Source organism: Cetorhinus maximus, chromosome 22 (assembly GCF_964194155.1).
Source record: "Cetorhinus maximus chromosome 22, sCetMax3.hap1.1, whole genome shotgun sequence".
NCBI classification, from domain to species: Eukaryota; Metazoa; Chordata; class Chondrichthyes; order Lamniformes; family Cetorhinidae; genus Cetorhinus; species Cetorhinus maximus.
Window position 1 is genome coordinate 15,829,182 of NC_135900.1, and position 144,179 is coordinate 15,973,360.

Consider the following 144,179-nt stretch of genomic DNA (forward strand, 5'->3'; position numbering starts at 1 on the left):
TTTCAATTCGCCTTTCCTGACTTTACTTTTCCTAACGGTTATTACCATAGGGGCCGTGGGGTTCACTGGGCTCAGTGGGGCGGTTGGTTCATATGAGGGCGGAACTGCCTCAGCTCCTTCATAGGTTTCTCCCTCGGAGCTTTCCCCCTCTTGATCAGTGTCACTGCAGGCTGCTGCTGCCATTGCCCTGATCTGTCCTGGACCTGACTTTGTTTCTCTCTCTCTAATCAACTGGAATTTAGTATTAACCCTTCTGCACAACCGTAGGTACAGCGTGATAATAACCATCACCCCTTTCTTTTCCTTATCCTTTTTTTCGCTCTAACCACCACTGTTTTTGTTCTCCAGGGGTTCCCTGTGGGTTCCACCCCTCCTTCAGCATTTTAGTGATTATTTTTGACTGTTGTGCTGCTATGAACCTCGTAATGGAGTCCACGGTTCCCCAGTCGGGTTTCATAGCGCTATTTTGTTTCCCTGACGGCATTCGATTCCTATTTCCTGTCTATCTCTGGGTGATACATTTGCACGGTCCTAACAACTTAGTTATCTGAGGTATGTATGTGCGGTTTAACAGGGGTCTGGCCTCCCTGCACGGCTTCGGCTAAGGTTATATTTCAAACCCTAATCACGCCAGCACGGCTCTGCCTCCTCTCAGCTGGGTAATGGTTCCGGCCTTCCTGTGCGGCTTCGGCCCCGCTAGCTCATCTGCACGGCTCCGCCTATTACACCTGGCGCCTCCTATCTCCTGTCCTGACTCCTCTTAATTCTTTGATACTCGACCGGACCGTTCTCGGGTAGGCTTACTGCACTAACTATGGGTGGTAAATAAATATTCCCACCCACTTTGCAGAGCTGTCCTGAGGATCCGATCCAAGTATCCTGCCAACTACGCCAAATTGATGTGGTGTCTTTGATGAACGGACCACAGGAGACTCAGGTACAGGTTATGATCGTTTATTCGAGCAATTGCAAGGAGGGCACCATCTCAATGCAGCTTGAGATAGTACTCTGCTAAACTACAAGTATTCATCATATTTATACATTATTGGTCACGTACAAGAACAGTTTCCAGATTTCGATCTTGTCAACATATAGGTTTACATTAAACAGACAAGTCTCTGGAACAAAGGTACATGCATCATCACCCAGGCAGAAACCGGCCTTCCTATCTAAGCTGGGACCATCTGTCCTTCTCCTAACTGTTGAAGAGCACACTTAGTCTATGTTAATGCCATCCTCTGACTCCAGTCTAACTCCTCTATCATATTTACATTCTTCTTCGTCCAATATGGCCTTGCTGATGCTTGCAAGCCCTGAGAATATGCAAGATTCAGCATTCTCCCTGTCACAGCCTGAACTTTACATGTTAACTACTTAGCAATTGTGGTTTTGCATGTTGGGATATTTTAAGTCAAGTCCCTTGACCATTACTATATTCCTTTATTTCCCCCTAACAATGCCCATACCAGTTCTTTGAAAGCACTATCGATCTTGTCTCACTTCCCTACCCTTTCTCCAGAGCCCTGCAAATTTCTCTGTTCCACGTATTTATCCAGTTTCCTGATGGAAGTTAGAATCTGCTTCTACCGCCATACCAGGCAATGCATTTCAGCTTCTATTCTGAGAATTGGGCTAGCTGGGAAAGGTCACACCTTTATCTATCTACTGTTGTCATGCGGGTTGTCACATCTACTCGAGCTTGGTGGTGTTGGCTGCTCCCTTAAGCAATCAGTGCTTGCCTTTATTTCTTTGGCTTTTCCTCTGTTGCCACGTGGTACTGTACTGATTGCAGTGTTCTTCACTGGGGATTCCCAGCATGGAATGTCATCAGGCTGTCCAAGTAGTCTATCACATTAAAGGATTTTCACAGAAACACGTGCAGGAAACAAAGCAGTAAAATGAAATCACGTTTAACAATGCTTACATTGAGTAAATTAAAGATTGGGGTGTACATATGGAGTGAAGGTAAAAGCTAAAATATTCCGAAAAATTCTTTTCAAAATTATTTAAAAATTTAACTTAAAAGTTAACTCCACGAATATTATTTTTTTTCAGGGCCATTTCTCTGCTCATAAAATTTTACTGGCTGGCTTAAGGAAGTTATGTTAACTTGTGTAAAACAGTGGTTCAGCTCCAACTGGAGTATTCTGTCCAGTCCTGGGAGCCACACTGTAGGAAGGATGTGATGGCACTAGAGGGCAGAAAAAATTCACGAGAATGGATCCAGGGATGAGGAACTTCAGTCACATCGATAGATTGGAGAAGTTGGCACTGTTTTCCTTGGAGAAGAGAAGGTTTGCTAAAGGTGTTCAAAATCATGAAGGGTCTGGATAGAGTAGATAGGGAAGAAAGATTCCCATTGGTGAAAGGGTTGAGAACAACAGGACACAGATTTAAGGTAATTGGCAAAAGAAGCAAAAGCTGAAGAAAAACTTCCTCATGCAGCAAGTGGTTAGGATCTGGAATTCACAGCCTGAGAGCGTGGTGTTGGCAGGTTCAATCGAGACATTCAAGAAGCAATTGGATTATTATCTGAAAAGGCAGAATGTTCTTGGGAGAAGATGACATTAGGTGAGTTGCTCCTCCAGGCAGACAGCGCAGACACAACAGGTCAAATGGCCTCCTTCTGTGTTATAACTATTCTGTTATCCTAGGTCTCTTCTCTTTTGAAAAAAGATGGCTGATGAGTGACCTAATAGAGGTATTTAAAATGATAAAGGTGGATAGAGTGGATACAACGAGAATGTTTCCTCTTGTGGGGAAGAGCATATCTAGAAGCCATCGATATAAGTCCAATATGGAATTCAGGCGAAACCTCCTCACCCAAAGAGAGGTGAGAATGTGGAACTCGCTACTACAGAGAGTGCTGAAGCGAATAGTGTAGATGCGTTTAAGGGGAAACCATACAAGCATATGGTGGGGAAGGGAACAGCTGGTCATGATGGTCGATTTAGATGAAATAAGATGGGAGGAAGGTGAAAAAGACCAGCATGGACTGGTTGGGCCGAATGGCCTATTTCTATACCACATATCCTATGTAATCCTACGTTTTAAATACATCACTCTTACACCTGATTGGACAAGATGTATATTTTTAAGGGGCTTCCAACAATCGAGTGGATGCAGGAAAGCTGAGGATCTCCTTGATTTCAGTGATTGCCAGCTCTGGCAGAGAGCACTGAATGGCAGGATCAGTGCATGCCCGAAGGTGGCATATAGTGGTATTCACAGAATCACAGAATCTCACAGTGCAGAAGAGGCCCTTCGGCCCATGGAGTCTGCACCAACACGTGAAAAACACCTGACCTACCTACCTAATCCCATTTACCAGCACTTGGCCCATAGCCTTGAATGTTATGACATGCCAAGTGCTCATCCAGGTACTTTTTAAAGGATGTGAGGCAACCCACCTCCACCACCCTCCCAGGCAGCACATTCCAGGCCATCACCACCCTCTGGGTAATAAAGTTTTTCCTCACAGCCCCCATAAACCTCCTGCCCCTCACCTTGAACTTATGCCCCCTTGTGACTGACCCTTCAACTAAGGGGAACAGCTGCTCCCTATCCAGCCTTCCATGCCCCTCATAACCTTATACACCTCGATCAGGTCGCCCCTCAGTCTTCTCTGCTCCAACAAAAACAACCCAAGTCTATCTAACCTCTCTTCATAACCTAAATGTTTCATCCCAGGCAATATCCTGGTGAACCTCCTCTGCACCCCCTCAGTGCAATCACATCCTTCCTATAATGTGGCGACCAGAACTGCACACAGTACTCCAGCTGTGGCCTCACCAAGGTTCTATACAACTCCAACATGGCCTCCCTACTTTTGTAATCTATGCCTCGATTGATAAAGGCAAGTGTCCCATATGCCTTTTTCACCACCCCACTAACATGCCTCTCCGCCTTCAGAGATCTATGGACACACACGCCAAGGTCCCTTTGTTCCTCAGAACTTCCTACTGTTTATTGAATACTTCCTTATCAAATTATTCCTTCCAAAGTGTATCACCTCACACTTTTCAGGGTTAAATTCCATCTGCCACTTATCTGCCCATTTGACCATCCCATCTATATCTTCCTGTAGCCCAAGACACTCAACCTCACTGTTAACCACCCGGCCAATCATTGTGTCATCCGCAGACTTCCTAATCCTACCCCCCACATAGTCATCTATGTCGTTTATATAAATGACAAATAATAGGGGACCGAGCACAGATCCCTGTGGTACACCACTGGACACTGGCTTCCAGTCACTAAAGCATCCTTCTGTCAACACCCTCTGTCTCCTACAACTAAGCCAATTTTGAATCCACCTTATCTAATTACCCTGTATCCCATGTTCATTTGCCTTCTTTATAAGTCTCCCATGTGGGACCTTGTCAAAGGCTTTGCTGAAATCCATATAAACTACATCAACTGCACTACCCTCATCTACACACATTGGTCACCTCCTCAAAAAATTCAATCAAATTTGTTAGGCATGACCTCATTCTCACAAAGCCATGCTGATTATCCCTGATCAAACCTTGCCTCTCCAAGTGGAGATAGATTCTCTCTTTCAGAATTTTCTCCAATAGTTTCCCTACCACTGACGTATGACTCACTGGCCTGTAGTTCCCTAGCTTATCTCTACAGCCCTTCCTAAATATCAGAACCACGTTCGCTGTTCGCCAGTCCTCTGGCACCTCCCCCATGGCCAGAGAGAAATTAAAAATTTGGGTCAGAGCCCCTGTGATCTCCTCCCTTGCCTCCCTCAACAGTCTGGGACACAAATCATCCGGACCTGGAGATTTTTTAAGCCCGCCAACACCTCCAATACCTTGTCACTCCCGATATCAATTTGCTTAAGAACCTCGCAGTCTCTCTCCCCGAGTTCGATAACTTCATCCTCATTCTCTTGGGTGAAGATGGATGTGAAGTATGCATTAAACACTCTAGTGATGTCCTCTGGCTCCACCCATAGATTGCCCCATTGGTCCCTTATGGGCCCTACTCTTTCCCTGGTTATCCTCTTCCTATTGATATACTTATAGAATATCTTGGGATTTTCCCTACTTTTACCAGCCAGAGCTTTCTCATATCCCCTCTTTGCTCTCCTAATTGCTTTCTTAAGCTCCACCCTGCACTTTCTGTACACCACTAATGCCTCTGCTGATTTGCTTCCCTTGTACCTGCTAAAAGCCTCTCTTTTCCTTCTCATCGTAACCTGAATGTCTCTGGTCATCCATGGTTCTCTGGGCTTGTTAGTCCTTCCTATCACCCTAGAGGGAACATGTTGAGCCTGTACCCCCCCCCCCCCCACCCCCATTTCCTTTTTGATTCATTGGACTAGTAATTCAGAGATTCAGGGTAATGCTCTGGGGACCTGGGTTTGAATCCTACCACAATGAGATTGTGGAATTTTAATTCACTGTCAATCTGGAATTAAAAGCCTAATGATGACCATGAAACCATTGTCATAAAAACCCATCTGGTTCACTAATGTCCTCTAAGGAAGGAAATCTGCCATCCTTGCCTGGCCTGACCTACATGTGACTCCAGGCCCACAACAGCATGCTTGACAATGGCCTAACCAACCGCTCAGTTATATCAAACCACTAGAGAGGCAATAAGGAATGATCTGGGCACCAGAAACAACAACAAAATCAGTCCTGTCGACCCTGCAAAGTCCTCCTCCTTTTTCCAAAATTGGGAGAGTTGTCTCACAGACCAGTCAAGCAATAGCCTGACATAGTCATACTCACAGAATCGTACCTTACAGAAAATGCCCCAGACACCACCATCACTGTCCCTGTCCCTGTCCCACTGGCAGGCCAGACCTAGCACATGTGGCAGCACAGTGGTATGCAGTAGGAAGGGAGTTGTCCTAGCTCAGCAGGGGTGTGGGAACCAGCAGAGAATATTAAGAAGTAATACCAGGATGCACAAAATACTGGGAGAGGCAGATAGCACTAAAATAGAGAATAGTAAATTAGTAGATGGAGTCAGAGTAAGGGAGCAAGTAATGAAGTCTAAATCAGGGTTACACTGCATGCATGTGAATGCATGGAGTGTGGTTAATGAAATAGGGGAGGTACAGGCACAGATTGCCTTGTGGGATTATGATGTTGTGGCGATAACGGAGGCCTGGCTGTTAAATATTCCTGGTTACAAGGTGTTTAGAAAAGATAGGAAAGGGAAAAAAGGAGGAGGGGTGGCGTTTTTGGTTAAGGAGAGTATTGCAGTATTGAAGAAAGGACAGAATCGATTTTGCTAGAGCTAAGGAATAAGAAGGGTGAAATTACATTGCTCAGTGTAATATATAGACCTCCAGCTAGTTGGAAGGATATAAAGGAACAAATCTGCAAGGAAATTACAGAGAGGTGTAAAATCACAGAGCAGTTATAATGGGGGTCTTTAATTACCCGTATATAGACTGGGATAGTGATAGTGTAAGGGGTAGTGAGGGCCAAGCATTCCTAGATTGTGTTCAAGAGAATTTCCTGCAGCAATATGTGTCCAGTCCAACAAGAAAGGAGGCACATTCACTTCTCCGCCTTTTGGCTAAGATCAAGTGTAGCATCTGTTCTCATCAGTTTAACATCTGATACGTCCCCTACCTGGGGACCAAATATTAAATTGATTTTTGGGACAAGGAGATGGAACAGGGGCTTGCCCATTTCACTCCACGCATCAACCTGGTATTGCAGTGTCTCCAGGAATTGTGCAGTTTCCCCTCCACAGAGTGAAAGGGAAATAGAAAAGAAAGGAGGCACTGCTAGACCTGGTTTTTCGGAATGAGGTGGGCCAAATAGACCAAGTGACAGTGGGGGAATATTTAGGGGTCAGTGATCATTGTATCATAAGGTTTAGGATGACAGTGGGAAATGACATTGGTCAATCCACAGTAAGAATAATCAACTGGCAGAGAGCAGACTTCAATGGGGCAAGAACGGAGCTGGGTGGATAGGCTGGATCCAAAGGTTGGTGGGAAAGATAATAGCTGAGCAATGGGCTACCTGCAAAGAGGAGATGGTTTGGGCATAGTCAAGGTATGTTCCCTCAAAAGGGAAGGGTAGGACAAACAAATCCAGAGTTCCCTGGATGACAAAGAAGATAGAAATTAAGTTAAAGGAGAAAAAGTATACTTATGGCAGGTGTCAGGTAGCAAACATAATTGGGAACCGAGCTGAATACAGAAGGTTCATAAGGGATGTGAAAAAGTAAATATGAGAAGCAAAGAGGGATTACGAAAAATACTGGCAGCTAACATAAAAGGAAATCCCAAAGTATTCTAAAAGCACATCAATACTAAAAGGTTATTAAAAGGAGGGTCGATTAGGGACCAAAAAGGGGATTTACACATAGAGACAAGAGGCATGGCTGAGGTGTTAAATGAGTACTTTGCATCCGTCTTTACCTATGAGGCAGATGCTGCCCAGGCCATGGTGACCGGGGAGGAAACTCAGTCACTAGAAGGGTTTAAAATTGATAAGGAAGAAGTATTGGATAAGCTGTCAGTACTTAAAGTTGATAAGGCACCAGGACCGGATGAGATGCATCCAAGAATATTGAAGGAAGTGAGAATGGAAATTGCAGAGGTACAGGCAATAATCTTTCAATGTTCCCTGAATTTGGGGGATATGCTGTAGGACTCGAGAATTGCAAACATTATGCCCTTGTTCAAAAAATTTTGTAAAGATCTGCCCTGCGATTACAGACCATTCAATTTTAATTTCGGTAGTGGGGAATTCATTTTAACTTCGGTAATGGGGAAACTTCTAGAAACAATTATTCAGGATAGAAGTAATAGTCACATGGAAAAATGTGGATTGATTCAGAAGAGTCAGCATGGATTTGTTAAAGAAAATCATGTCTAACTAACTTGCTGGAGTTTTTTGAAGACGTAACAGAGATGGTTGATGAGGGCAAGGCCATTGATATGGTGTATATGGACTTCTCAAAGGTGTTCGATACAATGCCACACAACAGACTTGTGAGGAAAGTTATAGGTCACAGAATAAAAGGGACAGTAGCAATGTGGATACAAAATTAGCTGAGGGATAGGAAACAGGGAGTAATGGTTATTGGATATTTCTCGGGCTGGAAGAAGGCGTGTAGTGGAGTTCCCCGGGGGTCGGTATTGGGACACCTGCTTTTCCTGATATATTTAAATGATCTAGATCTTGGTGTGCAGGGGACAATTTCAAAGTTTGCAGACGACACAAAACTTGACAGAATTGTGAACTGTGAGGAGGACAGTGTAGAACTTCAAAAGGATATTGACACATTGGTGGAATGGGTGGATAGGTGGCAAATGAAGTTCAATGCAGAGAAGTGTGAGGTGAATCACTTTGGTACAAAGAATATGGAGGGACAGTATAAAATAAAGGATACTATTCTAGAGGGTGTGCAGAAGCAGAGAGACCTGAGTGTATGTGTACATAAGTCTTTAAAGGTGGCAGGACAGGTAGAGAGAGCTGTTTCTAAGCATGCAGTATTCTAGGCTTCATTAAAAGGGGCGTAGAGTACAAGAGCAGGGAGGTTCCAGTTCAAAATCCTGGAACTCCCTTCCTAACAGCACTGTGGGTGTACCTACACCACATGGACTGCAGCGGTTCAAGATGGCATGTCACCACCACCTTCTCAAGGGCAACTAGGAATGGCCAATAAATTCTGGCCCAGCCAGCAAAGTCCACATCCCATGAATTTACATAAGACACTGGTTAGATCTCACCTGGAGTATTGTGTACATTTCTGGGCACCACTCTATAGGAAGGATGTGAATGCATTGGAGAGAGTGCAGAAGAGGTTTACAAGGATGGTTCCAGGGATGAGACACTTCAGTTAAGAGGAAAGATTGGAGAAGTTGGGACCGGTTTTTCTTGGAGAGGAGAAGGCTAAGAGGAGACTTGGTAGAAGTTGTCAAAATCATGAGGGGTTTGGACAGAGTAGATCGGGAAAAACTGTTCCCACTCATAAATGGATTGAGAACCAGAGGGCACAGTTTTAAAGTTTTTTGCAAAAGAAGAAAATGCGAGGTGAGATAAAACTTTTTCACACAGCGGGTAGTTAGGGTTGGGAATGCACTGCCTGAAGGTGTGGGGGAGGCAGATTCAATTAAGGCATTCAAGAGGGCATTGGATGATTATTTAAATAGAAACAATGTGCAGGGTTACAGGGAAAAGGCAGGATATTGGCACTAAGTTAAAATGCTCAGGGAGCCGGTGCAGACATGATGGGCTGAATGGCCTCCTTCTACATCGTAACAATTCTGTAATTCTGTCCACCATCTACAAAGTACAAGTCGGGAGTAAGATGGAATACTTCCCCACTTGACTGGATGAGTGCAGCTACCACAACACTCAAGAGGCTTGACATTGTCCAGGACAAAGCAGTCCATTTGATTAGCATCATATCCACAAACATCCACTTCCTCCACCACCAATGCACAGTAGCAGCAGTATGTACCATCTACAAGATGCACTGCAGGAATTCACCAAGGTTCCTTAGGCAGTACCTTCCAAACCCACTACCACTACCATCTAGAAGGACAAGGGCAGCAGATAGTTGGGGATACCACCTGGAAGTTCCCCTCCAAGTCACTCACCATCCTGACTTGGAAATATACCACTGTTCCTTCACTGTTGCTAGGTCAAAATCCTGGAACTCCCTTCCTAACAGCACTGTGGGTGTACCTACACCACATGGACTGCAGTGGTTCAAGAAAGCAGCTCACCATCACCTTCTCAAGGGCAACTAGGGATGGTCAATAAATCCTGGCCCAGCCAGCAAAGTCCGCATCCCATGAATTAATTATAAAAAAGAGAGCACCTAACCATTGCCCCTTGACATTCAATGGCTTTCGTGAATCCTCCACTACCAACATCCTGGGGCTTACCATTGACCAGAAGCTGAACTGAGTTAGCCATATAAATACTGTGACTACGAGAGCAGGTCAGGTGCTAGGAATCCTGCAGTGAATAACTCACCTTCTGATTCGCCAAAACCTGTTCACCATCTACAAGGCACAAGTCAGGAGTGTGATGGAATACTCTCCACATGCCTGAATGAGAACATCTCCAACAACACTCAAGAAGCTTGACACCATCCAGGATGAAGCAGCCCGCTTGATTGGCACGCCATCCACAAACATTCACTCCCTCCACCATCGACTTATGGCACAACTGATGGCAAATGTTGAGTTGTTCAAATTCCAAAGGGGATCTTGAAACAACTGCAATGACTTGTTATGTAATTATATAAATTTCAAGATGCGTGCCTTGAATTCAGTAGTAATAAGACTACCAAGTCTTACAGGTTTTTACAAAGCTAGATTAAACATTTATTAATAAGAGAAATGATTTTAAACACATACCTAGATCTACAAAATACTACTATGATAACTTTTAAATCCCCTACTTAATCTGATGCCCAGTTACATTTTCGTTAAGGCAACAGTAAGATACGTAGATTTTAAAAGACCAGACAAGGTGACACACAATACCCTGAACCAGTTGAATTCAAAGTGAGTTTTCTTAACTTCAATTATTTGAAAACAGCAGCCTAAGGCATAGATGCTGAAGGCTTTTCACGCTTGTTAGATCTTAAAAATGCCTACACTTACACACAGTCTTCACTCCTTTATACATATTTTTCCCTTTGAATGCAAATTCCCATTGTTTCACTATGTCTTTGGACTTTATCTTTCTGATAATAAAAATCTCTCATAGCATGAAGTTTTACCAGTAATCTTTGGGAAAAATAAACACACTGGGCAGAATTTCACCCATGTCGGCAGGCTCGGCGGGGGGCGGTCGGGAAGCCAAACGCCAACTGCAGCCCTTGATCGGGGCCAGACTGCGATTTCCTGCTGGCGGGCCAGTTAAGGCCTGCCCAGTGTGAAATGCAAACAGCAGCGCTCAGCACTGCCTGTGTGAGCAGGGGGAGGAAGGCAAGCGCAACCTTTGTGCATGCACCCGAGTGTGCGCTTCATAATCTCCCTGAGGCATAGAGCTGCCTCAGGGAGATGGAGAGTTATATAAAAAAGTTAAAAAAATAAAAATGTAATGAAACATGTCCCCTCATGTGACTCTTGTCATATGAGCAGGGACATATTATTAATTAAGTTTTAAAATTTGTATTTGCTTTAGGAAACTTCATCCTGCCCGTGGATGAGGTTTCCTAAAAAATACAAAGGCCATTTGGCCTTTTCAGCTGCCCGCCAAACAGGCAGCAAAAAATTCAACTTAATTGATCATTTAATCGCCTTAACAGGCCTTTTAATTGTTGGCGGGCGTGCTGCCAACTCCAGCGTGTACCCGGCAAATAAAATATCGCGCGACTGTGCGTTGAAATCAGGACGCTCGCTTGACATCAACATGCGTCGTTTTACACTCAATCAGGTTGGGCGCGTGCCTGCCCGCCGAACTAAAAATTTTGCCCACTGTTTCTAAACTTCACCTGGCGAGGTGACACATTTCACCCCTCCTTTGAAAACAATCTAGCCTGGTTTATTTAAAAATGCAAATCTCCTCTTATACCTTACATTCTAAAAGTCCCCCATGTTTACCATGTTTACATCAAAGCCTACAGATCAGCTGCTTTTAGTTCAATTAAGTCACACACACACATGCACACACACAGATGCATACAGACATAGATACCACTATTTTACAATAAATTCCAATAACATTATGAGAATTATTATATCTTCCTGACACACGATACACAGTGGCAGCAGTGTGTATCATCTACAGGGTGCACCGCATGAACTCACCCAGCCTCCTTAGACAGCACCTTCCAAACCCATGACTGCTACCATCTAGAAGGACAAGGACAGCAGACACGTGGGAACATCACCACCTGGAGATTCCCTTCCAAGCCACTCACCATCCTGACTTGGAAATATATCGTTATCCCTTCATTATCGCTGAGTCAAAATCCTGGAACCCCCTCCCCAACAGCACTGTGGGACTGCAATGGTTCAAGAAGGCAGCTCACCACCACCTTCTCAAGAGCAATTAGGGATGGGCAATGAATGCTGGCCTAGCCAGCAATACCCACATCCCATGAATCAATTTAAAAAAAATACCCTGAAGTTACTGTTAATTCAGAGGGATAATGATAGGGAACACCATCAACGCCCCATGTGAAGTCCAGTCCTTGGTCTTGAGCAAATGGAGGCCATTAGTTTTTCCAAAGGCAGATTGAGTTATCATCAGCTGGAGGGAACCAGCACGTCATTTTGTACCCTGAGTTATTCCACGATGGAACAACATAGCAGAGTATGATGCAACTCACTTGGTTCAATTAATTTCATTTCCATTTGCTGGTGTTGCAAAAATGAAGGCCATCCGCACCTCGGTGCACTTGAAGGATTCTTAGTCAATGTAAAGAAAGATTGGTTTATTGTGCTATCTTTCCTGGAGATGGTACAGAGGATTTTTTTTTCTCTCTTCCTTGCAAGTGATCTCCTGCTTTACAGACTTTCTGGTGTTTTGTGTTGCTTTTGAAGACATAAGGCAAACTACAGATGCTGGAAATCTGAAACAGAAACAGAAAATGCTGGAAATGCTTATCAAGTCTGTCAGCCTCTGTGGAGAGAGAGAGAGAGGAGTGTTAGCATTTCAAATAATCAGATCAGAATCAGTTTTGCTGAGGTTTCTGTTTCCCTTTCCACACACGTTGACTACCCTGTTGAGCGCTTCCAGTATTTCATTTTTTCACTTTTATTTCAAAAAGCCCCTTTTCAAAGCTAAGCAGGTATCTAGAAAATGTGTCAACTCTAAGCTGCCCAGTGTCTCCTGAATGAGCAAACATTGCCAATGAATGGACGGTTGATTAGCAACTCTACAAATCAGCAACCCATCTCATTTTTATGCCTCTGGATTTACAGCTAAGCATGTGACTGTCTCCAGAAACTAACTCCATGCTGTGAAGTTTTGTTTAAAATACATTTTAAGACAGCTCATGCCAAGCTCCTGTGCTGTGCATTCTATTTATATGTCTGCTGTATGTGAAAAATAGTCACAGAATCCCAAATCAGCAGAGGAATATTTTGGGCTCAGCACACTGGGGCTTTCGTTTGAACTGCATTAAGATCTTTGCTAAAATTGTAGTTCAGTGTCAGACTGCTAGTAGAAGAGGGATATTATTTTGAGACTTACCTGTTCATATTGCTCAATATTTGTTGTCGCTGTTTACTATTTGCACATTGATATCTTCCCGTATTGTGTTAATTTTACTTTGTTCCCTCTCACTTTTGCAATTTCATCTTGGATCAACATGGTCCAAGACAATTATGAGATATTTCTAAATTCAAGGCTTTAGTATTCTGTTTTCTTGTCCAATATATTGTGCTAACCAACCGGATACTATTCCAGATGAACCAAATTGAAAACATTCATAGACTGACAACCTATCAAATCAGATCTAGAGCTCAGGGTGTTCAGAGCTTTGACACAGACGAACATGTTTAATTTTTATTCCCACTATCTCTCCGATCACTCAGTTTGTGCATATTTGTTTTGTGGTGTCCTTCTTCTCGTTTCTATTCCTGTCTCTGGTTCGAGTTCATTGTTTCACAATATAAGCCTTATGAGGCTAGTAATAAACTTGCTTTGAAGTTATTGCAGTCATTTGAATAATGAACCTTTTAACCCTTTCAGATCTACATTTGCCTTTCACAGGAGCTAAGACATTGTTGTATTCCCACGATAGTCATAATACTTGTCTTGTAAATAATATATGAATCACAAAAGTTTAGCTATCGTAATAGGGCATTGTGTAAAGCTTTATACCCTTAAAGCAATGTAACTGGTTGACATGTTGAAAATTATTCAAATTGCAACGCTCAAAACAACAGCAAAATGGACTTCTAAGTTAAATTCACACTTCCAGACTGCAAAGAGACAGGAAGCAGCTTCACCTATTTCTCTACAATCGATGGATTTACCTGATGGGAATTCCATTAACTGAAGCAGATGCTTGGGTGACCTCTTTGACTCGTACTTGTCTGTCTATGAATAAATAAAAACATTTCTTAGATTGTACTGACAATGTGTGCAAATTGAGATTTGTTTGGCACCTTGACTCATTTATAGCAGGGGTGTAGAATGTGTGTTCAGAGCCAAAAGCAATGCACATTCTGTTTGAAAATGCTTCCATTCCACTCCAACACCTTTTAAAGTCCTTAAAGGTGCATCTTTCACATTTCAAGTCAATTTTTTCCCACCCATTTTAAAGCCCCTCTCTTCTGCTTGATTCAGTTACAATGTCTTTCCTCAAAATGCCACAATTGGACCTGCCAGGCTGCAATATTTCGCAAATTTTATATCTAAGAAAAAATGGCAGGCAAAAATAAGAATCCTAAAGAACCCAGTAATATTCATACAAAGTATTCGATTGATGTTGAGTAAAGTGGAATAGATCTAGATTTTGTGCGATAGTACGAAATAGTGGTGGTGAGTTGGCAACCCAGTTTTATATCCCTCCTGATCTTTATCTCCATTTAGCTATGAGAGCGGGGAGAGATGTGAAACTGGTTGTTGCTGATTTGCTATTGTCTGTTTACATAGTTACACAAAGTTAAGGTCTACCACAGGAAGTCAAGGCCATCAGCAGCCTTTAGATCAAGCAAGGTTAGAGAGTACGGCCAAAGTGGTAGGGGAGAAACCAAGAAAATCACATTAGCGGGAGGGAGGACTTGTTCCAATGACATGTGTTCAAATCCCACCATAGCAACTGCAGGGATTAAAATTCAGTTAACTACAATAAATCTGGGATAAAGTGCTAGTCTTGTTAATAATGATCATAAAATTAATGGATTGTTGTAAAACAAACATCCAATTCGCTAATGGCCCTCAGGGGAGGAACTCTGCTCCCCTTTGCCATCTGGCCTACAAAGCAACCTAGTGGCTGGAAGGACAAGGGAAGGTACCTCAGGAGACCCTGTCAGCAGAAAATGAGAACAGACCGGGTTGGAGTGGAGGGGAGAAAGTTTATTGGTCCCAAGTCGCAATTATAATGAGTTTGAAGGCACCCCAACTATCTGCAATTAGGAAGGGCCCAATTTTCATGATTTGGAGAAGGCCCCAATTTTGGCTTAATTTTTGCTTTTCTGCAGGGACCTTTGGAATTGCAGAAGGTGAGAATACTTAATTATTGACAGGCATTGATGCAACGAAGAGCAACTATTGTGTTACAGTTATAATGGTACTAATATGGAACGTGCTGATCCACCACCCGTTTTAGTACAAATCAGACTTGTAATATTTTGAAGAGCAGCGGCAAGTGTAGACCAATCACCACAACATTAATTTATGGTCGTGCAGTGGTTGTGTCACTGGACTAGTGATTCAGCTCAAAACCTTTCTTGGCAGTTTGAGAATTTGAATTCAGTTTAGAAAACAATTCTGGAAATAATAAATTAGTATCAGCGAAAGAAAAACTGTCAGATTGGCGTAAAAATCCAACTACCTCGCTAAAGTCCTTTAGAGAGAGAAACCTACTTTTGTTACCCCACTGACCTGTATGTCACACCAGCCCAGTAACAATGTGGATTCCCGACCAGCCTCTGCTTAGCAAGCCACTCAGTCGTATCAAACTGCTACCAATTATTCATCAAGAAGGTCCAGCATGTTCATGTTGCAATGCTGCCACAATGAAATGCTCATTGGTAACAGTGAGAGCAACTGTTATTAATTGGGGAAAGGTGAGGGCATGAGGGTATTATTCTTCAGGATATATAAGAACCGGTTTCCAACTGGTGGCGGGGTAAGTCGGATGCCGGAAGACTATGCTTGTGTTCTCTGGGTTTTGCCGATAAACTTATGTCACGGAAAGACGACATCCATATTCCTCCTTTACTCAGTGAATGAGCAGCGAATTAGAACACATCAGACCTTCCTAGGGCAACTAGAAGTGGACTATAAATGTCGGCCTTGTAAGCCACCCACATACTGAGAATTATTTTAAATAAATTTATTAGTGCATTTCTTTGAGTGCTTCCTGTTCACTTGTCATGTCAATGGTACTTTATTGGTTGTAAAGTGATTTGGGAGATGTCCTGAGGTCATGAAAGGTGCTATTTAAGTGCAAGTTTTTTTTTTAACAGAATGAGTGTCAGCAAGATATTTTTATACCCTGGAGAGCATCATAACTGAGCCCAATGCTGCTATTGCCTGTGCACTTTAGGGGTGATAGTAGCATAATGGTCATGCAGCTAGACCAGTAATCCAGCAGCCTTATCAATGTTCGCATGATATGTGTTCAAATCCCACCATGGCAACTAGAGGTTTTTAAATTCAACTAATTCAGAAATCTGGAATAAAATGTTGGCTTATTAATATAGATCATGAAACTAATGGATTGTTGTTAAGAAAAAACATCCCAGGGAGGAAATCTGATCCCCTCTGCAGACTGGCCTACATGTCACCTCAGACCAACAGCAAAGTGGTTGAATTTTAATTGTCCTTGAAATGGGCTAGCAAGCCATTCCGTTGTAGGGAGCTCATGACCACCTGCTCAATGGGTAATTAGGGGTGGGCAATAAGCCATATGAAGTAGTACTAATTTTAACATGATCACACATATAAGCCAGATACACCCCTGGCATTGGACCTTGTTTCCATGGAGCTGGGTAGTTACTCCTTCTGGAGCCTTCCTGTTGGTTAGCGCCAATTAAGACATGGGGCTGAATAACTTGGTGGTGGAGTGGGGGGGGTGATGGATAGCTCACTTCCCTGAGAAGCAAAGTCGGCATGGAGTTGACATACTCCATGCCGACCTGCCCCGCAACCATAAAGCACTGCGGGGTGGCTAAATGAGGCCCAAGTGGGACTTCTGCCCCTCACCGGGGAGGAAGCCCCGGCCTTAGGACCTGCCAAAATCAGTGCTGGCAGTGCCTAGAGTGTGTCACGGGCCACTGCTGGGGCTGCAGGAGCAGAAAGAAGATCAAGGCCCATCCCTGGAGCAGGTAAGTCTTGGGTCTTGGGCAGGGAGGGTGGGAGGGTTTGGGTAGGCCAGGGCGGGGGCGGGGAGGGGGGGTGGGTGGGTGGAGGTTAGGTTTAAGGCTGAAGGCGGGTAGGAAGGAAGAGCAAATCCTTCCTTCCCATCCTTTCAAGGACTTATCAAAATAACAGGCTACCCGCTCCCGTCCAGCTGCTCATGCCAAATGTTCCATGGCATGGGCAGCGTGTTATCAGGGTCAATTGGCTTGATAACAAGCCTGATTGACCTTTGATTACTTACTTGAATATGGTGGGCGGGGTGCCAATTTTGGCACCGACCCACCCCTCGTATTATGGGGTGAGCTCGGGGGGTTTGCGGGAAGGTGGTGGGCTGGGCACCCCGCAGCTTCTTCACGCTGGCCGCACATTTTTAAAGTGCAGCCGCCCCCACACCTCTCAGTGCTCCCAGCCCAGGACTGCCGCACAGAAGACATGGCCCCGAAAGGCAAGAAGACTGCAGCTCCCCGACGCAGCGGCGCATCCCCGGGATGCCTTCTGGACGCCGTTGGAGCCTGCCACTAGTGCCACTCTGGTGGCAGGAGGACCAATGTACACGAATGTACAATAGGCCGTGATGACTTTGGGTCAGCAATGCAAGAACATCGCAAGAAAATCTCAAACAACAGGGAGGGTGAGTCGGTGTGGAAATCGGTAGCCCACCCGCCATCTTGAAATGAATAATTAACAAGCTATTGAGCCTGTCAACAAATCAATTGTTTGCAATATTTCGTTGCCCGCTGCATTTTTGGGGCATCAGTCGTGAAAATGTTTGAGAGTTTTATACGGCAGCTATGACAAGGCAGCTAATTAGCCATCCAGCACTTGATTCAACAAGCTGAGACTGAGAGGGCGGGAGTGAGTGGTGCCCTCAGTTTCTGTACCTCCTCCCTCACCCCACCAAAAAATGTAAAATCCAGCCCGCTATGTAAAATACTGTTTTCTCCAGGTTTATGTCCGGGAATCCATAATATCAATTTAATTTCTTATGGCAGATTCCAAAATGTTTTACGAAAAAGACATAAAAAACATATTCATTGACTTTTTTAAATTCATTCACGGGATGTGGGCTTCGCTGGCTGGGCCAGAATTTATTGCCTGTCCCTAGATGCCCTTGAGAAAGCAGTGGTGAGCTACCTTCTTGAACCACTGCAGTCTATGTGCTGTAGGTACACCCACAGTGCTGTTAGGAAGGGGGTTCCAGGATGTTGACCCAGTGACAGTGAAGGAACAGCTGCGCGCCCGCCGACCTGTCAATGGCCAATTGAAGCCATTAACAGGGTCAATTAAGTAAATTTTCTACTCGCCAGGAGCCCCAGCAGGAAGTAGAAAAAACATGAAACCTCATCCATGGGTGGGATGAGGTTTCATGTAGGCTTTAAAAAATTTTAATAAAGGTTTTGTAAAAATTATGGACATGTCCCAACTCATCACATGAGGGGACATGTAAGGGAACTTTTTTATTTCTATTTTTAATATTTTTGAAAGTAGTGGCGATCTCCCTGAGGCTGCACTTAGCCTCAGGGAGATGAGTGCGTTCTTTTGTGCGCATGCGCAAAAGAGCGCACTCTCGATTTTAGGAATCATCCCCCGCCCGCACAGGGAGCACATAGCGCTTCTGTGCCGATGTCACGCTGGGCGGGCCTTAATTGGCCCACCCACATAAAATGGCGCTGCACCTCCGATGGGGGTGCCGATTGGAAGCGCGCCCGTATGCGCCCGTCCATCAACGTCCCCCCCCCACCCCCCAATGGGGGGAAAATTCAGCCCCATGTGACAGGGGACATGTTTAAATAAATTTTTACTTTATTTAGTGAAAAGTTTTGTAATCCATTCAATCTCCCTGGGGCAGCTCTGTGCCTCATGGAGATTGCTGCGCTCTTTCGCGCTTGCGCAAAAGTGCACAGGCCCCGAATCTCCCTCTTCCCCCCCGGCCCACACAGGTAGCACTGAGCGCTACTGGCCGCGCATTACGCTGGCTGGGCCTTAATTGGCCAGCCACGTAAAATGGCAGCGCGCAGCCGATCGTGGGCGGCGATCAGCTCCGCACCCACCCCCACCCAGCCCGCCCGCCATAGGAAAAATTCTCCCCACAGTAGTTATATGGCTCGTCCAGTTCAGTTTCTAGACTTCCTCAAAACATTGGTTAACCCAAGCATGAATATCAATTGAGACTGGGATTCAAATTATGTCTCTTCGGTGGAAGCTCAGTGCTCTGGCATTTTAAATATTTGTATGTGCTCTTTTTCACATGTGTGAAGTATCCAATCTCTATTGTTACCGAGAGGGGTTAAGAGCCGGTGAACCGAGATCAATGCCTTTTACTACACAGGAAAGCATGAACTCAACAAAATAAAAAAAACAGCACAACTTGGAAATGACTGGTTCTGGTCTGAGCTCGTCTTGTAAACCTTAAAATGGAACTCCAGGTCAGAGCAGTACCAGTCACTTCCAAGTTTTACTGGTTTTTCCTTCAGTTACCAGTAGGAACTTACCTTAAGTAATAAGTAGCTGCACAAAACACAGTGGTCTTCCGTGCTAAATCATAATACAGAATTAACTGTACAAATGTCACCAGACTGATGGGATATGTTAATGAGCTCCTGCCTGATATCAACTTAGTGGGAGAAGGCTGAATAATAACGTTGTGATGGGTGGGTAATTACACTGAGCCTTGTGTAATGGTTCAAATTCACAGCTCTCTTCACCCAGTCCTTTATTAATGCAGACCTGTTCACTGAAACCTTTTCGAATACTTGGCAGAGAAGTGACACTTTGACTTTTTGAATGCATTTTTATTTAATGGAAAATGCAATTAATATCTGATAGGGTGACAGCCAGCCTGTCCGTAAGACAAAAATTACAACAGATTATAAAAAAAAAACACATTATTTTCAGCCATTGGATGTGATAGCACTTAATATTGTTCTTAAGGGAAGAAAACCTTCTGTAAATAATAATAAAATATATATTATTGAGGGAAAAATGCAGAATATTTACACTGCATCTCGAGAATACAATCTGCATCTAATATCATTAGCACCATTTAGAGAATGTTCTACTTTGCAACAAAAGTCAGGAATCTACTTACTTTCATTGGTTGTTTGCTACCCAAAAAGGCTGCTGTCGTTTCAACACACACAGAATTTAATCCTTGTGCAGTGGTTGCTCATGCCAACTCGTTTCCTCGTTCAAATCATTCATTCGTTATTAAAGAAGGCTTGCGAAATGGTAAACCTATACAAATGATTGTTAATTCAATGAATCAAATCAAAATTTCACGAGGACCCTGAGGGATACATGGTGGTAAAAGTTGTTTGTGAAGATTGGTACAGCTAAAAATGGAGAAATAATCTCCAGAACCAATTTTTCTGCTGCTATTCGGGCAATGAAATGGAGAAGTGGGGTGAAAGAGTGCAGGCTCCAACCCAAGGTCGCCAACCCTGCAGGATTGCCCTGGAGTCTCCAGCAATTAAAGATTAAACCTCCAGACACTGCTGTGAGCAACCCATCATTAAATGGCATATTGTAAATCAACAAATGGTACTAAAAAATTATGTCTTCGCTTCATTGTCTTTGAACACCTTCCCTTATTAGTTATAACAATTTTGGAGGTAAAACAAAAGGCTGTTTGATTGGGCGAGGCAGCTGGAGACTGGGTGTCTGGAGGATACCTCTGGGAATCCATCCAACCACAGTTGACAACTCTGGCCCCTGCCCTGGCTCAAGAATGCCAAGTTTTCCAGTTTTGACCCAGTTCGTTGCCGAGGACCATCCCTGGCAAGGAAAGCAATGACTATTCACCGGGGTCTGTCAGGCTTGGTTTTAAGAGTTGGGCTTCCAGAATTGGGATCTTCAGCAGTAGCCGGAAAGTCGGAACTCCCTTCGGGGATGGTTTAAGCTATAATACAGTAACTCTCAAATGTTTTCATCACAAACCACTTGGGCAGAGCTGAAGACCCTACAGCAATCAAGCAGCCCTACCACCCTAGCTTTCGCTTATCACTGCAAAAATCTCACCAGAATTATTGGGAACTTTTCCTGGAGATTTCATCACGTGACCTCTGTCTCCAGCTACCCAGCCCCCCAGGCTCCTGCCATTGGTTGATTGAAACATCTATCCTCATGTAGCCGCCCCTTACCATCCAAATGAAAATGCAAATTGACTCCTCATCATCTGATTACATGATTCTTAACTATCAATATTTTCCCACTATGATATTTTGAGAGTTGCTCGCAGCAATGTTCTGAAAATTAATCTCAATTCCTGAAGGCTCTAGCACATTCCTGGAAGGAATGATGGGTTAACACATTATGTTGGTACGTGAGGTCAGCCTATTCATAAAATGCTGCTCCAAGCGAGTATTGTGTGACGTCCTTGGAGTTCACTGAGTTTGTAAGGACTTTGTTCCTTGAAGGATTATTTATGAGGTCCATCAATTAAAAGAGAGGCCCCGGTGCAAGTCTAGGGCCAGTCTGAAATGTTTTGTTTCTACACTCAGCATTGTCTTTTAATGGCTTTTGAGAAACTGGTGTGTTGCTCCAGGCAAGCCTAGGGCCTTGTTTAAGTATATTCTGTGCCTTTATTGAGCCTTGTGCACACTTCATACAAAGGGTCTTGTTTCCAGCCCACATTAGGGAATGAAGAGCATGGGGGACTAACATCTCTATACCTGTTAATAAGCTGGCACATGTTAGCACACAATGTTAACCGCAAAATCATGCTAATATATATAACCTCAGATTCACCTTGAATCTTGGGATGTGGGCACCACCAGTGAGGCCAGCATTTATTGCTCATCTGCATTTGCCCTTGAACTGAATGGCTTGCTAGGCCATTGCAAAAGAGACTTAAGTGTCAAACACATTACTCTCTCTCTGGAGTCGCATGTAAGCCAGGCTGGGTAAGGACGGCAGTGAGTTCTTATGATAATTTCATGATCACTATTACTGAGACTAGCTTTCAGTTCCAGATTTATTAACTGAATTTAAATTCCACCAGCTGCTGTGATGGGATTTGGCTCCAAGCCCCCAGAGCAGCAGCTCTGGATGACTAGCCCAGTGATGTTACCACTGCACCATCATCAGCCCATAGTAGTAATGGTAATGATTGAAGCTTCAAGCATTCTTCATCCATGACTAATTAACTAACTGTGGAATATATAGATTAATTATTACACTCAGTAACTCAGACACTTTCAGTTTTTTTTAATGATTCTATAACAGCTTCTGTAGGCAGACTGTATCTTTCATGACTCTGAAGCCACCTTTTCAGTCATTCACCCAGGCAGAATTTGACTCTTAAGAATTGGACCCCCTTGCAGTAATTTGGTTACCACAGTGCCTATGCACATCAAACATATAAATGGTATGCACAATTTAAAGGCGAAAGTAATTAATATATTTGTTATAATTCAATGGAAACATGAAGCAAAGAGTAACTGCACAAATACTATTGAACACAATATCACAGATAAACATGGGTAAAACATATGATGGATTCATTGCTCTTTTAAATAATTTTTCAAAGTTGTGTGCTCAGGTCCTATTCCAGAGATCTCAGCACATAGGCTGACACTCCAGTGCAGTACTGCAGGAATGCTGCACTGTTGGAAGTGTCGGCCTTTGGATGAGATGTTAAACTGAGGCCCGCTGACCTCTCACACTGCACTATGTAAAGAAGAGCAGGGCTGTTTCCCCCAGTGCTCTCGCCAGTATTTTTCCATCACTGGAAGGAAATTTCTCTGGTCAGTAGCGCATTGCTGTTTGTAGGAGATTGTTTTGTACAAATTAGCTGTTGTGTTCATTACAATGCAGCAGTGACTATACTTAAAAAGTACTTCATTGGTTTCCTGGCCACTTGAAGAAAGTAGCCGCCAAGCCGAAGACAAGGGTTAGCCTGGCCCAGAAACTGGTAAATACAAACTAGGGAGCATCAGCATCAGTACTCCGTACTGTGCACCGGTATGGAGCAGAAATAGCCACACTCAGCTTTCGATGTCCAACTGAACACTGTAACTCAGTGTATCACTGAAACCCTGAATTCGACCCCAGCACCGTGGCTACCTGTGCTGTTGCAGTTTGATCCCCTATCCATTCAGCGCAATGCTGCAGTCCTCCAAGAAATCCAGCAAACCAAAAGAAAGGAGTGTCTCCCCATCTATCGGGACCACAACGGCATCCCTCAATACTGTTTGAATTTGCACAAGCCCTTTTGGATTTTTGGACCCTCGCCTTTAACCTTTGATAATGTAACCTCACCCCTGCTGAAGCTGGGAAGGATGCCAGTAACCCACAGTGGATAAAGTTCAATTTTCAGATAACTCCAACCACTATTGACATTTTAAATAACGAACTAAACTAATCTAAGTTGAAAGAAAGCTTTTGATCTCTTGATTAGATTCTGCTGTCTGATCTTTTAATTGAAAATAGAAGCAAAGCATTTTGCAATAATCACGGTTCCTCAGGCTATTGGCCCAGACACAACCATCTTCAGCTGCTTCATCAATGACCTTTCCTCCAACATAAGGTCAGAAGTGAGGATGTTTGCTGCTTATTGCAGTGTACGGTGAGATTCACAGCTCCTCAGACTGAAGCCATCCATTCCTACATGCAGCAAGGCATTGGGCAAGCAACATTCATACCACACCAATGCCAGGCAAAAATCATCTCCAACAATAGAGAATCTAACCAACTCCCCTTGACATTCAACAGCATTACCATTACTGTCCAAGTCTCATACCATCCTTACTTGGAACTATATTGCTGTTCCTTCACTGTCACTGGGTCAAAATCTTGGAAGTCCCTGTACTGTGGGTGTACCCGCACCACATGGACTGCAGCAGTTCAAGAAGGCTACCTTCTCAAAGCCAATCAGAGATGGACAATGAATCATGGCCTTGCCCATGTCCCCTACCATCAACATCCTGGGGCTCACCATTGACTAGAAACTGGTTTTATAGACACTGGAGCTACCAGGGAAAGTCAGAGAATAGGAACTCTGTGATGAGTAACTCACCTCCTGATCCCCTAAAGCCTGTCCACCATCTAAAAGGCACAAGTCAGAGGTGTGATGGAATTTGCTCCACTTGCCTGGATGAGTTCAGCTCCAACAACCCTCAAGAAGCTCGATGCCATCCAAGACAAAGCAACCTGCTTGCTTAACCTCCACTTTAAACATTCATTCCTTCCACTACAGGTGCGTAGTTTCACCAGTGTGTACAATCTAATATTCAAGTTTAATAATAGTGTTGAGGCATTCCACATTTGAGCAAACAAAATAGTGGGGAAGGAGGTTGAAAGCTACATGGACGAGAGGTAACTTTAATGGAAATAATGAGAAAGCTTGTTGTAAAGGTTATCACAAACTAATTTCCTTATTTATCCTACATTTACATTAGCGCAGCATTGGATCAAAAGAGGAGGGAATATAACCTGATGCTAGGTCTTATCTCGACCATCAGCATCCCTACCAGTACATTCTTCTGAATAACTATTCCTAGCTATATGCTGCTTGAAATGTATCAGTTAAGTTTCATTACCAAATGGAATAAATATTAAATAATAAAATTTTTAAAAATAGTTGGGTTATCTCAGTCTATCTGATGAATCTGTAATGATCCCAACACCTCAAGTTTTAGATGCCAAAATGATGTCTACTAAAGTCAATGAAAAATCCTATGGCTGCTATAAGCCTTCTTCCCATAATAATGTATATTGTTATTGAATTACATCTTAAGGATCTGCAGATAGGCACTAAATTGCAAATAGACTTTTGAAGTGGTCAAGATTTGTCTGCCATTAATTATGTTCCCCATTGGTTTAATTCAGCTAACCCTGCATACTGAGTTGTGAATGCTTATTAATAATAGAGCAGTTTGACTAAGAGCACGATGATATTGAAACAATATTTAGATCCTACATTAAACTTAAACACAGCGTTTTTGGAAAAATTTGCAAATAAATAGATATAGAGATGTAAGCACATTGGAGGTGTGATTAAATATCAGTCACTGCTGTATTTATAATCGTAATTTCAGTCTTTAGCCAAGCTATCTATCCCCAATTATGTCTGGTATATTTCTAATTGTCTTTTAATACTTAAACCCCTGCAGCCGCACGTATCAAAATTCAAAACCCATGGGAGACATAAATCTTGTTCATGATTGAGAACCATATTCATTTCTTTAGAGTTCTGCATTTACTCTTTGCAGAAGAGGTTGACTTTTCTTCTCGTTGTTATCCAGTATATACATTCACACATACACAACTCCATTGTCCTCATACATACAGAAGGACACCTGTGAAGCACATTCAAATTGTATTTATCTCTTACCATTTGCTGATATATTTGCACCCCCTACGCTCCTATTTTCTTTTATCAAATGGGTAGAAATTGCCCCCCATCGGGGTGGTTGTGTAGGGGCGGGCGCGGATCCGCTCGGCGCCGCCGATTGAGTCCACGCCGCTATTTTATGTGTTGGCCCCGCCCAGCGTGATGCGCACCTGGAAGTGCTGTGCGCTCCCTGTACGGGCGGAGGGAGGGGGTTCCCTCTGTCGGGAGTGTGCTCTTTCGCGCACGCACGAGAAAGAGCGCAGAAATCTCCCTGAGGCCACAAAGGTACCTCAGGGAGATTGGTTGTAAGTTTTAACAGTTCAATAAAGTGTTGAAAAAATTTTAACGGCATGTCCCCTCATGTGAAACTGTCACATGAGCTGGGACGCGTGCATTAATTTCAATAAAAATTTTTGAGAAAATTTTAAATCATTCATGAAACTTCATCCCGCCCATGGATGAGGTTCCGTGAAAAACGCGAAGGCTCTTCGTCCACCCGCCAACCTTAAGGTTGGATGGGCATTTCCGTTAATTATTTTAATTGTTAGTTAAATGGCCTTAATCGGCCTTTGACAGTCCGGCGGGCGCGCAGCCGACTTGTCCCCGCGTGTCATTTCACGCCTTGGCGAAGGCTGTCCCCTATAATTCTTCCAGAGGAAAAAGCTTCTTTGCTTCTATGTCCTTTTAGAAAATGGCCGTGTACCTGCCATTTTTAGATTGTTTCTGCCCCTCCACTGATCTTTGCAACTTCCAGCATCGATATTATCCTGTGTGTTTGAGCTTGAGAGAAAGAATGTGCAAGGAGTTGAAAATGATCCATAATTGTGCCCAGCATAAACCATGTCACATTCAATGAGGTGTTCCTAGGTTTACCATAATGTTTTAGGGGATGCATATATCCTAACAATTTGGAAGATAATAAGTGTAGGGATTTGCAGTTTATGTAGTACTCCTAGTTGTTAATAGTCAATTTCTGCTTCAGACATTCAACATAATTATGTGCTCCAGTACACACATAACTAGGCAGTGCTGAGTCTTTACAATTGCGGAGCATTTTATGCTGCAGAGACTTGCATATACTTTATGAAAGATTACTTTACATGAGTACCAGTGCTACTCCCTTACAAGGCATAGCATTTCTGAATCTAAGAGGCGATGCATAGTGGACACAACGAACCCTACACTCTTCTGCTATGAACCCGTATGTAGGAAATGCACCAAATTGCAGCATGTCACACAGCCTCCCATGCCCTAAAACGCACCTCATCCCTTTCACCCATCACCCCTGTGCTCACTGACCTATACTGGCTCCCTGTTAAGCAACGACTTGATTTTAAAATTCTCAGCCTTGTTTTCAAATCCTCCCACAGCTTGTTCCTCCCATCTCCTCAAACTCCTCTTGCCCTGCAACCTTCTGAGGTCTCTCAGCCCCTCCATTTCTGTTCTTTTGCAGATCCCTGATTTTCATTACACCACCAATGGTGGCCAGGGCTTCAGCTACCTATGCCCTAACCGTTGAATTTCCTCCCTAAACTTCCCCACCTCTCTACCTCTCTCTCCTCCTTTGAAACACTACTTAGAACCAACTTCTTTTGACCAGGCTTTTGGTCATTTGACCCAATGTCTCCTTAAACTAAAAGCAAAATACTGCAGATGCTGGAAATCTGAAACACAAACAGAAAATGCTGGAGAAAAACTTAGCAGACCTAACAGCATCTGTGGAGAGAAAGGTGGAGTTAACATTTTGAGTCTGTATGACTCTTCTTCTTTAGCTCTGAAGGAGAGTCATATGGACTCGAAACGTTAACTCCGTCTTTCTCTCCACAGATGCTGTTAGGCCTGCTGAGTTTTTCCAGCATTTTCTGTTTTTTATTCTAATATCTCCTTATGTGGTTCAGTGTCAAATTTTGCTCCAATATCCAGCAAGGTGACACCACATGACGAAGAAGCAACAGCAATCATTGGATTCCGTTCTGCTTTGGCAAATGCAGTTGGAGATATGGGAGCTTTTCAGTGGGTTTATAAAAACAAGTACCATTTTTAAAACACCGCTATATGTTCTTGATGCTGTTCAGTAGTTACTGCTTGCCCCATAAGAAATCCACAAAGCAGCTACCCAAGATAGAATGCTACTCGAGTACACTAAACTCTTCCAGAGGTTGCAGCCAAGTGGAGAACATCGCTGAAGACCTTGAATATATAGTTCCGTATCCCTGGCAACTATTCACCAACTCATTGTTCACCCACTCCCTCACAGCCCAGAGACACCCACTTGCGGGAGGTTACCGGTGTGTGATTGAGGAATTGAGACATAGTGAGACACAGAGCTCAAGGTAGCTAAAGTGTGTAGATGTGGAAGTGGAACCTGATGTAGTTGAGAGGAAGCATAAAGAAAAACAGTCTATTTCGAGGCGGGAAGAATGTTCCTGCTCCCCTTGTCCCTCTAAGGGCTTTTGACTTTAACACCTGAAGAAACTGACCATATGCCGTTCACTGATCAATTTTGCAAAAAAAGCTTGAAGCAGGTGTTAGGTGCCCAGTGTGGACATGCAATCAGCCATACAGGCACATATCCCAGATGCCTAAAGAGGAGCATTATCCAATATAGTGAGATGCACACTCCCATAGCAAACTGAGCGTGTGCACGTCACTTGGCATATTGAATCAGTGGGCGCCCATTTTAATCCAATTTCTGGGGCACAGTGCAAATTAGACAGCCAAATCTTTCAGGCCTAAAACTAAGTTGCTCCTTGCTTTACTATCTTCCTACATCTATCCCCATCCCAAGCTGATAAAAAAAATAAATCGAGACATTATTTTTTTCCTTCAATTTTGAAAGAGAAATGTATTCTTTTGTGTTTTCTGTTCTTTTAATCCATTTAACATGCTGTGGTAACCTGATGTGTAATTTGCCTTTAAGACAAGTGTTGTAATGTAAGGTCACATGATCCTGATACCCAACAGCAGAATAGCGTGGGCTACGTCTTGAAGAGAAGTCTTGAGTTAGAGTCTGAAGAGAGGAGACAGAGTTTTGAGTTGTAAGCACATGAGTGTAGCTGCTGAGTTCCTTTTGTAAATAAACAGAATGTGTTTCTTCTAAGAACGGTCTACTGATCTTCTCTGTCTCTGGTACCAACTCGGTCACCCCGAAACAAGTGTGCAACCTGGATCCTTTAGCCCAATAAACCAGGGCACTGGATCCAACAAACTGGCGACGAGAGTAAAAAGCAAGAAAAGACACAAAAAAGATGAGGTACAAAGCAAAAAAGAACGAAGGAATTCAGAAGAACTGAAATCGGGCCTTACCTTGCATGGTAGTTTTAAGTAAAGAAAAATTTCCTTCCTGATCATCAAAGTAATCCCCTCAGAGCATGCCACAGTTTGGAAGAGTGGAGCCTTTCGATCCAATCTCGGATGATTGGCCTCACTATGTTGAACGCCTCACCTTCTTCTTCTAGGCAAACGATATTGCGGGGGAGGAGAAGAGGTGCCCGATTCTTTTGTCCACCTGTGGGAGTAAGACGTATGGATTAATTTGAAATCTGTTGGCACCCAGTGCCCCAGACTCGAAAAGTTTCGATGATTTAGTGAACCCCGTAAAGAATCATTACCAGCTTCCAACTGAGAACCAATGGGCTATCAGAGCTACTACAAAAATATGCCTCAGTTTTCAAGGACGAACTTTGAAAAATTGAGGGGCTACAAGAAAAATTCATGTAGATCCAGAGGCAACACCAAGATTCATGAAGGCAAGACCAGTACCTTAAGCAATGCAGGATAAGGTCGCGCCGAACTGGACAGATTAGAAAAACTGGGAGTGATACAACCAGCGCAGTTTTCAGAATGAACAGTACCAATTGTACCTGTTCTCAAACCTGACCAAAGCATTCAAATATGTGGGGACTACAAATTAACAGTCAATAAGTGGCAAAATTGGATTAACACCCCATACCTAAAGTTGAAGACTTATACGCTAAACTGACAGGTGGAGCTGACAAATATAAGTCGTACCTACCAACAACTTGAATTAGAGAAAGCATCCCAGAAGTTTGTCACCATAAATACACACAAGGGATTGTATCAATACACCCGTTTACCTTTTGCCGTACCTTCAGCTTGCACCATATTCAAAAGAACCATGGAAAGTTCACTGCAGGGACTGCCCCACGTTGCAGTTTATTTGGATGACATTCTCATGACTGGACTCACTGAAACGGAATGTTTGGTGAATTTGGAAGAAGTTCTGAAACGTTTTTCACAGGTTGAAGTGAAATTGAAAAAGGATCAGTGCACATTCCAGGTGAAAGAGGTAACTTACCTAGGTCACAAGGTGGTTTCACAAGGACAACATCCAGTTGAAGAAAAAGTGACAGCCATTAAAGAGGCACCAGCACCAAAAAATACATCCAAACTGAAGCCATTCTTGGGGATGATCAATTATTATGGAGTCTTCTTGCCTAAGACCTGGCACCACTGATTCACTTGCTCAAGAAAAATCAGAGATGGTCATGGCAAATACTAGAAGAAGCTTTCACAAAAGTGAAACAGTTGTTATAATCATCCACACTTCTAGTACATTTTGACCCAAAATAAGAGCTGATATTACTGTGTGACACATCTCCTTATGGGGTGGGAGCATTGAATGGTTGATAGATCAGAACAACCTATCGGGTATGTGTTGAGAACACTCTGTACTGCAGAAAAAAGCTACTGTCAAATAGAAAAAGAGGGCCTGGCAATCATTTTTGGTGTTAAGAAGTTTCATCAATTTGTACAGGGTCATTATTTTACTATCATAACGGACCACAAGCCATTATTAGGACTATTTGGTGAAGACAGGGCTATAGACTCAGCAAGAGTACAAAGATGGGCGTTGATCTTGGCAGCTTATGAGCATACTTTATTTATAGACCCAGAAGTCAAATTGCAAACACAGATGCACATTTACATAAATGCACATTTACCCTTGCAAGTAAAAGATGAGGATGTTCCAATTCCTCAAGAATTCATTTTATTAATGAACTTCCTGGACTCATCACCGATATGTGCTGGACAGATAAAAGATTGGACAAACCGAGACCCAGTCTTATTCAAAGTGTGAAATCAAGTTCTTCATAGTTGGTCGCAAAAACAAAAATCTAATGAAATGAAACCATATTTCCAGAGAAGATACGAGATGACCAGCCAAGAAGGTATTTTATTGTGGGGAGCTCGAGTGGCTGTTCCTCCAAAATGATGAAAGCCATTGTTATCTGAACTTCACATCCTGGAATTTCCAAAATGATGGCAATAGCACGTAGCTATATGTGGTGGCCAGGAGTGAATGGAGAAACAGAAAACTTAGTGAGAAGTTGTATGCAGTGTTAACAAGTGCAAAAGTTACCCGCAACAGCTCCATTACAGTCCTGGGAATGGCCAGGAAGACCATGGGTTCGATTACACATCGACTATGTGGGACATATTATGGGAACAATGTTTCTACTTATTGTCGACGCTCATTCAAGATGAATGGACATATGTGAAGTAAGGTTGCTGACATCTTCTGCTACAATAGACAAGCTACGACAAAGTTTTGCATTTAATGGACTACCTGAAAGGCTAGTATCAGACAATGGAACAGTATTCACGTGTGCTGAATTTAACTGATTTATAAGCCTCAACTGTATTGTTCAGGTCAAAACATCACCATACCACCCTTCTGGACTCGCTGAGAGAGCAGCTCAGACGTTCAAATCCGGTGTGAAGAAATTATCTGGAGATTCTATAATGACTAAATTAGCACATTTTCTTTTCCATTATAGAACAACCCCTCATATGACAACAGGTGTCACACCTGCGGAAGTGTTGATGAAATGCTGTCTTCGATTGAGACTGAGCCTAATTATGCCAAACTTGGGTGGGGAGGTGAGGGGGAAAGAAGGCAGGGAAGTCAGAAAATTGGACATGACTGTCACAGTCAGGACAGAACGTTTAATGTAGGGGAGAAAGTATTTGTGAAAGATTTCAGAGAAGGGCCAGCATGGTTGTTTAGTGAAATAAGCTCAGTAACGGTTACTACCACGTGAAAGTGGATGATCGAGTCATGAGGAGACACGTGGATCATATAGGAAAAGGAGAAACCAAATACTCAGAAATGATTCCACCAGTGTTCGAGTCTGAATCAACATCTCCTGTTGAAAGAACTCAGCTGACTACAAATGTGTTTGAAGGGCCTACTGTACGTAAAAGAGTCAAAGAAACAGATTTACAGGTGCCCACTGAAGAGTCAGATGCTCAGATGACTACAGTAAGAGAGGTTCCAAATCAAACTTCGGAAGCTGTAGAGCTGAGATGTTCTACGTGCAGAAGGAAACGCCCAGAAAGACTGACTTTGTAAATTATTGCTCTGTATAAATAATTTGATGTTTTTTTTAAATTGTAAAAGGTATTTCTGAGGGATGTAGTATTTTGATGTGTAATATACCTTTAAGACAAGTGTTGTAATGTAAGATCACATGATCTTGATAGCCAACAGCAGAATAGCGTGGGCTACCTCTGTAGAGAAGTCTTGAGTTAGAGTCTGAAGAGAGAAGACAGAGTTTTGAGTTGTAAGCACACAAGTGTAGCTGCTGAGTTCCTTTTGTAAATAAACAGAATGTGTTTCCTCCAGGAACGGTCTATGGATCTTCTCTGTCTTAGTACCAACTCGGTCACCCCGAAACAAGTGTGCATCCCGGATGCTTTAGCCCCATCAAACCAGGGTATGGGATCCAACACATGCAATGGAGAAACTGAAGATCGGAAGACTTCTACGGAGAGGTGGGCATGTTAAACGCTTTTGTATTTCATAATATCAGCCTGTCAAATCAGTATTAAACCAGCTGGCTGCAAGACCCAGGAGGAGTATGAACGGTGGATTCTCATGTAAACTCTGGTGTCTGTGTCAGTGTTTAACAAGATTTTAATGTACTAGATGCTGAGTGGTGGGAGCTTCCTGGCTGTGAGAGGCCTGACATTACAGTTACTGAAGCCACAGGTTTTGGCAGTTGAAAATGTAAAACTGTGCCATTGCTTACTAAACCAAGGTCAGGTGTGAATTAGTCACCTCAGATCCATACTAATGTACAGGGTGTTGCAGCAACACCATCACTGCTCCAGAACACACACCACACGCCCACACTTAGAGACTGAAATTGTATTTATGCCTCAAGTAGGATTTTTGAACAAAAGAGGATGACGATTTTAGAACATGCGTTCAAACTAAATTCAACCTTCCTGAGCACTGAAAGGAAAAAGAAGCAGCATGTCTTTTTGTCTAAAGCAGAGAAAATGGGTCCTCGTGAACTATTTATAATAATAATATCCATGTATGAAGTGCCTTTAAAGTCAAAGGAGGAATCCTAAATTGCTTCACAGGAGGAAGAAAAAGCTTTTAGGAGGAGAGTTAAAAAAGATAGTGGAATGAATTAAGCAGGAAATATGAAGCTTTAAGCAGATGCCAATTTTGAGCAAGGTAAGTAAAGTAAATAAAAACAGAAAACACTGGAAATACTCAGCAGCGTGGGCAGCATCTGGGGAAAGAGACACAGGGTTAATGGTTCAGGTCAATAACCTTCTGACAGAACTGGAAAAATTTAGAGACGTAAACAGCTTTTGGGCAAATACAGAGGCAGAGAAAAGCAAGGAGGGGTAAGAACAAAACAGAAAGACTGTGATTGAGTGTAAAACATGAAAAAATATAATGGTGCAAGGCAAAAGGTGATGGTAATGGGACAAATAAAGAAACAAAAGATGGATTTAAAAGAGGTGTCATCATCAACAGCTGCCATATTAAAAAATATGGGGGTAGAAGTTATAATCTGAAATGATTAAATTCAGACTGGAGCTCACAGGGGCTGTATAGTTTCTTATTGAAAGGCAAGATGCTGTTCTTTGAGGTTACATTAAACTTCATTGGAACAGGGTAAGAGGCTAAGATCAAGGAGATCAGATAGGACTGGAATGAGAATTAAAATGATAGGTGACCGGAAACTCTGATTCATGCTCGAGGAAAGCCTTTGGTCTCCCGGCGTAGAGGAGATTGTTGTTTTCTCAATCGCTGTGAGAGCTACTACTATAGACAAGTACTACTCAAAACGGGATCGGTAACACAATAACATGGATTCTTTATTCAAAGATGGCTATGCACGTACACACATCTTCACTGTACAGGCACCTTCTTCAGACTGCCTACACATGGAAGACACGTGGTGTGTTACATCACATTTCTTACACTGCTGTGAATTAGAAACATAACCACACTTTTTAAAGCTGTATCAAAAAACAGAGATCGCAACATGAGCAGCAAATACAATGTTACTAAATTGCAAAAAGCACAAGTAAATCGCTATTTCACCTGAAAGGAGTGTCTGGGGCCTAGATAGTGAGAAGGGAGGAGGTAAAAGGTGTTATGATCCAGGCCCCCAAGTTCTTGGTAGAATCTGGTTAGGGGCCAATAACATTTTGTTTAAAGTAGGCAATGTTTGACATTCAAGACACTTGCTGAGAGAAGAAAGCCACAAGATTCCAAGGGTTTTGAACAAACAAAAATAAACCTTACTAGACAAGGTCGGAAAGATAAAACAATTTACAACACCTTTCTTATACTCTAACATTCAGGGTAAATATGAGGTGCATGTGAATTAACAGGAAAACAGTGGAGAAATACATCACACTGCACAACAAATGGCAGATGCAACCAAGACAGAGTCCACAGATTTCTCAACAACCATCCCGACGTCTGCTAATACTGTGAATCAACCAACCTCATTGAATGTCCGTCTCTCTCATGAGGGACTTCAGTCTTCCTCTTCGAAGATCTAACCTTGGAATTCTCTCCAAAAATCACTACAACTCGGACGGTATCAATGATGGCCCACCTTGCAGCACTTCACTCTTGTTTCCAAAGATTCTGTTCCCCTGGATTCCTGAATATGCACTTAAGCACCAACTCACAAGCACAATTTCAGCTCTTTGGCTGCGCTGAGCAGATCACTAATGCTCCAAAGGGGTACCTTTGCCCCAACACCCTGCAGCACGGAGTCACCAAATTTCTGCTTTCTCCTTAGATTATCGGGGCTTCTCCTGAGCCCTCTTCAATTGCCAGGGCTTCTCCTGAGTCCTCTCCACTTAAGGTCTGCCAGCCGCAGTCCTTTCTCTGATTGGAGCCTCTTTCTCTGCTCCTATATTTTTAACTTAACTAACCTGGGACCAGCTTCTGGCCCCAGCATGCGCAGAAACTCTGAGGTCTGTCGGGATTTGGAGTTCCTGACCTCTGCTCTTGCTGAGAAGATAAGTTCGCTTTCATAAAAAAAGGCAGGTGCTTCGTCTACTGCACTTGCACAGGAAGGTGCCAGGAAGGGGAGGAGGTGATTGAGGAGTGGACCTGGGTGTCTGAAGGAAATGGTCCATTTGGAATGCTGAAGGAGGAGGGGGAGGTGAAAGAATGCTGGAAATGACGAAAATGGCTGAGGATGATTTATTGAATGTGGAATCCGATGGGCGGTAGGTGAGGGCAAGGGGAACCCTATCATTGTTCTGGGAGGGAGGGGAAGGGGTGGGAACAGAAGTGTGGGAAATGGAAGAGGTACAGTTGAGGGTCCTGTGAACACTGTGGAGAGGAATCCTTGGTCAAGGAAAAGGAAGACATATTGGAAGCACTTGTACAAACTTGTCAGAACCGCTGTGATGGAGAAAGAGAAACTGGGTGAATTGTATAAGGATCCTTTCAGAAAGGGGGTGGGGGATTGTGGAAGGAAGTGTAGTTAAGGTTGATGTGGGAGTCAGTTGGCTTATTGTAGATATTGGTCGACAGACCATCTTGAGAAGTGGCAAGAGAAGTTGAGGACAGGAATGTAGGAGTCAGTGATGGACCACATGGAGGTGAGAAAAGGGTGAAAATGGAAGCAAGGTTGATGAAGTTTTCCAGCTTGAGTTGAGAGCAGGAACCAGCATTTATGCCGTCATCGGTGTACAAGAAAAAGAGGTGAGAGAGGGAGCCTGATTGGAGCAGAACAAAGAATGTTCCACATAGCCCACAAAAAGAGAGACATAGTTGGGACTCATATGGGTTCCCATGGCAACAGTTTTTATTTTAGGGGAATTACGTGGAGTGAAAACAGAAGCTGTTCAATGTGAGATCAAGTTCAGAAAGGCAGTCGATGGGTTTCATTGGGCCTCTATTCAAAGAAATGGAGAGCCCTCAGACCATCATGACGGGAGGTGAAGGTGGAGAGGGATTTGGAATCCATGATGAAGAAGAGATGGTTTGGGCCAGGAAACTGTTAAAGTATAGGAGGGCATTGGAAGAGTTGCAGATGTAGGTGGGAAGAGGCTAGATAACTTGAGAAAATGTAGAGTCAAATTAGGAAGAAATCAGTTCTGTGGGGCAAGGACAGCTGAAACGATGGGTCTACCAGGGCAGTTCATGTCTCATGGGGAAGAAGCAGATATGGAGTGTGCAGGGTTTGGCGGACTATGAGGTTGAAGGCTATGGGGTTGGGCAGGGGGAGCGGAGGGAAGGTCTCCAGAGAAGATGAGGTCAATGACTGTGTTTAAAATATTATCTTGATGTTCAGTGGTGGGTCCATGGTCCAGGAGGAGGTATCAGACAGTAAAATGCAATAAATGCTTGGTCTTCTCTCATTCTTGGGTAACATGACATCACAAAGAAAAAGAAAATTGTTGATCTAGAGAGAAGATGAGGAGAATTCTTTTCACTACGATTTTCCTGAATCTGGAATGCTCTAATTTAAAAGTCGGTGGAAGCTGATCCCTTGAGTACTTTTGAAAGGGATTTGGACAGGTACTTTTATTCAACATCAAGATCGAAAAGATGGGATGTGGGACTAAACATGACCAATCTTTTAAAGAGCTAGCATAGGCAAGATGGGGTGAGTGACCTCTTTCTATGCTATATGTTTTTGTAATAATAAAAATGATTCTACAAGTTAAGGTCATTGCATTTAGCTCAGTGCAAAGTACCACTGTATTTACTATGGGCAGGTTTATGACAAGTTTATGGTACCAATTTCATTGTTGATTAAATTTCTATTCATTCCCAAGACATGTTTTTCATAATGACAATGCAGTATAGATGGCCTAATGAAGTGTTTTCTGTTAGTGCTGTATCTCAGTAGAGTTAATCAGCAATATATCTTGTTCCATGAGCAGAATGGCATTCAAGCGCCCTCTGCAGCCTTGCTTTGAACATTGCAGACTGAACTACTGGCAGTCAGCAAAATCTAGCAATTGAAAAGAAGACAATAGCAATTGATGAGCTGCTCCAAGAAAAGCTGCCATCTTGGATTCTCTCTGAGGTAAGGCAGTTATTGGAAATAAAATTTCTAAAACAATCAAAGTGTCATTATATTCACAAGAGAATTCCAAATGCCTCAAGTACCATCCAATGGAAACCAGATATACTAGCTCTTTAAAAGAGCTGTCATGCTTAGTCCCACATCCCATCTTTTTGACCGTAATGTTGTATAAAAGTACCTGCCCAACTCCCCTTTAAAAGTACCTAAGGAATCAGCTCCCACCATCTTTTAAATTAGAGCATTCGGGAATTCTCTTTATCTGAACAACTTGGCAGCCTTTGAGCTGGGATCTAAAAATTATCCAGCATTCCTGGAGTGATTGCTCAAAGACTTATTTCTGAGGAAACACTACTGTATGACTAACTCAAATTAACTTAATTTTATGAATAGCCAGCTTTTCTTTCCATCATATATTTAGAAACATTGGGAGTTATGGGTGCAAAAGTGCACTGGGAGCTTAGGATTTCCAACTTCTTGAGTCTCTTTTGTTAAGAATGATGGATTTGGGAAGTGTCAAATACTTAAAAACCTGGCTGCTCAGTGGTTTCCATTGGATAGCACTTGAGGCATTTGGAATACAGAAATTTCTACCTTATATAGATTTGTATAATAATTATCCTGTGATAATTACACTGGCCGTTTTAGAAATTTTATTTTCAATACTCTTACCTCAGTGAGAATCCAAGATGGCAGCTTTTCTTGGAGTACCTTTTATTATAGACCCCCAGATAGTCAGCGGGAAATTGAAGAGCAACTATGTGCACAATTTGTGGAGGTGTGTAAAAACAATAACAATAGGGTAATTATATTAGGTGATTTCAACTTTCCCAACATTAATTGGGATAGACATAGCGTTAAGGGCTTGGATGGAGTGGATTTCTTGAAATGTGTACAGGAGAACTTTTTAGGTCAATATGTGGAGGGTCCAACAAGGGACGGTGCATTGCTGGACCTAATTCTGGGGAATGAAGCCGGACAGGTGGCTGCGGTGGTGGTGGGCGAGCATTTTAGCGATAGCGACCAAAACATGGTACAGTTTAAGTTTGTTATGGACAAAGAAATCGACAAGTTGCAAAACAATGTTTTGGATTGGGGGAGAGTGGATTTTAGTAAAATAAGGCAGGATCTGGCCAAGGTTGACTGGTTAGTTACTTGTGGGGAAATCTACAGTGGGGGGCGTTCAGAAAGGAAATGGGGAGGGTACAGGCTCAACATGTTCCCTCTAGGGTGATAGGAAGGAGTAACAAGCCCAGAGAACCATGGATGACCAGAGATATTCAGGTTACAATGAGAAGGAAAAGAAAGGCTTTTAGCAGGTACAAGGGAAGCAAATCAGCAGAGTCATTATTAGAGTACAGACAGTGCAGGGTGGAGCTTAAGAAAGCAATTAGGAGAGCAAAGAGGGGATATCAGAAAGCTCTGGCTGGTAAAAGTAGGGAAAATCCCAAGATATTCTATAAGTATATCAATGGGAAGAGGATAACCAGGGAAAGAGTAGGGCCCATAAGGGACCAAGGGGGCAATCTATGGGTGGAGCCAAAGGACATCACTAGAGTGTTGAATGAATACTTCACTTCCATCTTCACCCAAGAGAATGAGGATGAAGGTATCGAACTCGGGGAGAGAGACTGCGAGGTTCTTAAGCAAATGGATGTAGGGAGTGACAAGATATTGGAGGTGTTGGCAGGCTTAAAAGTGGACAAATCTACAGGTCCAGATGATTTGCATCCCAGACTGCTGAGGGAGGCAAGGGAGGAGATCACAGGGGCTCTGACCCAAATTTTTAATTTCTCACTGGCCATGGGGGAGGTGCCAGAGGACTGGAGAACAGCTAATGTGGTTCCGCTATTTAAGAAGGGTTGTAGAGATAAGCCAGGGAACTACAGGCCAGTGAGTCTCACATCAGTGGTAGGGAAACTATTGGAGAAAGTTCTGAAGGAGAGTATCTATCTCCACTTGGAGAGGCAAGGTTTGATCAGGGATAGTCAGCATGGCTTTGTCAGAGGGAGGTCATGCCTAACAAATTTGATTGAATTTTTTGAGGAGGTGACCAGGTGTGTAGATGAGGGCAGTGTAGTTGATGTAGTTTATATGGATTTCAGCAAAACCTTTGACAAGGTCCCACATAGGAGAAGGCAAAGAAGGCAAATGCACATGGGATACAGGGTAATTTGATAAGGTGGATTCAAAATTGGCTTAGTTGTAGGAGGCAGAGGGTGATGACAGAAGGATGCTTTAGTGACTGGAAGTCAGTGTCCAGTGGTGTACCACAGGGATCTGTGCTCGGTCCCCTATTATTTGTCATTTATATAAACGACATAGATGACTATATGGGGTGTAGGATTAGTAAGTTTGCGGATGACACAATGATTGGCTGGGTGGTTAACAGCGAGGTTGAGTGTCCTGGGCTACAGGAAGATATAGATGGGATGGTCAAATGGGCAGATAAGTGGCAGATGGAATTTAACCCTGAAAAGTGTGAGGAGATACACTTTGGAAGGAGTAATTTGACAAGGAAGTATTCAATGAACAGCATGGCACTAGGAAGTTCTGAGGAACAAAGGGACCTTGGCATGTGTGTCCGTAGATCTCTGAAGGCGGAGAGGCATGTTAGTTGGGTGGTGAGAAAGGCATATGGGACACTTGCCTTTATCAATCAAGGCATAGATTACAAACGTAGGGAGGTCATGTTGGAGTTGTATAAAACCTTGGTGAGGCCACAGCTGGAGTACTGTGTGCAGTTCTGGTCGCCACATTATAGGAAGGACGTGATTGCACTGGAGGGGATGCAGAGGAGATTCACCAGGATGTTGCCTGGGATGAAAGATTTAAGTTATGAAGAGAGGTTGCATAGACTTGGGTTGTTTTCATTGGAGCAGAGAAGACTGAGGGGCGACCTGATCGAGGTGTACAAGATTATGAGGGGCATGGACAGGGTGGATAGGGAACAGCTGTTCCCCTTAGTTGAAGGGTCAATCACAAGGGGGCATAAGTTCAAGGTAAGGGGCAGGAGGTTTAGGGGGGATGTGAGGAAAAACCTTTTTACCCAGATGGTGGTAGAGGCGGGTTGCCTCACATCCTTTAAAAAGTACCTGGATGAGCACTTGGCACATCATAACATTCAAGGCTATGGGCCAAGTGCTGGTAAATGGGATTAGGTAGGTAGGTCAGGTGTTTCTCGCGTGTCGGTGCAGACTCGATGAGTCGAAGGGCCTCTTCTGCACTGTGTGATTCTGCGACCTCACTAATTGCTATTGTCTTATTTCAATTGCTAGATTTTGCTGACTGCCAGCTTTGATTGGAAATTTTCATATGTCAGCAATTTTTCAATGGGTGTTTATGCACCAGGCTTTCCTCCTTCCAATTGGTATACTCCTTATTTGTTCAACTGGAATTTATTACTGTTTAACAAATATGAAATTTGAACCAAGCGAGAATAAGCAGAAATATGAATGGGCAGGTTTAATGCCTGGAATATGTTGGGCTGAGATGGCAAACTTACAGCAGATGGAATATTCCATCTCTCTCTGATCATATATCTGTCTGGATTTTGCAGCAGTCAAACTGTTAGCATTCACCATTATCACTCTACTAAAAATGACAGCAACTTCTGGGGCCTGATTTTGGCTGAGGAAGTGGGATTCAGAGGAAGCAGGACAATCGTTATCCAGATCAGATCATTTTTCACTGTGTATCATGCAAACTTGCAAGTGGGCCAAAGGCTACTCTAATAACCAATTGTCAAGTTTGTTACATGGCTCATTTATGCTTGCTAGAAGCAACATACATTCATGCACAGGGACCCATTCTGTGAACAAAAGGAATATGTTCAAGCCTTGTGACTTTATTGGATTACCAAGGAGCTTGGGAAGCCTATAGTTCCCTGTTGCTTTCTCCATGGCAGTCAGCATTCAGACCTGAAAAGACCTGGTTTATCTCAAATTACCCTGGAAAGACAAAGTATCAAAGAAAAATTTGAACAGCTTAAACAAGCTGATCATGCTGCTACTATTTAGTGGCTACATAAGTGGTACTTTTCACTAACAGGATGCTGCCGTCAGTCCAAAAAAATGTTCTGGCTACCACACAGTTGAGAAACTTAGTGTATCTATTTTAGTGCCGGTGCGATGCCAGGTATGTAGGCCGTACGTCCCAGCAATTGGCCAATCAATTCAAACAGCATGTTCCTTTGGTTGCTTGTGATACACAAAGTAGAGACTGTACTCAACCAGTCCATACTTGCAAAGCCCAAAACCGTCTACTGTTACGTGATTCTGTGATTGGGCAGCACTTGCTGAACAACCCTAAGTGTGCAAATAGCTACTCTAATAACCAATTGTCAAGGTTGTTACATGGCTCATTTATGTTTGCTAGAAGCAACATACATTCATACACAGGGACCCATTCTCTGTGAACAAAAGGAATATGTTCAAGCCTTGTGACTTTATTGGATTACCAAGAAGCTTGGGGAGTCTATAGTTCCCTGTTGCTTTCTCCATGGCAATCAGCACCCTTTTCTCCTGTGGTATAAACTGTTGTGATTGTTTGAAATTTGGCATTCTTGCATTTGTCCTGATGAGTGCAAGACAAAAAGCTTCCACAATGTCTCCCTTTTCAGCAATATTGTGCAAAATTAGGAAAGATCATGATTTTTGAGAGTACGAAATCCCCTATTTTTCAGTGATTTTTCTCAGTTAGATGATCAGCATATCCTCAAGTTATGAATGATGATCTTATCATCGTCCCAATGGGTACCACAAAGCTGTTCATTTTGCATGAACACAGCAGTTCAATGATAATCACCCCTCTATGCTGCTGTCTGTGCTATTAGGAAAAATAAATACTGCATGAAAATGTGTAAACTGGAAACCCATAAAAGAGAATAAAACAGCATAGCACATACAGAATTTTATTGAATGAGTGGTCATGTTTACTTTTAAAAAAATAAACTGCTTCTCTCTTGTCCAACAGTAAAATGGAAATACCAGAAAATAACATGTAACTCTATTAATCAAAACTATATATACATTGAGATATTAGTTATGAAGTTACATGTTCTACACCTCTAACATGTCAAGTAGCCACTGATTGCAACCTGAGATATTTATATATATATATATATGTGTGTGGCATAATTACTGTACATGATACACTAATAAATCAATGCCAGATGATTGGAAAATACACTTTAATTTTCTTGTATTTCTTTGAATTGTACATTTGCTTGGTCATAAATAACATTACCTATACATACTTCTCCTGGAGCAGATTTGTTGTCAGTACTTGGTAATATGCTCATCCACATATAGTTAAATTATTTTAACTGCATATGTGACAGAAAGATTTATTTAGGTTTTTTTTGGCTCTGCACAATATAAGAGATTTTAACCTAAGATATAGGCAAATAAGTTGCAAACTGGCAGAATAACAGTATTAATACGGGGGAAAGCAGTTGTCCCTTCCAAGTTGGTGTTATGTCCAAAAGGTCTATAAATATTTATTCACTATTTCTACAAAATATAAATTCATGCAAGTTGATCCACTGGTTTTATATTTTTCTTTCTGCACCTCGTCCTCTCTCTAAAATAGACAGCTGTTTATGCTGGAGCATTCTTCATGTGCGTTGACAACCCTCTGGTGTCCTACAGAACAATCATTCTTCTTTGGTGTGTCTGGACATTGAGTGGGTGTCCAGGTTCACACTTGAGGTATAGAAATAAGCAGGAGTGAAAACTCCGGCCACATTCAGTTGTATGAATTGTTGGACGCCTATTGCAGCTTCAAAGTGATCCCAGTTAATGCAGCTAGCCCAGGGAAACAGTCTTGTTTCCTTGTTCCTGGCTCAATAACCACACCTTGTGATACAATTGTTCATTGAGCTGGCTGAACATTCGAGCTTGACTTTGAAAAGGAACAATGTAATGACTAGTTAAGTTTATGTTGACATGAGAAAGCAAGAGCAAATTGTTTGGATTGGCACTGTAACAGTGCAAGCCCTTTGAAGTCATTTTCAATCATATGACTCTAATTTATCTAGTACAATTATTTTATGGTATATATAAAAAAAGCACATGAACACAACAAAATGAAACTACATGAGTAAAATTAACAGATTAACAAAAATCTGACAATGTCAAAACAAACTGCAAATGATTTACATTTTTCTATTAACTGGTTGACTGAAAAGGTATTCATGGAAAATCTCTCATTTGTAAAATGCAACAATGATTGATTCTTAGCAACTATGACTTGTTAATAAACCTTTATTACAAATTAATTGTCACAATTATTTGGAGGTCTGGCATTTTCTCAAAGATTTGCGTAATATCGATTCCGGTTTTGAAAATCCCTATATGCGTGTTTTGCATCCTTTTTATTGTATGGAATTCTTCCAAAAGGTTCATGATCATTAAAACAGATATCGAAAACATCATCGACAGCTTTTTCTGCAGTTTCCTTATTGACATTGCGAACGGCTAGTATGGAACGAAGGGCTCGTTCACGCACACATTTCTGAGTAGAAAAGCAGAGGCTAATGTTAGAATCTATTTTAAACCAATCCTGTGATAATTACGCAGCAAAATTTAAGAAAAATACTATGCGCAAACAAAAAGGTGAAATTAGTCCCTTTCCTCAGGGAGTAAGTGAAATGTCCTGTATTATTTTAGACGGAATTGCATCTATCTTTAAACAACTTAAAAGTTTGTGGATTCATGCTCCCTCCCCTTCAAGAACATGGCAATTTACGCAGCTGTGATGCTACTCCTGTACAGCATGAAACTTTACTGACTGACCAGCATACATGCTGCTTTTCTACCCTATACTCAGAAGGTGTGCAAGAGTGGCCAAGGGTGACAAAGCAAACATCCTTCACTCCATCAGAGAGCAAGCAGCCAGACTACTTGACACCGCTTTTCTGATTAGGCTACATGATATCCACTGTGTTGTGCCACTATTTATTGTTAAATACAGGTATAATATAATATATTGTTATATGCAATATATTGCTTTCCCCCCGAATACTATGGCACATAACAGTCTAACACATACTTATCTTGTTAAGTTTGGATCGATCATTAAACTTTGTTACCAGATGAACAGACAAAAGTGGACATGAAATTTCTCTTCTCTGTTGCCAAGGCCAAATACACGTGGTAAAATAAGAGCATTCTAAATGTAGATGTTGAATACAGTTGCATTTAGAACACTATAAGGGGAAGAATATACACATTTAACCCCTTGCAATTGTCTCATTACGGAGTGTAAACTTTAAAAGCTAGACATAAGAACATAAGAAATAGGAACAGGAGTATACCATTCAGCCCCTCGAGCCTGCTCCGCCATTCAATAAGATCGTGGCTGATGATCTTGCGTTTCAAATTCCTCATTCCCATCCAACTCTGATGACCTTTGATTCCCTTGCCTAACAAGAATCTATTTACCTCTGCCTTAAAAATATTCAATGACCCTGCCTCCACCATCTTCTGAGGCAGAGAGTTGCACAACGTTCAGAGAAAAAAATTTCTCTTCATCTCTGTCCTAAAAGGGCGACCCCTAATTTTAAAACAGTGCCCCCTAGTTCTGGACTCACCCACGAGAGGAAACATCCTTTCCACGTCCACCTTGTCAAGGCCGTTCAGGATCTTGTATACTTCAATTAAATCACCCCACACTCTTCTAAACTCCAGTGGAAACAAGCCCAGTCTGTCCAACCTTTCCTCATAAGACAACCCACTCATTCCAGGTATCAATCTAATAAACTTCCTTTGAACCGCCTCTAATACATTTACATCCTTCCTTAAATAAGGAGACCAAAACTGCACACAGTATTCAAGGTGCAGTCTCACCAATGCCCTGTATAACTGAAGCATAACGTCCTTACTTTTATGTTCAATCCTTCTCATAATAAAGGATAGATGCCAAGGATTATATTTAAGTATTATTGGCATGATTCTCCATGGGGATTTTCCCCACTGGCCACCATAACCGTAGGATTAGCAGACAAATGAGCTCTGCCAAACTTACAATGGCTGATCAGGAAAATCTCTGATGAAATTTCCAGCACATGTGCGAAGTGGTACACAGTATTTTCATACTCACTTGATGGTGTTGCTTTAGGCCAAAGTTGAATCTACACAATTCATTCCCAAAGGTACACTCACCACTGAGATTAGCAGCTCGTATCTGTTGAAAGTGTAAGTCAATCCATATGAACAGCCAGATAATAGAAGTCTAGCACCTGACATGACTGTCATTTGTCAAAATATCACATTTGCGAAGTGTATTTCACATTTGCTCATGCTCAGTGCATACATACTCAAAACAGTGGATAAGGAAGTTTAGCACCAAACAAGGAAGTGTTTTAAAAAAGAGCGAGTCCATTCTTGCTGTTTTTCGCCCCAATTTAATAATCTGCTCTCTCCCCAAGAGGAGTAGAAACCTAGGAATGACCAATCTAGACCAACAGGAAGCCAAGAATCATTCCCTTTTTTTCAATATCTGAAGGAAGGGTGGCATTGCTATGTCACATTTTGTTTCAAACAAACTTTCCTGGCCAATAGTAATTAGCCTCTAATTAACCTTAAGATGTGCCTATTTATACAGTAGTACTATCCCATTGCTACAAGTTCAAATTTATGTATTTTTTGTTTCAAACAAGGGTTGGTCAATTAAGAGGAACTAAATGCCCCCCTTTGTAAGGGGTGCCACTAATAGCCTGTAACAAAAAAAAGTTAAAGGAAATTCAAGCCACTCAAATTAAAATGACATTTCTGAAAGTGGTGGTGCAGTCCAGATCCCCAGTTCCATCTATTCAGGAGCTCTGTGCTGAATCCTGCCCGCCTGTGTGAGCATCCTCTGCAATCAAGTCCTTCCCACGACATCCCTCCCCCCCACGGCTTCCAACCCCACCTCAAGTTCTCTGATGAACTTACCCTCACAACTCCACCCCCCCTCCGCCCCCAACCCTCAGCCTCCCCTAAACTCTGGACTCTGATGCTCTCTAACACCTCCAATCCCCCAACCCCTGCTCAGGCTCCAACACCCCTCCCTCCAACTCCTCCCCCTGCCCCCCCCCCCACAAAGCCTTTGATCCTCCACCCTGGCCTCTGTTCTCCACCTTGAAGCCTCCAATTCTCTTCCCCATGCCCCCAACACACCTGACCTCAAGATTGGTAATCCAACCATTACCCCTTCTCTCACACATACCCAACTCTGAACCAACCCCACTCCCCAACTGGACCCTACCTCACTAACCCCCAATCCACCCCCTACTCCTCCACCGACACTGTCCTCTCCCAGTACCCATGGCCTTCACCGAACAGCTTCCCATCTGACGTAAAGGCAAGCCAATGAACTAGGCTGGCCTCTGGGCGGAAAACTGCTCAGTGATATCATGGACACCCTTTGGGGGGGAGTCCCAAATTCTATGTTTCCCACAGCTTTGACTTACCGGGCCCTAACAGGCCAGATAACACAAATTCAGCCCCGAAACAAATCCAGGTATAATCGTATACCTTTCATAATAGCTACATACCCTCAGATTTTTACCCTGCCCTCCCCAGGGATATCTTACCTCTGAGCAGGCAAGGTGTTTTATATTGTGGAACCAATCGACGTGTGCACGGCAGTGATCAAACGTATGTATTAACTCGTGGGTCACCACCCGATTCATGTGCTGTTGTTGGTGGATATTATTCTGGCATAAAACAATCTTGAATTCAAGAACACAAGAAAGATTTGATACAAAGTCTACAAGCATACTGTGAAATGGTATGATAACTTGTTAAATTAGTAGTTAGAAATTTTCCCTTTGTTACATGCCATACAATGCTCAGGACTTTTAAATTGTAGTTCATGGCAATGTTGCCGATGTTCAAAGATGCGCAAAGTGTAACACAATGTAGCTGAAGCTCCAAGGTACAAAAATCAAACTAACTTAAAAAGCTTTCAAATTACGTGCAATGAAATTATTACAATAAAAGACCAAGTTACCCAAAGACATATTTTAATAATCAATTAAGTGGACTGGCCAGCAGCGTGCATTTAAAAGCATGTGTTCTTTAAGTGAGTTAATCAGATCTGGAGGAGACACTGTGAAGATAAGAACATCATCGGTTTCTCATTGTTATTAAAGATGGCCATTTCTTGCACGGTTCTAAGGTGGTTATAGCACCCAACTGCAGACCTGCATGGCTTTCCAGTGAGGGCAATGATGAATTGTCTGATTTAGTTGGGTCCGTGCTTAGCTGCCTGTATTCTTTGCCATTCGAAGGGAACAATGCCATTACTTGACATTGCTCCTCAGGCAGTTCTTTCAGGTCTATTTTTCTTCCAGTCTGTGGTTGGCATGCCACATTTCCTGTGGTTTGGCTTCAGGGAGTCCCCCTGAACCTTAATCTCAGCCTACCTCGCTGGTGGTGTCCAAGTTTAAATTATAAATACATGACCACCTTAGGGATTTTGTCAAGTCATACGTACCACATCTTAGTCTAAGTCATTAACATTGATTCTAAATACCTGAGGCCCCAGCACTAATCCTTAAAGGTCTCCACTAGACACAGCCTGCCAACTTGCAAATGCTCCATTGATGCCTACTCTTTGCTTCCTATCTGCTAACCAATCTTCTATCCACGCTAATATATCACCCCCAACTCCATGAGCCCTTATCTTACCTATTAACTTTTTGTGTGGCACCTTATGGAGTGTCCTTTGGAAATTGAAGTATACTACATCTACATACATCCCCAAAAAACTCTAATAAATTTGTCTGATCATACTATGCTTTTCTAAGTGTTTTGTTACAACTTCCTTAATAATAGGTTCCAGCACTTTCCTGATGACAGGTGTCAGGCTAACTGGACTGTAATCCCCAGTTTCTTCTCTCCCTCCTTCCTTGAATAGCAGTATTACATTTGCTAAATTTCAATCTGCTGGGACTGTTTCAGAATCCAGGGAATTTTGGAAAGATCATAGCCAGCACATCTGCTATCCCTCTATCTCTTTTAGAACCCTAAGATGCAGACGATCAGGTTCTGGGGATTTGTTGGATTTTAGTCCCTCGAGTTTCTCCATACTTTTTCTCTGCTGTTATTAATCACCTTAATTTCCTTACTCTTATTAGTCCCCTAGGTTCCCTCTATTTCTGGCATGTAGCTTGGGTCTTCTACTATGAAGACAGGTACAAAATATTTGGGCAATGTCTCTATTATTTCCTCATTCCCCCATGATAATTTCTCCTGTCTCTGCTTCTGACGTTTCCTTTAGCTAGACGCTTCCTTTTTATCTACTTGTAAAAGATCTTACAATCTGATTTTAAATCGCTGGCTAGTTTATTCTCAAATTCTATTTTTTTTTCCTTTCTGTCAAATTTTTGGTGGCTCTTTGCTAGTTTCTAAAACACTCCCAATCCACAGACTTACTGATATTCTTTGCAAAAGCCTCTTCTTTTCATCTAATACTATCTTTAACCTCCTTAGTAAGCCACAGATGGATCTTTCTCTCCACTGAGTTTTTGTTTTCTGACAGAATGTCGATCATTTTGACTTGACTCTTTAAATGTTTCCCACCGTTTATTTAAGTCTACTTTCCACAATCAACCATAGCCAGCTCTCCCCTCAAACTTGAACAAAATCATTTACACAGGTATAACACTCTTTTTTGTAATTGGAGTATGTCTTTTTCAAACTTAATCTGGAATTTAATTGTGTTATAATCACTATTTCCAAGTGGATCTTTCTCTATGACATTGCTAATTAAGCCTGCCTCATGGCAGTATACTAGATCCAAAACAACTTCATCCTGAGTAGGTTCCACAACATATTGCTCCAGGAAATTGTCATAAAGGCATTCGACAAACTCATCTTCCAGACCACCTTTGCCAATTTGATTGGTCCAGTCTACATGAAGTTTAAAGTCCATCACAACTATTACAAGTTCCAATAATTTTGATAATCTGTCCAACTGTAAAACTACTGTTAGGAGGCTCTTGAACTGGTGAAATCCAGACAAGAGCCAAAGTGAGTCAGCTACCAATAACCACAAAGAATGTTCCACCTCGTGGGGGACTAAATGCAGTTGATTTTTTTGCATTTTCTGCAGCACCATGAAAGATGCTGGTGTATTGATTATAACCACAGTGACACAATTAAGAGGAGGGAGAAGAAAATCAGATGTGTAAGTCAAAATGGCCACTACTTACTTTTAAAAATCATAAATACTAGAAACAAATTGATTTGTTGCAGCTGCAAACTTTGTGTGTTTTGCTTCCTTGCTCATATTATACAATTCATTGTCAGTTACCATCAATAGCTTCACTGCTGTTAACATGGTGCATTTTGGGGGAAGCAAAGGGTGAAAAAGAATACAAGAATATTGATAGGGTTCCATGTAGTAGGGTAGGAGGAGGCTCGGGTACAGCACAAACTGGACAGGCCGAATGACCAGTTTCTCTGCTGTAAATTCTATGATTTTCAGTTTAATTAAATCAAAAAGACGTCCCTAGCCTACTCGTCCATGTCAGTTGGTGGCCTTTATGGAATGGAAGTGGGACATCACCTGTCCACCTCAGGAGGTAGGTAAATCTAAGTTTACCATTTTTATTTTTTGTAATTCTCTTCAGTTTGTACGCTCTTCAGTTTTTAATGTAGAAAATCAGCAACGGGTGAGGAGTATTTGTGAACCACTGCACATCAAAAAGAGAGATGGAGGAATTCAAAGTCACAAGCGATTCCAATAAAGTTTTGACACTTGAAATAGAAAATTTTGGCGATACTCAGCAGGTAAGGGAGCACCTACGGAGAAAGAAACAATGTTACTGTTTCAGGTCTGTGACTTTTCATCAAACTGGGAAAAATTAGAAACATAATAGATCTTCAACACGTGAAAGATGGGGGAGTTGGAGGAAGAACAAAAGGGAAGATTGGTAATGGGGTTGAGGTCAAGAGAAAATAAATAACAAAAGGCTCATGCTGCAAAGCTAAAGGGAGTGGCAATGGTTTAAGTAAAGAAACAAGGCGAGTCTAGAGGAGGAGTGAATTGCAGGATTCTGAATAGATGCTGTCAGAAAGCAAAGTAAAGGAAACGAGAGAGAAAAAAAAACAGCAAAGAAAAGCACACAAAACAGGGGCAAAGGTTACAACCTAAAATTGTTTAACTCAATGTTCAGTCCAGAGAGCTGTAAAATATCCAGTTGAAAGATGAAGTGCTGTTATTTGAGCATGTGTGGAGCTTCATTAGAAGTCTGTTGCAGGGACAGAAAGGTCAGAGTAGGAGCAAGGTGGAGAATTAAAATGACAGGCAACTGGAAGCTTGGGGTCATGTTTGTGGACTGGCAGAGGTGCTCCACAAGGCAATCACTTTGCTTTTGTAAATTTTGACACTTATTTGGCTTGAAATTACAGTATGCTCATTGCATTTATGAGAGATTAATTTGCTGTTAATCAGCTTACAGCAATACCCAACAAGGTCCTTTCAAGGCTGTCTTCTCACACTAATGTGAAACCCCTTTTTCTAGAGATATTTCCTTTCTTCGTTTTATCTAGGATGTACATTTATTTTAACTTAAAAGTGTACTGGACTGGAAATGAGGAGAAGTGCTGAATTTTCATTATATACCATGTTGTACTGCAGAGAGAGGCAAAAATAACTAATTCCTACCAGGTTCAAGCATAAAGTACATTAAAAACTTGAAATACAAAGTCTGATTGGTTCCGAAAATGCTTTGAACCTGTGAGTGTTATGAAGCATGTGAAGTAATTTTCATATCTATCACTACTTTGATTTTCCAATTTCACATAAAGGAAATTATATCTTTTCTTTCCGTGTTACACTAATTTGGCACTAATGTGCTTGAGGCCATCAATTCTAGATTCAATTTAAAGGAAACAGGTTAATGAATCTGCTAAAATACCAGGGAAACATCTCTTGAAATCCTTGGTCAGTTCATTAAAACTTGTGTACTGAGAAATACCTACCTTGAGGTATTTTTAAAAGCAAGTGTAAGCATTATGTTGAATAATGGGGACGCACTGTGCAGGAGTGCCCATCAGCAGCTCAGCCTCTGCCCTCTGAAAAAGTCAGAACCAGTATTTTGGGGAAAAGAGGAGGGTGGAGGCTGTTTAGCTGACATGTGCCACCAACTTGATTTTCATACAATTGGACAGTGCGAGTCCCAAGCCTCTTCCCTCACCCTACTTTAAAACCAACTTGTATCTTAACTGTTTACACGAAACAGGTTGCCAGGTTGTTATTAACCACATTACAAGAAGAGAAACTATGGGCAGAATCCTGTGGCGGGGGGAATTTAATCAAATGGGAGGGTGGCGGGTAGGAACCCAGCCGCCTTCCTGCCTCCATCCCGATTAGGTATGTAGTGAGAAAGCCCGCGGACGGTCTTCCCACCCCACCCCGAATTGAGGCCATTAAGTGCCCAATTAATGCCCACTTAAGGGCCTCATCCCACCGCTGCTGGTATTAACTCAGTGGCAGGCAGGCGGGGGGGGGGGGGTGGGCAGGTGCTAGTTATGCAACAAGCATGACAAACAAACTGTGGCATGTTGGCTTGCAGGCTCAGGGGGTGGGGAGGGGTTCCCTCATGGGGTTCCCTCATTCAAAAGACACTCAGTGCCCGATCAAGGGACTGAGCATTGGGAAAGGGGACCTGGTGAGAGCCCTTGCTGTTGACACCTTTTTTCACCCCCCCGCCCCCGTAATCATTCTTCTCTGGCCTTGGATCCAGTGACAATCCGAGACCTCAGGTGAGCATCCTGCCGGTAGCAGCCACTGCCTCTCCGGTGGCACTGCCGTTCAGTAGAGCCGTCAGACTCCAACTAGTTGGCAGCTGTCGGCAAGCAGGACGTCTGCCCATGGAGTCCTTGATTCCAGGGAAAGGCCACCACTGGTCCATCAAGTGCCTGATGCGGCAGACCCTCACAAAAAGAGACAATGCAGGGCTCTCATCGGCTCCCCAGTGGCGGCTAAGTCCCCTGTCACCTCCACAAGATTCTACTCTATGTAAGTTGAAAGGAATTATGGTTACCTTCGATATTTCTGTGAAATATATACTTGGACCCACAAAATGTAAACAAATTTGGATGTGCCACAGACAAAGTCACATCTGGTGGAAGATGAGAAGTCTAACAGCTCATAAGAAGGCAGCTAAATGGAGATAACAACATCTCAGCAACTCACCACTCCTTTGTTAGACAATGCCAACAATGTGTGTATGTAAAATGTCAAAATTATAGTTACGAGTGTTGAAACACATGTTTCATGTAAATGCCAACATTTACTTTCCTTTTAAGATGCCAAGGCCTTAATGGTATCAGGGATGAGGGACCTCAGATATGTGGGGAGACTACAGAAGCTGGGGTTGTTCTCTTTAGAGCAGAGAAGGTTAATAGAAGAGCTGAAAGCGATGTTTAAAATCGTGAACGATTCTGGTAGAGAAAAGAAAAAGAAACTTTCCAGTGGCAGAAGGGTCGGTAACCAGAGGACATCGATTTAAGGTGATGGGCAAAATAACCAGAGGTGACATGCGGAAACTTTTTTTTGTTGTGTAGCGAGTTGCTGTGATCTAAACGCATTGAATCTGCTTCCACCAACCCTGTTCAGGCAATGATAACAGTCAAAAGAGATTTGGATAAAGATGAAGGGGAAAAGTTTACAGGATTATGGGGAAAGGAGTAGCAAATGGGACTAATTGGGATAGCTCTTTCAAAGAGCCAGCACAGGTATGATGGGCCAAAGCGCCTCCTTCTGTGCTGTATCAGAATATGACATCAGGTTCATGACCCACCTGTGATATTTCAGCATCAAAACCTCCACTGACTGTCCCATCACAATCTTCACAGGAAAAGTGACGATCCTTATAAACAGCGCTGAAGACACAAAATATTGTAAATATCATTTAGCTGTTCTTGCTATAGTCATCCGAAGGAAAAGCAAAACATCGTGGGTGCTGGAAATCTGAAATAAGAACGGAAGTACTGGAGACACTCAGCAGGTCAGGGAGCACGTGTGGAGAGAGAAACAGAATTAATGGGCGAGATTTTAACTTATTCAAAACCCACGCATTTGCACAGGGTTAAAATCTGGCCCCAGTTTCCAGCTCGACAGCCTTTCATCAGATCTGGAAGGTGTTAGAAATTAAAAGATTTTTAAGCAAGTGAGGATCTGGAGAAAAGGTGGTGGGGGGTAGCTATTCTGTGCAACCATTTATAGTTCCTCTCGACCCATGCAATTTCTACGGAGGGAGAAAATAAATGACAACATTTTGAGTAATTTTGTTTATTATACGGCAGAGATTTTCTTCAGCTCCTCCAGGAATTAAGTTACAACCTAAATGGATTTTCCTGGTCAATATTATATTGTACCATTAGACCACGTCCTTTTTTAAATAAAAGGAATTCTTATCATTAAAAAGAATGAGGGAAAGCATAAACATACAGTCTGAATAAGATAGTAGCAACTGTTTGTGCAGATGACGGCCATCCTGCAACATATACAGGTGATAAGGTAGTATTGAATCACGCATAAACTGAGCAGATGGCCTCCCATTGCTCCTTTTAAATGCCACCGCCCGAGGTTGACAGCTGCTCAGTAACTTCAAAGCAATTAAACACAGCAGTTTCTTTTCAGAATGGAGGCTGGATAAGGAATCCTCCAGTGCAATCAGGAACTAACAACTGCTTTTGGAGCATTTTTGCCATACAAATTTTATTTTCTGCACGGTTCCTTGATGTTACGCATTCTACAATTAATCTGCATTCCCGTCTCTTTGCAATCCCGTGCTTTTGCACAGTAAACAAAACAGAATCAACTTAATAAGTCATAAACAATGGTTAAAAAGCAAATATCAGTGTAAGTTTAAAACAATGTAGACATACAAGAGCTTGATGGGTGTAAACAACAATTTAATTTGGAAGATTAAACTTACCATCCTGAACCTTTCATGGCATCTACCAGGAGTTTTGCATACGGACCTGCAGAAATCAGATTACAATGTTGAACATGTATTCAAACTGATCATTAAATTGGAATTAGAAAGTTAACGCAAATTGATCAAATTTACAGTTGATTCTAAAAAAGAACCTTAGGAACTACAAAATTAGACTAAATACAGCAGGAACAATGGCAGACAAAATTAATTGCATGTAACTATTATATCTTGAGAAAAAATGGAGTAGCATAAGTAGACTTTGGATGACATTCAAATAGCCAAGGGTGAAGTTGCAAGAGAAACAAATGTTTCAATGGATTTGATTTGGTACTTGCATTTAAAACCATCCCCTGAGTCACTTATAATGGCACTTTCAAACACCCAACTGGCTTGCCTTTAATCGCCCACTCCCTCACCCCCCCGCCATTTACCACAATACTTCTGCAGCTGCTGGTCTGCCCAGTCATACCCTGAACTTTAAGTCAATACTCTTGTCCCCTTACTCTCTCCAATACTGGTCATTCCTCTAGGTACAGCCACCATATTCACTTCCTCAAGTCCAAGGGATGCAGATTTGAACAGTTAAAGTGCACAATTGGTCGACCATCCTTGCATCATGCAAAGTTAGCCCCGCTTTCTCTTTGGCCTTGAAGGGATGCAGCACAGATTGACCAGAATGATAGCAGGCCTAAAAGGGGTAAATCAGGGCTTCCCAAACTGTGGGTTGTGACTACCCAGTGGGGTTGAGAGAGGATTTTAGGGTTGCAAGCTCACAGATAGGGGTGGCTGCCCTGATTTCTGACAGCTGAGAGGTCACTCTAAGTCCTCCCATTTGCAAAAAAAAAGCCTATGAAAAGATGGGTTAATTTTTTTGTAGAAAGCCTGCCTTTTCATGAACTACCCCCACTCTCAACTCTTGACTCCCCCCCACCCCTCCCCATCAAAGACTAAAGACTATCTGCCCCTCATACCCACAACCTTTCACTCTGGCGTCACAAAGTTTGAAGCATTAAAATTGGGTCACACCAAGAAAAGGTTTGGGAAGCACTGGGTTAAATTGTGAGAAAAATTTGTATAGACTATGCCTTTGTTTCCTTAAATATGGGATGATCTGATTGTGATATTTAAAATGATCAGAGGAGTTGATAGACTAGATAGAGAGAAATTTCTGATGGTGGGATAATTAACATTAGAGTTAGGCCATTTAGGGATGATGTCAGAAAGAATTGTTTCACATAGTGGGTAGTGGAAATCCCCTTGAAAATGCTGTTGAAGCAGGGGGCCTGGGGTGGTGTGGGCAGTGGTGGTCAATTCAAAATTTCAAACTGAGATTGATAGATTGTCAGGCAAGGGTATAAAGGTTTAGGGAACCAAGGTGGGTAGATGAAGTCAAGATACAGATCAGCCATGAGTGAAAGTACAGGCTCAAGGGGTTGAATGGCCTATTCCTTTGTTCCTAACTACCGAGCATCTCCTAAATGCCTCTCAGCAGCCCCTCACCTCCTTCAGGTGCAATGAGCTCACGGACCACTTTGTCAGTAAAACCTGAAATCATCCGTTCAGTTACCTGTGCCACATTCCTCCCTTTCCCTAGCCTGTCAAACCAAGCTTCCTCTAAGGTTCTTTGAACATAGATTCATTTTACAGGGAAATAAATTGCTGGTACATAGAGCTACTCAGCTATTTCTAAGTCTCAGGAGTGGATTGGGTTATGTAGATAGTGATAGTCATACCATGGCATCGTTTGCTATCATACCATCACAAGTATCTCAAAGCGGCCTTGGCCCATCCTCTCACTTTGCCAGAATGTAGCTGGTTCAACTGCAGAGACTTGTGGAGCTGCTAAATGCATGATTGGTGGCTGTTTGAATAGGATGTTAAGCTGAAGTCCCATTCTCCCTGTTCCAGTAGTTGAGGTGGAACATTAAAGATCCGTGCAACTAGATAGTTTATTTAAATAAAGCAGGGAGTTTCCCTGCATTCCTTGCAATATTCTTCCCTCAGGCAATAACCCTAGAACACACATTAGTTGGTCGTTCATCTCAAGTTAGCCAGAGCAGTGTTACTGCACGTCAAAATAATTCATCATATGAGACTATTTTAGAATTATTAACCCAACAGAACTGCAAGTGAGTTGACAAGTACTCACACTGTCTCACTGGTCATCTACAAATGACATTAACCCAAAGTGAGCTGGTGATCATGTCACCCAAAAGTATGTGTTAATTTCAATTCAAGCTACCATGCTCAGTGACTTGTATAAGCCTATTTCTCCTCCAATTTCATTACAATCTCTTTAACCCATAGCTGATAAAACAGGACCACATCAGCTGTGTTCAGGACAATCATAATTATTTTAAAACTTTCTTTTAAAAAAAAAGGACTGATTGTTGACAACAGCCATCAATAATGCCACCATACAATTGGCAAAATGTGGTTTGGTGATAAGGCTTATGATCTGTACTTTGGAGTTAGTGGTTAAAGGTAGGGTTGATATTAGGACTAAGGTTGGCACCAAGATCAAAAATTGCTACTGATGTCACACAACTTGGTGTTAAGCTTACCAGTAAGGGCCAGTAGTTTGAAATCAGGATTAGTATTAGAAGGTAACATTTAGAGAGAAACTAGGGGCCATAAATAGAAGAGAGTTACTATTAAATTCAATACGGAAATAAGGTTAAATCCCTCTACCCAGAGAGTGGAACTCATTCCACAGAAAGTGGTCGAGGCAATAAAAACAGAAGATGCTGAAAATACTCAGCAAGTCAGACAGAATCTGTTGAGGAACAGAGTTAACGCTTCATGTCGCTGACCTTGCATCAGAATTGGAAAAAGCTGCAGCTATAACAGGTTTGAAGCAAGTACAGAGGCAGAAAAAAGGGGAAGGGTAAGGGGAAAGAAGAGAGAAGATCTGTAATAAGGTGGAAGGCAGGAGAGATTAAACTGTAAAGGGGATGGTGGGTACAAGATGAAAGGAGATGGTAATAGAAGTAAAGAAACAAAAGATGGGTCTCATGGAGGTGTAAATGGTAAAAGCAGAATCATTACCAACAGCTACTGTCAGAAAAAGTGGGGCCAGAGGTTATGACCTGAATTCGATGTTAAGTTCGGAAGGCTGCAAAATGTAAAGTGCCTCAGTGAAAGATGAGAAGCTGTTCCTTGAATTCACATTGGGCAGAATTTTGCCCTTGATGGGTGGGCGGGCCCCACCGGTTCGGCGGCGGGTGGGCAGCTGATCGCCGCCGCCGAAATGGGCCCCACTGTCATTTTGAGTGGGCGGGTCAATTAAGGCCCGCCCAGCGGGCTGCCAAGTGGGAAGCGCTATGCGCTTCCTGTGCGGGGGGGAGGGATTCCCCAACTGTCAGAGTGCACTCTTTCGCGCATGCGCGCAAAAGAGCGCACATCTCCCTGAGACTAAGTGCTGTCTCAGGGAGAGCACTGAAAGTGTTATAAACTTAAAAAGTAGAAAAATAAAAAAATTATTAACATGTCCCCCTCATGTGGCAATTAACGTAATTCAATTCCACCAGCTGCCGTGGTGGGATTTGAACCCATGTCCCCAGAGCATTAGCCTGGGTCTTTGGATTATTAGTCCAGCGACATTACAATTGCACCACCATCTCCCCTAACGTTTCTGTCTCTACCACCCTTTCAAACAGCAAGTTTGGATAATTGTCTCCATTTCTGGGGAGAAACCAAGATAATAACAAGTCGATAAAAGGAAGGGACAATTTAGAGATGGGCCACGTGAAGCTGAGGGAAGGGTAGAAATCAGATGCAAAGTTAATTAAATTTTCCAGTTCGGGGTGAGAGTAGGAAACGTTAAAAAAATCATCAATGTACTGGAAAAAGTGCTGAGAGGGGGACCAGAGTAGGATTGGAACAAGGAATGTCCCACGAAAAGACAAGCTTAGCTACGACCCATACAGGTTCCCTTGCAATACCTTTTATTTGGAGGAATTGAGTGGAGTCAAAGGAGAAGTTGTTCAATGTTAGACTAAGTTCAGCAAGACAAAAGAGGGTGGTGATGAATGGGGACGGGTTAGCCTCTGTTTAAGGAAGAAGTGGAGAGCCCTCAGTCTGTCCTGATAGATAATGGAAGTATAGAAGGATTGGGCATCTATGGTGAAAAGGAGAATTAAAAAAAAAGTTCAGTAACATGCAGCTAGCATCAACCCACTATCCAGATTGATGGAATGGCGGGGTGCATGTAACATAAGGAAACAACACCTCATCACTGACACAACAGTAGAGATCCTTGACTTCAAATTCCTTCAAAGAGAATGGTTGGTGCTCAACTGAACCTAGAACGGGCACGGACAGGGCAGCCACCTGGCCTGCAAGCAGAAGACAAAGTGCGATGGCGGCCTCAAGTCCTGAACATGGAACACATCAGGCCAGCCAGCCTGGCTACTCAAGATTTGTTGCAGGAGGCATCATCCCTCATTTCTCCACTTGGTAAAGGATAGAGAGAGAAATCAGGCATCCCCACTGTAAGCTTTCCCATGATAGGAGAGTAGTAGTTTGGGAAGGAGTTTGGAATGATGTACTACTGGTGTGAGGGTCAGGGGTCAAGCCCCCACTCCCTCGTTCTGTTGAAGGGTCATTCGGACTCGAAACGTTAACTGTGTTCCTCTCCACAGATGCTGCCAGACCTGCTGAGTTTTTCCAGGTATTTTTGTTTTTGTTTTGGATTTCCAGCATCCGCAGTTTTTTGCTTTTACCCTCTCCACCCCCAGCTCATTCCCAAGTTCCTCCCCCTCCCCCTCCCCCTCCAGCTCTCCCTCTCTCCACTCACTGGTATCCAGGGCCACCTGCAGCATCACCCGACACTTGTGGTTGAAAGTTAAAATGCTTTCCGCCAACAGGCCTTTCTTTGGTTTGCCAGTCTGATGCTCTGGAAATAAACCATAGCCGTAATCCTCCTCCTTGTCCTGCCCTTTATCCATCGCCGAGATTTGATTCGATTAATTGGTTCACTACAGAAATCCAGCACCCGCCGCCATTGAAGGAAAGGGTGAAAGGTCAAACCTGCCGCGGAATTTTAAAACAAAACACCAAATTATAGATGTGTTTATTTATCGGATCCGCCCTATGATTTAAAGTGCTACCTTTGAAAAGAATGATTTTTTTTAAAAAAAAAGTTTTAAATTAAGATGTCCAATGCGCATGTGGTGTAACTGAATGGTGTTCTGGGCTATGATTGGCGGCGGTTAAGCACGTGATCCCGTTACGTCACCTAGCACCTGAGATAGAGCGGTTTCAGGATGACGAGAACAGCGGGGCATGCTGGGATAGGAGCCATCTTGTAAAAAATTGATCAGGACTTCCACTGAAATCCCATTTCGCCTTTCAAATTCCGTCTGGACTGTTCATGCATTTTGCTTTCTTTGGTTGGAACCCCACAGTTGCTACCACTGAACCCGTATATAAACTGCACTGAAATAAAAGCAAATTACTGCGGATGTGGAAATATGGAATAAAAACAGAAAATCTCAGCAGGTCTGGCAGCATCTGTGGAGAGAGAAACAGAGTTAAAGTTTCGAGTCCGTATACGGACTTGAAATGTTAACCCTATTTCTCCCTTCACAGGTGCTGCCAGACCTGCTGAGTTTTTCCAACATTTTCTGTTTTTATAAATTGCACTGTTTGTGCATCATAGAACATTACAGGACAGAAAGAGGTCATTCGGCCCATCTTGCCTGTCCATGTACCATGTTGCTGTTACTACCAGATGTTCCTTTATCTGCCAGTCAGCAGAGGTAAAGTATTAATTTTAAAAAGTGGACATACTGTGCAGCATGCATAAATTTCTTTCCCTAGGGATGTTTCATTGTCTACAACATGTAACCCTCACCCAGTTGAATATTGTGATTTTTCAGATTATGCACTTTACTACAGTAGATCTAATTTTAAGTGTATGTCCCCTTGTTCTGGATTTCCTCACCAAATATTTTCTCTGTGTGCTTTCTTCATGAGTTAAACATCCTTCTTTATATGTGTTCCAAAGCTGTCAGCATTTGCTCTCTGGAGAATTGCAGAGAGAGTAGAATGTATAAGACTAAAATGAATGAGAGAAGGAGAGATAGAGAGAGAGAGAAAAAGGAGGGTCAGGGGGAGCATGGTTATGGGTGCAGGGGGAGACCAGAATAAATGGTGTAACCCTTAAATTAAAGTTAGGTTTTGTCAGGGATTATATCACGAAGCACTTCTTTACACAAAAGGTAGTTGAAATCTCAACTCTTCTCTCAAAAAACTACATTCAGGTTAGGATCAATTGAAAATTTCAACATTTTCTACGACGTGCCCCAAGTGTCCATGTTAAGTGAATTGGATATTTGATTGCTGTCTTAACATACAAGCCAATTGCTATATTTTGCCCTACAGAGGAATTATACTTCCAAATGTGACAAACATTTAATTATATATAACCATCTATCAAATTTGACAGAAATTGTCACTCAGGGTAACTTGCTGACACCCTAAGAACATGTGTTTAAGGAATCTGCAGTCTGTCGAGCAGCATAGGAAAAGGTGTAGGCCATTTAGCCCTTCAAGCCTGGTAGGATTATAGACTCATTATGGTTACAGCACAGAATGAGGCCATTTGGCCTGTCATTTCCATACTGGCTCTCTCAAGAACAATTCAATTAGTGTCACTCCCCCACCTTTTCCCCATAGTTCTGCATTTTTTTCCTTTTCAGATAATGAACCAATTCCCTTCTGAAAGAATTTGCCTCTACCACAATTTTGATTGAATCTGCCTCTACCACACTCTCAGGCAGTGTATTCCAGATTTTAACCACTCACTGTCTAAAATAGGATTTTTTTCGTGTCACCATTACTTTTTATGCCTGTTACCTTAAGTCTCTGTCCTCTGATTCTTAATTCTTCCACCAATGGGAACAGCTTCTCTCTATCTATTCTGTCCAGTTCCTTCATGATTTTGAACACCTCTATCAAATCTTCTTACAACCCTCTCTTCTCCAAGGAGAACAGCCTCAGCTTCCCCAATCTATCTGCGTAGCTGACGTTCCTCATCCCTAGAACCATTCCTGTGAATCTTTTCTGTCCCATCTCTAAGATCTTCACATCCTTCCTAAAATATGGTTCCCAGAACTGGACATAATACTCCAGTTGAAGCCAAACCAGTGCTTTATACAGACTTATCATTACTTCCTTGCTTCCTTACTGTATGCCCCTATTTATAAAGCCCAGGGGCTGCACACTTTATTAATTGTTCTCTTGACCTGTCCTGCCACATTCACTGATTTGTGCACATTTACCACAACATTTGTCATTCAATTAGACCATGGTTGTTATGTATCTTAGCTCCATCTGCCTGCCTTAGTTCCATAATCCAAATTCCTTTGCCTATCAAAAACCTGCCAATCTCAATTTTGAAATTTTCAATTGACCCCAACCTGAACGTAGTTTTTTGAGAGAAGAGTTGAGACTTCAACTACTTTTTGTATAAAGAAGTGCTTCATGATATAATCTCTGAAAAAAACTAACTCTAATTTAAGGGTTACACCTTTTATTCTGGTCTCCCCCTGCACCCACAACATTCCGCCCCCCCCCACCCTTCCCCCAACCCACAACCCACCTTTGTCTCTCACTCTCTCTCTTTCTCTCATTCATTTTAGTCTTATACATCCTACTTTCTATGCAATTCTCCAGAGAGCAAATGCTGACAGCTTTGGAATGAGGAATGTTATGATCCGGTTAGGGACCATTAGCTGTTTGTTTAAAGTAGGCAAAGTTTGAAATCCCAGGTACTTACTAAGAGAATAAAGACACAAGATTCCCAGATAGTAAACAAACACAACAAACATTACTATACAAAGTTAGAGGTAAAGCAATCTACAATAGCTATCTTCTACTCTAACATTCAGAATTAACATGAGGTTAATATGAATTAACAGGCAAACTATGGTCGGACACACCAGACTGCACATTAAATGCCAAATGCAATCAAGACAGATCCAACAGGTTTCTCAGTAACTCACCCAGATATCAGTGGCCACTGTGAGTCAAAAATCTCGTTAAAATTCTGTCTGCCTTATGAGGGATTTCAACTCCTCACTTTCAAAGATACTTTCGAAGCCTTTGAATTCTCTCAAAAGCCACTCCAACCTGGACTGCCTCAAAGACTGTTCACTTCCCGATGGTCAGTCTTTTCTCCTGAGGTTGAGTTCCACGGGATTCACAAAGCTGTTCTCCCACTTCCAATTTTTTTTTTCATTCATGGGAGGTGGGTTTTGCTGATTCCTGCTCCTTGTTCGTATGTTCATTACCGCCCCCCAGCCCAGCTTTCACTGTCTCAGCCCACACCCACCCACCCTGTTCTGATGGTCACCAGCACCCGACCCCCACCACCCCCAGACCCCCAGTCCCCCACCACCCCCAATCCGGTCGAAGTGTCCTTGTTTTATTTAATAAAAGTTGATCTCCCTGGCTAACTCTGAGTCTGCGGTTGCACACTTCTGCCATTAACAGAGCCAAAGCCGCAAAAGCATCACTAATACATTGAGATAAGGACAGACACTTTTTGTGAGCAGGTACTATCACTAAAAAGGTGCATCCTTTGAGTCATTCAGGTGTGGGATAGTTGAACCGCGTTGGTGATTCTTGTGTCGGTTTTTGGGGAAGGCCACATCGTTCCTTTACCAAGATGGCGACTCCCCCCCCTTCCGTTACAAAGATGGCGCTACCCTCCTTCCCTCACCAAGATGGCGCCCACCACTTGTCCGTGAGGTATTTCCGCCGGCGCGCGGTGCAGGTTGGGCCCCGGGCCCCCCGGCGACCGGGAGGAGGTTCCGGGCTCGGCCATCATGTCGGGCATTAACAAGTCGGTGGAGCTGCAGTTGCAGGTGCGGCAGCAGTCGGAGGAGCTGCGGGATTTCATGAGGGAGCTGGACGGCTGGGAGAAAGACATTAAGAAGAAAGACGACGAGCTCCGGCGGCAGAGCGGCGAGGCCCCGGCCTTGGACCCGGTGGGTAACCCGGGCAGTAGTTTGGGGGGTTGGGAAACCAGGCCCCTTCACCGGCCCCTTCACCATTCTGTAAACCGGCCTCCTCCTCCTCCAGCCTGACCCTCAGAGCCTCACTTGGCCGTTACTAAACCTGTCTCTAAGGATTAACTGCAAGTTAATCACGTTTCCCAGCTCTGATGAAACGTTAACTCTCTCTCTCTCTCCACAGATGCTGCCCGAATTTTCTGTTTTTATTTCAGATTTCTTGCTTCTGCAGTATTTTGCTTATATATTATTTGACCATTTATGGTTTTTTTGCTGTTCTTCACACCCCCCCCCCCCCCCCCTCCATCCCCATCCCCGGCCATTAGATAGCTTTAAAAAGAAAGAATGTGCATTTATGTAGCACCTTTGGTAACTCCAGGACATCCCAAAGTGCTTTAACAGACAAAACAAAAACAGAAATACCTTTCAAAAACTCAGCAGGTCTGGCAGCATCGCGCGGAGAAGAACAACGTTGACGTTTCGAGTCCTCATGACCCTTCAATTCTGTTGAAGCCAGACCTGCTGAGTTTTTCCAGGTATTTCTGTTCTTGTTTTGGATTTCCAGCATCCGCAGTTTTTTGTTTTTATGCTTTAACAGACAATGACTGACTTGCGAAATGCAGCCACTGTTGTAATGAACACTCTTGCCAAGGCGTGCACGGCGAGCGCTCACACACAACAAGGTTATTTTTCTTTTTTTAAAAGTATTTTTGATTGACGTTACTACATTGGCCAGGAGGCATGCACGGCCCCTCCTGCTCTTTTTGGAACTAGCGCAATGGGATCTTTTGTGTCACCTGCAAGTGCAGGTGGGCTTCAATGTCATGTCGCTTCTGAGAAACGGCACTTCTGACAGTGCAGCACTCTCTCCCTACCGTGTTGAAGTGGCAGATTTTGCGCTCAAGTCATTGGGGTTTGAATTAAGTTTTGACTTAGTGGTGAGGGTGCTACTACTGAGTCACAACTGATGCTTAGTACGTTATCTTTTGTGTTGCTTAAACTGATTTGAATAATGGTGCAGTTACCTAATTTGTTTGTTAAATTATCAAGATATCTTTATTACTTTGCTACACATGTCAGAACTGTTTATTTGGACTTTTCCATATCTGTGACAGCCTGCGGCACTACATTTGTACCATTGACAGAGTTTTAGAAGCTACAGATCCTCATATTTATAGTATTACTAATACATTCAAGAAAATTCACTTTGTCTTGACCTTGTGTTAGTTGATGCTATGATTAGGGGTATCTTCCTTTAGCCATCCAACCCTGGGAGAGTTGAGCCATGTTGGCAATTCTGTGTGGGTCGCTTATCCGGTGAACAGGAGTTTATCACTGTTATCCAAGTACTGGTTAAATTTAACAACTTGATGAATAGCAGATAGGATGCTTGCTCTCTCAGAGCTTTAGGAATTGTCTCGTGTCTGAGTTATATTGTAGTTATATGTCAATGTGAAATCAAAGTGGCATTTTGCATCAATATAATAGGTGTAGAATAAATAGAGTTTCTGTATTTGGTTAAATGTGGCTGATTGTACTTTTAAAATTTACAGACACTACCACCGGTAAGAAATCGAAATTATAAGAAAAATACAAATAAAAAGACTGTTTCACGGAACAATAGGAAGAACAAAGAAAATAAAGCAACAAGAATAAAATCTTATGACTATAAGTCTTGGGAAAAATTTGATGTGGTAAGTTTTCAGTATGTATTTGACATTGATGTATTTTACTGTAATTTCCATTATTGCTTCATGTTTTTGCCAAACTCTTCTGTTGTTTTGCAAATCCTTTCATGGAGATGGATCCCTTTTTATTTGTATATTCAGTGCGATATGTTATGTGGCAGACTTTTATTAAACTTGTTTAGACCGTAAAATAAAAATGATAGAATAAATAAACAGCACCAAGAAGTAAAACAGAAGCTGGGTCTTTTTTATTATAGAACTTTTAACTCTCTTCTGCCATGAGTAAAAAAATGAAAAGATTTGATATGTTTTCTAATACTAAAACTAGTGTAGTGTTCTTGCTTCTTTTTTCCTTTACTCTTTCATGGGATGTGGGTGTCGATGGCAAGGCCAGCATTTGTTATCTACCCCTAATTGCCCTTGAACTGAGTGGCTTGCTCGACCATTGCAGAGAGCAGTTAAGAGTCAACCACATTGTTATGGGTCTGTGGTTACATGCAGGCCAGACCAGGTAAGGATTCCTAAGGGCATCGAAGGACTCCTAAGCAGCATTAGATGAGTTTTTAATACCATCGACAATGGGTTTATGGTCACCATTACTGAGACTAGCTTTTCAATTCCAAATTTACTTATTGAATTTAAATTCCACCAGCTGCCGTGGTGGGATTTGAAGCCATGTCCACAGAGAATTTGTCTGGGCCTCTGGATTACTAGTCCAGTGACATGACCACTAGACTACCTTTTCCCTCTTTCTTCATGAGATGGGGCTACCTGGGAGCATCTCCACATGCCCTGCAGGGTCTTTGGGATTATAACCCTACCTATCCATTTTGAACTGAGTCCAGGGAATGAATGATAAGTAAGTGATATTGGGAGCAAGCTATATCTGTCACTGAGATGGTGCCTTTTCTAAAGTATCTCGCCAAAAACAGAGTGGGAACTTTGCGACTCCTTGTTTTACCTTCCTCGTTCTCCACATCCACCAACCCTGGAATGCTGAGCCCAGATCTGATGCTTCACAAGAATTGGGAACGGGAGCGGGCTAACCGGCCCTTCGAACATGCTCCACCATTCAATAAGATCAATGCTGATCTGGTTTTGCCTTTGACTCCACTTGCCTGCCCTATAACCCTTGACTCCCTCATTGACAAAAATCCTGCTAACTCAACCTTGAATATATTCAGTGACCCAGCCTCCATGCTCTCTGGGGAAGAGAATTCCACAGATGAATGACCCTCAGAAAAAAATTCTCCTTATCTCAGTTAAATGGGAGACCTCTAATTTTTAAACTCTGTCTCCTAGTTCCAGACTCCCCCGCAAAGGGAAGCATCCTCTCAGCATCCACGCTGTCAAGTCCCCTCAGGATCTTTTATGTTTCAATAGCATCCCCTCTCATTCTTCTAAACTCCATTGGGTATTGGCCTAACCTGCTCAACCTTTCCTCATAAGACAACCCTTTCATCCCAGGAATCAGTGGAGTGATCCTTCCCTGAATTGCTAATGTAATGATATCCTTCCATAAATAAGAAGACCAAAGCTGTACATAGTTTTCCAGATCTGGTTTTACTAAAGCCCTGTACAGCTGCAGCACCCCTTCCCTATTTTTATACTCAATTCCACTTGCAATAAACACCAACATTCCACTTGCCTTCCTAACCACTTGCTGCACCTGCATACAACTTTTTGTGATTCATGTACCAGGACACCCAGATCTACAGTGGAGCTCTGCAATCACTCCCCATTCAAATAATGTACAGCTTTTCTATTCTCCCTGCCAGTGTGGACAAGTTCACATTTTTCCACATTATACTCCATCTGCCAAATATTTGTCCACCCACTTAACCTATCTAAATCCCTTTGTAGTCTCTTTATGTCTTCTTGGCAACTTACTTTCCTACCTTTCTTTGTATCACCAGCAAAGTTAACTACCATACATTAGGTCCCTTCATCCAAGTCATTAACATAGATTGTAAATAGTTGGGGCCCCAGCACTGACCCCTGTGGCATTCCACTGGTTACGTCTTACTAACCCAAAAATGACCCACTTATCCTCTATTCTTTTCTTCCTGTTAGCTAACCAATCCTCTATCCATACTAAATATATTACCCCCTACACCATGAACTTGTATTTTGTGTGGCAACCTTTGATGTGGCACCTTGTCAAATGCCTTTTGGAAATCCAAATGCACCACATCTGCAGGTTCCCCTTTATCCACCTTGCTTGTTGCCTCCTCAAATAACTCTAATAAATTAGTCAAACACAATTTTCTTTCACACAACCATGTTAACTCTACCTGTTTGTATTATGATTTTCTAAATGTCCTGCTATTACCCCCTCAATAATGGATTCTAGCATTTTCCCTATGCCAGATGTTAGGCTAATTAGCCTATAATTATTTGCTTCCTGCCTCCCTCCTTTCTTGAATAGAGGTGTTACATTTGTGATTTTCCAATTCGCTGGGACCTTTCCCGAATCTAGGGACTTTTGGAAGATCACAACCAATGCATCTACTTTCTCTGCAGCCCCTTTTAAGCCCATTAGATGACAACCATTATGTCCAGGAATTTGTCAACCTTTAGTTTTGATAGTTTTCCATACCTTTTCCCGTGATTGTGGTTGTTTTAAATTTCTTCCTTTCACCTCTTGATTTTCAAATATTCATGTTTTTTTTTGTGTCTTCTGCAGTGAAGCTAGACTCAAAATACCTGTTCAATGCTTCTGCCATTTCCTTGTCTCCCATTATTAATCCCCTATTCTCACCCCCTAAGGGACCAGTGCTCACCTTAGTTGCTCTTTTTCTTTTTAAATACTTGTAGAAACTCCTAATGTCTGTTTTTATATTTCCAGCTAATTTTCTCTCATACTCTAATTTCTTTCTCGTTAATTTTTAGTCGTTTTTTGTTGATTTCTAAAATCTGCCCAATCTTCAACCTACAGCTAATCTTCGCAGTACTGTAAACTGTTTCTTTCAATTTGATACTCCTTCACTTCCTTAGTTAACCATGGATGGTGCATCCATTTCATAGAGTCATTCTTTCTTAATAAAATACACCTTTACTGAGAGTTGCGGAATATCTCCTACTTATTAACTTATTTTCTCAGTTCACTTAGCCAACTCTGTCCTCAAACTCTTGTAATTGCCTTTATTTAAGTTTAAGACACTAGTCTTAGACCCACACTTTTCACCCTTAAATTGAAGCTAGCTCAGGCTGTGCCAAGGATCAAACTTGGGATTATCCTGACCCAATTTGTCAGTGCCACACCACATAATACATTTATGTGTTGAGATATTTGGAATATAAAATACCAGATACCCACAAACTCTGATATTCTTGTAATGAGTTTTGTTTTTAAATGATATTGAAGTTGTCAGTTACCCTGTTATATAAAGATTAATGTGTTGATATTTATAAGCTTCAGTTTTAATTAAGTTACTCTAGGAATAAGGTGAAAGGAGCACACATTAACTACACTTGGGGGGGATTATATTCATCTTGCATTTCTCCTTTTGCACTAGGACAAAGTGCTGGAAGAACTGGATAAAAATGACAGCACTTCAGAGCCGGACACAGAAGATGAGGAAATAGATGTAGAGAAAGCTCTTTTGGAGAAAGAAAAGGTATGTTACACAGATCACTCGACGATCACATGAACAGCTAGCAGAGTAAAATGAAGTTCTGCTGAATGAATGTCATATATAATGTCAAGCATGTTTGCTTTACATTGCTCCAGAATATTTCAACTGTTAGGAATACTTTTAAGATTATTGTTAATCAGGATTACAAATTAGTCTTCGTTTTTTTTGAAAAAGTGAATGGAACCTACACTTGCTGCAGTTACTTAGACACTTTTAACACTGAACGCCTCTCTAGGGTGGAGCAACAACAAAAAGTCCTATAAAATCATTTGTTTAAAAAAAAAGTAATACCTTATTAATTAAGCATAATATAATGAACACGCATAAGGAAACTCTGCAAGTGAGGCTCACGGAGCCCAGGCCAGGAACTGGACAGAAAATCATGGACTTGCATTTTCCCATGCTGTGTTCCTTGCAAATGCTGTTCCTCAATGGGAATATCTGATCACCGATTTTCTTCCTAATGGAATTGGAAAGACTTTGCTTGGCAGGCCTGTCGGTGTCAGTTACTGGTCGTTCTTGGCAAACTCAGATGCTGATGTGATACTTAAGCTTAAGTGACAAACCAGCATTCAACCTTTGATCTACATAGCGGGACTATGTCATTTTAGTGTTGAAAATCTACTTATTCCTGAAAATGACTAAGTTAGAAAGAAAGAAGAAACAAAGGACTTGCATTTATACACAGCCTTTCACACCCTTGGGAAGTCCCAATGTACTTTGTAGCTGATGAAGTAGTCACTGTTGTAATGTAGGCAGTGGCTGCAGCAAAGTTGTACACACTAACATCAGTAATGAGATAATTACTAGGTAGACAAGACATTTTTAGTGATGTTCTTTGAGGGATAAATATTGGTCAGGATACCAGGCAGAACAATTGTGCTCTTCAAAATAGTTTCATGGAAATTTTTATGCCACTTCAAAGTGCATCAATTTAGTATCTCATCTGAAAGCCAAAACCTCTGACAGTGCAGCACTCTCTCAGTACAACACTGAAGTGCTAGTCTAGATTTTATGCTCAATAATGGGACTTGAATCCGTAACCTTTTGAGAAGCCAGAGTGCTACTCTGAACCAAGGCTAGAGAAGGAATCACTGAACAGGTCATCTGGCCAGGCCCCTTCAGTCAGGTGATCTGCCAGGGTTCAGCAGTAGGCTGACAACGAGTGGTATTTAATACTTCAGGTTTTCTGTTGAGTTGGGGAGCTGGGAGGTGGTAGGGAGGACTAGTATTGCTTCTACCATCATTACATGTAGTGGGTGTTGCACTCCTTGCAGTTTGCCCGGCTAAGGCTCACTCTGGTTCTTGGTCATCAGGGAGGGGGGGCTGTGGGAGGAGCTTCCCAAAACATTTCAAAGTGCTTTTAATTGGGATTACTCATTACTGCTCATTAAGGTGCTAGCATGTAAAGTTAACTGCTAAAGAAACTAATTACTTGCCTGTTATATAGTGCCTTTCACCACCTAAGGAGGTCCCAAAGCAGCAAAAAGCCATTTTTTTTTTGAAGTGTAGACATTGTTGTAATCTAGTGTTGTGCTATAGGATTTCAATGCTCGCCAAATTTGTGCGGTCAGGTCACCAAATTCGCCACCTGCTGCAGAATATGTACAATATAATAAAGAATATACAATCTTTTGAATATAGGTTTAAAGTTTTAAACTGTCAGCAAACAAGACCAATACCCTCTTTGCCAGTGGCAGGAGTATAAGGTTCAAAAGTGCTTTGCAATCCATCTGTTCTGTGCTGTATACACTCAAAGGGCGATGACAATCTGTTAACTGATGTTCTGTTTCTGACAGTATGCTTCAGTTTATTTCGGTGACAATTTACTCTTCAAAAAAATTGTTTTATCAGAATTGAGTGAGGGGGAAAAATGACAAATCTCTGTATTAGTTTCTGCACTTATAGCCTTGCTTTGTTTATGCTGTGCCACCTGTCATTTCCAAGCACTGTATCTGGACATGTGGTAGACCTTAGGCTCGTGGGCAGCCTCCTGTAATCTTTCCTTTTAAACCAATAGCGTCCATTCCTTTCAATCTCTCATTTGAACATATGTATTAAGATCAAAGATGAGCTCTTTTAATGCACTGCCCCAGCTTGTTAAAACATTTAACTCTCACTGGCAGCCATGGAGCACTGCCTGTTAATCAGAAACTGCAACTGTTTTGTAAAAACTGCCAACTGCCAGCTAAATAAGTTCTTCAGTTAGCATCCCATGTCACTAGATTCCTCAAGAAAACTTTGAAGGCAGTCGGACCATTGTCCTTCCAAAGGCTGGCCCCACTATCAAAGCACTGCACAGACTGGTCCTGCAGATCTAAATGTATCGTCATTTAGAGCCACTGAGAGAACAGGGACAGAGAAGGTAACATATGGCAGACTGTTTTTCTTGTTTCGTTGAGCAAGTGGTGCTTCAGCTTCCAGCTCACTAGAAACATGACAACTTAACTATATTCTGATAAACATAGTCATGGTCTGACCAATACGTGATTCCTGTCTAACAGCAACATGGTTGATTCCATCTTGCTCAATTAGGGGCAGACAACAAATAGTGTCTAGCAAGTGACATCCATAGTCGTAGTCATACCCATTACTGCAACTTTAAACATAACCCAGTATCATATGACTCTTAAAAATAAATAGCATCAAATTGGCACGTGTTTGTGGCTGATTCACCATGTGTGGTGAGCTTATTGGACAGCACTGTTGTAATGTGAGAAATACAGCAGCCATTTTGCACAGCGAGATCCCACAAACAACAACGTGATAACCAATCATGCAATTATTTTAGGGCTGTTTACATCACTACTTACAGTCCCAGAACCTTTAGAATCTTGAAGCCGCTCACTGTTTATAATGTTGTGTCTAAATTGAGCACCTTTTAACATAGAATTTCAGTTCCCAATGCATTTCTCCTGATATGATATGTAATATTAGAAATGTGTTGGGCAAACAATACCACACTATCAGGGATTGCATTTTATTTAAGTTGTAATGCCCCTAAATTGTTCAGCACCTTTTCTATTATGTCCATCTTGTATTTTCTGACGCTGTAAAATTCTTAACTGATTCTTTTGGGGTTAGAAGTTAACAAAAAGACCTTAGTTCTAAGTTGCAGTTAGCATCTTGTTGTGAATAAATACTTTCAATCAGTTTGGCCGTAACCTCGTATGTGGAGATGGTGTCATATTGTTATCCTCCCTTAAGTGAATCGAATAGATCTGATGACAAGTATACTTGATTTTGACAGGGTAATAATTACTTCAAAGAAGGCAAATATGATGAAGCAATAGACTGTTATACCAGGGCCATGACAATGGATCCATATAACCCAGTTTTCCCTACAAATCGTGCATCGACTTTCTTAAAAATAAAAAAGTAAGTATAGCAATTAAAGTGCGTACCCTTATAAGAAGGATTTTAGTTTTTTTCTAAAGAAATATTTTGCATTCCACATGGCTGTTCGATGAAGCAGAACTTTTCTTATTGAAGTATAAGTAGAATGTGCTATCTGTGGGCTTGAAACATTAACTCTGTTTCTTGCTACAGATGCTGCCAGACCTCCTGAATTTTTCCAGCATTTTCTGTTTTATATTTCAGATTTCCAGCATCTGCTTTTATTTTAATGCTTTTATTTTAATGCCATTTATTAATTTCCATTGCAGCTTAGTTCATACTAGTTGATAACTAGTTTAGCTACAGGGTGCACTCGGGCACATTTTGATCTCGTAAACTGATCCTGATGCTTTATAGTTTATACAAACCTCTGAAAACCATAAAATTAAAATTTTCCAATGTAGTTATCTGCAAGTGCATAGTGTTGATTAAGACTATGCATATTGAACCCTAATGTTGAAATCCTTATCTCCTGAGAGCGTTTGCTTAAATACTGAAGCATAGAGGTCTCACAAAATTGTCATCTTGCATCCTTGGCTTGCTTAGGTGAAATCCTCATCCAAGGGCAGAATTTTCCCAGACTACTGGTGGCTTCCATGGAAAATAGGACGCGACTTGCTTCGCGATGGTGTGAAGGCAGGTCGCGATTGTCCGCTCAGCCCACGATGGCAAGCAAGGTTTCCCGCCATCGGCTGGCGGGGAGCTAATTGTAATACATTAGCGTTTAATTAAAAGGCCATCCTCCCAGGCTCTTGGAACCTCGCCATATCATCCGTCCACGCCGGCGGGAAAGCACGCCGATGTGTTCACAACACGCAGGCAATGTGCACTTGGGGGAACAGCAGTGTTCTTCACAGCTCGCCCGTTGTTTACAGGCCATGGGGTGCTGGGGGGGGTGGGCAGTCCCAACTGATGCCTGGCCCCAGAGGTGACTGCTGGGTGGGGGGGGAATGGTGTCCGGGGGCAAATGCTGGCCAGGCTTGGAGGCGACTGCTTGGTGGGGGTGGGGGGGGGGTCAAGTGGCGCTACATCCCGCGCACAGGCAATCAAAGAGGGGGGCAGGGTAAATGAAGGGAATGGCCACACATTAGGGACACTTGTATAAACTGACCATCCCTCTGTAACTAAGACAGATCAGGCGCAGCCACAGTGATATGATTGGGGTCAGGCTCCTAGCCTGCCCGCCCATGCAAGCAATGCGGAGGCACCAAAGGGCCACCAAGCACTCCATACCTTACCCCCGCCCAACCCCCTGGCACAGACTTCGAGTCCGCCACCATTTTATTGGACCGTGAAACAGTTGGACTGCACACGTTGTACAATCTCCTTGCCAACGCTGGCCATGTAGCAGTCACTGCTGGAGGTGCTCACAGTCCCTTGCAATCTCAGCATCCTGTTTTGGACCAGTATCTCCCATGTCGCAGGTTGACAGGGCAGCCATGCAGCACACTCGTCCCTGGCCATCCAAGGGGTCACCACTCTCTGGGAAGCATTAAGGGACGGTCACTCAGGACCAGGAGAGGTGCTAAGTACAGCCATGATAACCACATCAGGATCATGGATCCTGGTGACCTAGCTGCATGCCTGATGGCCTACAGAGACCATAGAAGACGGAGGAGAGAGTGACTGAGGCACCTGGCCATGCAAAGACAGGAGCAGCAACCTCATGAAGAAGGGGCAGCATGGGCTCCCGCGCCCACTGCCCAGGAGCGACAGTGAGCTGTGGCTGGCCGGCGTCTAGCAACACCCACGGTCTATGGATGCTGCCTGCCATACCTGCAGATGACTGAGAACCAGTGTCTCCCACGACTTTGCATGTCTAGGTACTTGTTGGCTCACATCTGCCACTTACTGCAGGACCTGGCGCCAAGGGTACATGGAGGGCATCCACTGTCAGTGGCTGTGAAAGTGACTGCGGCGCTCAATTTCTATGCCAGTGGCTCCTTTCAGGGCTCCACAAGTGACCTCTGTGGGATTTCACAATCCGCCACCCACAAATGCAAGCAGGAGGTCACGGATGCCATCTTTTCCATGGCACACAACTTTGCGCATTTCGCCCGGGATCGGGACAGCCAGGATGCAAGGGCTGTTGGATTTGCCCTGATTTGGGATTCCCACAGGTGCAGGGAGCAATTGACTGCGCTCATGACGCTCAGGTCTCCAACACTACACTCAGTGGACTTCATCAACCGCAAGGCCTTCCACACTCTGAATGTGCAGCTGGTGTGCGACCACCAGAAACGCATCCTGCAGGTATGCACATGGTTTCCAGGGAGTCTGCACGAAGCCTACATCCTGAGTTGCTCTTAGATCCCTGCAGTCTTCCAGGATCCACAGAGGCTTCCGGGTTGGTTCCTTGGGGACAAGGGCTACCCGCCGAGGCCGTGGCAGATGACACCTGTGTGGCGACCTCAGACTGCAGCAGAGTGACGCTATAATGAGGCTGATGCAGCAGCTTGCAACTTGGTGGAGCAGATCATCTGAATGCTGAAGGTGTGGTTCCAGTGCCTAGACCGTTCTGGTGGAGCCCTACAATACACTCCACACAGGGTGTCACGCACCGTCATTGCTGCACCCTTTGCAGCGCCAGGTTGTAACGGGGAGAGGAGATGGCGATGGAGGAGCTACATGTTTCCTCTGATGAGGAGGACGCCGACGGGGTTGAGGGTGAGAGGGTCCTCGGTGGTGACAATGACGGAGATGAGGCTCAGGCACTGGCTATACAAGGCAGGCGCACTTGGAAGGCCCTCATAGCTGCCAGATTTGTGGAGGATGATGATGACATGCAGTGAGGTGTCCCCATAGATCCTCACATCGCAGTTGTGAACGTTTGACTCCAGTCTGGCTTATCGCAGCGCCAATACCCTCTGAGAGAATGCACCTGTCATGGAGATGCAGTGGAAGCCCCAATAGTCACTCGATCACAGTGGGATGATGACAACATGAAGTGAGGACACTCCATAGACATTGCCTCTGAGAATGTCTGACTCCTGTCTGGCCGGGGGCAGCTCGCTTGCGCTCCATGGTCAGGGCCATCTCAGACGCAGCCATGATACTTTAGATCGGATGCTGTGTCCGCCTTCAGTACCTCAGCCTTTCAGGACCTGGTGCACAACATCACCTGATGCTGCTGTGATGGGGGCCAGCCCCACCTTAAAGTTGCTGAGAGCACACAGAGTATAAGAGAACTCTGTGGCACCTGCCCACTACAATCTGGCAGCAATGACCAGGACCACCGAGTTCCAGGCATCAGTAAAGTTTCTAGGGAGTCTGAGACTGGACTATCACTGTGGTCTGAAGGCTGCACAGGGAAGAGGCCCTGGATTGATACACCTGCCTTTTATCTTGTGCAGAATGGTTTCACATCTGAGTGACAAAAACACTGCTCATCGGAACAAGGAGCCAGAGGCAGGGTGATATTCTTAGTTTATTGACAATAGTGAACAGTATGTACAAGTGATCAACACCCATGACCAGGCTGTGCAACTACTTTTACGTAACTTTCCTAACCCTGTCTTGGTATTCCCCAGACATCCACAGCAGAAGTGGAGGCAGCCTGCTGACCGTGATGCCCTGTCTGTGATGACTTTGGCGACATCCTCTCGAGGGCTGAGACTTGGAGGGCCCTGTCCTGCTTTCGGGGTCCTGCTGTGTTGCAGTGGCACCCTCCTCGGTCTGTGAAGCTGGATCTGCGGAGGTCACAGGAAGATAGGATTCAGATGGGCTGGTCACTCCCAGAGTCACCTGGGTGGATGGCCCCGGAGCATGCACCTGCTGATCCTCCTCCCTATGGGTGCCTGGGGATCCTTGGCTGACTTCGTGAGCGGAAGGGGTAGCTGGAGTGAGAACAAGCTGCCCAGCACGCCCCTCATTTACACACTTGGAGGCCAACTATGGCATCAGCGATGGAGTTAAGCCCGTGTAGGAGTGACGTCCTGGACCAGGGTCTCCATGGTGGCCGCCATCCTGCCAGTGTTGACCTCGGGGCATTGCAGTATCGGCGCTCTCACCTCAGCCTGAAGACGGATGGACTCCTCCATCGTGCCTTGCAATCTGAGGAGTGCAGCAGACATCCCTTCCTATTGTTCCCTATCTTGCCTGCAACTGTGACATGTCGGAGTTCAGAGGCTCGTCATTTGAATCAGACTCAACAACGTTCTGGCCTCCAGCAGTCCTCCGAGTGCCAGGGACCTGGGAAGTCCCTGCCTCTGCCTGCTGTGGATCAGAAAGTGCGATGTGCTCACCAGATTTTGATCTTGAGGCTGCTCTAAAGCTAGGTCCCACCGAGGTGTGTGTCTCTGCACTGGTGGAGGATGTGGGTCTGAGCGTTGTGATGGGACTTCAGGGAGGGTGTCTTCAGATTCCTCTTCAGAGGTTTCTTCGGAGCTTGATTGGAGGTCCTAGGTCATGGACTCTGTCGGCTGTTTGGCAGATGTGCCTGCGAAATCAAGGGGAGATAATTAGTGCATGGTAGTACCCTGTGAAAGAGGACACATCACACTCGGCATGGTTGTCTGATGAATGTTGCACTGCTGGATCCTCACTTCGTAGAGCAGCACCGACCTCACTGTCAGCAGAGTACCGGTCCCCGGTCATCGGCCAGCTGGATCACTCTGTTTTCGAATTCTGTCAGAACTTTGATTTCCGGCATCCCTCCACCTGTCTGGGACCTTTCTCTCCTGTTGTGAGCCAGTTTGTCCTGCATGGATAGAGATGGGGAGAGTGTATCAGGACTCCTGCCAGGCCAGATGAAAAGTATGCCTGGCCTCTGTGGGTGGTGAGTGGCCCCATGGATGGGATGAGGATAATGACGGTGTGTGTGAAAGAATGAATGGTGATGTCCCTTGCACTGGCAGTGAGTGAAGGCCCTGTGAATGTCTGATGGGTTTGTGTGCGCGCAAGTTGGGCATGATGAAAAGAGTGGCTTACCCTGGCGGAACGGAGAAGATCATTTATCCTTTTGCGGCACTGGGTGGCTGTCCTCCTCCTGCAGGTCGTTCGTGCTGACCACTGCTGCCACTGCCTCTCAAGCTGGGTTGGTGACATTGCTGCCCGTCCCGCGGCCGGAGCGGGGGGAATTACAGCAAATCCTGTTGGGGCCTCCACAACATCCAGCAGTCGCTCAAGGGACACGTCGTTGAAGCGGGGGGCTGCAGTTTTTTTTGCCTTTGCTGGCCATGTCTCCCGGACAGTGGTGGTGAGCTGTTGACAATGAGTGCTTTGCTGGCGGCTGTCTTTTTAAGATGGCAGCCGGTGTGATGGTGAGCGGGTGAATGAGAGCCCGCCTGCCATGGAAGTGGTGTGTTTCTTGGGAATGCATAAATAATGAGGTGGGCTCGGGAAGATACGGCGTGAAAACCCGCCATTTTCTTCAGCGATTTGGTCTGCATTTTACCCGCCTGCTACCGCACTTTGTGCAATTCTGGGAAAATTCTACCTCAAGTCTTTGACTCCAGCCTTTACTTTTTCAATGTTCGCCATTCCTGACTAGTTGTGTGCCATGTGAATTCCATCTTGTTCAAAACTCTTCCACCTGCACTGTGTCCCTGAGTAATTTCAGTTTCCATCGCCTTTGCTTTTGTTGAACTCTGATCCACATCTGCCAACACATTCAATTTAAAATTGCTGCTCTTGTTAACAACCCCACCATGACTCCCCAATCTCTGCAGCCCTACGTGGCAGTATGTGTTCTCGGCTCATGCCACTATTGCCCCTTTTGCATTTCTCCCTCATTTCCACCTTTGTCAAACAAAGCCTTCATCAGTCTTGGGACCTTGTCTTTGTGGGACCATGCTCTGTGCAAATTGCTGCATTTTCTACATTACAACAATGACTAGACTGCAAAAAAAAAGTATTAATGGCTATAAACTCAGACTGGAATTCTCTCTAGAATTCTTCTACCTTGTCACCGCTCTGTCAACCTTTTAGTTTACGTTGAAAACTTATCTATGCAGGCATATTTTGAGTCATCTCTTTTTGAGGTACGTAATCGCTACAATTACAGTGAGGAAACCAAATCAAAATAACCAATTTTACTAAATAACCCCCATGAATAAATTATCAACAAGATTCCACTTTTTTTAGCTTTTACTTTAACAGGAATCAGGACCAACACAAATTACAAAAGAATTTACAGGCAAATGATACTTGAAATCAAAAGCTAAATTTAGTTTTAAATAATCAATACAACAGAAGTCTTAGCAACCACAAGCGTTTGTATCACACTGCATAAATGTGGCACTACATAACTACACAGTTCCACAATAGGGTAGATCAGGAATCCTATCTGACAATAACTTTCACTTTCGAATTTCACAAGTACAATTATCACCAGCAAGACACACTTCTATGAACCCGCTCTCCCTTGGATCATGACAGTCCTGATGGTGTAGCTTTCCACAGTTCCTTTTCAGCCGACCAACCAACAACACCCCTGGTCATGATTTGGCCACTTTGGGAGAACACCCATCTCATTAGCACCTCCAAGCTATTCACACAGTTTTCCAGGTTTTAGACTTTCTTACCCAGCTCGCTCATTGCCTTCAAGAGCTCCTGTCTCATTTTCTGCCAAACAGAAAAACTGACCTCTTCCTGAAAGTGATTTGTTGCTTCTCTTCACAAAAACTGTGTTCTCTATTTCTGCCACTATCTGTGCTTTCTCTTTGTGTCTCACCTGTGCCTTCACCCTCCACCTCCTCTCCTTGTAGCTCTCCTTTTTGTCTGCAGCACATATTTGTCTGCCAGCTAAATGGCTTTTCTGTATCTTAGCTTCCTGCTGTGTCCAGGTCAAGGGTTGCCAGGCCACAGTATTCTTGGACCAGTATTTCTTAATATCTAAGAAAGGTACAACTGACCCCTTTACCAAGGATGCAAATTCTTAAAAGTCCTTTTCAAATATTCTTAAAAACAATTACAGATTCCACAGACATTTTAAAGAAATTACTGCTGTACTGCTTCCAGGTCAAAGGTCGTAATTAACTCATTAAGCCAGTAAAGTAAATGAGACAAGATTTAGTAAATCAGAAATTCTGCCCAAATTTGTAAAACACTCTTCAATTTTGCAGACTTCTGTTACTGCTTGGTATTTGTTTTCATCTCTGAAAACATCTTGAGAATTTTTATTATATTATAGACAGTGTAGAGATGCATATAATTATTTCTAGTTATTGGGCCAGATAATTTCAAGAGAGCTTTTTTCCTTTTGAGCTAAATAAGTTTCCCTTTTTCAAATTTTGTGAATTATTTTAAACTCATGTCTTTTGCTTGTTATTTCTGTTTTTTTTCCTCTTGCCTCTTTCTTATGTGGCACCATTAGCCTGCTTCAAGATCATTGTCAGTGTTGTTGCTGTAATGATGAGATGCTTCTTTCCTTTTACCTTCCTGTTTAGATGGTTTTGTCCTGTGCTCCAATCCTTTTTAATTTTGTGACTGAGATTAGGAACTTGCTGCATAGGGAATTGAGCATGTTGCATCGTGGTGACATTTGGGAGCAGTATCACTACATAGCCGCATTTTCTTTTTGTTTTTAAACCTTTGTGAAGAAACAAATTGTGGAATGAGTTGTAGCATAACTAATTATTTTCTGATAGGTATTCAGTTGCAGAATCAGATTGCAATTTGGCTATTGCACTGGACACGTCCTTCATGAAAGCTTACCTTCGAAGAGGTGCTGCTCGTATGAAACTGAAAAACTTTCAAGCTGCAAAAGAAGGTTCGTCATTTTAAATAGATTTGAAGAAGATTGGAAGTGCTGTAAAGCTCTTCCTGATTCTATTTACCATTTAATCATTTGAGGACTGAAGTACTCATTGCTTTCTGTTTAAAAATAAATGCAGATTTTAATTTTTATATTTGTTTAAAAAGCTGTACAGTCCTTAGACATTTTTAGGCTTCTACTGATCATTGTTTTTCCCTCAACACTTCAGATTTTGAACTGGTGTTAAGCTTGGATGCACAAAACTTTGAAGCACAGAATGAACTCAGAAAAGTAAATGAGGTAAAAATGTAATTCCTTCATTCAAACATTGGACAGGATTTTCCCTTCGTCGGGCGGGCATGGCGGGCAGGCCCGGGAGCGGCCACGAGACGGACCACCGTCCGCAATTAGGCTCCGACCGCGATTTCACGCTGGCTGGCCAATTAACGGCCAGCTAGCGTGAAAAGCGCACTGAGAGCCTCAGTGCTGCCGGAGTGGGAGGAGCGCGAGTGCTGAAGTCAGTGCATGTGCGGGGGGAGCGCACACTGAAAGCTCCCTGAAGGTGCAGAGCTGCCTCAGGGAGCTGAAGGATTTTAAAATGGAAAAATAAATATTTTACAAATGATATCAACGCATCCCCACACGTGACTCAGACACATGAAGAGGGACATGTTAAATTTTAAATTTTTTTTTATTTACTGTTGGAAACCTCACCCCGCCCATGGATGAGGTTTCGTACAAAATGTAAAGGCCGCTTGGCCTATTTGGACGGGCAGTGAAAAAAGCCTTTCAATTACTTCCTTAAGAGCCTTAATAGGCCTCTTAATTGTCGGAGGGCGCGCTGCTGACACTCGTGCACCCGCCAACCGAAATATCGCGAGAGTGTGTGATGGTGCCGGTACGCTCGCCTGATGTCACCGCGCACTGTTTTGCTCCCGATTGGGAAGGGCGCGCGCCTACCCATGGGACAAAAAATTCTGCCCAATCTATCTACTTTGGAAAGGCATTCTATTGTGTACATTATAAAAAAATTAATGTAGTTAACCTGTAATTAAATGAGTTTTTCTTGTGAGCATTGCGAAACTGAAGAAGGTTAAAGTTGTCAAAAATGATTAGTTGGTATGTTTGCAAAAGTCACCTGTTGCCCTGATGTGAGGATTTTAAAGCATACAGTGAAGTTCTGTTTTTAAGCTTAAAACTGTAGCAACTCGAGACGACTGTGAATTGATAAGTAGTTGCTTTAAGGGTAGGTAAACTGCAGCTATTTAAAGGGATTATGATGGGGTGGGGGAAATGGACTGAATGTAGTACCCTAAGAATCTGAAATAGGAACAGAAAATGCTGGAAATACTCAGCAGATCTGGCAGCATCAGAGAATGTGGAGAGAATTACAGAAAACAGAATTAACATTTCTGTGACCTTTTCATCAGAATTTGAGTTGCATACTGATTTTATATGAGCATTAATGATTAGGTTCAGAGTGTCAGTGGGTGCTGAAACCTGGGTGCTCGAGTTGCTGCATTCCCCTGGTTTTGTTGCATACTTGAAGAGGCCAAACTAATGTATTTGCATCACTCTGCATGTCGCTGTATTGCAGTTCTCAGAATGCAACAGTGCCTACATGGATGTTATTTTTTCTTCATTTATTGGGCCCATTATTTTTCTTTCCCATTCTTACACTTGCTTTTCATGATCAACTTATATAAGAGTCAGCTGAGCCCAATCCTAAGTATTACCTGTCATCCACATGCACAGTTTTTAAAAGGAAGCTGAATGATGTTTAGTGAGTTGGAGATCCTTGTCCATTTTATTTTCTCTGTGACCTAGGACACTGAAATCACTTCACTACACTACTGCTGTTGTCCAGGCTGACATTAGCTAATTTGACGTAGGCTGAAAATTGAGGACCTGGTCTCTTCAGCTTAATACTACTCTGGGTGCTGCTTTTGCCCACTAAACATTCCCCACTTGGGGAACTTAAATGTTTTAAAGTTGTCCCAACTGTCCTTGAGGTCCTAATTTAAAAAAAATAAACTGAACAAAGTTATTGGGCTATAGGTACAATGATAAGATGGAGTTGTAAAGGTCACCAGTAATCACTCTTTATTGTCCAAAGTGCATCCCTTGGCAGTTTATCCATATGTGTTTAGAACGGTATGTTAATATAACAGTAATGACAATACTTAAAACTCAGGGTTCATGTTCAATCCCTCCAAATCAAACTGTGAAATTCAATTCAATAAATCTGACCATTTGTGGACTGGCATGACATTTTGTACAAAATGAAACAAATTAGCTCACTATTTTCCTTCATGGAAGGCAATTCGGCCACTATTAGCTCATCTTGCATCATAGGGTTTCAGTTTGATACCACTTGATTCGCTTTTAATGTCACCTGTGGCCTTGCAAGTCGTTCCAGAAGAAAAACACTTTCTCATGGATATTGGCAATTGAATCTTTCCTTTGTTGCAACCAAGAACACACATACATATATATGTCAGAGTATTCAGTGTCACTGATGCCTGTGTAATATAAACAATTTCTTTTTAATTGCAGAGTGATTCCATGAGTGGAGGGGTGATGACCATTGACAGGCCACCAGCCCAGTTTTCTCAACTGTTCTCCTTCCCTCATGATAATTTTAATTAGAGTTGGCAGTCCCAGTTTGAATAGTCGTATTTTTATTGTTTTATGTGTGAATTTCTGCTAATTGATAAATATACTTGTCTTTCTTCTCAGGCTCTAGCATCAGAGCAATGTGGTAAAGATCAGAGTCAATCGAACAAATATGAAGAAATGGATACCAACGAAGAAAAGAAACTGACTGGAACACAAGCGAAACAGCAGGCAATTTTTGAGAAAGACTTGGTATGTCTGTGCCTTATAATTAAAAGGGTTCAAAATGCCATACAAATACAGCTAGAGCTAACTGGTTAGGCCACTATAATGACTGTGCTTTGCTACATTTTTGATGTAGATTAGCTAGCTCAGAAATAAAAACAGAAAATGCTGGACATGCTAAGCAGGTCAGGGAAACATCTGTGGAGAGACAAACAGTTAACTTTTAGGGCACTGCCCCTTCAGACATTGGCTGAAGTTTGGTGTAGTGTTAGCTGTCGATCAGCACACCCTCCTTGAGTCGCAAGGTGCTCAAGTCCCGTTCCAGGACTTGAGCACATAAGTAAAGGCTGACCCTCTGGTTCTACACTGAGAGAGTACTGCACTGTTGGAGTTGCTGTCCTTCAGATGAGACTTTAAACGGAGATCCCATCTGCCTGCTCAGGTGGATGTAAAAGATCCAATGGCTGTATTTAGAAGATGAACAAGGGAGTTATCCCAGGTGTTCCGGCCAATTTTTACCCCTCCATCAGCATCACTAAAACGGATTATCTGGTCATTATCACATTCCTGTTTGTGGGCGTTTGCGCTGTTTGTGGCCGCTTGCGCTGTTTGTGGCCGCTTGCGCTGTGCATATTGGCTGCTGAGTTTCCTACATTACAACAGTAACTGCACTTCAAAAAGTGCTTCATTCACTGTAAAGTGCTTTGAGATGTATGGTGGTCAGCAAAAGCGCTATATAAATTCAAATCCTTTTCTCATTTGCATTGGAAAACATTGATTCATGAGTGCTAAATCTATACCGGTAAAGAGATCAAATAATTTATGCTGGCTTCAGGCTGATAGTAATATAAAACAAATCATAAATGCACAGTGTAATCCAGCTCCACTAATCTACCCTCATTGTGTCCATAGACCCTGTCGCGACAGTTGAAGTTATGGGAAAGCCTGGGCAGAGTTATAGCATTTAACAGCATCCTTAGGAAGTGTCAACTATTATACAATTCTTTTTTAAATCATGCAAATGTTTGATCTAACGTATATTCTGCCCATTCCCACTGTTTTAAAAAATGGTCTTATAAATCTTATAGCTTTCAGTTTCTTTTAAATTTAATGCTTTCATTACAGGGCAATGAATACTTTAAGGAAGGAAAGTATTTAGAAGCAATTGAATGCTATACCAGAGGGATGGCAGCAGATGGCACCAATGCACTTTTACCAGCAAACCGGGCCATGGCTTATATTAAACTTGAAAAGTAAGTTTTTTGTTTTGTTTTGGAGGTGCAATGTATCACTGAATTTAATTAATTATATATCAAATGAATTTTAATTAAATTACATCCTTCAATACTTCAATATAAATGTTCAGTATTTAATATCCCATATTATGTTCATTACAGCTGAAATCATTATTATTAAAATAACCGATGTTTAGTTGAACATAAGACATTTCCAAATGCACCTATATTAACTGTTGCCCTTCATCTAAGTACAATAGCATTATATAACTGAGGTGTTGGTAACAATTTAGGTAAAGGCTTTCTTCTAAATTGTAAAATTATAGTTTATTGACACCTGATACTGTCAAATTTTGAATGGTTATTTACTAACAGTTCTTTAACCAGGTGTATATGTAAGTCAGTACAACACCTGAGCTATTTTTTTTAATACAAGTTGCAATTGGAGTCAGTGTTTTGGAAGAGGATGTGGAAAGGAAACAGTGTTAAGTGTTGTGTGTCTGAATCAGCACTGACATAAGTTCTATCTCCTCAACTGTGCCTGATTAACCCTTGTTCTAATTTGGAATTCCAAAATTTACATAATTGCTGAAAAATGAGACTTACTGTTGAAGATTTTCATCTTGCACTCATCAGGACAGATTCACAAGAATACCAAATCTCAAAGGGAACAACAATTTGTATTGCATGAGAAGTGGGTGCTAATTGGTTGGCAGAGGCACTGCGATGGAGAGTGCACCAGCTTTTGTTTAAATTCAACCAGGCAGGTCAACTGTGGTCAAGCCATTGCCATGGGGTACGAACCAGGGATTGACTGTTCCCCAAGCTTTTGTTTAGTTGAAAAAGGCGCGATGTGTGGACATGTTCTTTCTGTTTGCAAAGGCGTGAATATATGTAGCTTCTAGCACACAATTGAGCCAAACTGTGAGCCCGACTGATAATCTTAAATTGGTTGCGAGGTGGGGAGTCACAGTCGGCAGGCGTGGAATTCACCGTGGGGCAAACCTGAAAAGCAAAAGCCTGTCAGGTTTGCTTGTGCCGAGGCGGTGGCCCACTGAGAGCCAACCCCTACTCTTGCTGCTGAACCCCTTCCCACCACCCCCTTCTCCTCACTCTTCTCCCCCACTCCCTCCCCATACCTGCTGGTTGACCCCTTTTGGCCTGGGGTCCCTCAGCGATCTTGGGCCTTTGGGAGGAGCATTACTGGCAGCTGCCAATTCCACCAATGTGGCTGTCAGCCACTGATTGACCAGCGCAATCAGCAGGTGGGATTTCTGCCCCCGCAGCTCCTTGACCCCTGGAAGGCCACCGTTGTCTACTTAAATACCTGATGGGCACTTAGTTTCCGAAAGGAGGGAATGTGGGGCTCTCTGATAACTGTGTTAACTGCTACCCATAGTTCGAAGCCAAGCGTGTGGGACCATGATGGTTACTAGGTTATTGTTTGAATTCTATTGTAGTTTTAATTCTATTGTGATTATATTTCCAACTTCATAAAACATGCCAATAAATTGTGCCTTAGCAAGCTGTCTCAATCCCTATAGAAACCATCAACATTTTAAAAGAAAGGAAACGCCATGGTGCCAACAGAAAGAATACCGATGGATAGAATTTCACTTAAAACTTTTACTGTAACAATCAAATAAAAATCAACATAATTCAAACATTAATTAACAGGCAATGATACTTAAATCAAAAGGTAAATTTCACTTTAAATAGTTATTATAACAAAGATATGCCAAATATGGTTACAAGCACAAATGTGGCACCATGTGCAATCTCAACAGTCTTTTTTTACTTCATCTCCGGTATGTAGGATTTCTCACTTCCCACTCAATGGATTTGCCCCTTCAGCGAGTCACTTTCACTGGCAGCTGTGTTCCATCCGAAGTTGACACCCAAACAGTATACTCCTGCAGAACCTCCTTAGCTAGGCTCACGACAGTCTTGGTGGCACAGAATCTCCAGAGACCCCTTTCTCCGACTTCTGAAATGTCTAGTTGGCACTGGCAAAATTGTGATGATAGCAGTGGGGATTTTGGCCCGTCCACAATCCTTGCTTTCTCTGTATTAAGCTCACTGTGTGTTCCAACTGTATAAAACATACCGTAACACAGTCCCTTTTCTTGTCTGAGTTTTCTCTCTGCTTTTCACCAGGATCTGTTCTGAACTGTAGGTAATTCGATCTGCAGTTAGCTGTGTGTTTACCCTTTGCATTTTGACTTTCATCCCAATGGCAACTTTGGGTCACATGAGCATTTCTCAGAAGTCTATTGACCTCATCCCCAGGAAAACTAATTACTACCCCAAGACAAAATTATCCCAATTTCATTTTGGCCTTTAAAGGGACCTCCCTGAAAGAAATTACAGATTTTCCCCAAAGCACATGGGTCATTGCAAAGTGATCAAGACTATAAACTTACAGAATATGGAAATGAAATATGCTGAAATTGAATACCTTGGCATATGTTGTATGTTCCTAATGTAATGTTAATGAAAGCCGTATGTTCTCAGAGCCAATTGTTCATGACAGTTCTGAGCCAGTTATAAATATTTCAGGTTTGCAGAGGCAGAAGCTGATTGTAGCCAGGCAATCTCGTTGGATAATACTTATTCCAAAGCATTTGCACGAAGGGGAACTGCCCGAATGTGCCTAGGAAAGATGAAGGAAGCGAAAGAAGGTGAGATTGGTACAAAGTGTGCAGAACAGAATTTTTAAAAAAAATCATTGTTGGAGAAAATAGTGTGGCATTTGTAACTTTACATCTTGAACAAAAACAGCAGGTAGTCAAGGGATTGGTTTTAGTTTATATTGAAGGCTGGTGGGATTGGGGCGAGGGGGTTGGGAGATAATACTCGGAGGAGGAGAAGTGCTCTAAAATGAATATTGTTATACTGCACCTGTTCCTCAAATTGGTATAATTTTGAGAGTAATGAGGCTGGCAGAGGCTTTTGTGTACTTCCCTGCTAACACAGCTGTCAAATGTAGTCTAAGTAGACTGATATGTATGTGGAATGACACATGCACAGAGCTCATCATACCAAAGCCTAAATGCTGATTACATTTTGAAGAGTTGGATGCCCCCTTGGCTCTTCACGAGCATTCATACCTTTTTCTGTAAATGTATTCCTTTTAAACTATTTGAGCACATAATGAAATAATCTGAGACAATCAGCTTATAATTGTAAATGCATGGTAAATCATTCAGGCGAATAATTGTTTTGCACTTCTAATAAGAAAGATTATATCTTGGTTCTATGCCCCATATTTTATGAACATTGTATATTATACTCAGACCAATGATTGAAGTATAAAGTGGTGTTCACTGTTATTCTTAAGTTTTTAATGACTTTGTTTTTGTTATTCTAGTCTGAAGCAATGTTTCATGTAAGTTTAGTAACTATTTTAGGTAATGTTTTGCTTCATTTATTCTGTTCACTAATTTTGGGCCAAATGTTTGTCTGTGAATGATGGGAGCTCAGCAGTCTAGGTGAATCGCCTGTCGTGCAGAATGATATTGAATCCCTGTACCGGCTGTGGTAGTTCACGGAGGTCTGCCTCCTCGACTTGCCCCAGGCTTACGGAGTGGCGCCCCTCAATCTATATAACCAATTGTTTCTCTCTGATGGAGGAAGATGTTCATGGTCCTTTGTAGACTATGGCTAATTACCATTAGCCAAGTGATTTATACGTACCTGGAAAAACTCAGCAGGTCTGACAGCATCTGCGGAGAGGAACACAGTTAACATTTCGAGTCCGTATGACTCTTCAGCAGGAACTAAGGTAGGACTGGAACAAGGAATCCGCCCTCACACCTGCCTCTCCCTCCCAGAACCATGACAGGGTCCCTCCTGTCCTCACTTATCACCCCACCAGCCTCCGCATTCAAAGGATCATCCTCCGCCATTTCCGCCAACTCCAGTATGATGCCACCACCAAACACATCTTCCCTTCACCCCCCCCCCCCCCCACCCCCACCGCCCCCGGCGGCATTCCATAGGGATCGTTCCCTCTGGGACACCCTGGTCCACTCCTCATCACCCCCTACATCTCAACCCCCTCCCATGGCACCTTCCCATGCAACCGCAGAAGGTGCAACACCTGCCCCTTTACTTCCCCTCTCCTCACCGTCCAAGGGCCCAAATACTCCTTTCAAGTGAAGCGGCATTTCACTTGCACTTCCCTCAATTTAGTCTACTGCATTCGCTGCTCCTAATGCGGTTTCCTCTACATTGGAGAGACCAAACGCAGACTGGGTGACCACTTTGCGGAACACCTTCGGTCTGTCTGCAAGCATGACCCAGACCTCCCTGTCGCTTGCCATTTCAACACTCCACCCTGCTCTCATGCCCACATGTCCGTCCTTGGCCTGCTGCATTGTTCCAGTGAAGCTCAATGCAAACTGGAGGAACAGCACCTCATCTTCCGACTAGGCACTTTACAGCCTATGGACCGAATATTGAGTTCAACAATTTTAGATCATGAATTCTCTCCCCCATCCCCACCCCCTTTCCGATCCCCCGTTTTTCCAATAATTTATATAGATTTTTCTTTTCCCACCTATTTCCATTATTTTTAAATGTATTTCCACCCATTGTTTTATCTCTACCTTTTAGCCTATTTCGATCCCTTCCCCCCACCCCACCCCCACGAGGGCTATCTGTCTCTTGCTCATCCTGCTTTCTACCCTTAATGTCTCCATTATCACATTCCTTAGATAATATCACCACCTTCAACACCTCTTTGTCCTTTTGTCTATGACATCTTTTGGCAGTCTCCACCTAACACTGTCCCTCTATCGAGCTCTACCTGTCCCCCCCCCCCCCGCTTAAGCCAGCTTATATTTCACCTCTTTTCTATTTTTCCTTAGTTCTGTTGAAGAGTCATACGGACTCGAAACGTTAACTGTGTTCCTCTCCACAGATGCTGCCATACCTGCTGAGTTTTTCCAGGTATTTTTGTTTTTGTTTCATATTTCCAGCATCCGCGGTTGTTTGCTTTTATCTGATTTATATGTATGCTGGCCTGAACGAACGAACAAAAACGAAGTTATGCCTTCGACTTTATTGGACATCAGTAATTTTAACAGTTTTCTTTTTGGTTTTTCTTTATCCTTTTGTGTTAGATTTTGAAATGGTACTGTTGCTGGAACCAGGAAACAAGCAAGCTTTAACTGAACTTGAAAAAATAAACAAGGTAAATATGAAAATATTCAGTTGCCTTGTGTAAAGATTACATGGGAGAACAAACTCATTTAGTAAGAGCATTTTGGAGCCAGCACCTGTTAATGTAAAATAAGGAGCAAAGAATAACGACCTTAAAAATCTATTGGCCATATTTAAAACTCTAGAACTTGTAGGCAGAATTTCACGTTCCCAGTTGGGTTTGCAAGCGGGTGGTTACGGGGGCGGGATGGGAGTGGTGTTGTAAAATGCCACTTCCCAGCACCTACTGGCTGTCACTGCCACCACCCTGATGAAATTTTTGTCAGCAGCAGGGGAGGCACCAGGTGGCCTGCCTGTCATTGTGCCAAATGAGGTCCTTAAATGGTCAATTAATAGCCTCTGCTGCTATTTCACAGGTGGTGGGCTGAGGCTAGTGATGGGTCGAAAACCCACCAAGTAGCACTACTTGGGCCTCAGGTGGTAAAGGGGTGAGTTGCCTCCTTTACGAGACCCCTATTTCAATTGGAACTCCCCTCCATGCTTCAAACAACCCTGCCTTTCCCCTGCCCTATCCACCTGGGCTCCCAGGTCCCCGATTTTCCCCCTCCCTCCCCTGACCCCTTGCTGGGGCCTGGCAGCCTCGCCCCTAGACCTGGCATCTGGTTCCAGCAGCAATCGTTGCTGGCGATCCCAGCAGTGACCACCGCTCACCATGATACTGCTGAGACCAAAGAGCTGCCAGCTATCTGATTGGACTTTCTCCCCAGACAGAAGCGCAAGTCTCACCTCAAGGTAATTGATGCTAAATCATTGTGGGGCCACGGGACTGGGCAGAAGCAGAAGACACGCCTACTTCTGCCCCACCAGTTTTATAAATATAAATAAAATTTTATTTAAATAAAATCCAGTTTTATTTATAAGAAAAGGATCATTTTTGCCAATTTTATCATTATATTTTAAGGTAACTGCCCTGGGGAGTGTATGTGGATGAGCACAGGCAGCAGTATAAGGTTAAAGCTGTTTCATCAGAAGGGAAATAGGATGCTCAATTCGAAATGGCTGGACATGGAGGAGAAAAGCTAAACATAATGAGCAGATAAAAACCCCTTCAACTTCAAACCTACCTCTTTGACCAAGGCTTTGGTCATCTGACCTAATATCTCCTTATGTGGCTTGATATCATATTTTGTTTTACAATGGGACAGTTTATTATGTTATAGGTGCTATATAAATATAAAATGTTGACTGGTGAAAATTATAATAATGCATCAAATTCATTAGAAACATGTAAAGGAAAGATTGTTATTTGAGCATAGTGGGCTAATTCACTTTGAATTCCCAAGTTGGCAGATTGGGAGGTTGATGTATATTGGTCAAGCCTTTAGTTATAATGGTGAAAATGATTTTTTGTTTATGGAATCGTACAGGAGCATACAAGGTAGGTTGGTTGAAACAAAATTACAAAAAGATAAATATAGTTCTGTGTATGGCAGAAGACGCAGAATTGTGCAACAGCCTCGTGGGAACAGTATTGGGCTGGCAACACGGAAGTTTGAATTCAGATCCCAGCAGAGCACATTGAGAAGTTGAATTCGACGAATCTGATAAATAGTGGGCTTGCACCAGAAAATACGGCCATGAAAATTCAGGATTGTTGTAAAAAGCCAACTGATTGACAAGGTGAATTTAACATATTTATCTTCTCATGTTCAAGGAATTGGCTTTGCCAGAGGCCACCACACAGCAGAAATCTTCAGAAAGCAAAGAAGGTCAGAGACTAATCAAACCAATCCATAAACCACCACATCAAAGATCTACTGTGAGTCTTGAACCATCCAAGTTTAGTTTTAAAGGTGTCCACCCTTATTAGCTGTTGTACACATGTCTGCATGTACATGGACCAAATTTGGTGTCTCCTGAACTTGATCGTAAATTAATTTAAACTTTTATTTATTTTCAGTTTTGTAAACAGGGAGTATAAAGCATCCACGCACAGCTTGCAGAGCAAATTAAAGTAAAATTGCTGAGAATTATACAAAGCGAACCAATATTGAAATAGCCCATCAAAAATTTATTTTTAAAGTTGCCCCTCATGTTGCACCCTTTTTCCAGACAGTTTTCTTTTATTCTTGAAATACAAGACTAGGTTTTTGTTTTATGCAAGCAGAAAAATGTTGAGATGTATAAACTATTTTGACTGATGCAATGCAAGTTAGAAATAGAAAAAACTTACAGGCCAGGATTTTTCAGTTGGTGTGCGGGGGCTAGCCTGACACACCAGCGCGTAAAATGATACGTCCTGACGTCATTGCGTTGTCTCGCGATGTTTGACGGGCGTGCGCCGGAGTCGGCTGCGTGCCCGCCGATAACTGATAGGCCTATTAAGGCCATTAACAAATTAAGTAGTGTCATTGTTTACGCTGTCCATCCAACCTTAAGGCTGGCGGGCAGGTGAAAAGGTCAAGTGGCTTTCATGTTTTTTAGGAAACCTCATTCACGGGCGGGTCGAGGGTACCTAAAGCTTTTATGAATTAAATTTTAAAAGATTTCTGAAATATAAAAACATGTCCCATCTCAAGTGACACAGTCACATGAGGGGACATGGTTAATTAAATTTTCAATGCATTTATTTATTTCAAAAGCGCTTCAATCTTCTTGAGGCAGTTCCGTGCCTTGGAGATTGAAGTGATTGATTCGCATGTACGCGAAAGAGCGCTGGCCCTGACCCTCCCTCTCCTCTCTCCCACAACCGCCTGCACAAGTAGCGCTGAGCGCTACTGCTCGCGTCTTATGCTGGGCGGGCCTTAATTGCCCTGCCCACGCAAAATGGCGGCATGGAGCCAATCACGTTTGGCTCCGTGACCGCTCCCACCAAGCCCGCCAGACGCAGGAAAAATTCAGGCCACAAAGCAGTTGTATTTAATTAATTTCCAGTAGGCTTTTGAATGCTAATTAAAGTATGTGTTTCTTCCTCCCCGCTATCCCAAAATAAACAGCTAATTTTCGTTCTTTAACCCAAGGCTCACCATTGCAATTGTTTGTGTTGCTTGTGTTATGAAAAGCATATATAGGCTGTTCTTTTAATTGCCTGATCACATGAGGCAGCAAAATTAGAATTGTGCACATTCTTGAAAATGCTGATTCAACTGTAAACTGCAGGTGTCCATTAATGGCACAGTTTTAGGAGATGGGACTGCTCGCTTCGAAAAAGTTTAAGTTTTACATAATTTTTTTTCCAACTTCATGGTTGATTTTGTCCTAATAACTTGTTAGTTTAAGAATCTACAATAGTTGGGTTTTTCTGCATTCAATAGACTACCATACCCAAACCCATCTCAACAATTAGCTTCCTTCAGGGAGATATTTTTCCCATTCAGGTTCACTCCCCCATGTCCACAAAAGCTACCTTAATGTCCATTCCTCTTCAAAGACACTCCACCATTTCACAACTAAGCTCTCTCCCTCCAACCCTCACAGCTCTGTTCCCAAAGATGCACACTTTTCCCTCACCTCTCTTCTCTTCCCCTCACATTTATCTCCGCTCTTTTTCTCCTTTCTGCTGTTAGTTTACTGGGATACTTTCCCTCAAGTTTAATCACTCTGTCACCACAAAGTTCACAGGCACTTTACCTTCTTAGTGACCTGCTGTTGTTTATGGGCACAGCACCTTCTGATACTGCACCTTTTCAGATTGGGCACTCTGCTGCAAGTAAGAATTTCTGATTTATCATAAGACCAGAAATTCCCATTTGGAATACAGAATTTAGTTCCAGCATGGAGCAACAGTGTCCAATGTGAGTTGCAGCCAGAGACAACAGCTGGTTCATGGAGCCCAGTGATTTCACAACTGTGTCCTCTGGGGCTAGCAGATTCACTGCTATATAAAAAAGATCTTCCACAGTGATTTGCTTCTGTGTAAAAAATCAGTTTATTTGTGTATACTGTCTGTGCTGCTAGGTAACACAAACATTTGTAGAACAACTTTTTCATTGAAGTAATTGGTATTGCACTGATCTTTTGTGGTGAAATGCCAGAAGCGTCTTTCATCTTTCAATGTGGCCCCTTTCAATATTAAAGTCAAAAACCATTCATCTTCATTACTCCAGATAAAGTGGATTCAGTCAAATTAATATTTTGCATTTTTAGTCCTGATTTTTAAATGCTAATGCTTACATTTTAAATTACCTTGGTAACCCTGTTCACTGCTTTGGCATCACTAGAAGTTAACATGTCAACACTGATATTTCTCTCCAACTGCATTTTGGGTGACCTCACACAGTAATGGCACTCTGCTTCACATTTTTGTGTCATAATTTTGGCTGCATTTGCTGCCAATGCCGCACGTGCACCGTTCTAGAGTTTCTCTACCATGTTTACTGTTTTACAGACTCAACATTTCCAATTCTATTCCATTTCTATGAAATCTGCAGAGATTACAACAGACAAGAGAGGTTAAATATAGGACTTTTTAATCACCCACTGGCACTGTCCGAATGTGAGATTAGTACTGTTTGTCTCTGATACAAGACTACAATATTTGCTGGAACCGATACTTTGTCTGACTGCCTGCGTCTCACAGCCCTAATTCACACTGTCTCTCACTCTGCCCTCTTTTTCTCCCTTGTACTGCATAACAAAGTGGGATATGTTATTGAAGGGCCAGAGCAATATTTGTTTTCATATCAATAAACGTATTTGCATTTAAAGTCTTTTGGGCAGGCTGGGTGCAGCAGAGTGACGTCTACGCGGACCAGTGTGCATGTGCAGATGGCCATTTTGCATTGGCAGGAGACACAATGCTTAAATTTATAGTCGAATCATCTTGTATCCAAGTTGCAACAAATGAAGCTGCTTATTGCAAAAACCCGTAGAGCTTGTCTTTTGTTAAAACTAATGTGGAAAGTTTACACTGCTGCTGGAAACTGCAGTTTTATTGTAGATGTCCTTGCAGATGTAGAGACTGTTCTAGACTTTGTAATTCTCTTGTCTTCATTGTAATACTGCTGTTATAGCATTTGCAATGGTAGGAAAGACTTGAAATGGTTTTTTTCTTTCAAACTTTGTGATTATAGAAATTCAGCTGACATTTACAAAGGCCAAGCAGCAGCAGGTGAATTGAACCTTGCGAATCTGAATCACATTACTGCTGAGGAGTTGGTTGTATCTATAGGCTAGGGTTTCCAATCTAGAATACTGTTGTTCGTTGAAAAACATATAAACGGACAGCTGGTAAGGACAGGGTTGTGCTTGATTTGCCTACATTGATTGATTAATTGAACAACTGATAAATGCTACCCAGATCCTCCTGGAGAATAATTACCTGAGTGATATACTCCAAGGTGATTGGCGCTTGTGAAATCAAAATCTAGTACGAGGGATGAATTGGGAAAACAGAAGAAATGAGGATTTTAAAAGTTTCATTAGAGGAACTTAAAATGACATACGTTGCATTTAAACGTGAATCAACCGCGACTCAAACTGAGGCAAATCTGTTCGGAGGTTTTATTTTCCCATTATTTAGTGAAAAATAGAATTGGTGTTACAAAATGGTGTTTTGTGAATTCTAAATACCTTGTAGACGGCATTAATAAGTTTTGACTTTCCTCAGCAAACATGGATTAAGCAAACTCTCAATAAGGGAGTTGAACCCAGGCCACCTACGTTTGAAAACTGAAAAGCTAACACACATAAATGCATTAGAGAGGGTGCTGAGAAGAACACCAAGATTAGTCCCAATTGTAAGGGATCTAGGCTTTAAGAAAAAATTGAAAGAAGCTTTAACGTTGCATTCCAGAAGATAGTGATTGAGTCTGACTTTGCAGCGATGCACCGTGCACTGAATTGTATACATAATGGAAACCTAAAATATTATTTCAAGTTAAGCAGTGAAATTAGGATAAGATGGCAAATTTAAATTGGTGGAAGAAAATTTAGAAACAATGACTACTAGATTTATGGTAAATCTGCGAAGCTGTGAAGCGGAGACATAAGACTGGTGATGTTTAACAAGAGAGTTGATACTAGATGGATGACCTTTGTCGGCAGTGATCTTTTCTTGTTGAATTTTCTAATGTTTGTGTGTACACACTGTTCTAATACTAATGTTAGCACACTCTCTTCTAATGCTGTTGTGAATTGGAAATCTGTACAATGGGCACTGGTTGTTGGAATTATTGATAGGACTATTAGTCAATTGCAGTTAACTTCTGGTAGTCCCACATTCATTTTGAGGAGCTTCCTTTTTTTCAATGCATTACATATTAATTTACATTAGGGGCAACTGACCTAATCTCATGGTGCAGACAGTCACGTTCTTTGTTGACAACAGCTTGATGCCTTTGCAGCTTTTAGCAGAAGAGGGAGGTAGAAACAAAACGTTGGTCATTGAATATCAGTAAAATGGAGGCAAAGGTCTTGGCGCCTGCCCTTGAGTATTCCAAGAAACATTCATCATCTTTCTTATTTTCTTTTTCTGCTCTATCAGCTTAATAGTAATGATTAACCCCTTTTAGAGGACCTATCAATTAAATATGCAATTAAAACCAACAATAAGGTGTAAGCCTTAGCTAAGTGGTACAGCACTCTCCTCTGAGTCAAAAGGCTGTGGGCTCAAGTCTCTTTCTAAAGAATACAGTATTGAAGGAATGATCCGGTTTTATTGTGACGTTAAAAAAGCCATATCTGCCATCTCGGGTGACATAAAATAAATTAACGACATTATTTGGGGGTAAAAAACTTAGCAAGTTCTCATGGATGTTCTGGCTGACATTTATCCCTCAGCCAACATGCTAAAACTAATAATCTCATTTGCACAAATTGGCATTTCCTACAAATCAACAGTGGCTATACTTCAAAAGTATTTAATTGGCTGTAAAGCACTATGGACTGTTTTAGGCCGTGAAAGGCATTATAGAAATTCAAATATCTGTTTCCTCCTTTCTTCCCTTCCTGCCTTCCTTCCCTGGGATTAAAATTTTTAATCACAAAATAAATTGATTCATTTTTAAAATCACAATCCTCGTAGAAATTTTTGTAGTACAAAAGCACAACTAATTGAACATTAAAAATAGGCTCATAATTAGCCCTTCATATTTAATTATTCTTGTGTGCGCTAAATACCAAGGAAGTCTTTCATTTTCAGCCTGTGGTCCTTTTCAGTGCCAAAAGCTACAGCAATAATTTATTTTGGATCCAATTTTCTGTGCTAGAAATGGATATGTTTTAACTTAGTTTCTGTCAGTAAGCTCATTTTTGGTGCATTGCAAATCTCTTCACATTTAGTTAATTGAAAGTCCCATGTACTGAGGGAAAGGGTCATACAGTAATCATGGGCCATTTTAGTTATCTTATAGACTGGGCAAACTGAATTTACAGTAGCAGTGTGGAGGATGAGTTCTTGGAATGTATGTGCTAGTTTTCTAGATCGATACATTGAGGAGCTAACTATGGAACAGGCTATTTTGGAGCTAGCACAATATTGTGCAATAAGAAAAAGCTTGCTTAATAACCTTGTAGTAAAGGGAGTTCTAGGGAAGAGTGACCATAGAACCAAAGAATTTTATATTGAATTTGAAAATGATCTTAAAGTCCAAAACTAGGGTCTTAATTCTAAACAAAGCAAACTACATAGGTACGAGGGGCAAGTTGAGTAAGGTAGATTGAGAAACTACATTAAAAGTTATGACGGTAGACAAGTAATACTTAGCATTTAACAATTAACTCAATTTGCAACAAATATACATTCCTTTAAGATACACAGTCCCTACAGAAAAAAAAGCAGTTCAACTATGGCTAACAAGAGGAGTTAAAGATAGTATTAGTTTAAAGGAAGAGGCTTAAAATTTTGTCAAAAAGTAGTAAGTCTGAGGATTGGGAGGATGTTAGAATTCAGCGAAAGCAGACCAAGAAATCGATAAGGAAAGAGAAGAAAATGAGTAGATCAGCAAGGGACACATATATTTACAATCTGTTTTTATAGGTATGTAAATAGAAAGGGATTAGTGATCATAACAAATTGATCCAATCGAGGCAGAGGCAGATGAAATTATAATAGGGAATATGGAAATGGCAGAGACATTAAAAAGAATACTTACAGTAAGGCTCAGAAAACATTCCAAACGTAATGGGGAACCAAGGGTATAGCAGGAATGAGGAACTTAAATCAGTATAAGAAATGGTGTTGGAGAAATTAATGATTTAAGTGGTGAAAAAGCCCCTCAACTTGATGACTTGTAACCTAGGGTTTTAAAGGAGGTAGCTGCAGAGATGGCGCATGCATTGTTTTTGATCTGCCTGAAATTTTAGATTCTGGAACAGTTCCCAAGCATTGGAAGGTAGCAAATGTAACCTGACAATATAAGAAAGGATGTAGAGGGCAAACGGAGTGATTGCTCATGGGATTGGGCAACCTGGAAATTCCCATGCAAGGCCGAGCAGAAGCCGGCCCTTCTAAGTTATCACTCATACGCGGCACTGCAAAAACTTTGAAAGGCCCACACACTGAAATTAAAAAGCTATGTACTGCAAAACGATTAGAAGGAATGCTGACTGAGGTAATATATTAGCATGGATTGAAGATTGGTTAATGGACAGAATAGGAATAAACAGGATATTTCAGGTTGGCAGGCTGTAGCTAGCAAGGTACTTGAAGGACTAGTACTTGGGCCTCAGCTGTTTACAGTTTTTATTAATGACTTAGATAAGAGGTATTAATAACTTAGATAAGGGGATTGAGTGTAACGTATCCAAATTTGCTGATTTTATAAATTTAGATGGAAAAGTAAATATTGAGGATGCAACGAGGCTGCACGGAGGTGCTGATAGGCTGGGTGAGGGAGGGCAAGAACATAGCAGATAGAATACAATGTGGGAAGTGGGAAGTTTACTGCTTTGGTTGGAAAATTTTTAAAATAAAATAAGAGACTGGGAAATGTTTACATTCGAAGGCACCAGCTTGTCCTTGAACGCAGGTGCAGCAAGCAATTAGGTAAATTGTATGTTACGTTCTGGTACAAAGGGATTGAAGGAAAAGATGAAGTCTTCCTCCAAATATACAGGGCATTGGTAAGGCCATATCTGGAGTACTGTGTGTACAACCTTTGTCTCCTTAACTAAAGAAGTGGTGAGGGGATTATCGTATGAGGAGAGATTGAGTAGACTAGGCCTATATTCCCTGGAGTTTAGAAGAATGAATGGTGATCTAATTGAAACATTTAAAATTCTTAATAGGCTTAGCAGGGTAGATGCTGAAAAAATGTTTCCCCAGGCTGGGAAATCTAGAATACGTGGTCACAGTTTCAGAAGAGATTGGACAGTTAGAACTTAGGTGAGGAGAAATACCTTCCTTCAAAGGGTTATGGAATTCTCTATCCCAGAGAGATGTGAATGCTCAATGAATGTATTCAAGACAGAGGTCAATAGATTTTTGGGTACTAAGGGAATTGAGGAATATAGGGATAGTGCAAGAAGGTGGTGTTGCGGTGAAAGAAAGGCCATGATCTTATTGAATGATGGAACAGGATTGAAGGGCCAGATGGCCTACCCTAGCTCCTATTTCTTATCACTTATGTTCTTGCGTGTATCTTTGCTAAACCTGATCATGTAATATTTTACAACTTGCAACTCATTTGTCCCAAAACTATGGCAGTTCACTCTGCTGCCCAGAGCCTGTTCTGCAAAGAGATGTATTTATAGATCGACCAATAAAAAATACTCTGTCATCCGATGGTAAAACATATTTGTTTCATTCAAATATCATTATTAAAATATTGCTGAGGAAGGAAATTGATGTGAGAAGCTTTTATGTGTGAATTAGTAATGTGTACTGTACTGATTTAATATTTTCAATTAAAATGCTTTCAATACTTTAGAACATGTCTGGAGGTGGCTTTTGAAACACTAAAACAATTTGTCCTGGGAGCTTAAAGGAGATACACAGTGTATCACTAGAAGCTTGAACTACCAGCTTAAACCAGAGATGTATAAATTAGAATTCCATGAAGATGTAATAGAGTTAGTGATTGAAATTAATTGAGATGACTTTTCTGCAATAATGGATTTTTACAACGAGGATAACAAGGAGTTGGATATTTTTGCCAAAAATTTAAACATCTTGTATCATTGCACTATGAAAAAATCTTTCCTCTTGTAATTGTAGGGAAAATGATTTTCATTGTATGTTCAGGTTGAATTCTTAGTTGACCAAATTTCATCATCATACCATACATTTAATTTGTCTTTTTTTTTTGTATGTTCTTTTCAAGAAACCCCTCGTAAGAATTGCTATTGAAGAAGTTGGAGATACAGTGACTAATATTAAGACAGAGGCAGCTGCAGTCAGTTTCCCTTTTGATCTTGCGGCGAAGCAGCCATCTGTGTTACCACCTGTAGAAGAGGCCAGCAAGATTCAGGAAAAAATCACCCATTGTGACTCCTCTGTGCCAGCTGCTGAAGCGCCTAGTGCCAAAATACTTAAAGTTGAAGAGAGGTATGTTGATAACTCCGTAAAAAAAACTACCGTACAGTTTATATTTTTTGAAGTCTTTATATTAAAGACAGCAGCTTTTGGTGATGTGAAGTTCAATAGGTATTGGTCTACCTTTCACCCCAGTTTCTCATTCAAATGGCCATTCTTCATGTTTGTCAAGAGCCATCGAGAGAGGGTGTTACGAAGGCATTTGCTTGTAATAGCTGTCATAGCTGAACCGGACTTTACTTACCTGATTCCATTTGTGCTTTCCCAGCAGAAGTAATAGTGTGACAACTCTAGTAGTCTTTTATCCTGCCTACCTACTCCCTTTTCATCTTGGAAATCCTGATCTTGCATAGTAATGCATCCATTGCAACTAGACTACAGCCCTGGTAGAGATCACCTAAAGGACTGGAGGCTATACTTTTATTCTGTATAGTTCAGTGTACACTTAACCACTCATTTCTAAGAAATAATGTAGGTTCTTTTTTTTTTAAAGCAAATCTGTGCAGGATTCCTTCTAACAGTGTGCTTATTGCAATAACATGCAAGTGGCTCAGTGGCAATGCCTCTTCCCTCAGTCAGAAACTTCTGAGTGGCTCAAGTTCCACTGAAGATACTTGAACACATAAACTGGTTTGGCACTTGTAGTGAAAATGTTTAATGTCTGTGCTACTTTATCAAGGCGCAATTTATTTTTTTGCCTCTTGAACATTGGAAGAATGGCTAATCTAATCAAAAGCATTCCTTGTAGGGAATTCAGTTTCCCTGTAAAGGCACATTGATAGAATTTCCAGCTCAACTTCCTATATGGTTTTAGATTTTGCTATCATTTTAATATGCAGCTAAGTAACATTGAATGAAATATATATTTTTAATTGGAAAATATGCATATTTAAGTACAATATTGTAAGTTGTTGATTTAAGCAAAGGACAATTGATAGGACAATGAATGTAAATACTATGGTGCATAGTTGCATATTGTCGTAAATAATGCTGCCATACAATTTTCAGTAGAGTTTGTTTTTGATTCACTGTCGCTCATTCAATTTTTTTCAATACAGCATTGCGTAGTCTGGATGTTTTGGTTTTGAGTAGCTCTCAAAACTGCAATCTATCTAAGGCAAAAACTGATTTTAAAAAAAACTCTTTGCCTGCCTTTTTACTTTCTGATGAAGGATCTCATTTGCAAAATGAAAACTTAACAGATGTTGATATACTTGTATTCCCAGCATTTTCAGTCTTCATAATGTATAAATTGCTTTGTTATTTATATTTCATTCTGTTGGGATATCTCTAGAGAATATGGAATAACAAAACTTTTTGAACCAATGTGGTTTAAAAGCAAAAGATACATGTTTATATAATGTCATTGGAAAGAAGGATTTTGCATGTACACTAGTCTCTAAGAAACTCTTTTCCTGTCTTTCAGTTTCCCACATCTCTTAGCTGGTGCATGTTCTGTAACTAACCATTGGGAACTATATGCACGTATTCCTAGTGACTCCCTATCCCAAGCACATTCTTGCCTGTGGGAAATTCAGAATCTCGCAAGGTAGCAAAGTGAGCAAAGGTAATAGTGAGTTAGGGAATTACAGAAACAGGAGTAGACTATTTAACCCCTTGAACCTGTTTTGACATTCAATAAGAACAGGCTGATCTGTGACCTAACTCCATATATATATATATATATATATATATAATATAATATAATTGAGGATGAGACTTGAGTACCATACAGTGTTACTACCCACCGGGGATAGTGTGTAATATCAAGCCCCACTATTCCCCAAGCCGCAACAAGTGTGAAAAGTTTGATCAAACCACCAGATTGCCCCAATTCTACCTAATTGTTTAATTTAGATTAACAGAATACGAGCACCAGGTTTGTAAACTTGATAAGTTATAAACTGTTTATTCAACAAATTGTCTTTAACTAGTGGCAGAAGAAAGAAATATGAACTGCTAACTTCTAACACTATAACTTAAATTCTACCCCCTTAAATCTCTGCGTGCACATACACACACACACACACGGCATATAAGATGCACAAACATGGATTTTAAGGGTGGGATAAAACAGTTCAATAGATAGGATTCAATGGATTGATTTTGATCGATGTCTTCCAAATTCCTTTCAGTTCTTATTGATGACACAAGGTGGCCTAGCACTTTGTCTGTAGTTCATTGGTTGAGCACTTGCCTTTCAATTTCTCTAACAGTAGTTTTCCCCTTTGCCTTTCGACAGGGGATTTCGAAGAGAGAGAGCAGGCTATAGAGATATGAGGAGAAAAACCAGTTAGCTATTATTGCGCAATTACTGGAATCTTCCACACAGGAGAAAGAGGTTTTAGGTCTTGTTCCTTTCAGGCTAGGAGCCATTCTGCTGCACTTGCACAAAACATGGTCACCTGGTCAGGAGCCAATTAAAGTGCTGTTGTCAGACAGCTCCCTTGGCCTGGGACTTCTTTCTGGCACCATCCTCTCTTTCATGGCCCACTCTGTTCCCGGACTGCAACATTATATATATTTCTCATCCTGTTCCAGTGGACATGTTTTTCAGCTACAGCCATTGTAATTTTGCTACAGTCCAACAGAAAACAAAAAGACATGTTCTTTACAACAGTCTGACAGAAATAAAAATATATACTCCTTACAACTGAGATAACGCTGCATTGGTGGAGGTGCCATCTTTCAGATGAGACACCATTAAAACAAAGGCCCAAATGCCTTTTCCAGTGATTCAGATGGATGTTGCAGAAACCATGGCTGTATATAGAGGAGTAGTAAGTTCCCTCACTCATCTCGCCAACATTTCTCTCGTCGACCACCATCTGCAAAAGCACACTAATTAGTTATTCATCTTATTTGCTGTTTGCGAAATCTTGTAGGTAATGTGGCTGCTGTATTTGCTTGTTAAAAAAAGTCAATGTGAGAGAGTTCGGAATGTTTTGAGAATGTGATAAGGTAGAATATGAACAAGTTTTGTTTCTTAATGAGTTATTAAAAAAGGGAAAAGATAAAACAATTAATTCCATGTTTTAGGATTTGATCCATCTTTCAAATCTCTGCAACTGCTGTTGAGAACCAAATATCTTAATTTTTATCTGTTTCCATACTAGCGCACTCAATCAGAATTTTTGCGTATTTTACCTTGGTAGCGAGAACTGTGTACCCTGATTAGCAGGTACATTTTTTATTAATTATAAGACAACACTTTTTTTTTGAAACAAAGCTATATAATCTATTATCAGGCTCTATTTTTAGCTTTCTTGTGTTATGACACAGCTGATGGTAAACGCTGAACTTTTCAAACCCCAGAGGGAAACTTGAAATAACTGTCACAATTGATTTTCAATTTGTATAAGAAAAATTATTTTAAATATATGCATTGATCTGCAAATTACTAGTATGATAATTCTAAATCCTCTGATCAATCTAACTCCAAGTTACACTTTCATTAAAGCAACAATAAAGCACATAGATTTTAAAAGAAACATGATACCCTGAACAAGTCGAATTCAAAGTGAGTTTTCTTACTTCAGCCCTTTGAAGACAGCAGCTTGAGGCGTAAATGCCGAAGGCTTTTTCACACTTTTAAGATCTTAAAAATACCTTCCCTTACAAAACAGCCTTCTCTTCTTTATACATATCTTCCTCTTTAAATGCAAGTACCCATTGTTTCACAATGTCTTTGGACTTTATCTCCCTGATAATAAAAACCTCCTAGCACTAAGTTCTACTGGTAATCTTTGGGAAAAATAAACACACTGTTTCTAAACTTCACCTGGCTAGGTGACACATTTCACCCCCCCCCCCCTTTGAAAACAATCTGATCTGGCTTATTTCACACCGCAAATGTTCCCTTGATTACCTATGTTTCTAAACTTCCCCATGTTTACCTAATTAACATTTCAAACCTAACCCCTCTTCTTAGATCAAAGCACCCAGACTAATTCAATTAAGTCTCACTCTCCCACTCACACACATGCATCCCACTATTACTTTATTTTACAATAAATTCCAATAACATTATGAGAATGATATCATCTTGATACTTGTTAATGCCCTAGGTACATTTAAGTCTTTCATTTGTTCTTGATTACTGAGCAACGTAATACCAAACAAAAAGCCGAATATCGTAGATGCTGGAAATCAGAAATAAAAACAGAAAATGCTGGAAATACTCAGCAGATCAGGCAACACCTGTGGAGAGATAAACAGAGTTAATGTTTCAGGCCGATCATCAGCGCTATTACCAACTTTTTTTCTGAAAGATTTAGAACCAAAGGACCACACTGTCTTAAAATGGAATTACTTTTGGATTTGCAATGAAATGGCCAGTAATGCATTAAGTTTCCCTGGATTTGATGGTGTTATTTATATAGATTATCTTACCAATCTAATTAAATCCATTTCAACATATCTGTTACTGAAATAGTTTTCTTTTGAAGTTTATGTTGAGGGTAATTGCTTCAGTAACTAAAATTCTATTTTAAACAAATGTGAAGCATATTGTTGCATTCTGTGATCAGAAGCTGTATCTTTTGAGTATTGCATTTAGAGTACCCAGTGGTGGCACTTAAAATTAATGCAGTCTTCCACCTGCACAAGGCTTCTCTTCTTCTAGGAAACTAATATCATGAGGGTTGATTTTTAAAACAATCTACTCGAGTTTTACTTTATTAGTATACACAATCAACTATACTTGAGAGATGTATAGCTTCAAAGGGGATTTAGCTCAGTCTGATTTTTGTTACTTGTTTCAGCTACATTGTATATAATGAATAAAAATAATTCCTTGTACCTCTGCTTACATCTTGTATGCATCACCAAGACTTCAGTAGGGACTTAAATCATCCAGACTGTCATTTCGATTGCAGCACACAAAGCAAAATCTTGACTTGCTGATTACGAAGTGGGTAATCTTCTCATTGCCATTCGCCTTTGCATATATTAACATTACTCTCCCCATATTTACCCTACCCTCTTACATATCTCTTACGAAAAATCAAAAACTTGCCAGGAACCGTATGCCATAAAAATATTTAATGCCTACTTTGAGAAAAAATTGCATCCTCTTCTACCAGAGACTTTCTAAGCCCATCATTTGCTTTACTGCAGATGTCCTGAAGAGATATTAATGCCTATAATGTTATTGGAAATTATTTTTAAACTGGAGTTGTACTGGGGTCTGTGTTTGACTGTGTGTCTTAATTGGATTAAAGCCAGCTAGTCTGGGTGCTTGGATGTATAGTAATTTTGAGATGTTAATTAGATAAATGTAAGGAGGATAGAAAGTAAAGTGTAAATTTGCATTTGTTGAATAATGCATTCGAGAGTGGGAGTAAAATGTTGCACCTAGCTAGAAGATGCAAAGCAATGTGTTTTTTTTTTCAGCGTGCTAATAAAATTGGTGGAATGAAAGGATATTATTGTTAGGAGACGTAACGTTATAAGTCTAGTGATATAATGGAAAATTTACATTCAAAGGGAAAGCTAGGTATAAACAGATAGGAGTTTGTGTGTGTGTAGCTCAGGGATTTAAGATCTAACCAACCTGTAAGCCTACAACTGTGTCTGCAAAGGAACCAAATTGCAAGCAACCTCATTTTGAACTCATAAGGCCAAATGTACTTTGCCTGATGTCTGTTTAAAGTCTATGGGTTACAGTTGCCTTGGTTGAGATTTACCTGGGAGTGATTAATTTTGGGATTTGTTTAAAAGTTATTATGATAGTAATTTGTAGACATGTGTATGTGTTTAATTTGTTGTAAATTAATAAATGTTTAATTTAGTTTTATACCAAAAAAAAACCTCGAGGCTAGGTGGTCTTATTCCTGAATTCAGAGCTGCATCTCAGGCATACCAATTTAAAATATGGGTTATGACAGTTGTTTCAAGGTTCCCTCTGGGATTTAAACAACTCAGTCTTCACCAACTGCTGTGTCATAACACAGATGTCTGATTGTTTTTCACCTTCGCACCAACCTGTTGGTGATCTTGAATCCTCCATGCCAATGTGTTAGGATAAAGCAGCTATTTTTAAAATTCATTTTATTCATGGAATGTGGGTGCTGTTGGCAAGGCCAGCATTTATTGCCTGTCCCTAATTTCTCTTGAGAATGTGTTGATGAGCTGCCTTGTTGAACTACTGCAGTCTGTGTGCTGTTAGGGAGGGATATCCCATGATTTTTGTCCAACAGCCATGAAAGACCAGTGTATACTATAAAGTGTATATTTCCAAGTCAGAATGCTGCGTGACTTGGAGAAAACCATGCAGCTTGTGGTATTGCCCTTGTCCTTCTAGGTTTTGGAAGTCCCAGGTTTGGTTGTGCTGTTGAAGAAGCCTTGGCAAGTTGCTGTAGTGCACCTTGTAGATGGTGCACACTGCAGCCATGTTGGGCTGGTGGTGGAGGGAGCAAGTGTTTAAAGCGATTAATTGGTTTCCAATCAAGCATGCTGCTTTGTTCTGGATGGTATCCTGCTCCTTGGGCTTTTTGGAGCTGCACCCATCAAGTAAAGAGTACTCCAACGTACCTTGTAGATGGTGGAAAGACTCTGGGGAGTCAGGAGTTGAGTTTCTCGCCACAGAATATCCTGCCCCTGACCTGAGGTAGCCATAGTAATTATATGGCTGGCCCAATTAAGTTTCCAGTCAATGATGAACCCCAGGATGTTGATTTGGGGGTGGGGGAAGGTAACATTGAGATTGATCATGGTAATTCTACTAAAGGGGAGTGCCGAGGTGCTTAGATTCCCTTGCTGAAGGTTGTTATTTCCTCTCTTTTGCATGGTGCAAATATTACTGGCTACTTATCAGCTCTAGCCTGAATGTTGGTCAGGTCTTTTTGCATGCAGGCACAGAATGCTTCATTATCTGAGGAATTGCAAATGAAACTGAACACTGCAATCATTAGTGAACACCCCCACTTCTGACCTTATGATGGAGGGAAGGACATTGGTGAAACAGCTGAAGATGCTTGGGATTAGGATAGGACTCTGAGGAACCCCTGCAGTGATTGACTGCTCGGGCAACTTTGTCATCATGCCTGTCTAAAGCAAACCAATGATGTCTGGTTCACATCCTAGTGAATGAACTCCTATACATGCTTTCGAATGCCTTCTCCTTCTATATGTTCTGCTTCATTTTTAAGCTTTATCCTCATACTCTTCTCATGTTCCGTACCGGCTTGCTTCTGCAAGTTTGCATGTGTGCTGCCTGCACATAAACTCTTGTCTGTTGCACTTGCAGAATTTCTGCACTTTTAGTAGCAACAGTAGCAGATGAGCAGGAATTTGAAAGTATGAAAAAGATGGCTAAGTGTAATAATCTTTTGGTTTCTTGTCTTTCAAATTTATTTTCTTCTATTTTTTCCCCCTTTTTTTTTTAGTTCTGAATGTATTCTCCTTGTGCTTTCATTGCTGAGTGCGCAGCCAGGAGCCTACCACTGGGCTCTACCAATGCAGCTTTCGGACCAGCGTTAGAAAGCTTTAAATGTCAAGGAGGGTGGCTCCTATTTTTGCTTGCTGCTTTTTCTCCTCTTTTCTACTCGCAATGAGGTTAGGAACTTACTGAGCAGAGACTCATGACATGAATCTGTATGCTACAACTCCATGCTGCATTTGGTTAGATGTTAATGTTAAAATCTGTTTATATGCCATAACTTAGTTGACTAACCAAGCAAGCTTTGGCTTCCAACCTCTCTCCCCTGCATGACTATAGTTGCCAGCGCAAAACCAAACAAATAGTGTAAACCAGTGTGAAACCAACTATTATTTTCTTCCCCTCTTTCCTTGGATCTATTCTATCATTGTCTATTCTATCCTTGTGTCTTTAGCCCCCACCTACGTAGGACTCTGATTGCAACAGGCATTCCTTTAAGGACATCCACGAGTGATTATCATTTTCAATTGTTTTGACATGTTTTCAATTATTTTGAAATATTTTAAGTGTGAAGCTAAATTGAGTGGTATGAAACCTGGTGATATGGGTTTAACAGATTGTTGTGATTTCCAAGCAGTTTTACTCAATAAAACTGTCATTCTGTTTCAGAGGACATCCTGGTGTGTCAGACAAGCAATCAGTTAAAGCTGAAACTCCTGCTGTAGAGAGCTCGGCAGACATGAAAGCTAAAGCACCTCTGTTTTCCCACTCTGTGATTATCCCACACGCTCCCGCCAACTCCTTTCAACTCGAAGCAGATCTCCGCAAACTGAAGAATTATCCAGAGATGTTACATAAATATTTGAAGGTAAATTTAGAAGCATTTAATCCATCAGTTTATTAAACTGGGTTTTGTATACCCATTCCAACTTTAAAATATCTTCCAGCAGTAATTATTTCAAGAAAAGTATCTGTATTTGAAAAATAAAGATCAGTTCCTGAAGAGACTTAAGGGTGAGCTTACCGAAGCACATCAAAATTACAAGAGATTTGTGAACGTGGACAGTAAACGATTGTATTCAATAGGTAACAATTGCACCCAAATTTAGGATTACTACTCCAGTATAATGGGTTTTTTAATTGCAGAGACTTTTCATATGCATTACAAGAAGTGGCTGTTGAAGCTAATTCACCATCCAGTTTAAAAGGAAGTTTGATAAAGACTTGAAGAAAAGAAATAAGTGTAGCAGAAAGGTAGAGGAAAATGGGACTAGGTTGCCGCAGTGTGGAGTTGACAGTAGAACTGAATTGGCTGCCAATCTGGCTAAAATTTTTGATTCTTCAACTTGTCAATTTTATTACGTTCTGTGTGTAAAACTTCAGTTACTGAGCAGCATATTACACTGGTTGATTGTTCCATCACCTTTCACCAATTTAATTAAATGCCTCTGTATATGTTAATTTTTTGTAATACTGGGCGTTAGAGAGTTTCATGTTCAAGTGCATAGGAAACACATAACTAAGGGAGGCTGCTTCCTGGTGTGCATGTTAAGTGGTGCGTCCATAAGAACTAGGAGCAGGAGTAGGCAATTCAGCCCCTTGAGCCTGCCCCGCCATTCAATACTATCATGGCTGATCTCATTTCGGCCTCAACTGCAATTTCCCGACCTCTCCCCATAACCTTTCAACCCGTTACGAATTAAAAATCTGTCTATCTCCTCCTCAAATTTATTCAGCGTCCTGGCATCCACTGCACTCTGAGGTAATGAATTCCACCAATTCACGACCCTTTGAGAAAAGTAAATCCTCCTCATCTCTGATTTAGGCAAAAACTATGGCCTCTCGTTCTACAATGCAACACAATGGGAAACATCCACCCCACATCTACTTTGTCTAACCCCTTTAACATCTTATATACCTCAATTCGATCTCCTCTCATCCTTCTAAACTTTAGTGAGTATAGGCCTAAACTGCTCAATCTCTCCTCATAAGACAAGCCCTGCATCTCTGGAATCAATCTAGTGAACCTCCTCTGAACTACCTCCAATGCAACTACATCCTTCCTCAAGTAAGGGGACCAAAACTGTGCACAGTACTCCAGGTGCGGTCTCACCATGCCTAGTACAGTTGCAACAACACTTCCCTTCCAAAATTCCATTTGCCTTCCTTACCTGCATACTAGCTTTCAGCGATTCATGCACGAGGGCACCCAGATCCCTCTGCACTGAAGCATTCTGAAGTTTCTTTCCATTTAAATAACAAGTCGCCTTTTTATTCTTCTGACCAAAATGGATAACCTCACACTTATCCACGTTAAACTCCATCTGCCAAATTTTGACCCATTCACCTAACCCGTCCATATCCATTCGTAAATTTCTTCTTCTTTCTTCATTGCAGCTTACTTTTCCACCTATTTTGGTGTCATCTGCAAATTTAGCTATAGTACCTTCTATCCCTGAATCCATGTCATTAACATAGATTGTAAATAGTTGGGGCCCAAGGACTGAACCCTGTGGCACCCCACCAGTCACAGCTTGCCATCCAGAAAAAAACCCATTTATCCCAACTCTCTGCTTTCTGTTGGTTAGCCAACCCTCTAACCAAGCTAATTATATTACCCCTAACTCCGTGTGATCTTGTGTTAAAATTTCAGACTGCCGTAAAACTGCCATTGGCAGCAGAGATGAGCACTGACCTGCATAATATGCTTGTGCTCATATATCTTCATTTCAAACTCATTCCAACATTGGGAATTTGTTGCTTTTGGCTTAGTGAGGTTAAAACCTTCATACGATAATGTGGATTAAACTAATGTGGATTAACTAAATGAGGGTTGAGGGACCAAGTTTGGGTAGAGGTAGCAATTCATGTGTAGAATGAAGACAGGAGAGCAAAATAGTTGAGGGTCAGAGAATGGCAGGAAAGGACAGAGAAAAAACACTTCCATCCCTGCTTTGAAAAGCCCTCTGAAGACTTGTCTCTCAAACTGTTCCTTAACTTTCACCTGCCTCACTACTCTAATTCCAGAGTCTTTTCTTTTGTATTTCTTCTTCTTTTGCCAAATGTTTTATTTAGATTTTAAGAAGTAACCTTAATATTGTGTTTGATAATTGTGTGTACTTAATTATTCAATTTAATGATTTTCATTAATTCATTTTGAAAATACACGTTTTAACACTGTTATGAACAAGAATTTTTTGCTTTGACTGGATGGGTTGAAGGAACTAGACCTTGTATCCAAAAGTGAATAACCTGTTTACCTGAATAACTAATCAGGCAGTTTTTCCCCCCTGCTTCACAATTTCTTTCCTCTTCCTGATCCCTTGCAGGATTAGATCTATGGATAATGGTTGCTCTTTTTATCACTATATCCTACTGTGTGATGGGTTTTTGTGCATGGAATTTCAGACACCTCCATTCCCAAAGCAAAATTTTTATGTAAGCCTCGATTGTGAACATTGGCCCGTAGCAGCCAGAGTTGGGCAGTGGGTGGGGACATTAAGATTACTCCTTAAAATCTAAATAAAACATCTGGCAGAAGAGTAGGAAAAACAAAAGAAGACTCTGGAATTAGAGTGGTGAGGCAGGGGAAAGTTAAGGAACAGTTTGAGTGTGCTTGGTCCCAGCACAGCACAGCCCAAACCTTATCTGACATCCACCATATACATTTTCTGGAGTAGTTACTGAATTGCAATCAGAATTAGAGAGTCATAGCTTCCCCCTCCCTAACAAGGGACCTTATATTAGATCTTGGATCACCCAGGTCTATAGGACTAAGCTGCTCATGAGATAAACTTTGGGAACTATCAAGTTAGCAAGTGTTTTCTTTATGGTGTCGATTGGTAAACTTTTATTTCCGTAAGCATGGTTTTAACTTAAACCATAACTTTTAACAGATTCCAGCAGAAGACTTGGTTTTAGAGCTTATGCAAATGTTTATTTTCTATCCAATACAACATTCTGATTTTTTTTTCTTGTTTTTATTGCTCCTGTGAATAGCAAATTGAGCCCTCTTTTTATCCACAACTGTTTCAAAAATCTTTGGAACCTGACATTTTAAATCACATATTAAGAATCCTTCATGGTTCATATATCAGGTAAGCAATATTTAGGTTTTCATGTTTACCAGTGAGAATAGTTTAGTGTCCTTAGACTGTGAATGTGACGATTCACAATCCACATGATATCGAAGCTTAATGAAGGAAGATGTATAATTGGAAAATGCAGTGAATTTTGACTATTTATTTGAATATTGTCTTTTCACTTGATATAGTATTGCCATCACCTGCTCGTAGCGAAAAACCACCTCTGACCAAGCTATTAGGCATCCATCGTAATATCTCCTTCGTTGGCTTGGCATCCATTTTTGTTTGATTGTGCTTATTCTAACATTCCTTGGGGCAATCTTCTATGTTAAAATCACTATATGAATTAAAGTTGTTGTAGCTCATTCTTATGAGTGTGCAGCTTTCCAAACCTTTCCTGATGTGAGGCAATATGAATCATTGCGCTTACTCTGCACTAACCAGAGTTAGTTCTTTCAGAGCCTATATTTATCATCTGTCATTGGCATTTCATTGCCCAAAATGTGAAACATCATATTTCTAAATTTGTTACAAAGCAGCTTTTTATGGAAATTAATATAGAAGCAGCTTTGTAATTTGTGAGTTGGGCCTCAATGGGTTTCCCGTGCTCTGGTACCAAAAAGTGTAGTGTCACCCTAGGAGATAGTCTTATAACACTCCTGTTTCACACCTGGTTTTAAAAGTTCCCAGGCAGCTCCTTGCCTCCAGCACTTCATGTTTTAAAATTAGCCGCATGGTGACTTTACTGTGAGCTGATTCTTGTCCAACTGGTTCAAAATGTGATGGAATAATCCAGTTTAGTCGCACTATAAATAGCATTTGTTTGGTAAAGTAATATTCAACAGACTTAAATGGCACAGTTTAAAAATACATTTACCGGATGTAAATGTTAATTGGAACAGCATTAAAGTTGCAAAGATTTTGTAGCAGAAGCAGACGTGGATGCTTCACCATCCTTTCGTACATTAATTTTGTTTGTACTTTCAAAGCTGATAATATAAACACTTCAATGATGACATCAAAAATTTCTGTAGAAAATGGATGCATAGTTTAATGTTGCAGCAACTAAATCAAAGAAAGCACTTTCAAGAACCAACTTAACCATTTGTTCCGAGTTGGTAGCTGGTTTCTTGAACTTCACTGTAGATCCTTGGTCAGTTTCTGAGTGTGCATTCCATCTATTGGAATTCTTGTCACTGAATAATCAGGTGGTATAAAAAGCCAACACTAAATGGGCATACCCTTATTTTTAACACTACAGTCTTGTGCGATTTTGTCAGTTGGTTGGTAATTCGATGTTATTGATCAGATCACCCGTGTTTTATTCCAGCTAAGTTGGGAGTCAGTGGTTTTATGACCGTAGAAATTTATCAGCCAAGCACAATGGGGAAAATGTCCTATTTATGCCTGTTATGGGCAAAACTTTAATATACATTTGTAAAGATTTTTTGGAGAGTTTCAGTGGCAAAAAGAAATTTTAAATGCATGACCAGAAAGGGCATCTTCAGTGCTTTGGTGTTTTGGAAGATTTATTTTTTTTAGAACTAAATTTAAGGCCGAGTTGGATTTTTTTCAATAAAGCTGAGCCACAGTGACTGTAGAAAATGACCAATGTTTCAGCCAGGCAGTGAAGGGCTGAAATCAAAATGTGATTTTCAAAATCTTTTCAAATCTTTAATTATGTTTGTGATATGACTCTCCTAATCATACATAAGTTACATGTACATTTTTTACAGCACTTGTTCCATTTATCAATTAGTTTAAACTAAACCGTGGATTATTTCTTCTATTTGGTACCAAGATACTCCATGGGGAGAATTTTCTCCCCGTTGGGCTGAGCGGGAGCGGGCACACAGCCAATTGCCACCTGTGATTGGCTGCGCGCCACCATTTCATGTGGGCAGGCCAATTAAGGCCCGCCTAGCGTGGCGTGCACCCGGAACTGTTGTGCACTCCCTGTGCGCGCGAAAGAGCACAGAAATCTCCGAGGTGTAGAGCTGCCTCCAGGAGATTAGTTTGATTGTCAAAAATTTTAATAAAGAAAAAATTTTAAGACATGTCGCCTCGTGACAGTGTCACATGAGCTGGGACATGTCAATGAACTTTAATAAAAAGTTTTATTCAATTTATAAACACTTCATGAAACCTCTTCCCTCCCGTGGATGAGGTTTCATGATAAGTGCAAAGGCCGCCTGGGCTCTTTGCCTGCCCACCAACCTTAAAGTTGGACAGGCAGCTCCGTTAAGTATTTTAATCAGCTTTTAAATAGCCTTAATAGGCCTTTGACAGTTCGGCGGGCGCACAGCGACTCCGGCATGGGTCTGCCGAACTGAAAATCGGATTGGCGCGTGGTGACGTCGGGACGCACGCCCGATGCCACCGCGCGTCATTTTACGCATTGGCGAGCGGGGCCCGCCCCAGCACGCCGACCCGAAGATTCTGGCCCATGTTTCAGAATATCCAAGCAGGTGCAGATTTTATTTTTATGCTTGATAAGCCAGAATCTAATGAGTGGCAAATTCAACTTGTGGCCTTGTGCAATGAACTTGTAGGGTATTTTTGCACAGTACGAGGGCAGTTGAAGCCAGAAAAAGAAACTTAAGAAGCTTACAGTTTTAGGAATGATCATTTCCAGACAATTATTGTTGCTTTGTTCTGCTATGTTTTTCTTTTTTAAATTACATTAAAAAAAAATGCATTTTGAAATTTTCCAGTCATGTAAGTTTTTACATTTTATTTGTCCACCTTGAAAAGGACACAAATTCACATGAAACAGCTGTCGTTAATATAACATTACATTGGCAGTATCATTCTAGCGAAACCACAAGAATAGTTGGTGTGTAATGTGGAAATGCAGTAGAAAGCTTTTCGTGAAGTTAGTATCAAGGGTGTTGTTCCTGAGATGCTGTGTTTCACAGAAATCTTATTCAAATTCAGCTTTATCCTGCACTACTCCTGGTAGTGTGAAGACAGGTAATAGAGGTTCTAGTGCAACTCCAAAACTCGCCCATGAAAATAATTATACTCAAATGCCTCAAATCTTCACTTCCAACCCCCGACCCCGTTCACTTACACAGAATCCCTCTGAAATGTTCGCCATTTCGCATCTTCTCAAATGTATAATTTAGAATTTATTTGCAGCATATCCTGTAAATTATGTATAGCTACATACTTTGCATGTTGATGTACAGTTTTATTGTTTTTCCCAAGTCTTGCCCACGCTGAAATAAAACCTTTACACTTTTCATTCCCACATGACCAAAGTAACTCATTCTAAGGCCTTTCATGAAAAAATTAGAATAACTAAGTACAATTTTAAATTGAAAAGATATTGTGGCCATTAAATCAGAATATTAACCTTAGCCCCACAAGACACTGCAGTTGACCTCCAATGGTTCTATTTTTTGGGGATTTGAAGGAAAACTTTATTGAGTTTATACAGCACTGAATAAATTAAGTGAGATGCTGCAATTTACAGAAGTTGTGACGTACTGAATTTTTTTCAATTGTCGTAGTGGTATTGTCGCTGGACTAGTAATCCAGAGTCTCGGGGTAATGCTCTGGGGACTGGGGTTCAAATCCTGCCACGTCAGATAGTGGAATTCGAATTCAATAAAAATCTGGAATTAAAAGTCTGATGATGACCATGAAACCATTGTCGAATGTTGTAAAAACCCATCTGATTCACTAATGTCCTTTAGGGAAGGAAATCTGCTGTCCTTACCTGGCCTGGCCTACATGTGACTGCAGACCCACAGCAATGTGGTTGACTCTTAAGTGCCCTCTGAAATGGCCTAACAAACCACTCAGTTGTATCAAATCACTACAAAGTCACAAAAAAGGAATGAAACCAGATGGACCACCTAGTATTGACCGAGGCAACGGCAATCTCATCCCTGTTGACTCTGCAAAGTCCTCCTTACTAACATCTGGGGGCTAGTGCCAAAATTGGGAGAGCTGTCTCACAGACTAGTCAAGCAACAGCCTGACAAAGTCATCCTCATGGAATCATACCTTACAGATAATGTCCCAGACATCACCATCACTATCCCTGGATACATCCTGTCCCACCGGCAGGACAGGTCCAGCAGAGGTGGAGGCACAGTAGTATACAGTCGGGAGGGAGTTGTCCAGGGAGTCCTTAACATTGACTCTGGACCCCATGAAGCCTCATGGCATCAGATCAAACATGGGCAAGAAAATCTCCTAATTACCATGTACTGCCCTCCCTCATCTGATGAATCAGTGCTCCTCCATGTTGAACACCACTTGGAGGATGCACTAAGGTGGCAAGGGTGCAGAATGTACTCTGGGTGGGGGACTTCAATGCCCATCACCAAGAGTGGCTCGGTAGCACCACTACTGACCGAGTTGGCCGAGTCCTAAATGACATAGCTACTAGACTGGGCAGGTAGTGAGGGAACCAACCAGAGGGAAAAACATACTTGACCTCATCCTCTCCAACCTGCCTGCCGGAGATGCATCTTTCCATGACAATATCGGTAGGAGTGACCACCCTCACATTGAGGATACCCTCCATCGTGTTGTGTGGCATCCACCATGCTAAATGGGATAGATTTCGAACAGACCTAGCAACTTAAGTCTTGGCATCCATGAGGCGCTGTGGGCCATCAGCAGCAACAGAATTGTATACAACCACAATCTGTAACTCCATGGCCTGGCATATCCCCCATTCTACCATTACCATCAAGCCAGGGGATCAACCCTGGTTCAATGAAGAGTGCAGGAGGGCATGCCAGGAGTAGCACCAGGCATACCTAAAAATGAGGTGTCAACCTGACGAAGCTATAACACAGGACTACTTGCATGCCAAACAGCATAAGCAGCAAGTAATAGACAGGGCTAAGCGATCTCACAACCAATGGATCTGATCTAAGCTCTGCAGTCCTGCCTCATCCAGTCGTGAATGGTGGTGGACAATTAAACAACTCACTGGAGAAGGAGTCTCCACTAATATCCCCATCCTCAAAGATGGAGGAGCCCAGCACATCATTGCAAAAGATTAGGCTGACTCATTTGCTACAATCTTCAGCCAGAAGTGCAAGTGGATGATCCATCTCGGACCTCTGGAGGACCCCAGCATCACAGATGCCAGTCTTCAGCTAGTTCGACTCCCTCCACGTGATATCAAGAAATGGCTGAAGGCACTGGACTCTGCAAAGGCTGTGGGGCCTGACAATATTCTGGCAATAGTACTCGAGCTCCAGAACTTGCTGTGCCCTAACCATGCTGTTCCAGTACAGCTACAACACTGGCATCTACCCGGCTATATGGAAAATTGCCCAGGTATGCCCTGTCCACAAAAAGCAGGACAAATCCAACCCGACCAATTACCGCCCTATCAGCCTACTCTCCATCAGTAAAGTAACGGAAGGGGTCATCAACAGTGCTATCAAGTGGCAATTGCTTAGCAATAATGTGCGCACTGACACCTCCGCCAGGGCCACTCAGCTCCTGACCTCATTACAGCCCTGGTTCAAACATGGACAAAAGAGCTGCACTCCAGAGGTGAGGTGAGTGACTGCCCTTGACATCAAGGCCACATTTGACACTGTGTAGCATCAAGGAGTCCTAGCAAAACTGGAGTCAATGGGAATCGGGGGGAAAACTCTCTGGTTGGAGTCATACCTAACACAAAGGAAGTTGGTTGTGGTTGTTGGTCAGTCATCTTTGCTCCAGGACATCACTGCAGGAGTTCCTCAAGGTAGTGTCCTCAGCCCAACCATCTTCAGTTGCGCCATCAATGATCTTCCTTCCATCATAAGGTCAGAAGTGGGGATGTTTGCTGATGATTGCACGATGTTCACCATTCGCAACTCCTCAGATACTGAAGCAATCCATGTCCAAATGCAGCAAGACCTGGACAATATCCAGGCTTGGGCTGACAAGTGGCAAGTAACATTCGCGCCACACAAGTGTCAAGCAATGACCATCTCTAACAAGAGAGAATCCAACCATCGCCCCTTGATGTTCATTGGCATTACCATCACTGAATCCCCCACTATCAACATCCTGGTGGTGACCATTGACCAGAAACTGAACTGGACTAGCCATATAAATACTGTGGCTATAAGAGCAGGGCAGATGCTAGGAATCGTGCAATGAGTAACCCATCTCCTGACTCCCCAAAACCTGTCCACCACCTACAAGGCACAAGTCAGGAGTGTGATGGAATACTCCCCACTTGCCTGGATGAGTGCAGCTCCCACAACACTCAAGAAGCTTGACATCGTCCAGGACAAAGTAGCCCGCTTGATTGGCACCACATCCACAAACATTCACGCCCTCCACCACCGACGCACAGTAGCAGCAGTGTGTACCATCTACAAGATGCACTGCAGGAATTCACCAAGGCTCCTTGGACAGCACCTTCCAAATCCGCGACCACCACCATCTAGAAGGTCAAGGGCAGCAGATTTATGGGAGCACCACCACCTGGAAGTTCCTCTCCAAGTCACTCACCACTGTGAATTGGAAATATATCGCCGTTCCTTCACTCTCACTGGGTCAAAATTTTGGAACTCCCTAACAGCACTGCAGGTGTGCCTACACCTCATGGACTGTAGTGGTTCAAGAAGGCAGCTCACGACCACCTTCTCAAGGGCAATTAGGGATGGGCAATAAATCCTGGCCCAGCCAGCGAAACTCTCATCCCATGAATGAATTTAAAAAATCCTTTGATTTCTAACAACATTCTAATGGAATCATCAAGTACTTTGTAAGTTCATTGAATAATTTTAATTTGATAGAGAAATATTACTATATCGTCCTTAGGTTCTAATCACTATGATGAATCAAATTGAGAAAACCTTGTACCTCTTGCATTGCATTTTATAGGTTTGAAGAACCTTCCCTAATTCTAGATATCCTAAGGAACTTAGCAAATGTGAAAAGGTTTGATATGGCAGTGATGTTTATGTCGGAATCGGAAAGAAAAGGTAAGCTATAGTTAGTCAACTACAATTTAAGAAGCAGTCATTATGGTTCAGTTGTAGTAATATATGATCTGATTACAATTACAATTCTTTGCTAACTTTGGCATCTCCCTTGATAGTTTGCCTAAACGGATCCTAGGCTTTTCCTCACAGCCATCTGGCCTTTAGCATCTCCAAGCACATTATTGCTTAGGAGCCCAGTCAAAGACTTAGGATTTGAGAGGGCCAGAAATCAACTGCACACTCTTATATAAAAAGAGGAGTAAGAATGAGAAGACGCTTTGAAACAGACCAATTACTTTGGTTTTGTCCACCTTTAGATAGCAATTTTTTTTATTTAGACCTAATGGCACCCTTTTGCATTATAACTATAAAATGCACTAAAATCTGTGGAACGTAGCTTCAGACATGGTATTACATGGTTTTAAGGAATGTGTGGACCTATTGTGAAAGTTGTGAAAAAGCAGATGCTCCTGCGTGTGCTGTCCTAAAATAAGTGGTTGGTGGTTGAGGACTTGTGCCATATGCAAAGCTCTTTACTCTCAAGGGCAGTTAGGGACCTAGCCAGTGGCACGCTTATCCCATGAACAAATTTAAAAAAAACTTGTCACAGAGAATGGGTAGCGGCAAGGTGCAGCTTGTAATATAGCCTGTGCTCTACACAGCTGACCTGAGATTGATAGTGCTGTATGACCAACATAAAAACAATAGCCTAACTTTATTCATTTCTTTGCTGTGCAATAGAAATAATTCTAATTGCTGAACTGGGAAATCACAGGAACAAGGCTTAGGACTTCAGCCCACCCGATCTTGTATTATTCAATGCCATGGTTATTTTCTGTATTCTGCCTTTGCATATTGTGTCAATCATTTGAAGCCATTTGCTTTTAGTAGATCAGCATTATCCTGTTAGTTGGTAGACAAATCAAAGATGTTGTAGAAATTACATAGAATCAAAGCATTGTTGCAGTAGTTGCCAAACTTTGGCCACCCCTCAATTTTATCAACTTTGGCCCAACATCTGTTTTACTTTTTATGCCTTTGCTAATAGTACAACAGTATAGTGGTTATGTTACTGGTCTAGTAACAGAGAACATGAGTTCAAATCCCACTATTACAGCTTTAGAATTTGAATTCAGTTTTAAAAAGTTGACATCAGTAAAAATGAGCGTGAAACTGTGGGAGTGTCGTAAAACTCAACTGATTGACTAGAATCTAACTAGTTCACGAGTGTCCTTTTAATAATGTTCATTTTTGAAGGCAACTAGAAAGGGCAATAAATGCTGGTCTTGCCAGCGATACTAATAACCTGAGAATTATTTTTGACGTGCCCTGGGGCATTTGTCTGCATTTGAAGGCTCTGTATAAATACATTGTTGTTCTGTGTGATTAACATTTCATTATAACACTTTATCAATTGCACTAGTTCATATGCTGTAATATCTTTTGTCCTTTGTGCTATTGCTGATGTGCATAAGCTGTGCCAGTGCTTAATGAATATCAATATAAAGCAAAAGATTAATTTTTTCTTCTAATTCTGATTCCTTTTTCCAGTTGTAAAAGATTTATTTGATCATCTACAGAAATCTGGAGTTGAAGAAGGACCACTTAAAACATTGAAGAGCAGATACAGTGTTTGAAACATCCCTCTGGCACAGAAATAAGTACAGTAAAGGGCAAAATTTGAACCTTGATTTACCCAAATTCCTTAAGCTGACATTTTACAATTTATTTAATATAAAGTTTGTCCCATGTATGTACAGTATTTCTCCTGAGCCATTTCCTTTCTTGGCTGGTAAGGATGGATCATCTGTGCTTTATAGTTTTTATAGCTATAGACGATGCCACTGAGCAGCCATGAGGAGATATGTTTTTGGAAAGTTAACCACATTTGTCTTCAGTCTCAAGCCCAGATGAGACTGTGGAACATGGCCAAAAGAGGTAGTTTTGGGACTTGAGAGAACTGATTGAGTGTAAGATATTGGCTGCTTGAGCTACCGAGTCGCTCTTTTTTTATTTTTGTTGTAGGGATTTTTATTCCTGGCTTTTCTTGATTAGGGTTTCCTTGGAAAATTAAATCCAATTTTGATTATTTTTTTCCTGTTTCGTTTGTTATATTTCCATGTACAGATTTGTGAGAGATCTTATGCATTTCAGAGTGTCTGAGAGACTTGGTCAAAATAATGCAAATAAACTTGTCTTCAGGAACTTTTGTCTAACATTATCACTTGTCCTGGCAATTATTTTATGCAAGTAAAAAGAAACAAACATGCAGGAAGGATCCCAATTTGAGAGATTTGTAACTGAGCATTATTCTTCAGTTAGACTGCATCATATGTCAAATGTCAATTTGAAATGTACAAACGCTAAGCGGAATGACTGTTTTAATGTACTTAACACATTTTATTTTCCATTCCATTGTAACTGCTTTTGCCTGCTCAGTTATAAAACGATTTTGAATTTTGAAAAAATTACTTTTTAGCAATTTCACACAGCAATAATGTCAGCCAGTGGACCGTCTATTAAGTGAGCCAGACGATAGAATGAGCTAACAATTCCTCAAGGTAATTGTGGCGACCAGGATAAAACATGATAGCAGCCTTGTCAAGTATTCTACAGCAAGATGATTATGAATAATCATGCAATATTAATGGGAAGGCATTAAAAATAATGCACTCATGGCTGTCAGTTTTTACAATAAGAAAAATAATGCCATGCTTACTGCTAGTACTGAATGTGCTAGCTAACTCTGTGCTAATCAAGTATTTCTAAAACAAGCTTGAATGTTAACTAACACAACCATTCAGGTGGAAATGGTAATTGGTGCCAGGACAGACATAGGTTTGATATAGGAGACATAGGTCTCCTCTACGTTGGAGAGACCAAACGCAAACTGGGCGACCGTTTTGCGGAACACCTGCGGTCTGTCCGCAAGAAAGACCCAAACCTCCCTGTCGCTTGCCATTTTAACACTCCACCCTGTTCTCTTGCCAACATGTCTGTCCTTGGCTTGCTGCATTGTTCCAGTGAAGCCCAACGCAAACTGGAGGAACAGCACCTCATCTTCCGACTAGGCACTTTACAGCCCTCTGGGCTGAATACTGAATTCAACAACTTTAGATCTTAAACTCCCCCTCCCCCCATCCCCACCCCGTTTCTTTTCCCCCCCCACCCCCCCTTTTTTTTTCAATAATTTATATAGATTCTTCTTTTCCCACCTATTTCCATTATTTTTAAATCTAAAACTAAAACCTTTAGTCTTTCCACCCCACCCCCACTAGAGCTGTACTTTGAATATCCTGTATTCCATTCTTAATTAGCACTTTTCTCAGACAAAGACCACCACCTTCAACACCTCTTTGACCCTTTTGTCTCTACATCTTTTGATTATCTGCTCACACCACACCCTCAATGTGTCTCTTCCCCCCCCGCCCCCGACCCACCTTAAACCAATTTATATTTCTCCCTTGTTGAAACTATGCTGCAGTTCTGCCGAAGGGCCATGGAGGCTCGAAACGTTGACTGATTTCTTCTCCGCCGATGCTGCCAGACTTGCTGAGTTTTTCCAGGTAATTCTGTTTTTGTTTTGTTATAGGTTTGAGTGGACCCTTCTTCATCACTTGCTTTCCCTCAATGGAAAGGTTAACAAGGGTTGACATCTGGTGCCTCCCCCTAGCCCCCAATAACTGGTGCCTGGTGTAAGGGGTAGCTGATTTCTCTGGCTGAGTGTGGTTTCCTCTCTAATCTGCAAAGGTATTTGCCTGCTATGGGGGCTGGGGTTTGATGCCGGGTGGCTACTTCTGTCCACCAGACAACTAGTTTAAAAACTGCAGTAAATTCTCCTCTGCCAGCCAAACAGATTGCCCTTGAGTTCACTGTAGCAGCACCTGGTGAGCTGGATTCTGATCTGGAGGTTTAAGCAACTGGAGAAGTAAAGGTTGACAATGAAAAAGGAAGAGATGATCTTAGTGTCTGTCTGCCAGGTACTTGATGCTGTCTTGCTGCCCAGTACAGGGTGAAGGTGATAAAGTAAGGGAGCCAGCAATCAAGGAACAGATCTCCTAAGACTAGGAATCCCTCAATGTAGAATTTTTGAGATAGTATGCCTTTCCAGGGTAATTTGAGGTAGACTGAGCACTTTTCAGGTCTGAAAGTGGCAGTCTTTGGCCCATTAGAGAGTTTCCACAATGCATAGTGAACAATGGTCTGGAGAGGCAAAGAATGTCTCATAAATTTGAACAGGTTAAGCAAGCTGTTTCACTGTGCTACAATACAGTGACTGCGCAAGTGATATGTTCCAGTTGAGTGCTGCCATCAGTCCAAGAGGACATTCTGCTTACCGCACAAACGAGCAATATTGTGTATGAATTTCAGTGCCATTGTGATGCCAGGTATGTAGGTCACATGTCCCAGCAATTGTCTGATCAAATCCAACAACATTTTCCTTCAGTTCATAATAGACAGAATACAGACCATACTTAACCAGCCTGCACTTGCAAAACTCAACAAAACGTCTAGTGTTAGATGTGATTGGGCAGAACTTGCTGAACAATCCTGAGTGTGCTAATGGCTACATTAACAACCGATTTAAGACAATTAGCTGAAATGAACTGGGAAACTAGGCTAGAGGATAGCTCAATAGAGAAGCAGTGGCAGATATTTAAGGGGATACTTCAGAGTACTCAGAATAAGTACATTCCTACTATAAAGAAAAATTCCAAACGGAGGACCCACCATCTGTGGTTAACTGGAGGTGTTAAGGAAAGCATCAAGCTTAAGGAAAAAGCATACAACTCCGCAAAGATGAGCAGCAGCACAGATGTTTGCGCAGAATATAAAGAATGGCAGAGAATGACTAAAAGGTTAATCAGGAGAAAGAAATCAGAGTATGAGAGGAAGCTAACTAGAAATGTAAAAACTACTTTAAAAGGAAAGGTGTAAGTAATGTGAATGTTGGTCGTCTAGAGTGACAGTGGGGAGTTAATAGATAATAAGGAAATGACGAAAGAAATGAACAAATATGTTGCTCCTGTGTTCACTATAGAGGATACAAATCATATTCCAGTAATAGCTGCAAAACAGGAGGTGAAAAGGAGAAAGGAACTTGGTGAAATTGAAATCATCAGGGAAACGGTACTGATTGATGGAGCTCCAGGCTGACAAATCTCCGGGTCCTACGTCCTAGGGCCTTAAAAGAGGTGGTTAATGAGGTAGTTGATGTGCTGGTGTTAACTTTCCAAAATTAGCTATATTCTGGAAAGGTTCCCTCAGATTGGAAAATAGCAAATATACCCCCTCTATTCGCGAAGGGAGAGAGGTAGAAAACAGGAAACTATAGGCCAGTTAGCTTGATGTCTGTCATAGGAAAGTTATTAGAATTGCTCATTAAGGAGGTTATAGCTGGGCACTTAGAAGAGCTCAAGGCAATAGGGAAGAGTCAGCATGGTTTTGTGAAAGGAAAATCATGTTTAACCAATTGGAGTTTTTTGAAGGAGTAACATGCTCAGTGGATAAAGGGGAGCCTGTAGACATACTGTACTTGGATTTCTAGAAGGCATTTGATAAGGTGCTACATCAAAGATTATTACGGAAAATAAAAGCGCATGGTGTAGTGGGTAACATTAGCATGGATAGAAGATTGGCTCTCTGGCAGAAAGCAGAGAGTTTGCGTAAATGGGTCTTTTTCCAATTGGCAGGACCTGACAAGGCATCCCACAGGAGTCTGTACTGAGGCCTCAACTTTTTACGATTTACATCAATGATTAGATGAGGGGAGTGAAGACATGGTGGGTAACTAAATTTGCAGATGACACAAAGATAGGTAAGAAACTATGTTGTAAAGTGGACGTGAGGAGGTTGCAGGTGAATATAGATAGGTGAATGAGTGGGCAAAGATCTGGCAAATGGAGTTTAATGTGGGAAAATGTGAAGTTGTTCACTTTGGTAGGAAGAACATAAAAGCAGAGTACTATTTAAATGGAGAACAGCTGCATAATTCTGAGGTGCAGAGGGACCTAGATGCTCTAGCACGAGTCATAGAAAGTTAGTATGCAGGTACAGCAAGTAATTAAGGCTAATGGAATGCTATCCTATTACGAAAGGGATTGAACATATAAGTAAGGATGTTATGCTTCAGTTATACAGGACATTGGAGAGACCACACTTCGAATACTGTGTGCAGTTTTGGCCTCCTTTATTTAAGAAAGGATGTAAATGCATTGGAGGCAGTTCGGAGATTGATTCCTGGAATGAGTGACTTATCTTATGAGAAAAGGTTGGACAGACTGGACTTGTTTCCACTGGAGTTTAGAAGAATGAGGGGTGATTTGATTGAAGTATACAACATCTTGAACAGCCTTGACCAGGTGAACATCAAAAGGATGTTCCCTCTTGTGGGTGAGCCCAGAACTAGGGGTCACTGTTTTAAAATTAGGGGTCGCCCTTTTAGGACCGAGATGAGAAACACTTTCTTTCAGAGGGTTGTGCGGCTTTGGAATTCTCTGCCTCAGAAGGTGGTGCAGGCGGGATCATTGAATATTTTTAAGGCAGAGGTAGATAGATTCTTGTTAGGCAAGGGAATCAAAGTTTATCGGGGTTAGATGGGAATGTGGAAATCGAAAGACAAGAAGTTCACCAATGATCTTATTGAATGGTGGAGCAGGCTCGAGGGGCCGAATGGTCTATTGTTCCTATTTTTTATGTTCTAAGCAACGTACATTCATACACAAGGACCCATTCTCTGCCAACAAGATATATGTCCAAGTCTTGCAGCTTTTTTTGACTTACTGGGAGCTTAGGGTGCCTAAAGTTCCTGTTGTTTTCACCATGGCAATGGCTCGGCCAATCATAGTCAACTTCCCAACTAATCAGCACCCCTCTTTTCTGTAGTATAAATTGTTGTGATTGTTTGAAATTTGGCATTCTTGCATTTGTCCTGATGAGTTCTAGATGAAAAGTTTTGGCATCATGTCTCTTTTTAGCACTATTTACTGGTGGCAAGGGCTGTGCCCTTATGATGGCCGATGACCAGATCACCATGAGTTCATACACCAACTCTGAAGAGCACTGCAAGACTTCTTCAGAGTGGTTGAGGCATTGCTTAAGCACCCCAATAATCTGCTCGATGATATTCCCTATGGCAGCACCTCTTTCATAATATATCTGGTGGCCACATGTGTTGTGGAGGGGTTTCTTTGGCAGATACAGAGCTGATAGTCGTCATCGCCCAACAGCTATGCTCTGGTTTGATTTGGATAAAATAGTAACGGAATAGTGGACTGACGCGATTGAACGCATCATGACTCCTGCTAGGATAGCTGACACCAGCATAATGTGGGTGAGTGTGATTGCACACCAACTGCACGTTAACTGGTAACCTTTGCAGTTTTGGCACATATCAACATTGAGATGAGGTGCTAGCAAAGTTACGCACTTGCAGTCGGCACCCTGCACCATGGGGAAGCTTGCCATTATATGCTTTCCCTATTTCTCTCTATTCAGAGAGAGCACAAGTCTCCTCTCCCAGCATTAAGAGTCTCTATCACCTCTTTGATGCAGCAGTTGATGGCTAACTGGGAGATGTTAGCTATGTCACCTGCTCCAGTCTGGAAGGATTTGGTTGCAAAGAATGTGAGGGCCATGGTCACCTTCGCTGCCTCTGGCAGCACCTTTCTTACACTGCTCTGAGGCTGCAAGCCTGGTTCTAAGCGGTGGCAGAGTTCTGTGGCCACCTTCATGAATCAAAGCTGTCGAGCCCACTGTCCCTGGTCTAGGCAGAGGTAGAAGGGCTCTAAGATCACACACTATGTTACAGCTGTGGAATGTGGGAGCTTTTAGACACCAAGGCGATCCATTACAAGCACGTCAGTAGAAAGTACAAGCAGCTAGAGGAATTCTGGATCAGGATTAGTGATCTGGGAGCTGAACTGCACGCACTGCAACATAAGGAAGGGGGAGAAATATCTGGACATGTTATTCCAGAAGACGGTCACGCCTCTTAGAATAGGGTCGTCTATTTGGGGCAGCAGTGAGGGACAGGAGGATGTGACCGTGAGTGAGGCATGTAAAGGGACTGAGCAGACAGTAGTGGAGGAACTTCAGATTCTGCAATTGTCAAATAGTTTTGAGGTGCTCACAACCTGTGTGGACGAAAGCGATGTCTGCAAAGTGGATGAGCAGGCTGGCCATGGCACCATGGTACAGGAAGCCATTCAAGCAGGGATGGGGGAGCAAACAGGAATGTAGTGGTATAGGGGACAGTATAGTGAGGGGGATTGATACTCTTCTCTGCAGCAAAGAGCAAGAGTTCAGAAGGCTGTTACCTGCCAGGGTTTGGGACATCTGCTCAGGGACTGGAGAGGAGTTTGAAGTGGGAGAGGGAGAACCTGGTTGTCATGGTCCATGTAGGTACCAACAACATCCGACAAGGAAAGAGGTTCTGCATAGTCAGCATGAGAAGCTAGGTACCAAATTAAGAAGCTGACCTTAAAGGTGGTAATTTCTGGATTACTACCTGAGCCACATGAAAATTGGCATTAGGCAAAAAAGATTAGAGGATTGAATGCATAGCTCAAAGACTGGTGTGGGAGAAGTGGGTTCTGGTTTGTGGGGCACTGGCACCAGTACTGGTGAAAGTGGGAGCTGTACCATTGGATGGTCTACACCTGAACCGCGCTGGGCCATGAGCGAATCACATAATTAGGGAAGTAGAGAGGACTTTAAACTAAGCAAGGAGCTTTAGGGATCAAGCTTGGGTAAAGTAGCAAATCAAGGCGGCGAGACCATAATGGTAACATGGGAAATGAGGATCATAGAAAAACAGGATGAGAGATAAAACCTAGGAATATACCAGTAGTGAAGATTAGATGCTACAAAGATAACAAAGACAAAACCAAAGGCTCTGTATCTGAATGTGTGTAACATTCATCATAAAGTAAATGAATTGATAGCGCATATTGAAGTAAATAAATATGATCTGATAGCTATTATGGAGACATAGTTACAGGATGACCAGGAATGGGTCAGGAACTTTTAAAAAAATTATTCATTCACGGGATGTGGGCTTCGCTGGCTGAGCCAGCATTTATTGTCCATCCCTAGTTGACCTTGAGAAGGTGGTGGTGAGCTGCCTTCTTGAACTGCTGCAGTCCATGTGGTGTAGGTACACCCACAGTGCTGTTAGGAAGGGAGTTCAGTCATAGAGGGGTATATGACCTTCAAGAAGAATAGGATGCTAGGTAAAGGTGGAGGGGTAGCACTGTTGATCAAGGATGGCGTTGATACAATAGTTTAAGATTACCTTGGTTTGCGAGATCAGGATGTAGAATTGGTTTGGGTGTGAGTGGTCTACAGGCCCCCTAACAGTAACTAAGATATTGGACAAAGCTTACAAGAAGAAATATTGGGTGTGTGTGATAAGGGGATGGCAATAGTCATGGGTGATTTTAATCTACATACAAACTGAAAAAATCAGATTGGCAGTAGTAGCCTGGATGAGGAGTTCGTAGAATGCTTTCGAGAGTTATTTTTTTGTGCAGCGCATTATGGAACCAATCAGACAGCAGGTTATATTAGACTTGATATTATGTAATGCGACAAAGTTAATTAATGCCCTCAGTGAAGGCACCCCAAGGTAGCAGCGACCACAGTATGATTGAATTTTACACGCAGTTTAAAAGGGAGAAGAGTGTGTCCAAGACTAGTATTTTAAACTTAAGGGCAACTATGTGGGCATGAAAGCTGAGCTAGCTGAAGTACTAGGGATACTAGGCTAGGGGATAGATCAATAGGAAAGCAGTGGCAGACATTTAAGGGGATATTTCAGAATATTCAGAATAAGTATATTCCTACTATAAAGAAAAATTCGAAGGGGAGGATGTATCATCCATGGTTAACTAAAGTTAAGGAAAGCAAGCTTAAGGAAAAAGCATATAACTGTGCAAGGATGAGTGGCAGGTGAGATGACTGGTCAGGATATAAAGAATGGCAGAGAATGACTGAAAGGTTAATTAGGAGAAAGAACTTAGTCTGAGAGAAATCTAGCTAGAAATGTAAAAACGGATCGCAAGAGTTTCTACAGGTATTTAAAAAGGAAAAAAATAAAGTAAGCGTTGGTCCTCTAGAGAGTGACAATGGGGAGTTAATACTTCACTATAGAGGATACAAGTAACATTCCAGTAATATCTGTGAATCAAGAGATGGAAGGGAGAGGGGAATTTGGGGAAATTACAATCACTAGGGAAGCAGTACTGAGCAAACTGATGGAGCTGTGGGCTGACAAGTCTCCAGGACCTGAAGGACTTCATTCTAGGGTCTTAAAAGCGGTGGCTAATGAGGTAGTAGATGTGTTGGCATTACTTTTCCAAAATCCACTGGATTCTAGAAAGGTTCCATCAGACTGGAAAGTAGCAAATATAACCCCTCTATTCAAGAAGGGAGGTAGGGGGTAGGCAGAAAACAGGAAACTTATAGACCAGTTTGATTTGAACACCTTCCCCACTACAGACAATCATTAAGGAGGTTATAGCTGGGCACTTGGAGAAACTCGAGGTAATCGGGAAGAGTCAGCATAGGTTTGTGAAAGGGAAATCATGTTTAATCAATTTATTGGAGCTCTTTGAAGGAGTAACACGTGCTGTGGATAAAGGGGAGCCTATAGACATGTTGTACTTGGATTCCCAGAAGGCATTTGATAAGGAGCCACATCAAAGGTTATTGTGGAAAATAAAAGCACATGGTGTAGTGGGTAACTTGTTAGCATGGATAGAAGATTGGCAGGCTGGCAGAAAACCGAGTATGCATAAATGGATCTTTGTCTGATTAGCAGGATGTGACGAGTGGAGTTCCACAGGGGCCTGTGCTGAGGCCTCAACTTTTTACAATTTACATCAATGACTTGGATGAGGCCAGCGAAGGCATGGTAACTAAATTTGCAAATGACACAAAGATAGGTAGGAAAGTATGTTGTGAAGAGGACATAATTAGGTTACAGACGGATCTAGATGGGTTGAGTGAGTGGGAAAAAAATCTGGCAGATGGAGTAGGAAAATGTGAAGTTGTTCACTTTGGCAGGAAGAATAAAAAAGCAGAGTATTACTTAAACGGAGAATGACTGCAGAATTCCTAGGTGCAACGGGATCTAGGTGTTCTAGTGCATGAGTCGCAAAATGTTAGTATGCTTGTACAGCAAGTAATTAGGAAGGTTAATGGAATGCTATCCTTTATTACAACAGGAATTGAACATGAAAGTAAGGATGTTATGCTCTAGTCATACAGGGCATTGTTGAGATCACATCTGAAATACTGTGCGCAGTTTCGGTCTCCCTATTTAAGGAAGGATGTAAATGCGTTGGAGGTGGTTCAGAGGCGGTTTACTAGATTAATACCTGGAATTAGTGGGTTGTCTTATGAGGATAGGTTGGACAGGCTGGGCATGTTTCTACTGGATCTTTGAAGAGTGAGGGGTGTCCTGATTGAAGTATACAAGATCCTGAATGATATTGACAAGGTGGACGCCAAAAGGATGTTCCCTCATGTGGATTAGTCCAGAACAGGGGGCACCTTTTAAAACAGAGATGGGGAGAAAGGTTTTCTCTCAGAGTTGTGTGACTTTGGAATTCTCTGCCTCAGAAGGTGGTGGAGGCGGGATTATTGAATATTTTTAAGGCAGAGGTAGATAGATTCTTATTAGGCAAGGGAATCGAAGGTTATTGGCAGTAGATGGAAATGTGGAATTCAAAACTCAGATCAGCCATGATCATATTGAATGGTTGAGCAGGGTCGAGGGGCCAAATGGTTTCCTTCTGCTCTTATTTTGTATGTTCGTATCCTAGATGGGTAAGATTTCCTGCTGAAAAACATTCTCTACCCCTCCTCCCTTTGTGAGCAGCTTATCATCTTATTTTCTGCCAGCGTACCATACCCCCCTCATCCTGCATCCTGAAGGAGAATTACTAATATAGCGTTACTGTCTGAGTCCTTACTGTCACAAGCAACACATTCCCCACATGCAGCATCACCCCCTCTAGACATTACCAACAGTTTTAAACCGCTCCAAACACTCAGTACTTCCACAAACTCAAACAGAGCCAGTAGAAAGTAGTTAGCAACTGACAGCAAATTCTTGATGATTCCTGTAAATAGCACTGGTGGAGTGTCCTTCATGCTGCTAAATGCATGTTCAGCTGTGCGTGTTTGAAATGGCATTAATTAGAAGGGTGAAGCCCAAAATGGCAGGCCTGGCCTCGGATCAGCTGACTGACGTTGCGATCTACCCATTGCATTCTTCTGGTGCACAGGTGACGTCTGCTGTAATATCTCATGCCAAAACTAAGCAGCAGCACCTCAGCCGTTTTGCTACTAAGCCGGCAGCCAGAGTGCCAAAGCGAATGGCACGCTGGAGCTAAATTTTGCACCCTTTATGTTTTGAATGAAACGTCACACTTGTGCAATTTACCATCTCGGATGGATGTGGTTTGCGAGGTGGCTAAAATTCTGACGGAAGAAGAAACTATCATTGATTGTCGTGAAAAACCCTGTTTCACTCATGCCCTCCTTTAGGAAAGGAAATCTGCTATCCTTACCTGTTCTGGCATACATGTGGTGCCAAATCCACAGCAATGTGATTGACTCTTAACTGCCCTCTGAAATGCCTTAGCAAGCCACTCTGTTCAAGGGCAATTTGGGTTGGGCAACAAATGCTGGCTTTGCCAGTGACACTCTCACCCCATCAAGCAATAAAAAAGGGTAATTTTGGAAGAGGAGCTGGGGAGTTTTACTGGCGTGTTTGTCACCAATCCCCCTGACAACCAACACCAACACCCCCACCTCCCACCCAAAACTAAGCAGGTTAACTGGCCACTAGATGAGCTCGCTGTGTGAAAACGAACTGTTGTTGCCTAATATAAAACTGAAAATCTTGACAATTGATTGCTGATGGTGGAGAGGGGTTAAAGGATTGTACACTTGCGAGCTTATCACATCGCAGATCCCTGCAAATAAATCAGTCAAGCTTACTGGCTGCTCTGCAGGCAAGTCTAGCAGCCATTTAAGGCACAGCATGGTCCCACAAATAGCAGTGAACTTAATGAACAGTTGATACTTTGAAATTGTCTGAGAGGGTGTTATCGTGGATATTAAGAGAATTAAATAATGCCATGTTAACTCAATTTCCACATGAACTGGCAAATGTGGCCTCAGTGAACCTTTAAAATGCAGCAACCCTGTTAGTACAGTACAACACTGGAATTTTGAAGTAGGTTATGGGTTCTAGTAATGAAGTGAAACTTGAACACAACCTTGAGCTGCAACCAAATGTTGCTAGGTAAAGGGAGGAGATAATGTAGGATAAGGTTTGCTCAATTTTCAGCAGTAAGTAGGGACAGGATTTTTACTTGATTGAAACCTTTAAGATCGTGAGGGGCCTTGAAGGGTGGATGTGGAAGGGGATGTTTCCTCTTGTGGGAGAATCTAGAACTAGGGGTCACTGTTTAAAAATAAAGGGTTGCCCATATAAAACAGATGAGGAGAACTTTTTTCTCTGAGGGTGGTGAGTCTTTGGAACACTCTTCCTCAAAAGGTGGTGGAAGCAAAGTCTTTGAATATTTTTAAGGCAGCAGTAGATAGATTCTTGATAAATAAGGAGGTGAAAGGTTACCAGTGGTAGGCCATGATCCTATTGAATGGCGCAGCAGGCTCGCAGGCCGAATGGCCTATTCCTCCTAATTCGTATGTTCACATGTTTCCTGTGGGGTTTTCAACCCCAGAGTCAAAGATTAACGGGGAATGTGGCATTGAGGCCACAATCAGATCAGCCATGATCTTATTAAATGGTGGAGCGGGCTCGAGGGGTCTACTTCTGTTCCTAATTCGTATGTCAGACTTGAATGAGGGTCAGAAGCCTGCATTTTGTGGGGAAACAGTCACTCAACCTAAGATTTTTCCCTGATTTGACCAATTGCTGGCAGAAGGTGGTCTCTCCATCCAATGATGATGGGCAGGTTTTACACACAAGGACCAATAGGAAGCTCTCCAAATGGAAAGCAGCAGCAGGATACCATTCAAGGTAAGTGAGGGAGAGGGTACTTCAAAATGGAGGTGCTCACTTGTCAATGTTTTTGACTTTAAGTTTAAAAAAAATGGCCTTTGCAGCCAGGTCACCACTGGAGGTGCATGGAAAGGATAGGGCGGTGTAACTAGAAGAGCCTCTAAGCCTGCCTGGAGTGTAGCCCCACCACCCACCCACCCTGCCAATCTGCCAGCAGGAGGCCAAGTGTAATTTCCTTGAATTATTGTAATTGGGATTGTGTGTTCAGGTTATTCATTGGAGTCTGAGACAAAATAATTCCCTAATTGTAATTGGTGATTCATGGCTATGTTTTGGACTCAATGGTGTTTGTTTAGTTATGGCCTCTTTCTATGTCTTGCAGCTTCTCTTGGAAGCATTAACTCATGCTCAGATATCCTGGAAAAACAAGCTTGCCAGAACTTTGAGTCAGTTACCAGCCTTCATGTGATTATTGAGTCACTGGTTTCTGAAAATCTTCTGTTCCTCAACTGGTTCCTTTTGACTCTTCTGCCACTGTCAGTTCAAGTGCACCCTCTTCCCCTCTGTTCTTCTATCATTGCGAGTATAGTTTGGTGTTTTCCTCAACAATATTTGATTGTGAAAAAGGTAGCTTGCATAGCAGACTGTGATGATTGGAAATATTTCTATCCATGCTGTGCAAGGGGTAATATGCTAAAATTACCAAGGGGCCCTTAGTTACAATACATTGATCACTGGGTTAGCCTATTCCCCCTCCAGATGTTTATCTTCCAAGTTAACCCAATTCCAAGCTATTGTTGCACTGGGATGGATCAGTTATCATTTTCCTGGATATCTCCTAGAATCCTTGATGGGGTCTGGTGGCACGCTGCTCGAAACCAGCTACCATTAAATGAACTTTCCACAAAACTATCAACTTACTTATCCAGATTGCTCTTACTACTTTCTGCTTAGATGTAACTCCATCTTTCTTTCATTTTCGAACATTGCTTATGCTAACTTTTTCTGAGACGCCATGGCTGCCATATTGCCCTGACATGGACACTTTGTATGATGGAAGTTGCAGTTTGCTGACAAATGACCCATTGTAGTGGTGATCTGCCTAACGACAGGTCTTCTACTCACTTCCCCATGCCTCGCAGTCTTGTGCTTTCCTCTTCAGTTGTTCATAGGGCTCTCCCGTTTTCAATTTCAATGAGCAATATGACTTGGGAAAATAAAGCATGAAGTGTTTTCCGCTGCCTTCCTCATGTATGCTTAAAGGAAACACAATCCTCTTCCCAGTGGATCCTCCACCTCTAAGCAATGGTTGTCCCTCAATGTTCTAGCTCTTCCACCATCACCACCAAAAATTCGTTGGTTCCACGGCTCGCAATCCTGAGCATGGGACCCTTACCTGGGCCTGGAGAAACACTCAAAAGGGCAAGGATGGTTGCCACCTGAGGTCTCGAATCACCTTGCTACCCTAAAATAAACCATTGCCTTGAATGTTTTTGATTACTCCACAATCATCAGTATGATGTTTTCTATGACATTTGCACTGGGATGGATCAGTTATCATTTTCCTGGATATCTCCTAGAATCCTTGATGGGGTCTGGTGGTGCGCTGCTCGAAACCAGCTACCATTAAATGAACTTTCCACAAAACTATCAACTTACTTATCCAGATTGCTCTTACTACTTTCTGCTGTAGTTGTTGTCTCTTACGCGAATACTTCGGTTTCTACTAATTCACCTATTTCTCAAGTATCTGCCCCTCTTCCCCTTTGTTCCTTCCTCATCTCTTTCTTGTCCCTAGCCCTCATGAGTTTGTGTGTCTCTCTCCTCCTCCTGTATTGTTAAAGCTGTACTACTTCTGTACCCAGCATATGCAGTTTTTCCTGTCCTAGACCACAGTTAGTAGGAAGATATTATAGTTGAATACTCTTTGCCCTGTTTGTGTAGACAGTACTTTGTACTTTTGGAATAAAACTTAAATACCTATGCTGGTGAACCTGTCCTACATCCGGGGTCCTTTTTGTAACTTGTATTTTATTAATGTCAGGCCTTGTCTGAACTGTGTTGTTCCAATCTCCACTATCCGTTGCTTCCTCTATCCCCCCCAACTTTTCCTGCCCCCTGCATCCTTGTCATATTGAAATGAAAGCATCATCTTATTGTGGCTTTTTTCTCAGGACTTCAGCCATAGATTGAGACCTAGAACTATTGAATGCAGTCTTCTTCCCTTCCAATAGTATTCAGTTTTTTGAGCTAGAAGAATGGTGTCACCTACTTCTGTCCTGATTTCCTCACCTATTCTCTGCTTGCTTTGTTCCAACACACTCACATTCTTGCTTAGGCTGGTACATTTATTCATTTTTTTTCATTGAAGATGGTTCAGAGCCATGTGGCCTGGATGAGTGCAGCTCCAACAACACTTAAGAAGCTTAACACCATCCAGGACATAGCAGCCTGCTTGGTTGGCACCTCCATCCACAAACATTCACTCTCTGCACCACCGACGCACAGTGGCAGCAGTGTATACCATCTATAAGATGCACTGCAGGAATTCACCAAGGCTCCTGGGACAGCACCTTCTAAACCCATGACTGCTACCATCTAGAAGGAGAAGGGCAGCAGACACATGGGAACACCACCACCTGGAAATTCCCCTTCAAGTCATTCACCATCCTGACTTAGAAATATATCACTGTTCCTTCACTGTCACTGGGTCAAAATCCTGGAACTCCCTCCCTAACAGCACTGTGGGTGTACCTACACCATGTGGACTGCAACGGTTCAAGAAGGAAGCTCACCACCACCTTCACAAGGGCAGTTAGGGATGGGCAATAAATGCTGGCCTAGCCAGCAATGCCCACATCCCGTGAATGAATAAAAACTAAAAAATCTTGATGGTGTAGCATCCTTTTGTAAAGTGATTCTAAATTCAGAAATTCTTGCTCCATCTTTACATTATGCATCTTGGATCCTATTCTGCCTTTTAGCTCCTTTGGAGAAATTTTAAATACCACAAGTAAACAGACAGTGGCACCAGAGAGTTTTAGTGAAGAATTAAATCACCACCAGCCTGACAAAAGAAATTACAATACGCAACAGAAGACGTTGCCTGCACTCGGGTATCCTGGGAGAGAGAACTTGTGGTGTATGTCTGCCGGTAATCTCCGACCCATTGTTAGTAGGTACTGGAGTGAACTAGAATGCCTAGTGGACACTAGGAACAATATTATGATTTAATTTGATGTTTCTTTTTGTTTTAGATTTAAAAGGTATATTTAGTAATTAAAATTAGCATACCTTTAGATGGAGTAGCATTGAAAAGTTGAGACAATTAAAGGGATTAAATGCGATGCAGTGATGTCTGGTCAGTCTTTCATATCTGGAGACTGGATCTTGCCAAAATCTGCTGTTTGTGATAAAAGGAAGTGTTGAGGTCTTGAAGAGTGGCTGGGGCCACGAAAACTACAGGAGTCAGTGCCTTCAGCGGGGATGTAGAAGTAACAAAGTTTCTTTGATCTATGTACCATTTTTTCTCAGTGCTTGCAGTTCCTGACCATGAGACTGCACATGAAGAATGTTCGTGTTTGATAATTGTGAACAATTCATGATCCTTGTTTATTTTAATAACATGACCTAATAGTACTGGTGATGAAGGTTTCTACTTTTTTTTCTGCCCTGCACCATCCTTGAAGTGCGTTAACAATACAAGTATAGAGTCAGTGTGCAGTAATTATGGTTTTATTTAGTGTGTAATGTACCTTTAAGAATAATACTTAAGGAAGTCACATGATCTGTAGTAACTAATAGGAGAGTGGTGTGGGTTACCTCAGCCTTCAGTGTAGAGGTAGAGTTGGAGTTGAAAGCACACGTGTAGTTGCTGCTGAGTATATTGTAAATAAACTTAGCGTTTCCACCCAAGAAGTGCCTGCAGTTCAACTCTGTCATTAATAGTATAACTCGGCCACCCTACAACAATCTGGTGATGAGAATAAAACAGGAATAAACAGAAGAAATCAAGTTAAAAAGAAATTGACACTTTACCTTGCCCTGTGATTGCAAGTAGCAAGCTCCATTAGAATTGAAGAAGTTATCCTCTCTCAAAATGCCACAGTTTGGGAGAATTGATCCTTTTGAACCAGCCACAGATGATTGGTCCCATTGCATAGAATGCTTCACATTCTTTTTTCAAGAGAATGAGATTACAGGGGAAGAGAAGAGGCGAGCAATCCTCTTGAGTACTTGTGGGAGCAAAACCTACGGTTTGATTCGAAGTTTGATGGCCCCTAGTGCACCAGATTCAAAGAATTTTGATGAATTGGCGGACCTCATGAATGGTCACTTTCAACCCAAGCATCAGAGACGATGCAGAGGTTCAGGTTTAATTCATGAAATAGAGCTTCGGGTGAGACAATTGCATGTTACGTGGCAGATTTAAGCAGCTAACGAAACGTGAGTTCGGATGACTCTGAATGACATGCTCAGAGATCGTTTAGTATGTGGTGTGAAAGAGGACTCTGTTCAGAAAAGATTATTGCCTGAAGTGAATCTGGATTTCAAGAAGGCGCCAGAGATGGTGCTGGCTATGGAAAGCACAGAGGAGATTCAAAAGCAGTTCAGGGTGCGCAAAATGGCACCATCCTCCACATCAGGCAGGAAACCTCAGCCAAAAGAAGCGCAAAAAAGCGAGACTCTGCCGAGAAGCAAGAAACAGCCCCTGCTAGCCGAAGAATAAAGCAAAATAACTTAGCAGCTAAATTTTTTCCCCCTCTATTAAAATAATTTTTCAATCAGTCTTTTAGCGATTGGCAGTTTAAAAAAAATCGAATGCTACTATTGTCACAGAAATGGACATATGATGAGGCAGTGCAAGGAAAGATTCAAGCAGGCTTGTAAACAAAAGAAGAAGCCCAATGAAATCTACAATGTAGAAGAACCTGAAACAACAAATTCAGACATTTACTCGTTTAATCTGAAAGTTGGAAAGACAGAACCGATGTTTGTCACAGTGCAAGTAAATGGCAAACCTGTGAGAATGGAAGTGGACATGGGAGCTCCCACTGCAGTAATTGGGGAACATACCTTCAGATATTTGAATAGTGGTGAACATCAATTAAGTTTAGAAGAAACAGCCGCCAAACTAAAAACATATACGGGTGAAGACATTCAAGTAAAAGGCATAAACAGAGTAACTGTCCATCATGGAAGCCAATCAGCAAAGCTATCCTTGATGGTGATAGCAGGTGAAGTACTACTTGGCCACCCTACAATACAATGTAAATTGTTTAGGCTTCACTAACTCTCTGATTAGAGAGGTAGGCTCTTTAGTGAGGTATTTCAGTCCAGCTGCAAATTCCTTTGTCAATTCTAAAGTGCAATATCCCCATTGAGTTTCAGACTGCATACATTTGTCAGATGATGCCCTTGGCTTCCCTGACAGGGTTTACTGGGCAGCCTTCAGGAGACAGGGGAGCTGTGCGGGTCATTTTTAATCACTGAGACACCATTAAATCCTGGTGGAATCAGGGATAATTGGTGCCAAGTGGCTCATTAATGAGCCTAACTGACATTCTGCCGCCAGCAGGTGTGATTCCCGCTTCGGACCCTTCCTGCCCCCGTCTTAATTGGGGACAGTTCTCCTGATGCCAGGAATCCAAGGTGAGTATTCTCGGTCAATTCTACCGCCCACCCCACCCCTCCATCATGCTCACTCCTCTGGGCTTAATTAAATTCTGCCCAATGTCTGGTTTCCCCCTGCTGTTACCATGCGAGTAAGAACAGTGGTGGAAGAAAGTAACTCTTCATTCTTGCTCAGCGTGTCTTCTGCTTTTCCGCAATTCCCCAGCATTGTTAGAAAGGCTTGTCAAGGCTGCAAATTTTCTGTTGCAATTTCTTCCTGGAGTCAATCTCAAAGCACAACCCGTTATCCTAGTCAGCCCCTTTTAGGGGCAAAAAACACAACAGTGAAAGTGAAAGCAAAAGCCCTTTCCTTGTGGTAATGCTACAAAGGGTTGCCTTGATGCTCAAAACTATGGCCTGTGGGACTTAGCGATATAGGCCTGATTTGTCTTGGAGCAAACGAATAAAACTTAAGGACACTACTCCAACAAGGTAATAACTTTAGTTTTTAAAAGTACAGTTGGATGAATGCAGTCCACATAATCATTGGGGCATTAGAAGGTTAATGAAGGTCGGTCAGAAGATACTTGAAATGCTGATTCTAAGACTCTTGCGTTGTTTTCAACAGGTTTTAAAAGCCTCCCCAGACAAGTAGAGGTCATCATGTTGGGAGTAGAAACTGTATTCCAAGAAAGTGGCTTTAGATAAGTGCATGTGATGAAGGCAAGAAAATAAATGCATGAGCAAAGTTTCACATTTTTAAAGTTTAATGAGAAGAATGACTAGTTCCCCATATAACAAAGGGAAGTGGCATTTATAATTTTCCATTAACAATACATCAAACCATAAAAGCTTTGAGAACAAAACTTAGAACTGCTGAATCATACATTAACATATTCTCAAATACCCTGAATAATGACTTATTTTAGTTCCTGAGTTGGATTTTGTTATATATTGAGGATGGCGCTGTTTACCGCCTAATAAATGCTGTAGGATGCAGAATCTTTATCTTTTCACGTTACATCATAGGCCGCAAATACATTCAAAGTGTTAATATCTTAGTCCATTACTTCAGATGTCAGAGTGTTTGCTGGGGGCTGGCTCTTGTGAGCTGCAGAATAAAATGATGCATGCCCGTGCCATTTCTATTTTGTCACGCAGAGTTGCAAAATGATAATTAGACAGTAAGTACGCTTTCAAGGCTTTTGGAGCATGATTGTCATCTGTTTTATTAAGCTATTTTGCAGTACATTTGTGAAAATTGCTATGTACAAGCAGTGCATACCCTAATTTACTGTGCAATAGCCGATGAAATCCTGCAAATAAGAGTTCAATAACATGAAGTCAATCATGTGGCCTTTGAAAGTAAGTTTCATTGTTTCCAGTGGTGAAAGCAAAAGCAAATAGTGTGCATGGCATGGATTTTGAATTCGGTGTGAATTTGGCATGGAATTTTGTGGTCAACAATGAAGGAACAGCATTTGCTATTCATTAAACTTATAGTTGCCCATTTGCACAGCAACTTGCAGTTATTGGAGATCCTTTGTTGCACCCTCTACAGAGGGTCAGTTGTGAATATGAGCAGAGAAAGCAATAGTGTATCTCTTCCAACAATCGGATTGCGCGTCTCAGTCAGGATTCTTCAGTCAAAACCAGGAGGTGGAACTGAGAATATTCAATTCTATATAAAATTACGCGCAGAAAGTATAATAAGAGGACTGCCATGTCTTTATTTATTAATCAATTTTTAAAAATTTATTTGTCATTCTTGAATTAATGGGTCACTTGAGGTCTAGATTTATTAAGTGGATTTAGCTTGATAGATTAATTAATTAGTGATTAATCACTTAGCTATATCAGTTATTAGCATCTTCAAATGCAGTTAGAATTTAAATGCCCATCTTATTTTCATTTGAGTTACACTTGTTTGCACTAATATTAATTCTTCACTAACTCGAGCTTTACCCTAACCCACTAAAGACACTAAACACAAAAAGGGATATCTAGGAATAAAAAAAATGCTGGAAATACTCAGCAGGCCAGGCAGCATCTGTGGAGAAAGAAATAGTTAACGTTTCAGGCCTGTGACCTTTTGTCAGAACTGGAAAAAGTCAGAAATGCAATGGGTTTGAAGCAAGTGAAAAGGGGTGGAGGGGGGTGGTGTGGGGCAGGGGTGCAGGGTTGTAAAAAGAACAGAAGGGAAGGTGAAAGTCAGGAGAGATTAAAGGGCAAAAGGGCTAGTGATGCAAGACACACCAACCAAAGCCACACGCAAGTGGCTCATATAATGACTTCAAAAATTATGCAACAGAAAATTAGTTTATGTCAAATAACCAGTCTCGTATCATTAAATATTAAGTTTGCAAAATGAAAATTACTGCACATTTTTTTTCAAACTTGGTTTAGATCTGAAATTCCAACATTTAAATCATAAGTTTGAATGCAATGATGCTGGGTGCTAAAACTAGGAAGGAGCTGGATGCGGAGACTAAACCCACCATTGTATTGTCCGGAACATGCACACAGCCAGCCAGTTATTAGTTTAATGAAAATTTGGCTGAAGGACTTCTTAGTCTGGAATGTGTTTAATTTGTATTTATTTGTGCTTTTCAGTTGAATCATTCAAAAGGTAATAGAGTATTCAACTAAAACTGAGTCATAGGTGGGATAGTGTTTTACAGAGCAAGAATGGCTTCGATTGAAGGTATTCTCATTAAAAGCTTTAATATGAAGGAGGAATGAATGGACTAAGTGGTCTTTCTCATCCCAGATGTACAATCTTTCACTGAGTGGACAGATCCTCTTGGGTTATGTGTAACCTTTTTTCATGCAACCCTTATAGTTGTGGTGTGGACACCGTAGAGAATTTAGTTGGTGTGTTGGAGGATTTCTATGAAGACCAGTCCATTTTGTGAAACATCAGAAACTCCTGGGGTGAGGGGTATGTTGGTGGGGGAAGAGGGAAGGAAGCACCCTGTGTAAAGTATATAGTTCTAATAACTGTGATTAATTGTTTAGTTAGCCAATATTTAATGCAACAACATTGCTTCTTCAAGTATGTCATTAAGTTCTGCCAAAGTTCTTACATCTATATGGAGTGGTAGTCTGATTTACAGATAACAATTAAAAAGTAATGAGAAAAAAAGTCAAATAACTTGAATCGGCTGCGCTATAGTTGAAATTTATAGCTAATAGGAATCACATGAAGACAACATATTGGTGATGTGGTAATTCATTTATAATAAATGTACTTTAATCTGCTCTGAGTTTCATTACAAGACTTATGTTTAGAATTTAGCTTGGAAATCTAGAGCCCAGTGTGCAAGTTTTAATCATGGAGAAGGATGTATTCTTATTGCTGTAGGTCTTTCCACTTGAGTAATAGCTTGCAATATTCCCCTCTTGCTGATTGGGAATGTTTAGATGAAAAGGACATTTTTCTTGACGGTAATGTGTTTCCAATCTATGACTAGTTATGCTCTCCCATCATTATTAATTCCCCGAGGGGAAAAGGCCCCAATCATCTCCCTGTACTACAAGATAAATGCAGTAAAACAACTTGATGCCACTCGAACTAATGCATCGTACGTTGGTCATCCCCCTGACTAACTCTATTCCTTAGCATGACATTTCAAGTGTTCCAGCAGTTCGTGGTTCCCAGAGGATACTTTTCTTAAAAAAAAAATCTTTATTGTCTTCCTAACCAAATAGCCTTTAGTCAGATGAGCAGTTTTTAGACAAGATAATGAAGATTTGAAGCTCACAGGAAAAAGCCACAGACATGATTTTGTGTGGTATTTATAATGAAGATAAAAACAAAAAGCTAAAAGCTACTGCGGATACTGGAAATCCAAAACAAAAACAGAATTACCTGGAAAAACTCAGCAGGTCTGGCAGCATCGGTGGAGAAGAAATCAGTTAACGTTTCGAGTCTTCATGACCCTTCGGCAGAACTGAGTATAGGTAGGAGAAAGGTGAAATATAAGCTGGTCTAAGGTGGGGGGGCGGGGGGAGAGAGAAGTTGAGGGTGGGGTGATTGTGGAGATAAGCAAGCAGTGATAGGAGCAGATAATCAAAAGATGTCACAGACAAAAGGATCAAAGAGGTGTTGAAGGTGGTGATATTGTCTAAGAAAAGTGCTAATTAAGAATGGAAGACAGGATACTCAAGGTACAGCTCTAGTGGGGGTGGGGTGGAAAGACTAACAAAGTTTTAGTTTTAGATTTAAAAATAATGGAAATAGGTGGGAAAAGAAGAATCTATATAAATTATTGGAAAAAAAAGGGGAGGGGGGAGAAACGGGGTGGGGATGGGGGGAGGGGGAGTTTAAGATCTAAAGTTGTTGAATTCAATATTCAGCCCGGAAGGCTGTAAAGTGCCTAGTCGGAAGATGAGGTGCTGTTCCTCCAGTTTGCGTTGGGCTTCACTGGAACAATGCAGCAAGCCAAGGACAGACATGTGGGCAAGAGAACAGGGTGGAGTGTTAAAATGGCAAGCGACAGGGAGGTTTGGGTCTTTCTTGCGGACAGACCGCAGGTGTTCTGCAAAGCGGTTGCCCAGTTTGCGTTTGGTCTCTCCAATGTAGAGGAGACCGCATTGGGAGCAACGAATGCAGTAGACTAAGTTAGGGGAAATGCAAGTGAAATGCTGCTTCACTTGAAAGGAGTGTTTGGGCCCTTGGACGGTGAGGAGAGAGGAAGTGAAAGGGCAGGTGTTGCATCTTCTGCGTGGGCATGGGGAGGTGCCATAGGTGAGGGTTGAGGAGTAGGGGGTGATGGAGGAGTGGACCAGGGTGTCCCGGAGGGAACGATCCCTACGGAATGCCGTCAGGGGGGTGAAGGGAAGATGTGTTTGGTGGTGGCATCATGCTGGAGTTGGTGGAAATGGCGGAGGATGATCCTTTGAATGCGGAGGCTGGTGGGGTGATAAGTGAGGACAAGGGGGACCCTATCATGTTTCTGGGAAGGAGGAGTAGGTGTGAAGGCGGATGCGTGGGATATGGGCCGGACACGGTTGAGGGCCCTGTCAACGACCGTGGGTGGAAAACCTCAGTTAAGGAAGAAGGAGGACATGTCAGAGGAGCTGTTTTTGAAGGTAGCATCATCAGAACAGATGCGACGGAGGCGAAGGAACTGAGAGAATGGGATGGAGTCCTTACAGGAAACGGGGTGTGAGGAGCTGTAGTCGAGGTAGCTGTGGGAGTCGGTAGGCTTGTAATGGATATTGGTGGACAGTCTATCATCAGAAATTGAGACAGAGAGGTCAAGGAAGGGAAGAGAAGTGTCAGAGATGGACCATGTGAAAATGATGGAGGGGTGGAGATTGGAAGCAAAATTAATAAATTTTTCCAGGTCCCGACGAGAGCATGAAGCAGCACCGAAGTAATCATCGATGTACCGGAGAAAGAGTTGTGGGAGGGGGCTGGAGTAGGACTGGAACAAGGAATGTTCCACATACCCCATAAAGAGACAGGCATAGCTGGGGCCCATGCGGGTACCCATAGCCACACCTTTTATTTGGAGGAAGTGAGAGGAGTTAAAGGAGAAATTGTTCAGTGTGAGAACAAGTTCAGCCAGACGGAGGAGAGTAGTGGTGGATGGGGATTGTTCGGGCCTCTGTTCAAGGAAGAAGCTAAGGGCCCTCAGACCATCCTGGTGGGGGATGGAGGTGTAGAGGGATTGGACATCCATGGTGAAGAGGAAGCGGTTGGGGCCAGGGAACTGGAAATTGTTGATGTGACGTAAGGTGTCAGAGGAATCACGGATATAGGTGGGAAGGGACTGGACAAGGGGAGAGAGAAGGGAGTCAAGATAACGAGAAATGAGTTCCGTGGGGCAGGAACAGGCTGACACGATCGGTCTGCCAGGACAGTTCTGTTTGTGGATTTTGGGTAGGAGGTAGAAGCGGGCCGTCCGAGGTTGGGCGACTATCAAGTTGGAAGCTGTGGGAGGAAGATCTCCAGAGGAGATGAGGTCAGTGATAGTCCTGGAAACAATGGCTTGATGTTCAGTGGTGGGGTCATGGTCCAGGGAGAGGTAGGAGGAAGTGTCTGAGAGTTGATATATAATGAAGGCTGTATATGCATTGAAGACGCCAGGAGGCAGAGGCACTCTCAGATAGTGTTTCAAAGAACAGTGAGTATCTGATTTGTGAGGTAGCCGGATTGATGATGAACCAGGCAGTCAATTTTGAGTTTGAAGGTGCGAGCTGTAGGGCTATCGCGGCCCCCTTGGGTGCCATCCCCGTACAAAAGTCAGAAAGCGTGCGAAACAGCCCGAGCTCCAGCAAACAAAACAAAAAAGAGGGAAAGAGTGAAAAACACGCAGCAGCTGCACTGCTAAATCTCCCATGGAATTGGGAAGATACAAATTCCCGACACATCAGCAACATTCCTAAAAGACAGGAAACATCAGGGAAGATAACCATTAAATTCCCCAACATGAATTAGGAGGGCACAGATACCTTCATATCTGAATTTAGGCTTTTTAAACAAAGGATGGAGCTATGCTTTTTAGATTTATCTAACATGGAACTGGATAAGCAAGTGTTGAAAATAGAGATAGCCATTGGAAAAGAGGAGTTGCACAGGGTCATCACTTCGGGTCTGTCTGAGGAGAATCAGAAGGATCCTGCCAAGCTATGGAACATTTTTTTTAAATTTGTTCCTGGGATCTGGGTGTCACTGGTTAGGCCAGCATTTATTGCCCATCCCTAACTGCCCTTGTTCATAGGGCATATAAGAGTCAACCGTATTGCCGTGGATCTGGAGTCGCATGTAGGCCAGATCAGGTAAGGACGGCAGATTTCCTTCCCTAAAGGATATTAATGAGCCAAATGTTTTTTTTTTACAACAATTTGCAATGGTTTTTTTGGTCACCATCAGACTTTTAATTCCAGGTTTTTATTGAATACATTCACCATATGCCGTGGTGGGATTCGAACCTGGGTCCCCTGGGTCCCTGGAATATTGGAGGATCAGCTTCATGTAAAGGTGAACTTTAGAATGCACTGTTCAGAGCTAATGGCTTATAGACAACAGCAACAAGAATCAGTCAATAGCTCGTCAGCCATTGAGGTGATAAGGGCAAGGACCGTGAATTCTCAGAAGCTGAGTTGTCTGAACGAATAATGGTACTGGTCATAGCTTTAATCCTAATTAAAACTTTCAAAAAAGATCTTTTATAGAAAGAGAAATGTCACGGTATTGGCACATTGCTAAAAGATGGCAGGCAATGTGAAGCCATTGTAGCTGGTCAACAACACCTGCAAGAATTAGGTGCAGCTACCAGTATTGGCACAGTAGCCAGGACACAGAAAGCAAGCAAGTCATGCGGGAAGTGAGGTT

The 144,179-nt window shown here is 42.1% G+C and overlaps 2 protein-coding genes and 1 non-coding gene across 4 annotated transcripts; 2 read left to right on the top strand and 1 right to left on the bottom strand.

Annotated features, from left to right (window-relative positions):
• Window positions 1–6,526: 6,526 nt before the first annotated feature.
• Window positions 6,527–6,717, top strand: LOC144696832 (U2 spliceosomal RNA). Its single transcript, XR_013580247.1, has one exon. It is a non-coding gene; the product is annotated as a U2 spliceosomal RNA (small nuclear RNA).
• A 35,116-nt stretch (window positions 6,718–41,833) lies between these two features.
• Window positions 41,834–58,628, bottom strand: atp23 (ATP23 metallopeptidase and ATP synthase assembly factor homolog). Its single transcript, XM_078567845.1, has 6 exons — window positions 58,400–58,628; window positions 53,599–53,644; window positions 52,459–52,540; window positions 46,237–46,374; window positions 44,763–44,846; window positions 41,834–43,175 (listed from the first exon to the last, which is right to left on the bottom strand). The coding sequence occupies exons 1-6, from the start codon at window positions 58,548–58,550 to the stop codon at window positions 42,972–42,974; spliced, it is 705 nt and encodes a 234-aa protein (XP_078423971.1). The 5' UTR covers window positions 58,551–58,628; the 3' UTR covers window positions 41,834–42,971.
• Window positions 58,629–62,374: 3,746 nt separating this feature from the next.
• Window positions 62,375–119,401, top strand: rpap3 (RNA polymerase II associated protein 3). 2 transcript variants are annotated; one of them, XM_078567846.1, is made up of 16 exons: window positions 62,375–62,597; window positions 64,175–64,315; window positions 67,828–67,929; window positions 71,198–71,325; window positions 78,933–79,054; window positions 79,269–79,339; window positions 81,779–81,907; window positions 83,006–83,133; window positions 85,675–85,796; window positions 88,242–88,312; window positions 89,996–90,100; window positions 98,544–98,767; window positions 106,806–107,004; window positions 110,136–110,233; window positions 117,080–117,180; window positions 118,732–119,401. In XM_078567846.1, exons 1-16 carry the CDS (start codon window positions 62,436–62,438, stop codon window positions 118,815–118,817), a joined length of 1,989 nt encoding a protein of 662 aa, XP_078423972.1. In that variant the 5' UTR covers window positions 62,375–62,435; the 3' UTR covers window positions 118,818–119,401. The 2 variants fall into 2 exon arrangements, 1 of the variants encoding a protein (XP_078423972.1); XR_013580184.1 differs by lacking the exon at window positions 110,136–110,233 and having other exon boundaries at window positions 118,732–118,748.
• Window positions 119,402–144,179: the final 24,778 nt, after the last annotated feature.

Excerpts from the sequence above, each read along its gene's own strand:
- rpap3 (XM_078567846.1), top strand. The coding sequence starts at position 62,436 with ATGTCGGGCATTAACAAGTCGGTGGAGCTGCAGTTGCAGGTGCGGCAG. Across the intron at positions 81,908-83,005 it reads CAATTTTTGAGAAAGACTTG|GGCAATGAATACTTTAAGGA; the intron begins GTATGTCTGTGC and ends CTTTCATTACAG. Across the intron at positions 110,234-117,079 it reads CTTCATGGTTCATATATCAG|GTTTGAAGAACCTTCCCTAA; the intron begins GTAAGCAATATT and ends TGCATTTTATAG.
- atp23 (XM_078567845.1), bottom strand. The coding sequence starts at position 58,550 with ATGGATAAAGGGCAGGACAAGGAGGAGGATTACGGCTATGGTTTATTT. Across the intron at positions 44,847-46,236 it reads AACACCTTGCCTGCTCAGAG|ATACGAGCTGCTAATCTCAG; the intron begins GTAAGATATCCC and ends CACTTTCAACAG. Across the intron at positions 43,176-44,762 it reads GCCTAAAGCAACACCATCAA|AAATGTGTGCGTGAACGAGC; the intron begins GTGAGTATGAAA and ends TTTTCTACTCAG.